At 40.4% G+C, this 144179-nt stretch overlaps 1 protein-coding gene and 1 long non-coding RNA gene across 5 annotated transcripts; one reads left to right on the top strand and one right to left on the bottom strand.

The window, feature by feature from the left end:
• Positions 1–30103: 30103 nt before the first annotated feature.
• usp7 (ubiquitin specific peptidase 7 (herpes virus-associated)) lies at positions 30104–127929 on the bottom strand. Of its 4 annotated transcripts, none has more exons than XM_060840502.1 (32): positions 127020–127929; positions 99691–99795; positions 89860–90058; positions 88765–88903; positions 80146–80234; positions 79703–79811; positions 76381–76511; positions 75306–75360; positions 69127–69207; positions 68951–69041; positions 68790–68872; positions 67072–67181; positions 64623–64779; positions 61856–62000; positions 60950–61080; positions 60011–60145; positions 56516–56617; positions 54432–54537; positions 54155–54247; positions 54005–54072; positions 53238–53338; positions 48849–49002; positions 47658–47725; positions 46504–46612; positions 45051–45128; positions 39802–39902; positions 39021–39120; positions 38808–38927; positions 37270–37341; positions 36938–37028; positions 36699–36734; positions 30104–31576 (listed from the first exon to the last, which is right to left on the bottom strand). In XM_060840502.1, the coding sequence occupies exons 1-32, from the start codon at positions 127090–127092 to the stop codon at positions 31470–31472; spliced, it is 3339 nt and encodes a 1112-aa protein (XP_060696485.1). In that variant the 5' UTR covers positions 127093–127929; the 3' UTR covers positions 30104–31469. The 4 variants fall into 4 exon arrangements, with proteins under 4 accessions (XP_060696485.1, XP_060696486.1, XP_060696487.1 ...); XM_060840503.1 differs by having other exon boundaries at positions 46504–46606; XM_060840504.1 differs by lacking the exon at positions 36699–36734 and having other exon boundaries at positions 30105–31576; positions 127020–127928.
• LOC132825347 (uncharacterized) lies at positions 127020–137813 on the top strand. The gene is made up of 3 exons (XR_009645774.1): positions 127020–127389; positions 130312–130509; positions 137477–137813. It is a non-coding gene; the product is annotated as an uncharacterized LOC132825347 (long non-coding RNA).
• Positions 137814–144179: the final 6366 nt, after the last annotated feature.

Below are 144179 nucleotides of genomic sequence, written 5' to 3'. Positions count from 1 at the left end.
TATTAGTTCCAACTCTTTGTGTCAGTTTTATTGAGGAGCAGTCAGGCAGCACAATACAGTTTATAGCAGGTTGTCATAAAACAGCTCATTCAAGTGTTAGACATGTTTAGCCACAGACAGACTGCACTGGATATTCTTGGAGTCTGCTGGAGAATTGAGTGGGAAGCCATGGATCAAACTCCAGGAGGCTGGAAAATTGGAAGCAGCAATGTCAGTGGAGGTGGATAATGTAGAGTTTACGTCACAGTAACTCAGAGCGCCAGGGTTAATGTTCTGATGACATGGATTTAAATCCCATCACGGTAGAGGGGCAAGATTCAAAGGAGAAAGTGAGGACTGCAGATGCTGGAGATCAGAGCTGAAGATGTGTTGCTGGAAAAGCGCAACAGGTCAGGCAGCATCCAAAGGGCAGGAGAATCAACGTTTTGGGCATGACCCCTTCTTCAGGAATGAGGAGAGTGTGCCAAGCAGGTTCAGATAAAAGGTAGGGAGGAGGGATTTGGGGGAGGGGCATTGGAAATGTGATAGGTGGAAGGAGGTCAAGGTGAGGGTGATAGGCCGGAGTGGGGGTGGGGCGGAGAGGTCAGGAAGAAGATTGCAGGTTAGGAAGGTGGTGCTGAGTTCGAGGGTTGGGACTGAGACAAGGTGGGGGGAGGGGAATGAGGAAACTGGAGAAATCTGAGTTCATCCCTTGTGGTTGGAGGGATCCTAGGCGGAAGATGAGGCGCTCTTCCTCCAGCCGTCATGTTGCTATGATCTGGCGATGGAGGAGTCCAAGGACCTGCATGTCCTTGGTGGAGTGGGAGGGGGAGTTGAAGTGTTGAGCCACGGGGTGGTTGGGTTGGTTGGTCTGGGTGTCCCTGAGGTGTTTTCTGAAATGTTCGGCAAGTAGGCGGCCTGTCTCCCCAATATAGAGGAGGCCACATCGGGTGCAGCGGATGCAGTAAATGATGTGTGGAGGTGCAGGTGAATTTGTGGCGGATAAGGAAGAATCCCTTGGGGCCTTGGAGGGAAGTAAGGGGGGAGGTGTGGGCGCAAGTTTTGCATTTCTTGCGGTTGCAGGGGAAGGTGCCGGGAGTGGAGGTTGGGTTGGTGGGGGGTATGGACCTGATGAGGGAGTCGCGGAGGGAGTGGTCTTTTTGGAATGCTGATAGGGGAGGGGAGGGAAATATATCCCTGGTGGTGGGGTCCGTTTGGAGGTGGCGGAAATGACGACAGATGATATGATGTATATGGAGGTTGATGGGGGTGGTAGGTGAAGACCAGTGGGGTTCTGTTCTGGTGGCGATTGGAGGAGCGGGGCTCAAGTGGGGAGGAGCAGGAAGTGGAGGAGATGCGGTAGACAGCATCGTCGATCACGTCTGGGTGGAAATTGCGGTCTTAGAAGAAGGAGGCCATCTGGGTTGTTTGGTATTGGAACTGGTCCTCCTGGGAGCAGGTGCGGCGGAGACGAAGGAATTGGGAATATGGGATGGCGTTTTTACAGGGGGCAGGGTGGAAGGAGGTGTAGTCTAGGTAGCTGTGGGAGTCTGTCGGCTTATAGTAAATGTCTGTGTTGATTCGGTCGCCTGAGATAGAAATGGGAAGGTCTAGGAAGGGGAGGGAGGAGTCTGAGACGGTCCAGGTAAATTTGAGGTTGGGGTGGAAAGTGTTGGTAAAGTGGATGAACTGTTCAACCTCCTCATGGGAGCACGAGGCAGCACTGATACAGTCATTGATGTAGCGGAGGAAAAGGTGGGGGGTGGTGCCAGTGTAGCTGCGGAAAATGGACTGTTCCACATATCCTACAAAGAGGCAGGCATAGCTGGGGCCCATGCGGGTGCCCATGGCTACTCCTTTGGTTTGGAGGAAGTGGGAGGATTGAAAGAGAAGTTATTCAGAGTGAGAACCAGTTCAGTCAGTCGAAGGAGGGTGTCAGTGGAAGGGTACTGGTTGGTACGGCGGGAAAGGAAGAAGCGGAGGGCTTTGAGTCCTTCGTGATGGGGGATGTCCATGGTGAAGATAAGGCATTGGGGACCGGGAAAGCGAAAATCATGGAGGAGGTGGAAGGCGTGGGTGGTGTTCCGAACGTAGGTGGGGAGTTCTTGAACTAAGGGGGACAGGACCGTGTCGAGGTATGCAATTTGAGAGGGACTGGATTCAAACTCAGGGCACGATTCAAACTCAATATAACTCTGAAATTAAAACTCGTCAATTAGAACCATTATCATCAACAAACAAACTGCTTAGCTGGCTCACTGTATGGAAGGAAGTCTGCCATCTTTTCCTGGCCTAACTCCAGACCCACAGCGATGTGCTTCATTTTGAAATGGCCTAGACAGCCAATTATTTCAAAGATGAAAGATGGGTAATAAATGCCAACCTTGGTAGTGATGCCCACATCTCATACAACAGCAAAAATGTTGTTAAACTTGAAAGGGTGCAGAAAAGATTTACAAGGATGTTGTCAGGGTTGAAGGGTTTGAGCTACAGGGAGAGGCTGTACAGGCTGCGGCTGTTTTTTTGGAGGATGAGGGGTGACTTTATAGAGATTTATAAAATCATGAGGGGCATGGATAGGGTGAACAGCCAAGGTCTTTTTACCAGAGTAGGGAAGCCCAAAACTAGAGGGCATAGGTTTAAGGTGAGAGACAACTTTTTCACACATATGGTAGTGCATGTATGGAATGAGCTTCCAGAGGAAGTGCTGGAGGTAGGTACAATTACAACATTTAAAATTATACCCAACAGATGGTACATGAATAGGGGAAGGATTTAGATGGATATGGGCCAAGTGCTGGCAAATGGGACTAGAATAATGTAGGATATCTGGTCAGCATGGATGAGGTAGACCGAGGGGTCTATTTCCATGCAGTACATTTCTATGACTCTAAAAGGAAACCCATCTGCTGGTGCAGGAAGATCAATGATATGCTCAATTCCCCACGTTACATATTATTTAAATGTAATTTAATGTGATCGAAACCCATTTTCACGAATTGGTGAAGCTGCCATGTTGCTCTCATATCTTCAGGGGGTCAGTCAGTGAGAGTTGGTGACTTCTATATGGCTTCCTTGACTCACTTCAAGAGTCCTTTAGACTTCCAGGAGACTGAATCATGGGGCATTGGACTGACCTTATAAGAGGATGTTTCTGAGTGGACGCTCGCTGAGCTGACCTTCTGAGCAGTGCACTTTCAGATAAGAAATTCAGAATTACTGGGTCCAAAATTTAACGGGGTGAGGGTGGCAGGGAGGGTATTTTTTTAAAGCAGCGTCACAGATTGGAGTCCCTAAGGGAGGACACTTAGGTTGCTACTGGGAAGGAATGAAGGGGTTTGGATAAGATAAATAGACAAAGTATTTTCCCTGGGGTGGGGGAGTCCAGAACGAGAGGGCATAGGTTTAGGGTGAGAGGGGAAAGATATAATAGAGATCTAAGGGGCAACTGTTTCATGTAGAAGGTGGTACATATATGGAATGAGCTGCCAGAGGATGTGATGGAGACTGGTACAATTGCAAAATTTAAAAGGCATTTTGATGGGTATATGAATGGAAAAGGTTTGGAGGGATATGGGCCGGGTGCTGGTAGGTGGGGCTAGATTGGGTTGTGATATCTGGTTGGAGTGGACAGGTTGAACCGAAACGTCTGTTTCCATGCTAGACATCTCTATGACTCTATGAATGGGAAATATAAAGGCTGTTTAACTGTAGATTCTTCTGTTCTTCATACTAGCTCAGTTTAGAATTCTTTTAAACAAAGTTATACATTGACAGTAACGCTGCAGAGCTCCATGCTCTGAGCTGTACCCATTCCACCCTTCAATAGAATCCTATCACTTGAATACTAGGTTCCAAGATACATCAAGTAAAGCTCAATGACAAATCTATCTATCATTATATCCTACCTCCATGATGGCAACTTTGGAATCATCGACCATGCTCTCTCTCATCTTCAAACGTTGGAGGGGGTATGGTATCGGGACAGTGAGGCTTGATGGGGTTTGATTTGCAGAACATTACACCAGTGAACTGTAACAAAAAGCAGCTAGAATATATGCAATCTTTGGACAGAACTGAGGTCACAGTCAAACCATGTCCTGAACGTGTAAAAATTGACCTGAATGTGTAAAAATTGACCTGAACGTGTAAACATTCCTCTGTATGCCCTCCTATACTATTAATTGTTCTATATAATAAATGTTCATTGCTACTTTGAAATGGCCTTATTTACGCCTAGTGGAGAATAGAAAATAAAAGTCTTCGTTATATTTAACTGATGACTTGTGTCAACAGTGGATTTAGTTTCTAAACCTTGGCATCCTTACTAATTGTGGAACTTCCTGACATCTGGTGTATGTGTCAAATGAGAAGGCCCAATAATTCCAAAAACAAACTCTCATGATGAATGATTTGCATCAGCAGAAAAATGCATTTAGGTTCCAAATCTGTCTCTCATAATGAACATGATGTGGAGGCATTGGTGTTGGACAGAGGTATACAAAGAAATCCCACGACACCAGGTTTATTTGAAATCACAAGGTTTTGGAGCGCTGCTCCGTCATCAGGTGAAGTCACTTGTGGCTTCAAATCAACCTGTTGGACTACAACTTGGTGTTGTGTGACTTCTGACTTTCTCACAATAAAGGTGGAATTCACCTTGAACAGAGAGGTTACCATATCTTAGCTCACCAGCACAGCACACCTGCTATGAACTGACCATATATTGTAGTGTTAAATTTGATGGCTCATGTCCAAATTTGAGAAAAACACATTACACAAGGGTGAGGGAGTGAGCATAGGCAAAAGTTGGTTTGGTTAACAAAATAAAAAGGTTTGGTGGTTAAAAAAAAGTGGAAAATTCTTAATGGAATGAATCGAAGTAATCAAATCTGCTTCACATTCCTTGGCTGAGCATGGATCATGTATACTAAATGTTTTGCTTTGTAATGGAATTGATTTTTGTTAAGCATAGAATTAGATAAAAAAAAAGAAGAGATGTATTATGCAGTGATGAAGCATATTAAGCCTGAGGACCATGAGAATTGTAGAAACCAGCAAACAGCCACCAAAAGGTGGATAGGAAAGGGAAAAGAACAGGATATGAAGGTAAACGAGTCAGGAATATGGAAACAAATATGGCAAGAGCTTTTCAAAAATGAATAAAGAAGGGAACACCGAAGGAAAGTACTCAAAAATTAGTAACAGAAACGATAAAATGGAACAGTAGTAGACTCGCCAACTTTAAGGGCATTTATATGGTCATTGGATGGACGTATGGTTGAGAATGGAATAGTGTAGGGTAGATGGGTACCAGATTGGTTCCACAGGTCGGCGCAACATTGAGGGCCAAAGGGTCTGTACTGCGCTGTAATATTCTGTGTTCTACGTAGATATAGATTGAATATTTTGTTTTTGTCTTCATACTGGCAATTAATGTCAGCAGAGAAAAGTTATTGGAGAAACCTAGCAAGCTAAAAGCCAACAATGTCCCAGGGCGTAACATTTGTTATCATTATATGGATGTGCACATTGCTGGCTGAGCCAGCATTTATTGTGTGCCCAAAGCAAAAACAGAAATTGCTGGGAAAACTCAGTACGTCTGGCAGCATCTGTGAAGAGAAATCAAAATTGATGGTTTGAGTCTAGTGACTCTTCTTTTGAACACATCTAAAAAAGCATCTGTAGAATGGTTGCTGAACTCAAAACTTAACTCTGTTTCTGCCTCCATGGATGTTACCAGACCTGCGGAGATCCACCAACAATTTCTTTTTTTGTTAGTTTTAGAACTGACGCATCCACAGTTCTTTGTTTTATTTCAACATTAATTCCTTATTCCTAATTGCCCCCTTGAGAAGGTGGTGGTCAGCTGCCTTCTTGCCTTCTTGAACAGTTCACTTGCTGCAGGTATACCCTTAATGCCAATAGGTGGTGGTGGTGGAGAAGGGGGAGGAGGGGGGTGGGGGCTGGGGGGGACGTTCCAAAATTTTGACCCAGTGATACAAAAGGAACTGATGATACATTTCCATGTCAGAATGGTGAGTGGATTGGTTGTGTATTTGGAAGGTGCCAAAGGACCCTTGGTGAATTTATGCAAAGCATCTTGTAGACAGTAGTCACTGCTCTATTGAGGGTCAGCAGTGGAGGCAGTGGATATGGTGTCAGTCAAATGGGCTTGCTTTGGCCTTGATTGTTGTTGGAGCTGCACCCATCCAGGCAAGTGGGGAAGATTCTACCACAGCCCTGACTTGTGTCTTGTAGATTGAACAGACTTTGGGGAGTCAGGAGATGACTTACTCACTGTACGATTCCTAGGCTTTGACCTGCTGTTATAGGCACAGTATTTACATGGCTAGCTCAGATCAGTTTCTGATCAATGAATGCCCAAGATGTTGATAGTGGCGTTTCAGTGCTGGTAGTGTCATTGAATGTGAAGTGATGATCATTGGATTCTTTCCTGTTTGAAGCAGTCTCTACTTAGCATTTGTGTGGTGTGAATGTTACTTGTTAACCCAAACCTGAGTATTATTCAAGCCTTGCAGCATTTGGACATGAACAGCTTCAGTCAATTGTCTGAAGATTAATGCATCTGCAGCATGGGCAGAAAAGTGATTTAAAAAATTCAATGCGGACAAGTGTGAGATTGATCATTTGGGGAGGGCAGGAAAAGCAAAGAAAAACACAATAAATGAGAGGAAATTCAGAGAGGTAGAGGAAGAGATAAACTTTGAAGTGCATGTGCTGAAGGTGGTAGGACAGATAGATAAGTTGATGAAGAATGGAAATAGTTGGGTAAGGCATTGAATGTGAGAGTGGGAATGAAATGCTGGAACTATATAAGATACTGTTTAGGCCACAGCTGGGGTTTTGCGCACAATTAGGAAGAACCTTACAGGAAGAACATAATTGCTACAGAGAGCATACAGAGGAAATATACAAGAATGTTGTCAGGGCTTGGAAATTGTAGCCAGGAGGAAAGAGGAAGAGTATTTTCTTTAGCATGGAAGAGCTAATGGGTAACAATTAAAAGTATACAAAATAATGGGGCAGCCTGTTTTCACAATCAGAGAGGCCAATTAGTGGAGGGGGGTGGGGTGGGGGGAGGGGGTGTACAGATTTAACCCAATTGGTAGAAGGATGAGAGGATACATGAGGGAAAAGGTTTTTCAACCGGAGGGTGATCAGATTTTGGAATTTGTTGCAAAATTTGGTTATTGAGGCAGAAACCTTCAACTCATTTTATTTTAAAAACGTCATTCACGGGATGTGGCCATTGCTGGCTGGGCCCGGCAATTATTGCCCATCGCTAATTGCTCAAAGGGCAGGTAAGATACAGCCACATTTGAAAAAAGCCTGGATCAATACTTAGAGTATTTGGCTATGGAGCAGGTGGGATTGAAGTGAATAATTATTTCATTTAGCTGGTATAGACACAATGGACTGACTGGTTTGTCTCAGTGTTGCAACATTTTTACATTTCATCACCAGGCAGTTGTTCCGATGATGCAGAGGTTTTTAGCTCAGGACAGTGTTAGTAATGTCAACTTTTGTAAGCCATTATACATTAAACTGTCTATTTAATTTAAAGCAGAATTAAGTTGGCAGGTCTGGAGGAAAGCTGATTGGCATTTCTGCTTGGATACAAGGCTCATGTGATTCAAGATGCCTTGACAATGGGCCTGTGGGGGGGGGAAGAAAGACTTCATAATAATCCATTATAGGATCGGGTTGCAGATCTTTCTAAAATATCAGAGAGACACTTCAATGGGTTAGTTCATGAAAATCGGAGAGACAGCAAGCATTGAGATAGTGCTAGTATCTCTAATGTTCATGAAACACTATGTAGACAGAAGCTCACATTTTGATCGGAGGGACTACGTTTGTGAGAGCTTAAACAAAGCTGGAAGATTCACCTAGTTTTTGCCCGAGAGGATAATCACCAGCTCTTCTGTCAGATCAAAAGTCGGTTTGGGAATGGAAGTTATCCATCAAGAACAGAAGAACCAGGGAGTTGGGAATAGCTTGGAACGGATACCTTGAGAATGAAGAGTCTACTTAAGGGACAAAGTAAATTATAACAGTGAAGGGATGTTTTCGTAATTTTGAAATTTATAAAAGGGGATTGTTTTGTACGATAGAGTAGAAATTATCCACTGACTGTTTAATCAATATTGCTTTTAATTTGTTGGTGATTGCAAACGCTTACAAAAATATTTGGAATCTTATTGTCCAATCAATCATTCACTGGGTGTTCAAATTTCTTTTTAAAAGTTTTCAATGTTAATGGGAATCATACCAAAAGGTTGGGCCAATTAGAGGTCATGTGATGAGTCGTGTGAGGAAGATGTCTAAGTGAAAATAGAGGCATATAGCAGAGACACAAGCCCTTTGGCCCACCATTTCAACAAATGCTAAACTGCATTAGTCTCTTTTTTCCCTGCATTTGGTTCAAAGCCGACTATGCCCCGGCAATTTAAGTACTTTTTTTCGGATGCTTAGAATCTTAGCATCCCTGAATCCTGATAATGTGGAAGCAGGCCATTTGACCCATCAGGTCCTCAACAAAGAGTCCCACCAACACCCCCCTTTCCACCCCCCCCATCCCACCCCAATCTGCCATTGTAGTCTTGCATTTCCCATGGCTAGTCCACCTAACCTGCACATCTTTGGACTGTAGGAGGAAACACATGCAGACACAGGGAGAGTCAAACAATTGCTTGAGGGACAAATCAAACCCAGGCCCCTGGAGTTTTGAGACAACAGTGTTAACCACTGAGTAACCGTGCTGCCCAAATACTGCTTCTTAAATGTTGAGAGAGTACTTGTCTCTACTATCCTTTCAGGTAGCATGTTCCATATTTCTATCACCCTCTGGGTGAAAAACCTTTCCTCAGATCTCCTGTTGCTCTTCATCTGAAACATATGCCCTCTGGTCTTAGAAATGTCTGCCAAGGGAAAATATTCTCATAATCTGCTCTGATTACACCTCCCATAATGTTGTATACCTAACTCAGATCCCATCCCCTGAACCTCCTCTGCTCCAAACAAAACAAACCCAGCTGATCCAATCACTCCTCGATACTGCATGGTGAAATTCTCTCAAAATATTGGTGTTCTCTGGTTTAAAAATCACACAACACCAGGTTATAGTCCAACAGGTTTTTTTTTGGAAATACAAGCTTTCGGAACGCTGCTCCTTCATCAGGTAGCTACTGGGGCAGGATCATAGGACACAGAATTTATAATAAAAGATCAGAGTGCCATTCAACTGTTGTGATATATTGAACAAACCTAGACGGCTGTTGTCGTTAATCACTTATGAATGAATCAAAACCTGCAACCCCATTATCTGTAATCCTAAAACTTCTTCCAAGTCACATTGCCGAGATAACTTCAGGCTTTATAAAAAAGTGACATCTCAGCTCAGACATTGCAGATTGTAGACAGTCAGTCCACGTGACATTTTATTAATCCCCACTTTGGACATAGAACCAGTCTTATTCAAGGTTGGAATACAGAAAGACTCTAATCTCATACCTTTAATGCATAGTCTGAACTGAGATGCCACTTTGTTTTTTATAAAACCTTGTTATCTCAGAAATGTGACTTGAAAGAAATTCTGTGATGTGCATATTAATGAACTGAAACGTGCAATCTATTCTAAGTGATGAAAGACTCAACAGCAATCTAGGTTTGATCAATACATCACATCAGTTACATGACACAATTCTGTGTTCTATGATCCTGCTCCACAAGCACCTGCTGAAGGAGCAGCGCTCTGAAAGCTAGTGCTTCCAAACACACCTGTTGGCCTATAACTGGTGTTGCCTGCTTTTTAAACTTTGTCCACCCCAATCCAACACCATCATTTCCATATTATAGGTTCTGATAACATCACTGATGGGCAGTTTCAGTACTTCTGAAAGAATTGTCAGATCTTGGTGTGTGAGCAACTTTGGAGATTTAAGTACTATTGTTCAGCAGCTTCATGGAGTTATTTTATTCTGTTGAGATTCTGTCTAGTGATCTGGCTGTGCATATGAACAATACATTCTTCCTTCTGTATAGAGAACTGCATTTGAACTCAATAATAATAATAAAAAAAAGGACCAGGACCAGCCTGCGAGAGTGGGACTGGAGGCACGTTTCAATAGCTTGATTTCAGGGTAGGTGGTTTTTAAGTAAAATTGCAATGTGTGGTATTAAAACATGAAAGCCTTAAAGTGTTTGGATGACTTTTTTTGCACATTATTTTAGTAAAGTCCTTATTTTATGTAAACAGATTATTCTCTCAGTAAAATATTTCTGGTAAAACATTTATACACACGTTGCAGATGGGTTTTTACTTCTACATTCAAATGTTGCTTTGTTGCATTGAATGTAAGTGGAGGGTGAAAGAGAGAGGAGGAGGTGATCAGTCTCTCAATGGTGAGCGCTTCTGCTCTTTAATATCCATATAAGGCTCTAAGAAATTTGGAGCATAACAGAAAAAGTGGAACCAGGGAGACCTGGATCAGAAACAAGGAATAGAACAGCGACATTGTCAGAGAAGCAATAAACTCATTGGTTGGTAAGCAGCTAATTTGAATATCTATTGATTTCTTAAATGATTGCTGTGCCCCTTGTTAAGCTATTTGTATCATCAATAGCCATGGGTGAGGGGCTGGAAGACTGGAAAGTAGCTAATCTGATGCTATTATTGAAGATAGGTGGTAAGGAAAAGCCAGTGAACTTTTGACCAGTGATGAAAATGTGTTGCTGGTTAAAGCACAGCAGGTCAGGCAGCATCCAAGGAACAGGAAATTCGACGTTTCGGGCCAGAGCCCTTCATCAGGAATGAGGAGAGGGTGCCAGGCAGGCTAAGATAAAAGGTAGGGAGGAGGGGCGATAGGGATGTGATAGGTGGAAGGAGATCAAGGTGAGGGTGATAGGCCGGAGTGGGGTGGGGGCGGAGAGGTCAGGAAGAGGATTGCAGGTTAGGAGGGCGGTGCTGAGTTGAGGGAACAGACTGAGACAAGGTGGGGGGGGGGGGGAAATGAGGAAACTGGAGAAATCTGAGTTCATCCCTTGTGGTTGGAGGGTTCCCAGGCGGAAGATGAGGCGCTCCTCCTCCAGCCGTCGTGTTATGTTCTGCCGATGGAGGAGTCCAAGGACCTGCATGTCCTCGGTGGAGTGGGAGGGAGAGTTAAAGTGTTGAGCCACGGGGTGGTTGGGTTGGTTGGTCTGGGCGTCCCAGAGGTGTTCTCTGAAGCGTTCTGCAAGTAAGCGGCCCGTCTCCCCAATATAGAGGAGGCCACATCGGGTGCAGCGGATGCAATAGATGATGTGTGTGGAGGTACAGGTGAACTTGTGGTGGATATGGAAGGATCCCTTGGGGCCTTAGAGGGAAATGAGGGAGGAGGTGTGGGCGCAAGTTTTACATTTCCTGCGGTTGCAGGGGAAGGTGCCGGGAGTGGAGGTTGGGTTGGTGGGGGGTGTGGACCTGACCAGTGAGCCGACATCAGTGGCAGGCAAGTTGTTAGAGGGGATTCTGAGAGACAAGATTTACAGTGTTCAGCATGGTAGACTGGTTAGCAAAGTTAGATCACAGAGGGAACAAGCCAATTGGATGCAAAATTGGTTTTAAAGTAGGAGACGGTGCAGGGTTGTTTTTTTTAAAAAGACTGGAGGTCTGTGACCAGCATTGTGCCAAAAGAACCAGTTCTGAATCTGCTGCTTTTTATCATTTATGTAAGTGATTTGGATGTGAACATAGGAGGTATAGTTAGCAGATTTGCAGATGACACCAAAATAGGTGGCATAGGGGACAGCAAAGATGACCTCAGAGTACATAGGATCTTGATCAGATGGGCCAATGGAGCAGAGAGTAGACAAGTTTAATTTAGATTAAAAAAAAGTGTTGAGTTTTTGGTAAGACAAATCAAAGCAAGACCTGTAAACTTAATGATTGCACCCTGCAGCAAGGGACCGAGGGGTGCAGATGGGAAACTTGCTGCATTTAGGAGAAAAAGTGTTCCCTTCTCACAACAGAACTACTTCCAAGCTCAAAACTTCCAACCTACTCTAAGTTGTTTTCTTGCCACGTTCTGTTTTCAGCTATCTTTCAATGTAGTGGAGTCAAAAATTGTGATGCAAGAAAAGCATAGCCGGCCAGGCAGCATCTGAGGAGCAGGAGAGTTGACATTTTTTAAGCATAGGATCTTCATCAGGATTTTTGTTTGAAATGTCAATTCTCCTGCTTCTTGGATACTGCTTTTCCAGCACCACACTTTTTGACTCAATTACACCTCGCTTTTTCCCATTCAATGGAACTGCAAGAGCAGAGCAAGGGACTGTTCCTGGGTTACATAGTGTTTCTAGGAGTTGTACACACATCCAGGAAGGGGATGAAAACTGCCTGCTTGTTTCACAACTCCAATGAGCATGGTATATAGACTATCCTAGACCCTGAATGCTGGGCTTTGGTTGAGCTACGTCTTGTGCCCATAAAGGTACATCTGTTTATCCAAACAAACTCTCTGATGAAGGGCTTGTGCCCGAAATGTTGATTCTCTTGCTCCTTGGATTCTGCCTGACTGGCTTTGCTTTTCCAGCACCACCCTTTTCAACTCTGATCTCCAGCATCTGCAGTCCTCACTTTCTCCAAATATCAACAAATACACGTTTTAGAGACATGATTGAAATAATGAAAATAGCATTCTAATTACACAAACACTGAAAGCTAATTGCCAAAATATTTTTTTTTAAAAATTCATTCATGAGATGGGAGCATAATTGGCCAGGTGAGCAACTACTGCCATCTCTAACTGCCCGTGAGATGATGGCACACCTCCTTGAACCACTAGCAGCTCTGCAAGGTGTATGGACACCCACAGTGCTCTCAGGGAGCAAGTTCCAGGATTTTGGATCAGTAACAGCAAATGAACAACAATAGTCGTCAACTCAGATTGACATTGTTCCAGTGCATTGCAGAGGAAGTGCTGCTCTATCAGAATGTTAAGGTCTTGTTTGGTGGATGAAACGGAGTCCATGGCACTACATTGAAGAAGAAATGTGGAGCAGTTGGAATTCTTGAAATTCACAAGATTTAGCAGCAAGAATTGGCACTTTGAATCATGGCTGAGCTAGTGATGTTCTTGATTCTACTACCATGCCTAACACCTTCTTTTAATAACCTTATTTAATCAAAGATCCATCTTTTGTCACTGAAAAAGGACATTTTTGATGCTGTACGGCATCCATCAGAACAATTCATAATACCAAGTTAAGGGAAGACAAATAAGAGGAAAATGATAATTGATAGGGAAGTGTACTGACTGATAAAAGTAGCGTAATGGATAATGCACCAGTTAATGATAACTGACAGTCAACAACTAGTCCTTGTTTAAACATTAAAAAAGGCAAGTAAATATTGATTTGTTCAATGCATTATTCTGAAAAATGAACTAGTGAAGTGCTGTTCCCTACTGTAAGTTGAAACAAGCACAGCATAGTCATTCTCCTCCTTCAGTGCCTGCTGGATGTAGTTTCCAGTATACACATGTGCACTACACTGCAAGCCTGACTGACAAATTGGTGGTCAGCAATGATTCATTGCACACTTGGACAGGGGCGAGTTTAGCAAGTCTATTTCTCCTATCCATGCCCCTCAATTTTGTAAATCTCTAAGGTCACCCCTCAGCCTGCGACACTCCCAGGAAAACAGCCCCAGCCTGTTCAGCTTCTCCCTGTAGCTCAAATCCTCCAACCCTGGCAACATCCTTGTACATCTTTTCTGAACCCTTTCAAGTTTCACAACATCTTTCTGATAGGAAGGAGACCAGAATTGCATGCTACATTCCAACAGTGGCCTAACCAATGTCCTGTACAGCCACAAATGACCTCCCAACTCCTGTACTCAATACCCTGATCAATAAAAGGAAAGCATATCAAATGCCTTCTTTACCATCCTATCTACCTGTGACTCCACTTTCAAGGTCTCTTTGTTTAGCAACACTCCCAAAAAGTGTACAAGTCCTGCTAAGATTTGCTTTCCTAAAATGCAGCACCTCACATTTATCGGAATTAAACTCTATTTGCCACTTCTCAGCCCATTGACCTATCTGGTCAAGATCCTGTTATAATCAGAGGTAACCTTCACTGCCCACTAAACCTCCAATTTTGGTGTAATCTGCAAACTTACTAACTATACCTCTTATGTTCACATCCAAACCATTTATATGAATGGCAAAGTAGAGGACCCAGCACCGATCCTTGCGGCACTCCACTGGTCACAGGCCTCCAGTCTGAACATACCATACAATGTTCCAATACCATCTGTAATACATGATATCATGACAATCTAGACCCAGCACTGTTGCATTAAATTTCCCAACTCAGCAAGTTGAGTTCAGATTTACTAACAGTATGTATTCCTACAGTGTTGCCATGGAATCCCCACTAGATCCAGTTCGCTTTATTCCTTGAATATTGCTAAGATGTTTTGAATCCACAACTTGGATTAGATTAGACAGTGTGGAAACAGGCCCTTCAGCCCAACAAGACCGCACTGACCCTCTGGAGAGTAACCCACCCAGACCCATTTCCCTCTGTAATGCACCTAACACTATAGGTGAATTGGCCATGCTGAATTGCCCAATCTGTACACCTTTGGATTGTGGGAGGGAACTGGAGCACCCAGAGAAAACCCATGGGGAGAATGTCTGTATGGGGTTTGCAGTCACTCAAGGGTGGAATTGAATCCAGGTCCTCGGCACTGAGAGGCAGCAGTGCTAACCACTGAGCCACCGTGCTGCCCCACACGAATTTTCTCCATCTTGCCTTGAATTCACCTCCAAAATTTTAACTCATAACCAAGTTCCTCTGCATTGATCAGCCTGGTTCATATGCCCATATGCGGCATGGTGGCTCAGTGGTTAGCACTGATGTCTCACAGGGCCATTTGATTTCCCAACCCAAGTAACTGTCTATGTGGAGTTTGTACATTCTCCCCGTGTCTGCGTGGGTTTCCTCCCACAATCCAAAGATGTGCAGGTCAAGTGAATTAGCCATGCTAAATTGCCCATAGTGGTAGGTGCATTAGGAAAGGGCAAGTAGAGGGCAGTATTCCACTGTGGAAGGCTTTCGAATTCCCTTCTTGTGCACACAATGGAGATTACAGCACTCTAGATGAGACTTGACTTTGGGCAGACAACGGAGGAGAAACAGATAAATGGGTAGAGCTATAAAAGTACATTTGCAACTGAAGTTTTGTGAAAGTATTGCACATTTTGGCATTACCATCTAAAATAGGGCAGTAATCTCAAATCAAGGTAATCAAACTGATATAACATCCTTTCACAACCTCAGGGCATTTCAAAGTGCTTTACAGTGAATGCAGTATTTTTGTTCTAATTTGGCAGTTGACATTGGTAATTGTCTCCCCCTGGCAATTGGTATGGAATTTACTTGCATTGCCTTAGGGCTGAGAACAAAGTGCAATGCAAAATCAAGTCTTTCAAACATTAGGTTTTCAAATCTTGGTTTACTAGTTATGGTCAGATCAATACATCAAGAAATAAAATGCCAAACAGCTTATATCCAAATCTCAGGGGAATATATGAAGTAACAGTAAAAACTGAACAGCAATAATGTGATACTGTCACATTTTTAAAAAAAAAGCATGCATTAACTTCAGAGTTGATGAATCATTTGCTGAGAATATACTACAGAAATACCTTTCTTGCAGAGTTTGACGCTGTGAATATATAGAAATCAAAAACAGGAAACACTCCGCCAACTCTATACAGAATCCAAGCCCTTCCACTGTGCTGCTGACATGTTATAATCCCAGCTGATGACTATGCTTAACTTCAGAATTCAAAATGAAATCCTGGCTTGACAGACCCCAAGTTGAATTATTTATGCGTTCTGGTTAGTGTGGTGGTCACTCGACATATTACCATTTGGCTGTCAAAGTATTTTTAGTAGAAAAACCATAAGGTTGTTACATAAAACTGACATGAATTTGGAAATATCGGGTCATAAACAGCAAAATAAAAACTCAGCACATTTTTAGCCGAGCAATATCCTTGACAGCCAGTCAACCCCAGTGCAACATCACTGCTTTTTTTGCTCTTCAATTTCTTAGTCAACTAACAAGATCCTATTTCCTTTAGGGGAGTTTCTGTACAACACCCACATGCGTTTCTCTCAGTTTTTCTGTCAGAAATATTAAATCATTGACTTTTCCCTGATGTTGACTAGATTAGATTAGATTCCCTACAGTGTGGAAACAGGCCCTTTAGCCCAACCAGTCCACATTGCCCCTCCGAAGAGTAACCCACCCAGACCCATTCCCCTCTGACTAATGCACCGAACACTGAGCAATTTAGTATGGCCAATTACTACTTTGACTGATCAGCAAAGTTGAAGGTGTGAATCTTTTCTTCTGAACTGAACTGGCTTTCAGTCTTTCTCGAAGTACCGAAAGTTCAACTCAGTGAGCACTTCAGCAGTTATCTCAACGGGTAGCTTGTCTACTTAGTCAGCTGTTCTTATACTTTTTTTTTAAAAAAACAAAAAAATTTCTGACTCTAAATCAAAAACAAGTTGCTTTCACAGAACTGAAAACAAAAACCCATTTACCTCTAATTTATAACTGAAGTTCCCACATGAAGATATTCTTATAAACCTTCACAGATCAAAATGTGGGTTAGAGTATTTTGATCCATTTCCGTTCAAAGAAATATCTACATAATTTAGTAAAATATCAGGTATTGATGAATGAGGAAGAAACATTTTGAAGGCAATAATTACATAAGTGTTAGGACAGAAATCTGCTGTATCCTCTTTTGTGAACGTTTCTGGAGGCATTACAAATCTGATAAATGAACAATTGGAACATTAATATAGTTGCAAAGCAGACAACTGGGTATAAACAGCAAGAGCAAGTATGCAAGCACTTGGCAAATAAAAAACCGTGCATGCCTGCACAATTAGAACCAGAGACAAATAGCACAGAAACAGACCCTTCCGACAAATTCGCCCATGCCGACCAGATACCCTCAATAAATCTAGTTCCATTTGCCAGCACTTGGCCTGTGCCCCTCTAAACCCTTCCTATTCACAAACAATTACAATCACTTAAAAGGCATCTGAACAGGTACTAACCTCCACGACTTCCTGTGGAAGCTCATTCCATACACTCACCATGCATGAAAAAGTTGCCCTTTAGGTCCCCTTTTATATCTCTCCCCTCTCACCTTAAACCTACGCCTTCTAGTTCTGGACTCCCCCACCCCAGGGAAAAGACCTTGTCTATTTACCCCAACCATGCTCATGGTTTTGTAATCCTCTATAAAAGATCACCCCTCAGCCTCTGACAGTACAGGGAAAACAACCCGAGCCTCCGTGTCAAATCTCCGATCCTGGCAACAACCTTGCAAAGCTCTTCTGAACTACAAATTCAAATTCAATTTGTTTATGCAGCTGATCACATCAGTGCGCTTTTGGGTTCAGAAAGGTAACTGAAAGCAATGGTTTTCTCAGCATAAATGCAATTGACAAGTCTATACCGATTATGCGTTTAAACAGTTACAGCCACTAAGTACAAGCACAGTATTACAAGTATGCTACCAAGTGGCCAAACGCTGTGTAGCATGGGGATCAGTCAAAAAAGTTTTGGAGAAAAATCAGCTGTAAAAGGAATGCAAAAAGATAAGACCAGGAGAGATAACTAGGGTTTGTACAAATAAAAGGTAACTTGGTCATTATCCTGTTGCACCACAGATCTGCACTCAAGAGAGAGATTACAGGCAGCAGTTTAATTTGAGGATCACCTATACCTCAGACAAGGGGAGAGATCGAGGAGAAGCTTTCATGATGTGTGATTTTAAAACATGATAACCTCAGGTGTAGGAATTTAATCCACGCTGTCAGCATCACAAACTGGCCATCCAGCTAAGTGAGATAACTGACCACTTTCTGTAAGGGGATAGACAAAGGGACAATTGAAATGGAAGTGATTAGGGTTATCCTGAGCTCTACAGGAATGACAGAAATGTATTTCCAAGTAATAATTGCTAATGAGCAAGTTACACAATAGTTGATTAATCTTAGTCATCAATTTAACATATTTAAAAAAAAACACCATCTCATACTCCATTTTACCTTAACACTGAAGAATTATACTTAATGGACGTTGTAATCTACTGGCTTAATATTAGTCCCAGACATTTGTGCCTGAGGAATGTAATGCTGGTATATAACAATTAGTTGTAATGAATGACTCCTGGATTCTTCAATGGTATGAAATCCACACCCAGTTAACTAATGGGAGACAAAGTAAGTATTGCCATACTACATTTGATACAACATCCTTTTGGAAGCAACTCACCCGACCAACTATCATTCATTTATATTGTCAATTTCAAAAGGTGTTGTGACAACTACTTAACCGCTCCATTTATTTCAGGTATTAACATATTCAAAAAATCTTTGAATCCAAGTGGCATCCCTCTTATTTTAAGAGATTGGGCTCTGGCCTGAAACGTCGAATTTCCTGTTCCTTGGGTGCTGCCTGACCTGCTGTGCTTTAACCAGCAACGCATTTTCATCTCCTATTTTACTGTCCACAACCAGGGGAAACATCTGACCTGTATGGACCCTATCAATCCTTTTAATCACTTCTTAAATTTCAATGAGATTACTTAGAATCCCTAGTGTGGAGAGGGGCCAACCAGTCCAGCAGGTCTGAACTGACACTCTAAAGAGCATCCAATCCAGGCCCAGCATCCACCACTATTCTCACTGCAACCCCGCCCCGCCACCCCCCAAAACACACAAAAAACAAACACTTCTGTAATCCCACATTTAGCATCACCAATTCACCTAACCTGCACATCCTTGGGCTGACAAAAGAAATGGATCACCCAGAAGAAACCAAGCAAAGAGATGGGAACAACATGCAAACTCTACAGTTACCCAAAGCTGGAATTGAACCCGAGTCCTTAGTGCTGTGAGGCAGCAGTGCTAACCACTGAGCCACCATAGCATTCCTACGTTCATTTTTTTCAAAACACAGAATCGAGATTCAGCTTGCCCAATTTCTCCTCTTAGGACTGGGCTGCATTCTCACAAATGAATCTGGTGAACCTTCCTTGTACTCAATTTACGCCAATAACATCTTTCCTTTTTGAGGATATAACTCTGAAGATGGATGAGGGAGATCCAGTAGATGTAGCGTACCTGGACATTCAGAAAGCTTTTGATAAAGTCTCACATATGAGGTTATTGAGCAAAATTAGGGCGCATGGTCTTGAGGGCAAAGTACTAACTTGGGATTGAAAGTTGGTTAGCTGATAGGAAACAAAGTAGTGATAAATGACTCCATTTCGGAATGGCAGGCAGTGACCAGTGGGGTACTGCAGGGATCAGTACTGGGACCGCAGCTTTTTATAATATATGTTAATGATACAGAAGATGTTATCAGGAATACCATTAGCAAATTTGCTGATGATACTAAGCTGGGTGAAATGTGATGAGGATGTTAGGAGATTACAGGGTGACCTGGACAAGTTAGGTGAGTGGTCAGATGCATGGCAGATGCAGTTTAATGTGGACAAATGTATGGTTATCCACTTTGGTGGCAAGAACAGGAAAGAATATTACTACCTAAATGGAATCAATTTAGGTAATAAGGGGCAGTACAAAGAGATCTGGGTGTTCTTGTACACCAGTCATTGAAGGTAAGCATGCAGGTACAGCAGGTAGTGAAGAAGGCTAATAGTATGCTGGCCTTCAGAGGGATTGAGTATAGAAGCAAAGAGGTTCTTCTGCAGCTGTACAGGGCCCTGGGGAGACCGCACCTAGAGTACTGTGTGCAGTTCTGGTATCCAAATTTGAGGAAAGACATTCTGGCTATTGAGGGAATGCAAGTAGGTTCACAAGGTCAATTCCTGGAATGGCGGGACTACCTTATGCTGAAAGACTGGAGAGACTGGGCATGTATACCTTTGAATTTAGAAGACTGAGAGGGGATATGATTGAGACATAAGATTATTAAAGGATTGGATACTCTGGAGACAGGAAACATGTTTCTGCTGATGGGTGAGTGCTGAAGCAGAGGACACAGTTTAAAAATAAGGGGTAGACCACTTAGGACAGAGATGAGGAGAAACTTCTTCACCCAGAGAGTGGTGGCTGTGTGGAATGCTCTGCCCCAGTGGGCAGTGGAGGCCCAGTCTCTGGATTCATTTAAGAAAGAGTTGGATAGAGCTCTCAAGGATTGTGGAATCAAGGGTTATGGAGATAAGGCAGGAACAGGATACTGATTCAATATGATCATGGCTGATCATCCTCAATGGTGGTGCAGGCTCGAAGGGCAGAATGGCCTACTCCTGCACCTATTGTCTATTGTCCTGATATAAAAAGGAGATTAAAACTGCACAGTACCCCATGTGTTGTCTAGCTAACTTCCTATATAACTGAAGCAAGACTTCACTACTACTCTTGTAATTAACGTTAACTTTCCATTAGCCTTGTGGCTTGCTCCACTTAGCTTTCAGCGACATATTGACAAAGGCAGCCAAGCCCCTTTACACGTTCATTTGCCAAGCTTTCAGCACCTAATTTTTTTTTCCACACTCTAAAGTGGATAGCCTCTCAAGGGGTCCACAAACACCTGAGGAAGGAACAGTGCTCCAAAAGCTAGTGCTTCCACATAAACCTGTTGGACTACAACATGGTGTTGTGAGTTTTAAACTTTGTACACCCCAGCCCAATGCTGGCATTTCCAAATCATGACCCATTTTCCTACATCATATTCCTCCTACCCAAGTTTTTGCCAAATCATTAAACCTATCCAATCATCTAGAAGCCAATTTATATCTTCCTCACAACACACATTCCCACTTACCTTTGCATCTTCTGAAAATTTGGAAATGACATTGGGCCCCCACTTTCAAATCATTGATATTGCTGGTGAACAGTTGGGACCTGAGTACTGATGCTTTTACCACTAGTCCCAACCTGCCAAGGTGACAACGACCCATTCATTCCTTCACTAAACTTTGTCAGCCAATCCTTTATCCTAGTCAGTATCTTTCCTCCAGTCTCGGGGAACCTTAAAAACATTCTGAAAACCAACTATACTATGATCAATTTCCCTTTATCAACTTTGTTAGTAACATCTGCAAAAAACTCAATAGGTTTGTCAATTTTCCATTCATTCAATGTCAAATCAGATCATCCAAACCTGCACTTCCCAAGCCAGCTTTTCCTTGGTCTTTCTCAATTTCATTCTCTACATGAACAATCTTTTGCAACATCATAATCCCATTGCAATGCTCAATAACCTTACATAACTATTAAAGGGAGAGGTAATGTCTGTATGTCCAACTCTACATTAAGTTCTGCTTTCAAAGTACCTCAATTTGGCATTTTAAAAACTAGCACTCTAAACTGACAAACTTCTTCACTTCTGAAAATTAATTGAAACACATTCATTAACAACTTTTGAGCTTCCTTTTGTTAATTTTCTTCACCCATGTCCAGTTGCAACATACACCATGGTCTTTCCAGTTACAGGTGCTACACAAATATACATCGTTGGCTTCCCTGAGATGAGAGCTCCCAAATTCCTGAAGTCTGCCTTGGTTCCACTCAACGTTCAACATTGCTCAGACTAGACAAAAAGAAATCAGCTACCTTGCACACCTTTGCCCTCTGGTTTGACAGTTGAAACATTCCAGACAAATCTCAAGATTGGTTGAGCTTCAAGGAATAGCAACAGTAACTTGCTCCCACCAGCTGTGATAATCTATAATGCACTACTTCCACATTAATAAATAAAAAAGGGCTTTTTAAAAACAAAACAATCTGAATTTTCTAGGCAAGACCAACTAGTTTGTTCGGCAAGTTCCAGAGAGACAGTTGTCGAGTTTCATACTGAAACAGCATTTTGAAATTTTGATTCCTGGATTTTAAATACTCCTTTAATTTCCCAGTCAGTATTTCAAGAAGGTCCAAAGATGAAGCGCACAGTTTGAAAATTAGCCAAGACTAAATATCTACACATTCCTTTACTCCAGTGTTCCAACTTTTAATACTTCCAGAGCATTGTTGTTGTTGCAGTTCATCCCCTTTGTCACTGCCCTAAATGAAATTAGATTTCTGAGAAAGACAATAAAATTAAACCTTCCAGCAGTTTGAAATAGGATTCACATCATATGAAACCGAAGCATCTTTTGCTGGAAAGAACACAGTCAATTTTGAAGCCACTGAATCATTAAATTTGTTGGAGACTTGCTGGTCTGTTAGCCTAATAGGTCTTGATCCACAATGTCAATGGCAGGCAAATTAATTTACAGATTTTGTTTTCCAAAAATCTGTATCATACACTAGGTAAAACCTTTTTTTTGTGCACAATGACAGAATATTTCTGCTGACCAAATAGCAGGAAAAACAACAAGCAGTCCTCAAATTGCAAATGGGTTCCATTCCTCAGCACAGGAAATGTTTCCAAGTTGATAACTAAAATTACACCTGTTTGGGATAGTCTTCGTAAGTACAGGTAATTCTAAGTCAGATGTTTGTAAAATCAGGGACCCCTGCACAGAATCAACATATTGCAATTCTGAGTAACAGGAAATGAATATCAAAATAATTCCTTTTAGTGCTTTCTATAAAGTGAAAACCTTTCAATGCATGGATGCACTGCATGAGGGAGAGATTTGTCAAGTTATCCACATTTTCATTCATCCAGTGTTAAAGGCCTGCTGATCCATTGTAATCACTGTCAAATTGTGATCACCCTGTCCAAACGTGCAATTCATCATGCACGTCACAAAGAATTTACAGTTGACACTTGAAAATGGTTGAAATCAAAACAAATGCACTTTCAATGGAGCACATTGCACCATGTGGTGACAAGTAAACACACATCTCAAATTAGTGAAGTCTTTGCCAGCTATCTCCTGCGAGAAGTATGGTTGAGCTTTACAATCTTTGAACTTTGAAATCATAACATGGGGACATAGAGGAATTAGATTGGCAAAACTCAAGAGCAAGGAAAATGCAGGTGAAAGACAAATCAACTATTCATGATTAGTTCCCAATCTGAACAGACAATGAACAGGATTGCCAAAGAGAGTGGACAGATATTACAAACTCAAAATTTAAACTGGATGCTGAAAATGGAATTGATACCATGTACTTTCTTGCACATTTCATGTTAGATAAGCAGTACAGAACATAAAGACAGCTAAAACAATGAACAAACAGTACAGCATACGCAAAGGTCCTTTGGTACATTCTGCACTGACCACGTGCTATTAGGGGTGGCACAATGGCCAGCACTGCTGCCTCTCAGCATCAGGGTCCCAGGTTCGATTCTAGCCTTGGGTGACTGTTTGTGGAGTTTGCACATTTCCCCCCCCCCCCCCCACCGTATCTACATGGGTTCCTCCCACAGTCCAAAGATGTGCAGGTCAGGTGAAGTGGCCATGCTAAGTTGTCCACAGTGCTAGGTGCATTAGTCACAGGGAAATGGTCCTGGGTGGGTTGCTCTTCGGAGGGTTGGTGTGGGCTGGTTGCACCGAAGGGCCTGTTTCCACACTGTAGGGAATCTAATCTAAACTAACCCCACCTGCTTGCACATGGCCCACTTTCCTTTACTTCCTGCCTGTGATCAGTTTAAACAGAACATTACAGCCCACCCCAGACCCTTCGACCCTCGATGTTGTGCCGACCTGTGAAACCAATCTGAAGCCCGTCTAACCTACACTAGTTCATTTCCATCCATATATTTATCCCATGACCATTTAAATGCCCTTAAAGTTGGCGAGTCTACTACTGTTGCAGGCAGTATGTTCCACGCCCTTAGTAATGGGTAAAGAAACTGCCTCTGATATCTACCACGCCTCAATTTAAAGTTATGACTCCTTGTGCTAGCCATCAGAGGAAAAAAACTCTCACTTTCTTCCCCATCTAATTCTCCGATGATCTTGTGTGTGTTATCTAAGTCACTCCTCAACCTTCTCTAACAACCTCAAGTGTCTCAGCCTTTCCTCATAAGACCTTCCCTTCATACCAGGCAACATCCTGGTAAATCTCCTCTGCACCTTTTCCAATGTTTCCACATCCTTCCTGTAATGTGGCAACCAGAACTGTATGCAATACTCCAAGTGCAGCTGCACTAGTTTTGTACAGCTGCAACATGACCTCATAGTTCCGAAATGCAATCCCTCTAATGATAAAAGCCTACACACTGTACACCTTAACAACCCTATCAATTTGGGTGGCAACTTCCACAGATCTATGCACATGAATACAGATCTCACTGTTCATCCACACTACCAAAAACCTTACCATTAGGCCAGTACTCTATATTCCTATGACTTCTTCCAAAGTGAATCACCTCACACTTTTCTGCATTTAACTCCACTTGCTATCTCTGCAGCTTATCTATGTCCCTCTGTAACCTGTAACATCCTTCAGCACTATCTACAATTTCACAGACCTTGGTGTCATCAGCAAATTTACTAACTCATCTTTCTACAATCTTATACAGATCTTTTATAAAAAAAATGACAAACAGCCATGGGCCAAAAACAGATCCTTGTGGTACACCACTAGTAACTGAACTCTGGGGATGGACATTTACCATCAACCACCACCCTCTATCCTGTTGGAACTCGCCAATTTCTGATCCCAACTGCTAAGTCACCCTCAATCCCACACCACTTTTTGTGCAACTGCCTACAGTGGGGAACCTAATCAAATGCCTTACTCAAATCCAGAAACACATACCAACTGCTTTACCTTCATCCACCAGTTTGGTCACCATCTCAAAAGAACTAAATAAGGTTTGTGAGGCACGAGCTACCTTTCACAAAGCTATATTAACGAGTCCTAATCAAATTATATATCCTCTCCTATAATCCTTCCCAACACTTTACCCACAATCAAAGTCAGGCTCACCACTCTATAATAACACAGGTGGTCTCTACTCCCCTTCTTGAGCAAGGGGACATTTGCTATCCCCCAGTCTTCTGACACTACTCCTGTAGACAAAGATCAACGTCAAAGTCCTTGCAAACTCCTCCTTAGCTTCCCCGAGAATCCCAAGATAAATACCCTCAGCTGGATGGGATTTATCTATTTTCACACTTTCCAGAATTATGAACACCCTTGCATTTGCCTGAAACATTGATTTTCCAGCTCCTCGAATGCTGCATACTTTTCCAGCACCACTCAATCTAGGCCCTAATCTTACTCTAGTCATCTTTATTTCTGACATACCTATAGATAGCTTTAGGGATTTCCTTGATCTTACCTGCCAAAGACTTCGGAGGGCTCCTCCTGGCTCTTCTTAGCTAGGAAAGACCTGAAGAGAAAGCTAACTTGTAACTCTCAAGTGCCCTAACTGAGCCTTCACTTCTCATCTTTACCCAAGTCTCCTCCTTGGTCCTGACAAGAGATTCAACTTCTTTAGTAAACCACTGTTCCTTCGCTCAGCCACTTCCTCCAAGATTTGGGGCGGCACGGTGGCACAGTGGTTAGCACTGCTGCCTCACAGCGCCTGTAGACCTGGGTTCAATTCCCGACTCAGGCGACTGACTGTGTGGAGTTTGCACGTTCCCCCCGTGTCTGCGTGGGTTTCCTCCGGGTGCTCCGGTTTCCTCCCACAGTCCAAAGATGTGCGGGTCAGGTGAATTGGCCAAGCTAAATTGCCCGTAGTGTTAGGTAAGGGCTAAATGTAGGGGTATGGGTGGGTTGCGCTTCGGCGGGTCGGTGTGGACTTGTTGGGCCGAAGGGCCTGTTTCCACACTGTAAATCTAATCTAATATACTTACTAAGGAGATGCAGTAGCTGTTCCTTGAACAAGCTCCACGATTCAATTGTACCCATCCCCTGCAGGCTCCCTCCCCATCCTAAATCACATCATAATTGCCTTTCCCCCAGCTATAACTCTTGCCCTGCAGCATACACCTAACCATTGGTGAAGTAAACATAACCAAAGTGCTCACCTACCTCCAACAGCTGAGTTTATTGGACAAAAAGGGACCCATCTAAAGTATTTGAACTACAATCATGTCTCTTCTACTACCCCAGCATCACATTCTGGATAAGGAACTTCCCGATCTTTAAATTTTCTACCACCTCTCACCTTAAAACTATGCTCCTTGTGTTTGACATCTCCACCTTGAGAAAAATACTATCCACACCTCAATTTTATGTACTATTAGATCATCCCATAAACCTCCAATCCTTCAAAAACAATGCAAGTTTGTTCAACCTTTCCTCATTAGTTAATATACTCCAATCCAGGCACCACTCTGGTAAAACTCTTGCACCTTCTGCGAAGTCTCTTAGTGTGGCAACCAGAACTGCACACAATACTTAAAGCTGAAGTTAAAGCTTTTTATGCTGAATTCATCAGGACTGAAATGTAAGAAATCCAACTTTAGAAAATAAGTTATACAACATGAGAATAGTTGCTGATTGCTAACCCACAGTCCAACCACTGATATTTAGCAGAAATTGTTAACAGCCTTAGTTGATAAAACCCAAATCAAACAAGTTGGATCAATGGCTAGGGGGTTGCCACAGGATGGAGCAGGGACTGGTTGTTTTCACTACCGCTCTTGTAGGCTTGTTTTTGTCAAAGACAAAGGCTGGGAGTGTGAGAAGTGCAGCTTCCAGCACATATGAATCAATCATACTGTGAACCTGACCGATAGTGTTATGACAACACCCCAAGGAAGCAACATTGTAGTGATCTTGCCACTAGACTGAATCCAGATACCCAGATAATACTCTAGAAACCCAGGTTCAATTCTTATGGAAGATGGCGGAAGTTAATAAACCAGACAGAAGATGAGGCATTAACCTGCCAGATAACAACAGCAAACAACCCCAACCACCTGTAAAGTTCTCATTAATATCTCATGGCTAGTACTAAAATATGGACATCTCTGTCTAGTCAGCCAACAGCCTGGGCAGGTGTCATATTCTTATTTTACAACGTCCCAAACACTATCACCATTCCTGGGCACACCTTGCTCCAACTGCAGGACACACCCAAATGAAACATAGGCAGGAAGGAGTTTTGCCAGAGAAGTAGTCAACATCGACTGAAAACCCATTGAAGTCTCATTGCATCTGGTCAAACATGGGCATGGAAATCTTGTCCAGTCGAGTATTACAGACAGCTCTCCTCACCTTGGCTGATGAATCAGTATCCTGCCACTGAGGAAGCACAGATGTTGACGAGGAAACAGACTACTGTGTGGGGTCGTGAACATGCATCACCAAGTGGTTTACCAGCACCACCACTGAGCTGGTTGAGTATGAAAGACTTAGCTGCTCGACTGAGTCTGTGGCAAGTGGTGATGTCAGCAACAAAACGGAGAGATTTCAAATTGACTGAAGATGCACTTGTCCATGTCAGTATCGGTATGAGTGACAATCACATGGTCCTTGGATACTTACCTTCACATTGTGCACACCTTACATTTGCAGGCATGATCACAGTGCTAAATGGGGTAGAATTTGAACAGATGCGATAACAAGCCTGGGCAGTGAGGCACCATGGGTTAACAGAACTGTACTCCAACACAAACTGCAAACTCAAGTGCTACCATTTTCCTCACTCTACCATTAAACAACAAAATAGGATAAATTCTATTTCAATCAATAGTACAGATGATGAGGTATCAACTCAGTGAAGCGACAGGACTAATTGTGAACCAATTGCATAAGTAGCAAATGATAAGTCTTGTCTAAGTAATCCTATAACCAATGGATCAGAGCAAAGCTCTGCAATCCTGTCATACCCAGTCACAGATGGTAGTTGGACAAATACCTCACCAGAGTAGGCTCCACGAGTTAACTCCTCTGTTGTGGATGGGGGTGAGTACAAACAAGTCAGAAGCATTTGTAACCACCTCCAGCCAGAAGTGACTATTTGAGTTAGTTTTTTTTTAAAAAAAGGTCCCCAGAATCACAGAAGTGATCCTCCAGCCATTTCAATTCACTCCAGATGATCGCAAAAAAAAAATGGCTGAAGGCACTGGACATTGGAACGGTTACACTGTCAACAGTGCCTGTAATTGTATTCAAGATCTGTGCACCTGGACTAGCTGCAAGCCTAAGCAAGCATTAGTCTACCAGACAAAATGGAAACTTGCCCAAGTCAGCCCTTGTCCACAAAAGACAAACCAAATCAAACCAAACCAGGGCAAATACCACTCCATTTGCTTATTCATGATCATCAAAATGGAGTGTGTCATGGATCGTGCTATCAAAATACCACAAGCTTAGCAATAGTATGTTCGGTGATGCTGTTGTTTGGGTTCCACCAGGAACCCTCATCACCTTAGTTTTAAACATGGACAAAAGAGCTCAACTTGAGGGGAACTGCCCTTGACATTAAGGTAGCATACATCTAAATGTGGAATCACTAAATGCTGAAGTCAATGGAAACTAGGAGAAACCTTCTGCTGGTTGGAATCATACCTAATACATCAAAAAAATATTAAAATTGAAGGTCAAGTCATCTCGGCTCCAAGGCATCTCTGGAGAAGTTCTTTCTAGTTGTGTTCTCCACCCATTTCAACAATGTCTCCCTTCACCACAAGTTCAGGAGACAAATATTTTTGACAATAACTGCATAATATTCAGCACTTTGATTATTGATCCTAAAATAGTCCATTGCCAAACTTAAAACTTGAGGGACTGACTAACGAGAAAGAATCTTGTGACAGAAGTATCACCTGAATTCCATTGCTTTCAAAATCCTTGTGGTTACCATCAATCAGAATGTTTATATGGCTCGCCCAGGTGAGTAATTCTCCTCCAGCTACAAATTACAAGTAGAAATTTGTGATGAAATATTCTGGATCTGCCTGGACGAGTGCAGCCTTAAGACCAGAACACTGACACCATCCAGGAGAAAGCAGTTAGCTTGATTGGCACCACATCCACTCCATACTGACGCACAGAAGGAAGACACTTCTCAAGTTCCTTAGCACCTACTAAATCCATCTCTGCTGCCATTTCGAAGGACAAAAGCAGACACATGAAAAAAAAGACACTCTGCAAATTCCTCTCCAAGTCACTTATCCTGACCTGGAAGTCCATCACCATTTCTTCTGTTGTTGTGTCAAAAATAGGACTTGTTCCCCTCAGCACTGTACTCTACGACAGTCATGAGATTTACAGTACAGAAACAGACCCTTTGGTCCAACTTGCCCATGCTGACCAGATATCCCAACCCAATCTCTCCCACCTCCAGCACCTGGCCCATATTCCTTCAAAACTTTCCTATTCATATATCCACCCAGATGCCTTTTAAATGTTACAAACTGTACCAGCCTCCACCACTTCCTCTGGAAGCCCATTCCACACACACCTCCCTCTGCAGGAAAAGTGCCCCTTTTTATATCTTTCCCCTCTCACACTAAACCTAGGCCCTCTAGTTCTGACATAAATGGGAGCAGTTCAAAAAGGTAGCTTCCAACCATCTAAAAGACAATTGGAGATGAGCAATTAATACCAGACCAGCCAACTGGGTTCACATGCTCTAAATAAAACATTCAGAGTTAACTTGCCTGGTCTGGATTTTACTCAGTTAACTAAAACAGTGAGCAGTTTCTGCTGCATTGCCAGGTACCATCCGCAGTCCAACTTATCAGCGACTTCTCTGCACACAGCTTAAATTACTCTTTCCTTTCTGAAGTTGATTTTCCCATGTTTCAGTCATTATGCGTTCTAAACAAAAAGCTTTGACTCAAGTCTTTTTTTTTTAAAAGAGCAGCAATGTTCAAGTTTAGTAAATAGAATCAAGAACGCTGAGTTTGGCCAGTAATCAGGAGCCAAAGTGTGTAGAGAAAACAATTTAAGCATTGTGAGACAGTAATATCTTGATACTATGCAATTAGAAACATAATTGGAGAAATAAAATGCTACTAGAGTCCATATTTTGGTCTAAATCTACTTTATAATGTTCAGCATTACAAAAAATCTGCAAATCTATCTGAACACACTTTTTCCAGATTGAAATGCTTAACCAAAAACAAAACCAACCAAAACCTTTGTGGATACACAAAGCAAATAAATACAACACAATTTTTATAGAAAATTTTATTCAACATACAACATTTTTCCAGCAAAAAGGCAATATACAGGAAAGATTTCATACACTGCTACGTGAATTAAAAAGATAGGAAGGAAGAGGAAAAAAAAGTTGTGAATTGCAGATTCTATTTCACTGCACTGAACTAGACACGCTGCTGCAATTAGCTTAAAAAAAACTAAACAGTCTGAAATAAAACTACACGCAATGAATATCAACATCAGTGACTTTACCTGCAGACTCCGCCATGGGAATTTATTCCTTCGAGTGTTAAATTGTACATGTTCATCATTAAATATACAATTTTTTTTGTATTTTTTAAAATTTTTACAAAGTCAACAGCTTACTACTTACGTTATTGAGCATGCCCTCTGTGCTAAAGGCTGTGTTTGTCATGTTATAATTTTCACATCTCACCATGACAAAAGAGAACACATTCAGATTTTTCAACTTTGCCCTTTCCAGCCACCATTGTGTTTCAGAACTGTTTCCCACCGGCAGCACAGTAAACCCCACCTACTCCAGCCAGTTACCATTAGAAAGTACTAATGGCCATAGCATCAAAATAAAACAAGCATAGCCAGACCTACAAACTCGCACCAGGCAGGATACAATGAGTACTGATTTATTATTATTATTGCCAAGGTGTTCTACAAAGAGTATGGGATGAACAAAAACCCAGATCATGTTTAAAAAAAAAACAAATCAAAGACCACATTCAGCTGGGAGAAAAAAATGCATCTCCTTAATATTAAGTGCCAACAACGTGCAAGATGTAGTACAGACACCATTTATTAATGCTGTGAAAGTTGGTGGTGTTTACAAATTCACAAAAATTTTGAATTCATCCAAACTACCTAAATAAAGAAAAACTATCCAAATGACTGTAAACATGAACATGCTAGCTGCTTCCAGTGTCGCAAAGTTTCACAACACCTATAATGAGCAGCCAGCCAGAGATGTGAATCCTATGCCATCTGCTGTGGGTTATTCTAAAGGCATGGAACCATTTAGCAAATGACTAGCTGTTTCCTTACTACTCAGCTCCTTCGCTATGCTGCCACATTCCGGCCACAACATCTTTTTAACTTTAAATCAAGCAAGAATTCACATCCAACTGCATTGCTCTTTCAGAAGGTAAAATCATTTCATCTTTCCATCTGGAAAATAGGCAGTCAATAGATAGAGAAGCCAAACTGAACAGCCTCAACAAAATAAAATTAGCATCAGCAGCAAATCCTGTCGCTGAAGACTTCTGACGAGGTGCATGTGTACCAAAGTTCATTTTTACCGTTGTTGAATGGGTGCACACACTGTCTTTTTAATTATTAACTTTTTTAAAGACACAATCCTGACTAGTCAGGTACTGATGTCAGTTGTGAATTTTGATCGCTTTTTCCAGATATGCATAGCGACTTCTCTTTGGAGCTTTATTGAAGTGATCAAGCCCCAACCATGGCCTTGGCTGGGACATATTACCTATGAACAGAAATAGAAAAAGGTTATAGATATTGTTTGAGTAATTAATACTGTTAAGTATAACACTAATTTTAAAAAGGCATTGTAAGTTAAATTGCACATCAAGAATGAAATGCAGTTTAAGTGACAATATCGACAATATTTCTCGTCAACATATCCAAATCATTTCTAAGTGACGAAAAGCAGTGGACCCAGCATTGATCCTTGTGGTCACAGGCCTCCCAGTCTGAAATGCAACCTTCTATCTTGGAGCCAGTTCTGTATCCAAATCTCTGTATTCCATGAGATCTAACCTTGCTAACCCATCTCATCGGGAACCTTGTCAAACGCCTTACTGAAGTCCATATAGATCATGTCTACCACTCTGCCCTCAAACGGATTCAGAAAAGAATTACAAGGATGTTGTCAGGGTTGGAGGGTTTGAGCTATAGGGAGAGGCTGAATAGGCTGTTTTCCCTAGAGTGTTGGAGGCGGAGGGGTGATCTGAAAGAGGTCTGTAAAATCATGAGGGGCATGGATAGGGTAAATAGACAAGGTCTTTTCCCTGGGGTGGCTGAGTCCAGAACTAGTGGGCATAGGTTTAGGGTGAGAGGGGAAAAGATAAAAAGGGACCTCAGGAGCAACATTTTCACAGAGTGGTGCATGTATGGAATGAACTGTCAGAGGAAGTGGAGGAAGGTGGTACAATTACATTTAAAAGGCATTTGAATGGGTATATGAATAAGAGCTTAGATTAGATTACTTACAGTGTGGAAACAGGCCCTTTGGCCCAACAAGTCCACACCGACCCGCCAAAGCACAACCCACCCAGACCCATTCCCCTACATTTATCCCTTCACCTAACACTACGGGTAATTTAGCATGGCCAATTCACCGAACACATTTTTGGACTGTGGGAGGAAACCAGAGCACTCGGAGGAAACCCACGCACCCACGCAGTTTAGAGGGACACGAGCCAAGTGCTAGCAAACGAGACGACATTAGGTTAGGAAAACTGGTTGGCATGGAAGAGTTGGACCAAAGGGTCTGTTTCCATGCTGTTTATCTCTATAGCTCTTGACCTTTATTGCACCCCCTACTAATTAGGATATCAAAGTTCTTTGAACCACTAAAATCACTGGTGTGGAACCCTGTACATATTTAATAAGACACCCAGAGAGCGTCACATTGGGCCGGTATGCAAATTTCTCAGTCTGTAGTTTCTGCTTCAGTAGCTGAACAAACATTTGCAATACTTTCATGATGCACATTCCAGTTATGCACTTTTGCATGCTTCTTAAAAAAAGAGCTACTTTTGGCTATTTTTCAAATAGGTAATTTATACATTTCTCTTCCAGCTGTCAAAATTTGTTGAGGAACAATAGATATCAACAAAACCAAGCAAAGCAGCCAATCATTCATACCATTTACTAGCAGGTCCTAGGACTACCTCCATATTAGAATGCATCCAACGGATATTCATTGAATTAAATGGAAGTATTTGCAGAACAATGCACACTGCTATATGCAAAAACTTGTAGTGATTTCAAACCAAACAGATGTGCAATGAACTAACAACAAAAGTTTCTCTCATCTATTCAGCGATTTGCAGCAGTTAGGTTAAAGCAAAGTGTTTGAATTGAAATGCTGTAGTGAAGGCAGTACAAATTTAGATGAATAATTATGCCAGTGGTATGCATCAGAACAATCAAATACACTATTTTAAAAAAAAACAGCTGTTATTTCATACTAGCATAAATTGGTAGCCAAAATACAGCCTTTGTAGTTTGTTACTACAATTTCACACTCTGCAAAGGTGGCCTAGTATGAACCCAAAACTTCAGCAGTGCTCCTGTATAAAGCTGGGGCTCTTCAAACTGTAAACAGAAATTATATTTGCAGGTTACTCACCAGTTTGGTTGGGAAACTCCAAACATGGTATGGGTTTCTGGGTCAAGTCTCCTTGCTGATCAATTTAAAAATACTAATTTCATGATATCTGTTCTAAGAAACTTTTCAAAGTTGAATCAATATCTCACACAAAGTCTCATGGTACCTTTCTGCAATAGTCTCCCAAGCTGAATTCAGTTTGTTACCTGTAGCTAATGTCAACTTGTGATCTGGTCAGTACTTAACGTTGAAATAATGTCAGCATTCTTGGGAGTACAGTTCAGCATTTAATTTGGACATTACTTGTTTCAGTGATTGAACTGAATAAACATTCCATCTATTATTCATCTCGACTCAAGTAAATATGCTACTCTATTTCACCAAAGGCATCATATTTAGTTTCAAAGTGAGATTTGAACAGTTTCTATCAGCACTGTCCATTGTAAATTTCTATCGCCACATTTATAATGGAAAGCATGTGCTATAATTATACTGTCCCATCAATGGTGGTTCTGTAGCAAAAATAAAATTTAAACTAGTATTGCTATATGTTGCAGCCAACATTCTCTAACAATGAATCGCCAGAATTTTGACTTAAAACTCCAACTGTTAATCCTGCGGACTGTCAACAGATCAGCATGGCCCACTTCTGCTCTATATCATGCCTCAAAATATCTATTCAAGGACAAGGCTAACTCGAATGTATTGTGGATAACTGCATCAATATCCCAGCCTTACCAGAAAGCTGGGTGGACAAATGATGATACCTTTCCATTTAATGATGCCTCCAATGTGGCTAAGCATTTCAGCACTTGCCCTGGGGTAGCAATACATGACGACTGGATCATACATGGCAGCAATACTTAATCCTGACATTTTTGATGAAGGGCTTATGCCTGAAATGTTGACTCTCCTGCTCTTTGGATGCTGCCTGACCAGTTGTTCTTTCTAGCGTCACACTTCAACTCTCAATACCTAATCCTCTCAATAAAAGAACAGTGGATGCTGGATATCTGAAACAAAGGAACAGTCAGCAGAACTCTGCAGGTCTGGCAACATTTGTGGAGAGAAATCAGAGTTAACATTTCCGGTTCGGTGACTCATCTGAACCAAATTGTTCAGTTCTACCATCACTGAACTTGTTATGTTAAGTCTGTTTCTCCTCACAGGACCTGCTGAGTTCCACCAATAATTTCTTTTTTCTGGTACTTACTCCTCCTGTCTATCTCACTAGGTTCTGCTCCTTTTTCAAAATCGTAATCCTCTACCACACTTCATATCTTATGATCTTCCTTGTTCTATATCAATGTAATTGATCTTTCATTACTTACTTTAATCAGAACACCATCCACATATGCTCTCCATGCCTTAGCCCTGCCAACTTTTTTCATTAAAATACCAGCCCTTGGGCAAAGTGTTTCCTAGTTCATTTACAACTGATTCCAAAATCCATCACTAACAAAATGTCTGAAACTCAACTTCCTTCTTTAAGGTATTCAAGAACAAGCTTTTGATCAAATCTTTGGTCACCGGATCTAATGTCATGAGTAGTAACATTTTAGATTAGATTTCCTACCATATGGAAACAGGCCCTTCAGCCCAACAAGTCCACAGCGACCCTCCGAAGAGCAACCTACCCAGACTCATTGCCCAACATTTACCCCCCCTGACTAATGTACCTAACACAATGGGCAATATAGCATGGCCAATTCACCTACCTTGTACATCATTTAGGCTGTGGGAGGAAACCCGAGACAACGGGGAGAATGGCTGCGTGGAGTTTGCACACAGTCGCCCAAGGTGGGAATTGAACCCGGGTCCCTGGAGCTGTGAGGCAGCAGTCCTAACCACTGAGCCACCCCATTTTGCTTAGTGATACGGTGAAACACCAAGGTACTTAATGTTAAAGGTGGTACAAAAAAATTGCTTTAACATACAATGTGCTTCATTACAAAGTTAATCAGACAAAACAGAACATCAAGCCACTTCAGAGTTATGACAGGGGACCAAACGCTTAATGAAAGTAGGGTTTTACAAGGAACGAGAGAGTTGAGACCCCCTATAAATTCAGAAGCAATATACTGAACTAGCAGCCATGAAATTCTATAATTATTTTCAAACTTACATAAGTGCAGAAAAGAGAATTCATAGCAATTTTCTTTATTGTAAGTAGGGTCAGATCGATCCGATCTTGTGTTGATCAGTTTTGGCATTGACAAGCCATGCTTAATTGCAAAATAGTGACCCCTCCTGGAAAGTGTAGTTTTGAGTTTTACATGGTTCATTTTCATTATCATTATCCCTTTAACAGTCTGACATTAATAGTAATCTTGCATTACTTCGGATCACATGTATACCCAGGGAAGGCATTAGCCAAACTGCAAATCTATATGCAGCATAACATTGCATAAGACAAGGGTTTTGATTAAAAAAGGAAAAGGTAACCTTGGTTTAATAAGCTTATAGTATATGATTTTATTCTTATGATCGCTTAGGATATTTTGGGTAAGTGTAAACGATGTCCAGAAACCAGCCGTCATTTCTTTTTAAAAGAATCACAAAAGGAGAAACGGTTTCCTACAGTAAACAGCTCTATATGGTTTGCACAGCAAACAATTTACATATCAAACATCTTAGAAGAAAACTTGCTTTACAGTAAAACATTCCAATTGCACAGAAGAGGTATTACAGTACATGAGGCCAATCAGCTTAATGTGTCTGCGTCACCTTGTTAAAATGATTACCCAGTGCCAATCTCCTACTTTTTCTACATAACCTTGCCTATTATTTCTATACATATAATCAACCAATGCCCTTCTCAATGGTTCAATTGAACCTGCCTCCACCACACTTCCAGGTAGTGCATTCCAAAGTTTAACTGCCTGCTGAATGCAAGTAGTTTCTCACTTCATCCCTTGTTTCTTTTGCTGATCACTTCAAACCGGTGTCATATGGTGTGTTAATGGCAATGCCTAAAATCCTGAAACATACTGAGCAATTGGGTTTGTAACAGATCTTCATGATGACGAGTCATCTCTAAAAGTAGTTTGCATTTTAGTGCCTCATGAAAATGTCAGATCAAATGATTGGAACCATTACACATTATTAAAACCTGATATCAGCAGTGTCCTGATCCAGGATCACTTGACAGACTCCGAATTAGATTTAATTTGAGTAGACACTCATGCACTCAGGTCACATGTTCACACGTACAAAGGCAATTTCAATGATCTTCGGTCTCACAAGAGCTTACCCGTTAACTGTAGAGAATCTGGAACTGGCCAGTCTTCTGCAAAAAAAGTCACGTATATAAAACTCCCACAAAAACGTAACCCTCACTGCTGTCTAGACTTTTCTTTTTAAATAAAAAAAACTTAGCCCCATAGGTTACTTTTGTAAGCAAAAACTGAAATTTATTCATGAGCACAGTCAAAACAATTCCATCGGAATCAGCATTATGTAAACTAATTTGCAAATTCTTTTCCTACTTACTGGGCTGTGGCTCAAAATCCTTCAGGTTGATTTCGTATTCATCCTCATTTATGTACTGGTGCCGACCCATCATCACAATGGCAAATTTAAACTTGGAAAGAGAAAAAAAGTTTCAACATCAAAGGTTTCGAGGCAAGACAAGTGAACGCCATACCAGAAGAATTCACAAACTAGCATTTACTATTTTTGCTCAATGTTAACTTCCTGGGTTTTTACAACGGACTGATCATGAGCTAACTACAATGGATATTTTAGTGCATACTCAGCTCATTTAAAGCAATCTAATTCAAGCAAAAATGCTCTCAAAAATGGCCAAAATTAGTTGCTTTTACCTTTTCAAATTCCTTCTCTTGAACTTCCAGCATGGCCTGAATTCGTTTCATAATTTCCCTGAAGGGCTCGCTCTGATGATTTAGAGAACATAGTACATGAATGCTGATCAACCACATGAACAAAACTAAACAAAATACAAACACTCTCAAATCTTCCTGAACAACAGAGGCATTACATTAGCTACCCTATCTGAAAAAGGGAAGCAGAGAGAAAACCAGGAATTATACACCAGTCAGCTTGACGTAGTTAGTGGGAAATTGCTACAGTCCATTATAAAAGATTTAATAGCCAAGCACTTGGAAAACAGTGGTAGGATCAGACACAATCAATCAGCATGGATTTACAACAGGGTAATCATGCTTGACAAATCTACTAAAATTCTTTGAAGATGTAATGCACAGAGTTGATGGGCAGCCAGTTAGTGCTGTTTACTTGAAATTCCAGAAGTTTGAGGAAGTCCGACACAAAAGATTAGTGTATAAAATTAAAAGCACACGAGATTGGGGGTTATGCATTGGAATGGATAGAAAATTGGTTTGCAGTGACTACAGAGTGCAACAGCTATTCACAATATATTTACGATTTACATAAGGGAACAATGTGTAACATGTCCAAATTTAAAGAGGAGACAAAGCTGAATAGGAATTTGAACTTTGAACAGGATGCAGCGATATTTCAAATGTGATTGGGACAAGCTGAGTGGGCAAATGCATTTTCACTTGGGGAGTCAGAGGAAGGCATATTTTCTGGCTGCCCTTGTAAGCCAGCCGCTGAAGGTAACCATGCAGGAGCAGCAGCGTCAAAGTAACAACTGGAATGTTAACACGAGGGTAAGAGTATAGGAGTAGTAATACCTTGCTGCAGTTATACAGGGTCTTAGCAAAACCACACCTACACGATTGCGTGCAGTTTTGGTTTCCATGTTTGAGAAAGGATATTCTTGTCACTGGGTTGATTCCATTGATTCCTGGGTTGGCAGGACTGACACGAGGAGCATTTGAAGCAGTGAGGATGAGGACTGCTGTGACATCAGAGTAATGAGTGGTGAGTTTTTCAGGGGAGGGGGGAGAAGAGGAGAGTCTCTCAGAAACCTATGAAATTCTGACAGGACCAGACTGAATAGATGCAGGATGAATGTCCCTAACAGCAGGGGAAGCCAGAACTAGGTGTCAATAGTTTAAGGATATGAGGTGAATTATTTCAGACCGAGGAGGGAAAAAAAGTGATTTCTTCACCCAGGAAGTGGAGCACCTGTGAAATTCACTACAAAAGAAAGCAGTTGGGACCAAAAACAATGGAAGGTTTCAACAAGGAAGTGGATATAACACTTGCAGCTAAAAGGGAACAAAGAATACAGGTGGAAAAGCAGGAACAGGTTATATCAAGTTAGATGACCAATGATAAAAATGGTGGAGCAGGATCGAAGGGCTGAATGGCCTATTCCTCCCATTGTCTACGTTTCTGCACTTCAAATCTTGAATTAGGAGACTCTTAAAAACCAAATATTACGCAGAGAGTGTAGAATTTAACACTTCACCTGGCATATTCGCAGCAAGAATGGAATTCCAAAAGTGCCAAAAACTTCTTTGTGAAAATGTGCCACCGGGATCAGCAATTCATTCTCTTTGTCCAGATCAACTTGATCTAATGGGACCTCCTAAAAATATTCGATACATAAAATTCCAGTTGGAAATGGATTGAAAAAGCATGGACTCACACGGAATAGTTGGTTATTTAATTTATGACATACCTCTATCCTAAATGTACGGCTTGTTGCTGGAGATAAACATTCTAACAGTTCATCTTCCTGATGGACTCCAATTATTTTGTAGCTTACAATTTCCAGTAGTCTAAAAACAAATGTATGCACGTTGAGAGTTTAAATTCTGAAACAGTCAAGTTGTTAACATTTAATCTAAGCTACCTCTACATTCTAAAAAGACCACTCAGATGTAGAAGCCTATGATGCCCCATTTGCCAACCAACTGCAAATAGGTTGCCAGATATCCAAGCTTCCATTTTAATCCCATCCACCAGAAATCTTCACATATGGAATCAACTTCAACTGGGTAGCAATTTAAGTACAAATCTACACTTAATTCAAATACTTGCACTGCTCATTCCCCGATGTAATTACACTTCTCAGGAAATACCTTAAAAATTCTAAGTAGTACCTCGATTTCTCTAAAGATGCCAATGTCATTCCTCACCCAGCCTGTATTTAATTTGTAGGATTAGTGATTGAAAAATCCCTTATGTTATACATAAAGGATAACAGTGCATACCATTGCAAAAAGCTTAACTCAAAATGTAAAGCCTTTGTCGACCTGGACACAATATACGATGGGTTTTTGCTGACAAGATTGTACTGTAGGAAACTTTAATAATCTTAAATTTAAAGAGTATGCAATCCTGAAGTACATCTTGGAATAAGCTTGCACACTACCGCGCATCTGCAAAACCTGTATTAACAGTGGAGTCATTCCAACAAAGCAGGCTCTGTAAAATAACTCAATACAATGTTTTGTTACCTTAGTTTACTGGATCCTTTTTCTGACAATTCTACAGCTTTCTTACATTCTTCCAGCAAGTCACGCACACAGCCATGCTTATCTGGATATAGTGTTATTTCCTGTAATACAATAACTTTTCAAGTTAACCAAAAACATCTTACAATTTCATATCCAATTAGTGAACAAGTGAAGAATGATTTGAACTAGTTCCTCAGCACAACAATCAGATGTTCATCATTTAATTACCAAAGTGAAAAATAAAATAGTTCAATAGGTACTCTTTTGGGGCTTCACTTTGGTTGTCGCCAAAAACTTTACTTGGAATATGGAAAAATGATTAAAAAGATAACAAGCACAAAGTGCTCACATTTCTAGGTTTGAAGTGAGGGTTTCCCGTACATGTGAAGATGACGCCTTGAGCTGTGTGTACACATGCTGCATAGTGTTCTGGTGAACAGGGGATACATTATGTACAGCCTCAGGTAAGGATCATGAGCTGCTGGAGTATACAAGGTGCACTTGTGCATGTTGTTGATGGCCTAGGTAATGTAGATCTGGTCACTTGCATTTATAGTAATTAGTTGATACAGAAGACAAGCAAACAGTCATGGAACCCAATAATCATAACATACACAGTGATCAATGCACTTAGCTGTCTCCTAAGCTATTATTCTACCTAGCTTTTTATGTATGATTTTTGCACTGTGACTTAGTGGCAACATGCTTGGAACAGAGATCAAAGCTAGGAGTTTGTACAAAGCAAATGAAACATCTATATATTGCACTCATGCTTAAAATGACAAAACAGCAAATTCTATCTTGTTAAAACTGGCATATGTTTATGCAGTACTTAAATAGATGAGCAGAGATAGGAAGCATCTCTCTCAAACTCTAATTCAATGATTTTCCTTCTGCTTTTATTACTGGTTGGTAGCAGCTCCTATCTGGAGGACATATGTCTGTTTTACCACAGTGGTCAAGAGAGAGCATTACAATCAGCACTTGTTTTCTGAACAGAGCACCGAACGAGGGGCAAGTATATTAAAAGAGAGTGGGAAGTGGCTTCATTTCGAACCCAGCACAGAGGCGAAGTTTGAGATCCTCAGAGTTTTGGTAGCATTTTTGGTGTGGCAATCTGAGGGAGACTAGAAGACAGTATAAACAAAGGCAAACATATAATGCACCTTGAATGTATGCAGCATTCACAAGATAATCAAAATGAACAACAAGAGATAAATAGTTATGAGATTCAAAGTTTGTGAGAAGATTTGTAGCTCAGGTGCTCGTTGTGGTTCTGTTCACTGAGCTGGGAATTGGTGTTGCGGACGTTTCATCCCCTGTCTAGGTGACATCCTCAGTGCTTGAGAGCCTCCTGTGAAGCGCTTCTGTGATGTTTCCTCTGGTATTTATTGTGATTTGTCTCTGCCGCTTCCGGTTGTCAGTTCCAGCTGTCCGTTGCAGTGGCCGGTATATTGGGTCCAGGTCGATGTGCTTATTGATTGAATCTATGGATGAGTGCCATGCCTCTAGGAATTCCCTGGCTGCTCTGTTTGGCTTGTCCTATAATAGTGGCGTTGTTCCAGCCGAATTCATGTTGCTTGTCATCTGCGTGTGTGGCTACTAAGGATAGCTGGTCGTGTCGTTTCGTGGCTAGTTGGTGTTCATGGATGTGGATCGTTAGCTATCTTCCTGTTTGTCCTATGTAGTGTTTTGTGCAGTTCTTGCATGGGATTTCGTACACTACACTGGTTTTGCTCATGCTGGGTATCGGGTCCTTCGTTCTGGTGAGTTGTTGTCTGAGTGGCTGTTGGTTTGTGTGCTGTTGTATGTCCTAGTGGTCGCAGCAGTCTGGCTGCCAGTTCGGAAATGCTCTTGATGTATGGTAGTGTGGCTAGTCCTTTGGGTTGCTGCATGTCCTCATTCCACTGTCTTTCCCTTAGGCATCTGTTGATGAAATTGCGTGGGTATCCGTTTTTGGCGAATACATTGTATAGGTGTTCTTCTTCCTCTTTTTGCACTTCTGCTGTACTGCAATGTGTTGTGGTCCTTTTGAACAGTGTCTTGATGCAACTTCTTCTGTGTTGGGGTGGTTGCTTTCGTAGTTCAGGACTTGGTCTGTGTGTGTAGCTTTCCTGTATACCTTTGTGGTGAATTCTCCGTTCAGTGTTCTCTATACCGTCACGTCTAGGAATGGGAGTTGGTTGTTCTTTTCTTCCTCTCTAGTCAATCAGACTCCTGAGAGTGTGGCTTTGATGATCCGGTGTGTGTTCTCCATTTGTGTTTTTAATGATTACAAAAGTGCCATCCACATATCTGACCCAGAGTTTGGGTTGAATATGCGGTAAGACTGGATTCATAGCAGAAGCAGTAATGCAAAGATTAGAACAAACAGTCTTATTGCAAATTCAACCCAAACTCTGGGTCAGATATGTGGATGACACCTTTGTAATCATTAAAAACACAGAAATAGAGAACACACACCGCATCATCAATGCCACACTCTAGGGAGTTCCTAGAGGCATTGCACTCATCCACAGATTCAAATCAATAAGCACATCGACCTGGACCCAATGTACCGACCACTGCTGAGGACAGCTGGGACTGACAACTGGAAGCGGCAGAGACAAACCACTATAAATGCCGGAGGAAACATCACAGAAGCGCTTCACAGGAGGCTCCCAAGCACTGAGGATATCACCTAGACAGGGGACGAAACGTCTGCAACACAAATTCCCAGCTCGGCGAACAATAGTTATGATAGAACTCCCATTACAGAAACATGGTTATAGGACAACCAAAACTGAACATTCAAGGATACGTGACATTTACGAAGAATAGACAAGAAAAAGGATGCACACATGCAAGGGTAATGAGAGATGGATTCAGTACAATAACAGGAGGGGATTGCAAATCAGAAAACTTTGTGGAATCTGTTTGGATGCAACTAGAAAATAGCCAGGGGTATCAGATACTGGTTGTAGTTACTTTTAGGCCAAATAATAGTAGTGTGGGGCACAATACGTATCAGGAGATGAGAGAAGCTTGTAGAATGCACAATGAAGTAATCATTGGTAACTTCAATCTGTATATAGACTTAATAAACCAAAGCAGCAGCAAAGCTAAGACGCCAGTGTCTGAAATGCTTTAGACAGTTTTCACATTTGGATCTTATTTAGTCATGGAAAAGGACCAACTAATAATCTTCCTGTAATAGAATCTTTATGGATGAGTGACTACAATGTTAGAATTTTACATTATGTTCGAAAATGAGTCGTGCAACCTGAAGCAGGGGTTTTAAGTTTGAATAAGGGAAATAGTGAAACGTGAGCAGACTTGCTGAGCTGGATTAGACAAAGGCATGACACAGGCAATGGACAGTCTTTAATAGGTCAGTTAACTATAGTTGACAAAAGAAAGTTAAAGATTGCATAACATGAAAGAAGAGCCTTACGAAGTTGCCAGAATTAAGAGGGGATTGGGAAGTTTTTAGAATGCAAAGAAATTTTCCATAATTAGAAATCCAAATGACTATGGTGATTGAGCAGAAGAAGAAAATTAGTATTAACAAAGTAGCAATAGATGCTGAAACATCGATTTTCCTGGTCCTGTAGTGCTGCCTGACCTGCTGTGCTTTTCCAGCACCACACTCTTGACTGACCTACAATCTTCACTTTCTCCACAAAAGCATGAGTACAGGAGGAGTGACGTCTTGTTTAGACTGTGTCTGGCACACCATGTAATGCTGCGGTCTCCTTACCTCCGTAAGGATATTACTATCATAGGAGTGCAAAGGTTTACCAGACTGGTTACCACGATGGTGGAATTGCCTCATGGAGACAGATTGGGCAAACTGGATCTGTATGCTCTGGAGTTCCAAAGATTGAGAATTGGCCGAATTGCCTAATTCTGAGGGTGGTGAATCTTTGGCATTGTGCCCCGAAAGGTTGTGAAAGCTCACTTAGCCCATTATGCCATGGATAATTTACTTCAAAAGTAATCTATGGGGATACAGTTGTTAAAAGACATACAAGTTTTCAATCATTAAATGGCAGAGCAGGATCTATTGCCTGAATGGGTAGATAGTGAGATCTGCAGATGCTGGAGATCACAGTTGAGAGTGCGTTGCTGAAAAAGCGCAGGTCAGGCAGCATCCAAAGAATAGGAAAATCAATGTTTCGGACCAGAGTGAATAAAGGGCTCCAGCCCGAAACGTCCATTTTGCTGCTTCTTGGATGCTGCCTGACCTGCTGTGCTTTTCCAGCAACACACACACACAACACTCTTGTCTGAATGGCCCACTTCTGTTTCTCTTTTCCTAATGACATTCACAGATGCATACGTTCAAGGGTTGACAAAAAAAAACTTGTATTTATGTAACACATTTAACAACAAAATATCCCAAAGACCTGTACAGTAGCAGGAGAAAAAGTGTAACAAAACTATACAAGAAAGGAGAGTGTAGATAGCCAAAACTTTGATCAAGGTTAAAGATGAGTCTTAAGAAAAGAATGGACAAAGGTGGAGAGATGCAGCTTGGAGTCGAAGCATGACCAGCAAAAATCAGGAATAATTTAAGGTCAGATTTAGAGGAATGCAGATATCAGGGCTGGAATAAATCAGAGCTTGGGGGACTTGAAAACAAGGGCAAGAACTTTAAAATCATTGATCTATTTTAAAATCATTGCTTGATAGGCAAGCTCAGCAATGGAACTAATAAGAGCCAGAAGTTCATTTAGGATTAAATGTGACACCAAGGTTGCAAATTGACTGGTTTAATTTTAGACACTGCTTTGCAGCAGGGACAAAAATAACCGCTGCAGTTTTTCTGATATTTAATTCTATCCTATCAATTTATGAGAACTTCTTCCCTGGTCAACTGATTCTAACTATAGTTCTTTAAGAACCACCCTATAATTTTCTTTGAAAACAACGATAAATTCAAACATATTTAAGGGATTTGGACCAGAGTGTCTGCAGATACTTGTGAATGATCAATTATTTGGATTTTCAATCTGTAGGTGGAATAGGGAAAGGGTAGCAAGACTTCCACAGGAGGGGCCTTGTCAAAGTGCTACTCCTCCAGTACTACAAAATCTAAATATCTTTATATGCACGCGCATGAAAGCAAAAGGATGCTATGAGAAATTGCAAATACAGGGCAAAATATTTTCATCTTCAGCTAAACAGAGGATATTTAAATAGCACATCCATTCTATCAAATTGTAAAAGCGAAAATAATTTATTTTAACATGAAAATGTATATTCACCTCTTCCCTATAATTGCTGTTGAGCCATATACACTTGAAACTTCGTCTATTTTCAAAGTCTGTGATCTTCATTTTCAGCTACACAAAAAAAAATTTAGAAATGCTAAACAAGATTTTGCTTCATTGGCCTTTGCAGTGTAAAGTATATGGAACATCATACTTTAAAATTACCTTACAAAGAACATCTGTCACAGAAACTGACCATTCAACCTACCCAGTCAATCCAGCATTTGTGTTCCACTGCAGCTTGCTCTAATAGATAGTCCTGCATCCCCTTCTGCCTTATTTGATTACCCAGCCTCCAAGTATTGATATCCTTCCTTACTACTGGTTACAACAGAGCCAAACAGCTACTAAATTTTAAAAAAACTATTCTGAACACTTAAGATAGCCAAATTAAAAACAATGCAAGAAACTGAAGTGCAACTTTAAACAATGAGTTTTTGCTCCCATTCTTTCCAGAAACAGCACAAACCCCAAACACTGTCATTTAGGGTCTCTACACTCTTTTAAATACAATTCTACCTTTTCTGGGGTGGAGTCAGGAGCTATTATTGAAAAAGTTGGCAATTTCATTGACTCCTGTCAAGAATTGCAAACAAGACACTTAAGTTCTCCAGACTTAACTGATTGTAACAATACTTAAGTAGTTTTAAAACTTTTAAACCGCAGCATAGCATTTCTCCCTAGCCGATTGGGACAATTTAGGGCAGCGTAATGGCCGAGTGGTTAGCACTGCGGCCTCAGTGCCAGGGATCCAGATTTGATTCCAGCCTTAAGCGATTGTTTGCGTGGAGTGTGCGCATTCTTTCCGTGTCTGTATGAGTTTCCTCCCACCAAAGATATGCAGGCTCGGAGGATTAGCCAATGAAAATGTAGAGTCCCAGTGATAAGATAGGGGATTTGGTCCCAGTGGAATGCTCTTCAGATAGTCAGTGTGGACTCGATGGCTCAAATGGCTGACTTCAACACTAAGAATTTTATGATTTAAGAAAGCAGATTCCTTTTGTTAACAGTTTCAATAAAAGGTCTGCAATTTGATGGTCAGGTCCTTAAAACTTTGAACCTACTTAAAACTAAACCTCAGCCTATTTTTATCAATGATGCTTGCAAACAGCTTTTAATACCATTTCCTGATGACTGCCCTAAATCAAAATCCAATAAATGGTTACCAATACTTTCTGTAACTACAAAGAAAAGGCAAAATTGCTATTAACTCCAGAAAAGTGAACATTTAATTGTTCCATAAATTGACAGTTTTTTTTAAAAACTGAAAAGAAAATGCAAAATTCTATCAAAAGCTCTAAAAACTGATAAATTTGGATTATAACATGTTAATTCCAGAATTAGTACAAATAAACATTTAGATTTGCAAGTTACAATGCTTAGTCATTGTAGATTTATCTTCTGATCTTTACACCTGTAATAAAGGGTCAAGTATAAACATACTTACTTGCTGATAATAGAGTTTCTTTGGTTGCCTCGGCTTGAAAAACTGTAGCAAATCTCTAAGTGTGCCTTCATAATTATGCCTGAGAGGATTACCAGGCCCATCCCTGTAACTTTTAACAATAAATTTCTTTAATTTTAGGCATTCTTAATTGCACTCAATTTAGTATCAATGATTTCTTTAAAAAAATGACATTTCAGATTGCAAGACCACTGAACAGAAGTTGGCATCACATATTCCAGATTAAATTTACCAAACATACATCTGAATACAGCTCCTCCTCCTGTCCAATGATGTGTTTGACTACCACCTTTGGCACCTGGCCACAACTTTCCATTTCAGACATTATCTGGATTTAATCATTGATCCTTGGGTGTACAGGACAATTTCAAAATTTGCAACTGACAAAACTGGGAAGCAAAGTAAATAAGGATGACAGTTTCGAATTTCAGAAGGATATGGAGAAGTTGGTTAACATTGGAGAAGATGCAGAGGTGATTTGAGAGATTGGAATTTCTTAAACCTGGAACCAGTTGTAAAAGATACATTCAAGAAGGGCTATTTTCCTTAGAAGAGGAATGGCTTAGAGGAGACCAGACTGAAATATTGAAAAATCAAGGAGGGTTCAGACAAGAGTAGAATGAAGAAAAAAATGCTCTTACTCTTGAAAAGGGTTTGAGAACTAGGTCATATGAATTCAACTTTTTTTTCCCCAAACAGAAAAAATCTTTACACATCAACTGAAAGATCTTTACAGTTGGGATATAATCACCTTTGACTGAACTAAGTCAAATTTACTTGTTTAGTGGATAGTCTAATTTATGAAGCCTGAACACGAACATTATGGTGACACTGGTGAAACTGAAAAACAGATTTAATCATACAAATTGCACAGATTTGATGATGTGTGTGTGCAAGATTTAATTTTCATTCAGTTCTATATTATGCCACTCAAATACACTGATAACAAAGCCTGTATTTGAAAATTACCAGAAAACAGTTGATTTCAAACAAAAGGATATTTATTATCCTACCGGGTGCTATTGCTAACAATGTGAAAATAATTATTTTTCCACTTCCATCAGTAATGATTGAAAAATAAATAAATTTCTTATCTTTTGTCAATGAATATAAGCTCGACAGTTACGTAGTCTTACCCTTGAGACTTGAAGAACTGAAGCAACATTGGGTCAGTATTTAGTCGTTGCGCTACAGTCTTGGCAACCTATCAACAACAAAAAAAATCAGTATTATAAGCTGCCTGCTAATGGTGGGGGTTATAAAAAAAATTCAACTCAGTTCTCCAGAATAGACACATGCATCATGGAACACAATTAATATTCAACTTAAAATCACTTGGTACTAACTTTTGTTTTGTACTACACAAATTTAATAACCTGTAAAAACAAACAGGGAAAATTAATGAAATTATCTAAATGAAATGAGTTGTTGCTGCTTCAGGGTTACAAAATAAAATCACAATTTAAACAAGCCTAAAATCGTACAGAAAACATTCATGGTCAGACTCTTCAAAAACAAAGCCTCTGCAAGAACACTTTATTGGAAGAGTTTTGGATTTTTCTTTCATCGTCAACTGACTAAACTAAAATCAATACATACATTCAGCTTCACACAAAAATATTAAATTACCGATAGAATACCATATATTTAAGGTGAGTTGCCATACCAGGATTATCAATTCCCACTCCTTTCTCAGCTATGGCCAGGCTGTGAAAGAATGATCATAACTTTGGAATGTTTGACCCAGAGATTACCTTCAAATTATTTAATCCACTCCATCACCAAGGTCATCAACTTTCACTTCCATATCACCAACTCTGTTGCTGCCTTACCTTATCTGCTATTAAAAAAAGCCAACCTATAATTTTATTATTAAGTTTGACTATTCTGAAGCGACCATAGTGTCTCTCAACTTTCAACCGCTAATTTGACCATTTCCAAAGGAAGATTTTCCCCATGTTCCAACTTTCAGCAATCCCATTCAGTCACTGACTTGTTTGCATGCAGCTCAAGAACAGATTTTAAAAACCTCATCCTCATTAAATCCCCAACAGATTTCTGTCTCAGCTTTGCAACCTCCATCAGCTCTACAAACTCAACGCCACAATCTTTGATGAGAAGTTGTAATAACAGGAGTGATTTAAAAAATCCTGGAACTTTCAGCAAATAAAAACTGAAAGAAAAACAGGTCTCTGCAGACTGAAATGAATTTCTAATTAAATAGGCATCACTTAACTTTCTAGTACTGGTTCAATATGCCCAAATTAATTTATCAGGCAGTTCAGTAATCTAATTCTCAAATACACCAATAGTTTAAATCTTCGTACCTGAAAGTAGTTCATTCGATTAGACAGAGTGACCACAAATCCCGGATCATTAGGGATAGTTTTATCACAGAAGATGACATCAACTCGATGGTAGAGATCTCTGAAATAATCTTTTGCTGTTGGTAACTCACTCGAGTCATTTTCTGGGTCATCCCTGAAAATCAGACAATATTAGTGATTTCAAGTACCCGAAAGATTTTGTCTTTTCGAGATTGCACTTATGTTTTTCAGAGCAAATTTTGCAGCTGTGCCACACACCCAAAGATGTGCATTTTTTGGTAAACCTTAGATTAAAAGCATGGTAGACAGTGGCTTGTGCTTTACATCGTTACTATTAAGAGCACTGCATTTGGATAGTAATTAGAGAGAACAAAAAAAAACAAAACCAAAAAAAATCGGTCATGACGTTCAGATACTATTCAAGTGCAACGTGAAGCATCAGAATTATTTTAAACATATTGAATGAAATTTGCAGTCCCCCTTAGACCCATCCAACCACATGACATGGAAACAAGCCCTTTTATACAGAGCATCAATTTCAGTAACTAATTCTACACTTATCACTTAAAATTTATTTCTGCACATTACACAAGTATCTTTGATAGGAAATAAAAGCTGGATAGTGCATTCTCAATGCAAACTTATGTTTTAATCACATATGCTCATTTAATACTTCAATTATTTCAGCCATTGAAAGGATTGATCAATACATTTAATTAAATAGATTGTCAAGACTAGAAATAGATGTGCAGCTACTGTATGAAAATTAGAGCTAGTAAACTGTTTGTACTTGCAAGATGTTTATCCCTTGCATTACAAACTTTTAGTTTGTATTTATAGAATCTATTATAAGACAAGAACAGGAGCAGGAATAGGCCATTTGGGCTTCGAGCCCACTCCACCATGATGTCACAATTATAGCTAACCTATGTCCATACTCCACATATCTGCCTCTGGTCCATATCCAGTGATAGCTTTTTGTTAAGCAAAGTTGTCAGATTTTTAGATTAACAATTGATTCAGTATCCACAGCTGTTGGCAGAAGACAGTTCCAAAGATATAGTGGGCAGCATGGTGGCACAGTGGTTGGCACTGCTGCCTCCGCGCCAGAGACCCGGGTTTAATTCCCGCTGCGGCCAAACATCTGCGTGGAGTTTGCACATTCTCCCCGTGTCTGTGTGGGTTTCCTCCAGGTGCTCTGGGTTTCTCCCAGAGTCCAAAAATGCGCAGGTTAGGTGAATTGGCCATGCTCAATTGCCCATAGTGTTAAGTGAAGGGGTAAAATATAGGTAAATGGGTCTGGGTGGGTTGCGCTTCGGCGGGTCGGTGTGGACTTGTTGGGCCGAAGGGCCTGTTTCCGTACTAAATAACCTGAATCTAATCTAAATATACTACCCTGCTTGTGCAGAACTGCTTTCAAACATCTCTCCTGAATGGTTTAGTCCAATTCTCAGATTACTTCAAGAATCTCCAACAAGTTGAAAAAGTTTATCTCCCCTGTCTTTTTGTTAATATTGTGAAGACTTATAGATCGTGAGACATACTTGTGATACCAAATTAAGTGCCATTAGCAAGTACCTGGAAAATTAGATTTTCTTTGAGTAATGTCACTGTGTAGCTGATGCTATGAGAAATGGCATAGAATGCAAGGAAACCAGAATAAATTGCTCAGAACACCTGAACAAACAATGAGAATGCAGGCAGGAAGGTAATTCCAGGTAATTTGCAGGCCCGGACTAATTAGCTAAAAATGAAACTGTATGAGTGCAGTCCTACTCAGCAAAAGACTGGCGGAAAAGAATAATGTGGTCAAGTGTGCTAATGCCTGCAGGCTGGTTAAAAAAAGGGGGGAAAACTCAACTTGGGTACCATGGCAAGGATTGCAATCTGTAGTCTGGGAAAGTTGGCAGCATTTGGAAGGCAAAAAAAAACACACACATAGCTAAGACATAAGAAACAAAAAAGACAGTTCAAGCAGGGTAGTAGATTACAATGGTTAAAATAAAATAACTTGATAGAATTCTGAAATTAAAACCAGAAAGTGCTGGATAAACCCAACAGGTCAGGCAACATCGGCAGAAAGCCATGCAATCAACATAATCTGAAGTGAAAATGAAGCACAAACAGGACAAAAATGCTACTGAAAAGGGCAATGGGTTTGCTCGTTAGTCTTCAGGGTTTATGCTGCATCAGTAGAGATGGTCAAATAGGGGTTCTAATTTGGACCAACAGTATATCATCACCAGCGTAAGTAAACTGTGGTGCCCAACATGGGGCGTTGCAAGTTGGCAATCACCACCTAGCACACAAGCCAAGAGTCACTCACTACATTCAACAGAAAACAAAAAAAGGATGATGTGCAATAATGAAGAAATAAAATATGACCCACATATAGGAAAATATATTTAAGATTGAAAGGTGTATCTCATTACCCAAGTAACTGCACCACATATACAGGAGTTGCACATTAACCACAAAAAAAATCTGAAAAAATGTTGATGATTCGGCAAACACAAGACTGCCAAAATTACCTACTGATTTTGATATGCAGTCATGCATTCAGACCGTTGAACGCTACTGACAGGTATCTCAAAGTTATGGATGCTCCACTGAGCATATTAAAGATTGAGACTTCTAGCACAGGAAACTGACATGGGAAATGGGCAAGGAAGTAAAGTTGGGATGGAAGGTTAGCGATCTCTACTGAAAAGCACAGTGGGCTCAGTGGTCAAATGAACTTATCAAATTTCTTATGCCTGTATAGCATGCAAGACTTGAACAAGATTCAACATTGAAATTCACATGAATCAAATTTCAAATTCAATACTGCACTATTGATTGCAAAGTGAAAATTTAAACCAGTTAGATAATAATTAAGACAGCACTGGATAGCACATGACAGCCAATTGAATCTCTACGCAACAAATATACTCGATTTTGATAAACTAGCTCATTTTCGGGCTTTCATTTGTCCCTCCAACACTGAATACCACATATTGCCAATTGTAAGGAGAAACATGCAAAGGCTAGGCAATTTCATTACCCAATGTGGAAGCAAGCTGTGGTCTGGAGCCTGTCACAAATGAGCAGTAACTCACACTGATGTTTTGTGCGTCTGCTGGATGGATTACATTGAGCTGGGGTAGCAATTTTGACACCTGCAAAATACTGGAAAAATAAGGTGGAATATGCTTTCAGCCACCAGATTGGCAAGAAATCAAATAGCTTCAAGCATCCAGTGTCACTTTCTACAGTCGAATTTTCAATTTCTTGAAAATGCCCACTAGAAAGAAAACCAAACTGCAAGTAGTATCACTGCAAACTTCAACTCAAACTTGTTTAAAAATTGCATTCATTGCAGATTTTGAGATGCTTCCCCCAGCTCAAACCATTACGCTGACCCTTGGCAAAATAAATAGCACAGTGACAACAGTAAATTAAGATGATTAGAGGGACTGGTTGAATTCTTGTCCACACCCAAGTTAACCGGTGACTGTAGGACAGAGATTGGGCACTACAATTAACATCAAGGACCAGGAATTTGTTTAGAAAGGAGGAATCCCACACCAAACACTAACTTTGACGAAGTGCACTTTGTCAGACTTGGATCAAGGACAATGTGTACCTTGGGTGAGATGCCTTCCACTGCTGAATAACCTGCCCAAGCAGTGGGCGATTTGGGCAACACACACCAAAATTAAGACTGTTGGAACCAGTGGCATCTTACCCAGGCAAGTGACACTATCCTCCTCTGAATGGAAAAGAAAACTGGCAAGATAAAAGGTCTCACCAAAATATTAATTTACAACATAAAACTGTCTGAGTTGCTGTTCACACTAAGCAAGTAGAATTAGAAATACAGACATTAATTCTGTTGCTCCAGTGGCACGGTGCTTTCTGTATTCAAATATTCTTTCGAGGTTTTATCTATGTCTTTCAGAATTAGAGTGACAATAAATAATAAATTACTGTATGTACTGTGGGCCATTTGCATAATTGAAGGATTTTCGCTCCCTAGAAAATAACAAAAATGAGGGGGATCAGAAGATTTCCCATATCTGTTTCAAAAAGGAAACAAAAGAGCCAATTAAAAAAAAAACTTTCCAGGAAGAAATGCCTCTTTCAGAGGGCCTGTTTCCTTATCGTAGAAACCATTCCGCAAGAACCTCTGCAACATCTCGAAAGATTGAGAATTCACTTGATTTAGTTGATCTGTCTGAACATTTTCAAAAAAATCTGTTTAAATGCTACAATACAAAAAGTACACTCTCCTGGAACTTTACAATTACTTCGTCCCCAATGCAGACTAGAAACGGTGCAGGTCAGGATACCAAAATGATACACTGCTAAGATGAGATCCATTAAATTTTCCAGTAAATCATTACTTACTTTTGAAATACGATGATGTCGCCATCCATGAGCTCATCAAGTGCTTTATCAAGGGACACTTCATAATCCTGAATTCTCTCAGTTAAATTGGGTTTTACTTCCTAAAAGAAAAGAATTTAACAGTTTTATAAAATTAAAATCACAAACCAATGGCACACAGTTAGTGCAGTGACTAGAAAAGCAAACAAAACCATTGTAGCTAGATACAAATGTAATTGATTACTCAAAGATTTGAATTTTACAATAACTTCCATAGATGGAAAATGCAAATAACATTCCTGACCTTTTCAATACCAAGTGTGCTCTTCAGTGTTTTAACTTTCAATTCTGTCCAGCCCAACTATGTTGTGTTCAAGACTAAATAGCAATGGTGACCGTGTGGGTGTGAGAATTTAAAAAAACATGCCTTTCATACACATAAGCTTTCGTATACAAATGGAATCTACACCACCTCTGCAAGGTAAACGATTGTATAACCCTTCTTGTAGCACTTCAATAAGTTTGACCCATTACTTTATGTACGAGAGGTTGCATAAGCAACCCCAAATTTTCATGATTTGGATGCATACTCTGTCTACAGGCTAAGTGCCTATAATGTTTTAAGTTCAGTTTTGGAAAGCTGTTTGTAACCCCCTCAAATCAACAACTTTTTTGTTTATTTCTCCAAAAAGAAATTCTTTGATATTAAATTTAAAATAGTGTTGTATTTTAATGAAACTATATTACTGATATTGCGCAAAGTACATCTGGATATCATGTTTTCATACCTCATAGAGGATAAGGCTAGTTCCTTGCGGAAACCCTGCTCTCTCACACATAATTGGCAGTAAATCACCTGTGTAAAATAAATATAACAATCAATTATTCCTGAATAATCTCAAATTTTTGTTTCCCCAAACATTCAGTTCTCAACTTACGTATTTTACACGATATAGGGGTGTAGATATGTCCACAGTAATTCAAGCTCCGTGTTTTTGGATCATACATCTTTAAAAATAACATTACATCATCTAAAGAAAAAGACAAAGCATTAATATACTGTACACGTGCAATCAATTTTCTTTATTATTAGGGTGCAGTAATGGAGCATTTTCATCTCATCCTTTCAAGCTATGTCCTCAAGCAAACAGGTACGAAAATTAAAAACTGAAACACTGCACAACAACACTGCAGTATACTTTTACATAGACTTACGATCTTTATCAAATTTGGGCAGCGTTGCTCCACTTGCAGCTAACTCTGGATCGACCGTTTCTAGAAATATTGTCCATGGGTTATCATTATCACTCAGTTCAATCATCTATGAAATAAAACAGATTTTAGGTTGTAAAATTGCTGTGATTTCAAGAGTTCAGTTAATGTATCAACATATTTGCTGACAACATTTCTGTATTAACATGTCCCTATACATCCACAGATGGCTCACTGGTTCATTATTATAGTGTTACAGCGACTAATATAGCTAGATGCAGAAATACGACCGATCTTTCAATGTTGCTTTCAGTCTGCTTATCCTCTGACAATTATTTCTAATTGGCATTATGGCGTTGCAAAGGGAACAATTTTCTGCCTCACCTAAGCATTAAAATATGAAGTCTGGCAAATCTAATCCTCAACTATACTGTGCAGGATAAGCTTCGAGTAACATCATTCAAACAAGCACACTAAGGCCAGAGTAAAATGAGCAAAGTTCATTAGTATAAGTTATCTAAACTATTTGTTCAACTATGATTCACTTTTATTATGAGTCAAATCATATGAATGTGACAGATTGTTGTATAACCCTAATTCATGAAATATACAAATGTTGTGACAGAGTACATTTCCTATCCTTGCTTGCAATGTTACATGATTATCATACCGCAGAATAAAATATCAACTTCTCAAATGTAGAATTTGACTGCTAGTTCTCAGGTGATGTATTACCAAGTGAAGGCTAAGTTTGAGTGAAACTTCACATGATGCTTTTTTAAATGCAGAATTTTCAAAAATGACTGCCCTGTCCTTCTGCTGCAAATTGCACAAAACTGTTAAAGAGCAAAATTGCTCAAGATGAGGAAGCATATTTGTCACTGTCTTTAAATAGCTCGGTTATGTTGTTATTTTGTTACAAATGTCAAACAAATTTGAAATATGAAACATTATCTTGAAAAGGACGGTCCATCAAAGGAACCAGTTTCCTCATTCTTTTTAGAATTATACCAATGGTGTCTTCCGTGCCTTAGATACGAACTATTTACCCCTAAACCTCTTTGGAGAAGTCTCACTTAAGAGAACCATTCAACATCAGATCCATTCTTCTCTGCTTTGTCAAGTTGTGCAGAAGGCAGCCCGTGACACCACATTTGGCAGACAGCCCTGAGGATCTCAGTTGGATGGCTGCCCCAGCAGGTCCAAACAAATATGAGTCATCATAAGACCAACTGCCTACTCAATGGTTACCCATCTAGTTACATACTGTTGACATGCATATCCTAAGCCTCAATGTTAGCTGCTCACACGAGTGAGAAACTCCAATACTTATGGGAATATTCAGCATAACCTGGAGATCCACCCACAAAAAAGTGGTCTTATGAAATGAAAACTGAATTATCTAGGTTTAACTCCAAATCGAACTAACCTTGGGATTCAGTGCACTTTTGAAGGTTCTACACTGAAGAAGTGAAATCTTTCCTGTTGAAAGAACCAAGCTAGTCCGGACACCAAAATGGATTCAGTCTGTGATCCACAGACCTGGGAAAATCCAATCCATAGTATTGAAGCATATGGCCTACATGTCCAGCCCAATTATCTATTGGGCTGGAATCTTACGCACTCCCCTTCCTTTGTAACAAGTTACCCAACAACCCTTTTGCAATGAGGTTGTAAAATCCTATATACAATCTTAGCCTATCCGCAAAACAGCCATGCTGTCAAGGCTAAGCATCACAACCAACCTCAGTGACAGGCAATGGGTGCACAGCGTTTCCTGAAAACCTTAAACCCACCTACAGCATGACATCGAGGTCAGCAATTGCTTGCCTGAATAAGCACTGCCTTCAGAAACATCAGTGCTCCAAAATACCCCAAGAAGCTATGATTCTCATGTGATGGCTCCTTTTACTCTAATTTTGGTTAAAAGAAGCAAATTTCTGTATAGGATATCCATCCCTCTGTAAACTTCAACATCCTTTTCCTTGCAACAGCCAACAAAGCCTTGTATTCTGTTTACTCCAGGAAAAACCACAATAATATTACAAAACCTACGTAAGGATTTAACCTGTTATTCACACACTTACAGTTTTGTTGCTGTCTGCTTCGAAGTCCAACATTGCCGGTCTCTTAGTCCCATTACTCCGGGCCTGCATTGGCCACAAGCGTATCTGTTCCTGTGGATAGCCCTGGTTTGAAGCAAAATCCAAACATTAGACTGAAACACATAAAAGCATCATGTTACCTTTACTGAAGACCTGAGTCCAGCATTTGAATTTCATAACAAAATGTTAACAAACAGAAAGCTCGTCTTTAGTACTCAACATTTAGAAGTGATTTGGAGATGCCGATGTTGGACTGGGGTGTACAAAGTTACGGATCACAACTGCAGTTTATTTGGAAGCACTAGCTTTCAAAGCGCTGTTCCTGTATCAAGTGATTGCGAACCATCTGAAGGAGCAGCACTCTGAAAGCCAGCGCTTCCGAAGAAACCTGTTGAACTATATAACCTGGTGTTGCGATTTGTAACATTTAGAAGAAAATTGAACATAAAATGGTGCATTTTGCTTAATTTAATCTCAGAATATTTCAGAAAGTGAGGTGCAGGTCATGCTTGGTTCATCACTACACTACATAAACAAATACTTCAGGACAATGCCATGTGAGTGCACTCAGTGAGGGGATCATTTTTGGACTGTTCTAATTGGCCTTCTCTGGATTGGAGTGAGGAAGAAGTGGCCATGGTTTCTATTTGTAACCCCATTAATTAATAGCAGAATTAGGCTATTTGGCTCATCAAGTCTGCTCTGCCATTTGATGATGGCTGACAACATTTCTTAACCCCACTGTCCTTCCACCTATCATTGATGTCATCTATAATAAGGGAGGCACAGTCGCAAGCACTGCTGCCTCATAGCATCAGGGACCTGGGTTAGATTCCAGCCTTGTGACCGCGTGTGGGTTTCCTGAGTGTGCTCTGGTTTCTACGCACAGTCCAAGTTAGGTTAATTAGCAGTGCTAAATTGCTCAGACTGTTCAGAGATGTGTAGGTGCATCACTCGGGTAAATACAAGGTTGGGGGAATAGGTCTGGGTGGACTACTCTGAGGGTTGGTGTGGACTCGGTGGGCCAAAGGGCCTATTTCCATACACTGGAGATTGTATGATACACAGACGTAGCAGCAATACGTTCCTTTGTGTAAATTGTAAAATGTAAATATTAATGGCCTCCATGGAATTCTAACAGTCACCAGCTCCCACGCTGATAAACACTTGCCCCCACTCTCTGCCTTCCGCCAGTCATCTAAATCCTCTATCCATGCCAACACTGTCTAAAATGATGGGCTCATACCTTATTGAGCAGCCTCCCACATGGCACCTTGTCTAAAGCTTTCTAGAAAGCCAAACCGATCATACCCAATGGCTTTTGTCTAACTTGGTCCTACCTTCTCAAAAGAATGCTAACATTTTTGAGGCATGACCTCACCTTGCCAAACCATACTGACACAGCCTTATTTTATCATTCACTTCTAAGTACTCCACACATTCATATTTTAATCACAGACTAAAATCTTACCAATGGACAATTGGCCTACAACTTCCCATCTTCTGCATCCTTAATTTCTAATTTCACAAAAGGTGTTAACATGAGCAATTTTCCAGTCTTCTGGATCCTCCCTGACTCCAGTGATCCAAAGTCTCCACAATGTCCTCAGGCATCTCCTTCAGATCCTGGGGTGTAGTCCAACTGGTCCGAGTGATTTATCCTGTCAGCTTCCTCAGCACCTTTTTAATGATAGCCAATCCATTCACCTTTGCCCCTTGATGCTCGAAGTTCTGGTAAGCTACTGGTGTATTTTACTGTGAAGACTGATGCAAGATACCTAAATCAGATTCTCTGACATTCCCAAGTTCCCTATTACAACTCCTCCAAGCGCATTCTGCAGCCCCCAATATCTTGCCCCTCTCACATTTTGCATGGCTAAAGCACCTCTTGCAAGTCTTGTATATTACTAGTTAGCTTATCCTCATTTCATTTCTCCCCCCCTTTATTGTTTTCAGAGTTGTCCTCTGCTGGATTTTGAAATCTTACCAATCCTCTGGCTTCCCACTAATTGTCACCACATTGCAGGCTTTAATGTTGTTCCCGATTTCCCTTATCGGACAGCCTGATCATCCCGACTGAAGTCGCAAAGTGCTCTTAAATGAGAGTTGAACAAAAGGTATCTAGGTCGGCTATGATTCTTTTCAGTTCAAAAGAATCAGCTAAAACTGGACATATGAACAGCAACTGGACATGTCAAAATTAATGCCAAAATCAATAACTCATCTCCACAACAGGATAGACATTATTTTGGTTCCATGCCTTTTTACTCATTCTTTTGCAGTATCACTGACTAGGCCAGCATTTATTGACCATCCTCGAGAAGAGGGCAGTTATGTTTGGTGACTTTGGGATAGATTTGGAAAGCACAGCCCCACACTCCATACCATTTAAAAGGCATCAGTCATGTGCTTGCGATCATCATTTGGGTTTAAGGTAGAGGAAAAATACATTTCATTTCTGCACGCATAGCTTGCTTCTTTTAACAAATGTTTAGTAAGTTTTAAACAGCATGTTCAAACAATTTCCAATAAAGCAAGCAACTTCAGCCAAATAGTTAAGTTTCCTGGCCAGTTAGTTAATAACATTCTTAGAAAGTTGAACTTTTATGACAGAGTAAAGACAGACCAGGGGCCAGAATCTACTTTCAGCTTTAGTTTGAGACAGGGCTTTCCTTAAAATCCAGCTGGGCAAAGTCAGTTAAGTAGCTAGTGTCTGTCTCTCCAGGAAAAACAATGAAGAAAATCACATCTGGTGAACATTATCAAAAATCAATGAAAGAAACAATTGCAAAGTCATCTACTACATAAAAATTTAAAAAGAATTAAGATAGGACTGATACTTAACTGGAGTTGAAAGGTTTGGAAAGATATTGCTGGGAAGAGGACACACATTTTTGGTGCTGATATGAAGATCTGAACCACCTTATCTATACACAGTTCCCCCATTTATGCAATGAAATTTATTTTGTTAAAATGGACATGGACAAACTTGTGCAGTTGTGTTTAGTGCCTCTCTACCATTGTAACCAAACTGAAAATGAAACATGTGATTTATCAAGCAAGGATTAAGAGTTCCAACTTGCTCAGTTTTACCAAAAGCTGTGATCATAACATTACTGTCATGCAGTGAAATATTAATTTAGATTTCAAGTTTGAATTGGACAATAAACACTACCTCAGACTCAAGAATGTTATTGCTAATCCAAGTCTGATGTCTCAAATGAAATATGCTTACTTTCAATTACTTGTTTTCAATTGAGCAATACTGCTACTGGATTAATATTTCAGTTTTTAATTATACAATACCCAGTACCTTCAGCTGTAAACCTGCGAGCGTTCCAAAATGAATTCAATATCACCTTTCTGCTCTTACACAGCCATTCTAATGATGTAGTCATTCGATGACATAATAGCCTTCCTCTGCAGCAATATCCTTCAAGTTGCGTAATGTCAAACATTTCACACTGAAATACTCACCATTGTTTGAGAAAGATTTTGAACGAACTCTGCAAGTGTAGAGTTTTTCAGGACTTTGAACACTGTGTATTTCACTTTTTCTTCATCATACATGTCATTACCCTGATGTCCACAGAACTGGTCTTCTGTTACTATCTAAAGTAAACAAAGTGCAAAATCAGCTGCCAAGTTTTACTTTTAAACTAAAAAGTAAATGATACTGAAGTACAACTGTTGCGCTTTGTTTCTCAACCACTTAAAGCTGCTCTAAGAGATTCATCTCACCCAAAAAAGCTATGAATAAAATTGTAAATTGGTGGTGGGGGCACATATAATTAACAGTTGAAAACAAGCTCCTGGTTTGCTTAGCTCATTTAATCAACCTTACCTATATAGTCTCCAGAGTGCTTAGTGGCACCAATTGTGATCTTGCAATACAATTTACTAGTCAAAAGCCTGCACAACTATGGAGCCCTTTTCAACAGATTCCCAATCCATTCAGTCTTGCTGCATTATCCCCGAACCCCTTAAGTTCCTCAGTTAAATCTCTGACTATGTAGTCGATGACCAAGTATTATCTTGCACGCTGAAACAAACAACACACCCAATGATTGTTAATTTGAGGGAATAAAAACTTTGCATCTAAAGGTCATTCTAACTTAAAAATGAACTAAAATATCATGTGTAGCAAAACATCAAGCAATGCCACAGATGTGCTATGTTAAGCTAAATTATCAATTAAGACAACTTCCTTCAACCTTTCAAATGAGGATGCAATCCAAGAGCCTACAGGGCATCAATAAACTTAATAAAACATGTTCAACTAAGGATTCACTCAGACATTCTAGTTTTCAAGTGGGCTATCCAGCTCCTAAACCCACAAGAGGCAGCAAGTTACATACAATTAAAGTAGACAGGCAACTACTGTAAATCTGATTTAACATCAGAGTGCTGCAGTACCTGCACTTGCATGTAGAGGTGTGCTTCTTGTCTTTCCTTTCGTTTCTGAGCCTCCACCCTCTTCTCTTCTTGCAGGCGCTCCACCAGTTGCTGTGGAATGTTGTGGTCTGTAACAGCTTGTAATACCTCACCTTTAAAAAGATTATTCAAATAGATTTATGTTCACTTAAAACTGCCCAACATACAAATCTAAAATAGAAATATCATCACACAACTAGGGAAAATGAAGTCACTTCATGTCATCCTATAGACATGAAGTATTTCAGAATAACTAATCTACATACATCCTTTTATTGGCAAGTGTGAACATTTATAAAAATGATTTTGTAAGTCACAGAAAAATAAGTTATCCTGTTTCATCAATCTTCAGGAAGGAACACTGGCCAGGATATCTTAAGTAGTTACTGGTCTTCAAAATCGTGCTGTGATCACTTCGCATTAACTTGGTGAGGATCAACCTTAACAGATCAACATTTTTAAGAAAGTGGTGCACATACAGGTCAACATATCAAGTTTGCTTTTGACAAGAAAACTAATTATCTTGGTTGGTTTATTAAATATCTGGCAATATGCATTTTGAAGACAAATTTAAGGCAGTTCCACGCAGACCTACAGTGCACAAAATGGAATAAGATTACATAAACCCAATGACGTAGTTTCCATTAACCAATGCCCGACAAACATACTCACAGATTGACTTGGTTACTTGTTCTGCAATCACTCAAATACCACTACATATATTGAAAGCAACTGTGTCTAATCTGACAATGGCTTATGAAGTCCTACGATAAATGAGAACCCCCTTATCAATGGTTATCCATTTTTCAAAAGACTGTATTAATAGGATAAAGGTACAGAAAAATTTTCAATGGGTACTGAGCTCCCTATGCAGCATCAAAAACTTACTTAGTTTTGATTCTCTGACGTACACCATCATGTACGCATTCGTGCAGTGTCGCACAGATAAATCATCATCATGACCTCCATAGTTGTGTTCAATTGCCTCTTCTTTTGTACATCTTGATACAACGTCATCATCAAATTTACACCACTTGAACAGAGAAAATAAAATAGAATTAAGTCCTTCACTGCATCCCAAACATTTTGTATCAAACAAAAAGCAAGGCAAACCAAATCTGGTTAGAAATATCAGAACTATTTTGTTCAACTCAATTAACTGAAATGCTCGACAAAGTAGATGCTATGCTTCACAATGAGTGGCACTAATGATCCAAAAACAAAAAATAACCTAACACCTTGAACTATCGAAAAACTTACCAAATGTCTGCATATCAACTTAAGCAACTACTCAGTGCTGCATATTGTTGGGACTATAAAAGACATTTTTTAAAAAAAGGAATAAAACACTAAGTGCAATTCACAGGAACAATCCAAAGCACCACCCTTCTCATTACAAAAGGGAATGAGTATACAACACTTTTAATCAGAGTAATAAGCACGAACTTGAGACATTCTAACTGTTGTAAAGTATGTTGGCCTCTAGTTAAAAGCAATTAAGAAAAGTTACATCATTTTGCACTTCTAACTTAGAAATAAAACATGAGCTTTGTGGTAGGGTTTGAGTAGATGCAAAGTATTTGTTCAACTATTTTACTGATATCAAGAACTTATGTACCACAAAATAAGGTGTACAGATAAATATCCTATACCAACATAAGATGGCACACAGAAATTAAGTTGAAGAATCCCAGTATCAAAACATTCCTAGGTTCTCCTCTCCCCAGGTTCACTCCTCTCCCAGGGAGCAACCCATTTGCTCTTGGACTTCACGAGTTGCTGTCAAGCTCCAGTTACTCTCCCAGAATGGTTATATTCCACCCAAAGTCACTGCCACTAAGGAAGCAGGGCTTTAAAAAAAATATATACATTCTTCTGGTTGTTGTACTTCAGTATCATGTAAGACAGTGCACAACTCCACATATAAACAGCAATGGGCAGTTGCATTAAAAAATGCCAATCAAACCACTCTGGACCATGACTTAACACAATGCAAGTAGTCAGTATATTTATTCCACTGGCAAATCTGCCACTTGTATCTTATCAAAAATTATCTTGATGTTCTGTAATACACGCATTGGAAAAAAGGTAAAGAAAACAAGAGCAAAATTTCACATGCTGCTTCGGAAGATATTTGTTAGACACATCATCAGTTTATCATTTCCTCTTAAATTTGGTTATTTTTAATTTGACAATGCAGAGTTTCAGTTGGCTCAAAGACTGAAGTTAAATTACAGATGTAATACAGTCTTTGGGTTACACCAGACGAGGTTACAATTTTTAAATCATACACTGTAAAATGTTAACGAGGGACAAGGAAGGTTGTCTGGGACAAACGCTTGTTGACCATTAAACATTCACATTTGTTAAACAGGTAGTCAATAGATTACAACAGAACATTTTCTATCATAAGGTGTAGGATGCTGGAAAAGCACAGGTCAGGCAGCATTTGAGGAGCAGGAGAGTCAACATTTCGGGCAAAAGCCCTTCATTGGGAATGAGGCGGTGAGATAAATGGGAGTGGGTAGAGCTGAAGAGAACCTTCCCTCAGCCCCAACCCCCCTCCCATTTATCTCATCACCCTGTCTGCTCATAGCCTCATTCCCAATGAAGGGCTTTTGCCTGAAACGTCAATTCTCCTGCTCCTCGGATGCTGCCTAACCTGCTGTGCTCATACAGCACCCCACACACTACTCTAATCTTTAGCACCTGCAATCCTCACTTTGTCTCTCTTTCTCTCATAAGCCACTCATTGTTAAGTACCTGCTTAAGAAAGCGACAGCTACCACATTATCAACTACGAGCGTGAACAGCAACCTAAACTCTAGCTTAGAAGCAATCTTTTCCAGCAAGGATATTTGTCACTTGTGCATAGTAGCCATAAACAGTGTTCAAGAGGAACCTTGAATAACAAACAGTACTCAAACATCTGCCCAAGATAAGACACAAGCTCATGTCACGTTTTTACAAGGTCAGTTTTAAAAAGATTAAAAAATGCCAATTCATGTCTCTATGTGAAGTCTGAAAAGACAATTACTGAACTTTTACTAAATTTAAATGTCAACAGAAAAACCACATCCTGACAATTCCATATTGAATATTTACTTCTGAAAAGTTCGTCAAAAACATATCCTTAAAGTTCAATTAAGCTAGACAATAAATAGATATTTTCCTTTGAATCAAGAACTTTCTCCAGCTGCACAATTAGTAAAGCAAAAACTCAGACCCTGATCACAGATGTATTTATTGTGTAGTGTTAAAATTGTTTCCAGCTGTAAGTGAATAACTACACCATCTGAAAAATTAACTTTTTGTATAGAAAAAAAGTTAAGTGTTTAACATCCCCTGCTCACCGCTCCTGGAATTATTCAGTGAATCAACATATAAAAAAGTTACTTCTTTTCAAGGGAACAGTCTGAAATACAAAATATCCCAAGGTGTCCCTCCCACCCATGTGTTTAAAAAAACTGCGGTGCTTGTAAAATGGTCAGGAGTAAACTGGCAGCATTTTGGCCCAGCACAATCACCTGAAACTTGATCTTCAATTGCCACACAAACTCAATGTTTTACTCAAGAACTGAACAGTTACTTTGTCTTGCTCATTAATAACACGCACATCAAGTGTAACTACTTCACCAGTGGTTGATATACTCACTTTACCATCACCCTTAGGGTTTAGGTAGACTACGTAATGTCCACCATGGTTATCTCCACTGTGCACCAACACTGCATGTAGTATGTAATTAGCAGAATCCTTGGGATCGGGTTTCTGCAGAAACTCGTCTAGGGGCAAATGCTCAGGAAATTCAAACCTTAAAAATAAAATTAAATTTCCCTTAGAAAATACTCAAATGGGAGAAAACTGTACATTTTATATTTCAGCAAAGTCTATGGGGGGGGTCAAAAGTTGGTTGGAATAATTTGGGTGCAATACCTAATGCTAGAACTTCAGTTTTACTGCATCGAGCACATTAACAGAAAATAGCTTGAAAATGTAAGAACGAAAACAATTTTACTTGAGTACAAACCATGCAAAACCTCAACTGATTATTTACATCAACTCTTCAAAATAAAGCTGACAAAAACAGTGGACTTCATAATAAAGGCTAGATCAAGGAGACTATGATTTGTACAAATGTTTGTGATTACCTGTACTCATGTGTCAAAGATTCCTGAACATGAAATATGCAGAATATTTTATACTCTCAGTTTCTTGGAGCCAGTTATGGTAACAGAACTGAGAAGAATTCTCCTCTAACATGACTGACCATAATGCTGCATTCCCCAAGATTCAGAATTTGTATCAGAGCTATTTTAAACACACCATAAATAAAGCAAATAAATTGATATTTGGAACCTAGTCTGAAGAAAAAAAAAGACTGGTTCAGACAGTGGGGGAGATTTGAAAAATTGGATAAACAGTACAGAAATCTGCTATTATCTATTAGAACGTATTATAGGAAACATTTCCTATTTCTAAACGAAGAGGATTACAAAAGGAAGAAACTGACTTAATTTAAACATTTTACATTAAAAAGAGAGGAGGAATAATGATTGAAATCGACTTTGCATCTAACATTTTAGCAAATCCTAAAGCAAGTTTAGCAAGGTAATACATTCAGACGATTGGGTTGGTTTTCAAATTTAAGTAGTAAATCTCCAGTATAATGGTCGATTTCCATTTAAAATCAAATTTGCAACTCGTTTAAACATCTTTAAGCCAGATGCTTTATAAAGCCTGTCTGTATGGAACATACGAGGGGAATCAAGTGAACAGAAATGGCAAATGAGAGTCAAACCTCTAAATGTCTCAAACCAGTTGAAGATGAATTGTGCAGTGGATACATCTTGCTTAGTATAATGTTCTGTTCAGAATAAATTGTGCTTTGTCCAAATCATGTTTTGCTCATGTGTCTGCCCCTTGGCAAGTCAGAATACAAAACGTCAGCTGATTAAGCGTGTAAAGAAACTGAACATTCAATAAGTCTCTACACTTTCTTACAATTAGTACCCAATATCAAGGATTAAATATTCAAAACATGTCTACAACATATAGACTAACTCGATCAGTCAGGCATAACACACCTTTGACATAGATGCAATGATTAAAAAGCTACTCTTAAGAATATAGCTGGCGTTCAGTGCAATGTCCTGAAGTAATGAAATACATGCAACTGTTGACGATCCACAATATTAGGTTCTCAAATCTCTAGCACTCAAGCCTCCAAAACAAATTTTGGAAGTCCGCTGTTAGTCTTACCACGGTTTCTCTTCTACATCTATCAACTCCTTCCATCTACATACCATAGATTCATAACAAACTTTGAGACCCATTTGACACACCAAAATTGTGAAAAAACAACCTTTTATCAGATGCAAAGATCCAAATCAACCAACTATTGCAGAGCATCACAATGGTCTGTAGCTTTAATATACAGTGCCAAAGTGGTAAACACAATATCTAGTCATATTTCGTACTGCTTTCAATCTTACAATGGGAATCAGGAACAGAAATGTTAGAGGGGAAATACCCAAGTTAATTCACATATCACTGTGGTTGGTGAGCATGGTGAAGGATGGATGGATGGTGATGGAGCTTGGGTACCAACCTTCTGCTTGTTCTCATGGATATAAATCCTAAGAGAAAGCCAAAAGGTCAACACAAAATAAAAATTGTTTTATCACTGCCTGTGTAACAGTTGACTGCATAAAGTTAACTTTCAAAAACGCCTTTTGAAAAAAAAAGAATGCACAGCCAATTTAGAAAAAAAAGGGACTGTAACAAGGTTATTTACATCAATTACGTCTGTGCTGATGTAATTCACACATGTTACTTTTTTTAAGCCACACGCATCAGAAGACAATGGCTATAACAAAAACATTAAGTTGATTGACAAGTCATTACGACATGACAACTATTCTTAAATCGTCCTTACATGAGATTAGGAGATGCTAATTAAAAATTAAGATCTACCATCAGAATTCAGGCTTAGATTATCTTTTGGAAGGAGAAATATTTTACCTGTTTACTACATAAAGTATGTACTTTGTGCCAAAATAATATCAGTGCCTATCTGAACAAAAAAAAATACAAGTTTACTTACCGGTCATTTATCTTGATATTTTGATCAGTTTGTGGGTCATACATGAACCGCATGAGCTGAAGATGTAACACCGGTGGAAAGGTAAGAAACTTCACACCCTTTTCTGCATCCTGTGTGTAACATATACATTAGTTTCTTGGAGACCTTGACAATCATGAGTTTATCAGGTATCTGACAAAGGAAATTTAGGCTCACTTAAGAAGTCACTTTGCAATGCTTTTTGTATTTGTGCGTAGTACATTCACAGCAAGCAAAGCAGCGTGTGGTAACTCATTTCACGTATTGTTTGGGAAAATCAAAACTTGAAATGACTACAAACTAGAGGTTGTTTAGTGAACTTATTGACTAATAAAGGTTCAATAGTGAACTTATGCAGTGAACTTATTGACTAATAGCTTGCATGGATTTTAAAAATGATTGAAGGTATTCATACATCAGTCTTGGGTAGTGACCAAGAGAGATTTAATGGTTCAGGTACATAATGCTTTGAAGTTTGCATCACATCATTAGGGTGGTTCAGAAGGCATTCAGCACACTTGCCTTCGTTGCTCGTATCATTGAGTATAAAGTTAGTATGTTGAGGTTGTACAGGACATTGGTGAGGTGTCCTTTTGAGTAGTGTCCAATTCTGGTTGGCCTGCTATAAGAAGGATATTATTAATCTGGCGAGAACTCGAGATCTAACAGGGTGTTGGGCTTGGAGGATTTGGAGTTGTAAGAAGTTGGACAAGTTGAGATTTATTTTTTCCACTGGAACATAGTTTGAGGGGTGACCTTATAGAGGTTTATGAAAACATGAGGGGTGCAGATGAGGTGAGTAACAAAAGTCTCGTCCAGAATGTGGAGTGTTCAAAACTAGGGGGTACATTTTTAAGATGGGAGGCGAAGGATTTAAAACAAAAAAGAAGGGATCTATGGAGGCATTTTTTCCACACAAAGGGTAGTTTGTTGAATGAACTGCCAAAGTAGCAGGTGCAGGTACACAGTTACAACACTTAAGACAAATGGACAGGTAGACGAATAGGAAAGGGTTCAGCGGGATATAGGCTAAATGCATGCAAATAAGACGAGTTCAGTTTGGGAAATTTAGCTGGTGCGGATGAAATGGATCGAAGGGTCTGCGCCTGGGCTGTATGATTCTCTGACTAAACACCAGAACAGATGTGAGAGAGACTTTAAAAACAGGAGAGCCACTTGCACCGAGATTCAAATCATTCCAGGTGATTTGCAATACTTATCAAGTAACATGCACAATCAATGCCACCTGCTGTCCAACATAAAACTCACTCAAAATTACTTCATTTCACAATTAACAGTGGTGGAGGCTGATACAATTGGAGCATTTATAAAAGGCATCTGGATGAGTCTGAAGGGATATGGGCCGGGTGCTGGCAGGTGGGACTAGATTGGGTTGGGATATCTGGTCAGCATGGACGGGTTGGACCGAAGGGTCTGTTTCCATAATGTACAGCTCTGATTAGAACGGTTTTGTTTAGAACTCTCTGCCGGAAACAAAACACGCAAGCTCTGAATGCAGTTGTTTTCTTAAGGGGCAGGGAAAAGTTAAATTAATATTTTTCAGCAATCAGAAATTTGAATTTTTATAATTTGACTGATTTCTGTCTACACCTTAATTATCAGTTGACCACTTTAAAGTCTTAAATCAGAATTAGTCACATGTAAATCTTAATATTTCATTATTCAGCAGAATTCCACACCTGTAAACCATGCTCGCCAGCATCATATTTGTTGTCCCCATCCAGCTGCTCCACTGCTACATAATCTTTGAAAGACTCAAATACTGTAGAACAAAAGATGATATCAGTTTGTTGCAATTCTGAATGCACATACTATAACAATTTAATTTAGTTATACTCACTGTTCTTCTTTCCCTTTATACTGAGTTGAATATCATAATAATCCTCTATTCTCTCAGATCGATACTCCACATGTTTACACTGAATATATGACTTGAAAAGCAAAAAAAAATGTTAACATGCCAAAATTAACAACAACATCTCTTCAAATTCTGTAACTAATTAATTTTGTACATACCACCATCTTTCCCCTGAACAATTTCGGAATTGTGCCCTCCACACAGGTTCCTTTCATTTTATTTTCAACATTATCAAGTAGCTAGAAAAAGAAGAAATAATCCTAAAGGCAAATCAATTACGAGAACTTTGCAGAGTAATGCTCTTTAAGAATACATCAAGAAAAAAAAACTACTCCAAGAGCTTAGGGCTGCCACTGTTGCTAATCCGTATCAAATATAGGCACAAAAATTTCACAACCACAACATCTGAAAACTGTTTATGATAAATTCACGTACTTGGTATGAAATACTGGCAGGTGAAGATTTCCATGGACAATGTTGCTTGGCAAAATTACATTTTACACTGATAATTTACACGAGAAAAACAGTTCAGTTCAGAAAAAGTTGAAAAACACAATTCAGAAGAGCAGCTGCATTGATGTTCTGTTAATATAGTACAGGTACACAATCCTTCATCTGAAATCCCTAAGGCCAGTTGTTTTTTTGGATATCGGAATTTTTGATTTTCAGAATAGAGGAACCCTGATTATCTGAAAGCAATGGGCAGGCAGTTTTTTGTTTGGATAATTGATTGTATAATTGATTTGATCTTAAAAGGAAGCCATACTGCGCATAATTGTGCGCGTTAAAAACTCTAAACAAGCTTTTTAAATCAATTTGTGTAAATAAAATTCCTTGAGGTGGAGGTCAATTATTAATTTTCAGAGAAAGTTTCTAACCTCTTCTGTTGCTTGAGGTGCTACTACTGTCTATTTTTGCAAAAGGTAACATTTAACGAAGAGACATCAAGTTAATGACGGACTGCCTTGTGCTTCATACTATTCCATGAAGTCACAAACTGTCAATAGCTTAGTTAGTGGGGACTGGAGGTGTTAATATCTGATTCTCCTTACTGTGGTGTCTGCACTTTGCCACTGTTCTTCAGTGACTACATTGATCATCAGGTCATTACTGAGTGTCTCTGTTCCAACGTCAATGTTATATTTTACCTAAGCATCAATCTCAGCCTCTACACAGAGTCTCCTATTCCCAGCTGTCTGCAGTTCTCAGTGATGTCAGTGGTGAGCCTTTGATATGGACAGGTGCTGTCCTCTTCACTGTCATGGCTACCAACACACAAGCCATCGCACCAACACTCTACAACTGTCAATGTCTGGATGCAGTCCCAAGATTCAGCAATCATGCACAAAGCATCCTTAACTGTGAAGGCCTTCATTAATTTCCTGAACTGCCTTCACTGAGGACAGTACACAACATGTTACGGCAATATTTTTTCATTATTGAAATGATTCCCTGATGGAGTGGCTGTAACCTTGAAGTGGTGTTTGGTGGTGAAAACAAACTTGATAGCTCCATCTGTCGATTCTCAACGGCTGCCTTTCATAGTGTGTCACCGTGATGTCAACAAGCAGAAGGGTACATTGCTATTTGCTGAATCTAATCTGATGGCAGGTACACATTCTTCAGCAAACCAGGAGGAAAAAAGTGGACGTGTCATCTATGCCTTGTTTTGTGCTTTTTAAATCATGGGAAACGAGTTCGTCAGTTCTTGAAACAACATGGATTAGCATAACACCCAATGCAGACAAGCTGCAATTTACGAGTGCCGGTGGAGTTGACAAGGGAAAATCGTAACATGATCCTTCTGCACTTTATGTTCTGACACGTGCTTTTCTGTGGTGGATGCAAGTGTTTTGTCCGGCAGCGCAAATCAATCCACTTTCATCAGCATTGTATGTGTGCTCAGGTTCATAGTCTCCTTCATGATGGATTGCAGTTTCTGTCGGTATCCTTCCACAGTGCTGTCATCCAAAGACTTCTGCTTTCCAAGAATGCTAAGTTGCCTAATGCTGCAACAATGCTTGAAATGCTGTAACCAGCCCAATGATACACCATGATCGGCATCACTGGTGTGGAGTCACTCATGGAAACTGGCAGCTTTTCGTAGTATCATCTGGTTAGATGTGGGAATGCCCTTTGCACAATGCTGTGAAAACCACAAAAATACAACTTGGTCGAGTTGCTCATCTTTTGTTGGCTTCAAGAACTTTATTGTTAATGCACCTGCAGCGTCACTCTGGTTGATAAATTTCCCAATCGCCAGTCTTGCTTTCAAGATGTGGGACACGGTTGCTAACCTAATGTTGCACTCGTGACCAATCTTTGATGCCTTTTCACCACAATCCCGACGCTGTTAAATCTCACTTTTCTATACAATTGTCACTGCTGTCTACTTTCACTCCAGATTCGATAAATACGTACAAAAAACTCGATCACTTACTATAGATATGTACTGTACTCTGAACAAGGTCAGAGGGAATGAAGGCACCACTGATTTTGTCATGCATTTAAATCTTGTAGGAAGTCAGTCCTCTGTGTTAAAATTTTAACACTGCTACAACTGACTGACTGAGCAAGTTGCACCAGTGTCACTAACACCTCTGATGCAACATTTGCAAATTATCTCCAGTCCAGGTAACCCTCATTTAAACAAAAGATGTGATCATCGCATCATTGCCAGTAACATCTATGCTGCAACGGTTTTAGAGGAGCTTCAGATCTTATTCAGATAATCCAGTTTTCAGACAAAAGATGTTCCAATAATCAAGGTTCCTCTGTAAATGACATTTTCACAGTAACTTTACCGAACAGCAGACCCACATGACTAGTACAAGCGCTGAGACACAACTGACACCTGCCAATACTGGGCCACGTCACATCTGAGTGACATGGGCAGAGTTGTATGGAGTTGGGTTCTCTGTTTGCATGCTAAGTCACCTTGTACAGAAAAAAAACTTTGAAAAAACCACCTTTGGATTTTGGAGCTTTGCGAATTTCAGATTTAGAATTGTGTACCTGTATCACAATCTAAAGGCTTTAAAAGACCAGAGAATTCCACAACTCCCACAATACCAGCGTAGTACCTAGTTTTGACACTAGTAGTCCTCAGAAAATAACAAATGGCTGCCACTGGTGCAGCTACAATTTACTACCTGGTTCAAGCATTTCCACTGTTGGCTTGTAGCCCTGCTGCCAAACAAAATTTCAAACCTATTTCTAAACTTAAGTTCCAAAAACTTTACATTAAATTTTAAATATTTCCACAACAGCAACAGTAAATCAACTTTATGGCTGCTCACAGTTCTAAGTTTGAACAAATTTCCCTTCTGTAACTTACAGTTCTGCTCAGCTGGGCTACTTACTAGAAGTTATGTAGGTGGGGAGTTCTTGGACAGATCAATGGTGTTCGATATGCAGCTAGATAGGGAGCATTTCTTACGCCGCCTTGGCCTCCGCACCTACTTAAAGGACTCTCGCCCACCCTCTGACGACCTTCTCCCACCTCCAACACACCCCATCCACCTGGACACCCCGTGCATATCTTACCCGCCCTCAATCGCATTTCGAACTGCCACCGCGACATTGACCACCTCAACCTGTCCACCCCCTCACCCACTCCAACCTCTCACCCTCAACACGCGGCCCTCCACTCCAACCCAGCCTCACCATCAAACCGGCAGACAAGGGAGGCGCAGTGGTAGTTTGGCGCACTGATCCTTACACCACTGAAGCTAGATGCCAACTCGCAGACACCAGCTCCTACTGCCCCCTTGATCATGACCCCACCTCACACCACCAAACCATCATCTCCCAGACCACCCATAACCTCATCATCTCAGGGGATCTCCCATCCACTGCCTCCAACCTCAGTCCCACAACCCCACACCGCCCGTTTCTACCTCCTACCCAAAATCCACAAACTGACTGCCCCGGCCGACCCACTGTCTCAGCCTGCTCCTGCCCCACCGAACTCATCTCTGCATACCTCGACACTGTCCTGTCCCCCTTAGTCCAAGAACTCCCCACCTACGTGAGAGACACTACCCACGCCCTCCACCTCCATGATTTGCACTTCCCCAGCCCCCAAAGCTTTATCTTCACTATGGACATCCAGTCCCTATGCACCTCCATCCCCCATCATGAAGGCCTCCAAGCCCTCAGTTTCTTCCTCTCCCACTGACCCAACCAGGACCCTTCCACTGACTGAACTGGCCCTCACCCTGAAGAACTTCTCTTTCCAATCCTCCCACTTCCTCCAAACCAAAGGAGTAGCCATGGGCACCCACATGGGCCCCAGCTATGTCTGCCTCTTTGTAGGATATGTGGAACAGTCCATCTTTCGCAGCTACACTAGCACCACCCCCACCTTTTTCTCCGCTACATCGATGATTGTAATCGGCACTACCTCGTGCTCCCATGAGGTTGAACAGTTCATCCACTTTACTAACACCTTCCACCCCAACCTCAAATTTACCTGGACCATCTCAGACTCCTCCCTCCCCCTCCTAGACTTCTCCATTTCTATCTTGGGCGACCGACCCAACACAGACATTTACTACAAACCTACCGACTCCCACAGCTACCTAGATCACACCTCCTCCCACCCTGGCCCCTGTAAAAACATCATCCCATATTCCCAATTCCTCCGGCTCCACCGCATCTGCTCCCAGGAGGACTAATTCCACTACCGAACAACTCAAACGGCCTCCTTCTTCAAAGACCGCAATTTCCTCTCCGACGTGGAGAATGACGCTCTCCACTTCCCACACCTCTGCCCTTGAACCCCACCCCCTCCAATCGCCACCAGGACAGAACTCCACTGGTCCTCACCTTCCATCCCACCAACCTCCAGATACATCGTATCATTCTCCGTCATTTCCGCCACCTCCAGACAGACCCCACCACCAAGGATATATTTGTCTCTCCACTGCTATCAGCATTCAGGAGACCATTCCCTCCGCGATTCCCTCGTCAGATCCACAGCCCCCACCAACTCAACCTCCACTCCCAGCACCTTCCCCTGCAACCACAAGTTTAAAATTGGCACCCACACCTCCCCCCAAGGCCCCAATGGATCCTTCTATATCCATCGCAAATTCACCTGCACCTTCACACATATCATTTACTGTATCCACTGCACCCGATGTGGTCTCCTCTACATTGGGGAGACAGGTCACCTATTTGCAGAACGTTTCAGGGAACACCTCTGGGACACCCGCACCAACCAACCCAACTGCCCTGTGGCTGAACACTAACTCCCCCTCCCCCAAGGACATGCAGGTCCTTGGCCTCCTCCATCACCAGACCCTGGCCACACGACGCCTGGAGAAAGAGCGCCTCATCTTCTGCCTAGAACCCTCCAATCACACGGGATGAATGTAGATTTCTCCAGCTTCCTCATTTTCCCCTCCCCCCACCTTATCTCAGTCCCAACCCTCGGATTCAGCACCGCCCTCTTGACCTGCAATCTTTTTCCCGACCTCTTCACCCCCACCCCCTCTCCAGCCTATCACCCTCACCACCTTCTACCTAACATTTTCCCAGCACCCTTACCCCAAATTCCCTCCCCGACATCTCAGCCCGCTTGGAGCACCAGCCTCATTCCTGAAGGGCTTGTGCCTGAAACGTCAATTCTCCTGCTCCTCGGATGCTGCTTGTGTTTTTCCAGCACATTTTTCAACACTAGAAGTTACGTAGCCCAACTATACCGAACCATTACTATTATTATTCCTAAAAAATTAAGTTCTGCACTTCACATTACCTCCAAAAATTAAAAGATGTGGCAAAGAGTAGGATAGCGATTCAGAAGGGATGTCAGCTAGTTAACAGGGTAAATGACAATGGATTTTCATTCATAATACTGTGAAGTGTGGTAATTTCCAAAACTATAAATTAAGCTTTTCAGGTATCAGAAGAAATGGCTCTTCATAAATATTTAAACTGCCTTACAAGTCACTTAAGACGACAAGACGAACTGCGAACACCAATTTGAAAAATTAGTTTGTATATTCACAATGATAACCTCAGATGAACTCTGCTGGAGAACTATCTTCCAAACAGTTTCCAAATAGGTCAATTAAAATTCGTCAGAAAGGTTGCAGCAGCATCTTTAGTAAATATAGAAAGCCAAGGTGAACTGGCGAACACTTTACAGCAGTGAACATTCCTGCCTTCCCTCAGTCAAATTAGAAGTGCTTTATATACAAAAAGTTTAAACCATACTTAAGTCTGGATAGCTTAATACAGGTTCGCACTTCAAAGAGATAGATTATTTAACTCGACACGGAGTTGATCTTTATTAGGTAAATGCAAATCAACAATTCATGAAATTACTTACCACCCTGCACAGTTCCTGAACATCATGCTGCATAAAACTATCTAGTGTTTCCCATCTAAAGAAGAAAGGTAACATCGCTTTAATTTTTTTGAACACTAACCAATTTTAAAAGTTTGGCAGCTTGTAATAAAACAAAGAAACACAAGACAAATTTGGCACAATGTACATTTCATGGCAGTCAATAATGACAAAAGTAGCGCATTTTAAAATGACATCATGGCCAATGTTCCCACTAAGCTGATTAGTGCATACTAGCTTGACAGGTACCATGCAGGCCTTGTTCTCGGATAACACTTCCGCAAAACATTAAATGCAGCTAACTTTTTAGCAACTGGCACCTATGGGATCAAGAGTGTACTGGGTCAAAAATATTGTGGTTGATCAAGAGGTCCACACAATGTAAAAACACATTAAGTAACAAAAATGTAATGGAAGGGGGTAAGTACAGTGTTATACTTTATTTACATAAAGCACAAATCTGCCTCATCAGCAGAGAACCTTTCCACTCACCCTCAGCTAACTACTCAACCATTGTGGAGATTGTGATAATACCGCAACCCTCTGATAATTCAGGTGTATAATTTTTGCCCATTTATTGTGATTGCCAGTTAAAGCAAAAGTTTACTCTCATAGGATGTACACAGCAACTAAAAATTTTTTTAGAAAAAACAATATCTGACTTCTTTCAAATTAGAAAGTATATGAAGCCATTCACTCACTCACTGAAATATAATCTATAAGTAGAAAACAAATCATGGACTCAAGTTTGCCCCATTCTGATCCCCACACAAGTGAAAAAATAGGCATTCAAGATCACATTTTTAAACTATTCGTTTATTAGGTTGAGTTAATCATATTACAAAACATTAGGGAACAGAATGACATACCATTGCACAATCCAAGACCTCACAAAAAAAGAGGCTAATCTTGTTTTCAATTCATTCATCAATCTACATTCAAAGTATTAAAACTTGCGAGGTGGTGTCAAATGGCAGGGCTGACTATACAGTCTTTTAAAAAATCTTCATTCATGGACGAAGGAAACCTTAGTCCGTGTGTAAATAAAACTACTTACCCAAAAGACTTCGTCAGTTTCTTAGTTCCAACTGGTTTGTCGCTATGCTGCAATTCGTAGAACACCCTTTGCAATGCTAAAGGGACACTTTTGGATGAATCATCTCCTTCTGTTGGCATCATATAAACAGCCTATGCATAACAAATAAAACAAATCAGCAAAATAAACATTATACTAAGTAGCATGACAAAGCAAAAATTGAAGAACAATTCAGCCCTGGCATAGTTATAACTTTTGGTTGAAGAAACAATTCCAAGTTCAGCATGTTAATACATAACTTGCACTGCCAGAACTTCCTTTGGACACATTTTCTAATTCAGCAAAGGCAAACCTTGCCCTATTATGCTTCTGGTGATGCAAATTTAATATACTTCATCAGCAACTTCTCCCCACTACTCCATACCGCCTATATTCATACAATCATCTAGCCCAACAGCAACAACATTAGAGCCAAGATATAAGTGAACCTGGAATCAATGCAAGAATGTTGTGGGTGTCTAACTGCTAACTATAATATCATGACGTCTTGACTCACATTTGCAACACTGAGAAAAAGTAAAATTTCATAAGACTTACGCACAGAACTTAAATGCATATTATTCACAAGGGAGTTCAAATTATGTACATAAAGACATGCATTAAGTCTGTATTTTGATCTCCTTATCCATAGAAATATACACATACCATATCGGAAGCACAATAAAGTTTCGCCAAACTAAATGCTAAGAGAAAGGAATTGCCCCATTAGACTCTGATTTCTCAGATTAGAAAAATGAGAGGTGAGCTGGTTGTGGCATATGAAATTCTGACAAGATGAGAAGGGCGCATCTGCGAGCCATTGTGCATGCAGGTATTGGTGACTTCGGAACTAGGGGAAGTGTCTTAGAATAAAGCAGCAGGCTACTTATAACTCTAATAGGGGGGAAAGTGAAGCTTTGGAGTTGTCAGAGAAAGCTGCTGCAGCTCAGTCATCAATAGGTTAGAGACTGAGATGGCAAGATTTCTGCTGATTTTCTGCATCATGTGATAAACATACTTATCCCGACAACCAGTGTAAGACCAAATTAGGGTTCTACAACATTCAAAGAGGCCTTTGGTTCACTGAGTCTGTGCTGGTCATCAAGAACCTACCTCCTTTAGTCTCACATTCTAGCATTTGGCCTGTGGCCATGTATGCCACAACAATGAGTGTTCATCTAAATACACCTTACGTGTGTTCAGGCAGTGAGCTCCAGATATCTTTCAAACTCTGGGTGCAAAGACCTTGCTTGTCAAAGGGATCAAGGATTACTGGAACAAAGTGGAAGAATAGGATTGAGAAACTCATCAGCCATGATTGAATGGCAGAGCAGACAATGGGCTAAGTGGCCTAATTTCTGCTCCTATGTCTTATGGCCTTACCTTCTTTAAATCATCTATAAGCTTCCTACCCCTATGCTCCCTGGTCAGTGACCCCTATATGAAGGGGAAAGTTTCTTCCTATTTGCCCTTTGCCCTTCAATTCAATACACCTCAAATCAGGTCCTTCTCTCCTTAGTCCTGTCTACTCGACAGAACCCAACACCAGTCATCGAGTTTCTCTTCATAGCTTAAACACTTGACCAGGCAACATTTGGTGAATCTGCTCCTCACCCACTCGAAGACAATCACATCCTTGCTGTAGTATGGTGGCCAGAACTGCACTCAATTCTCCAGCTGTAGCCTAGACAACACTTTCTACAGTTTCAAAATTAACTCTCTGCTTTTGTATTCAATGTCTCAAATAAGAGGTACAGTATATGGGATATTACCTTATTAACTTATTCACCTGTTGTGTTGCCTTCAAGGATTAAGGACACACATACTAACATCATTCCAATCTCTCGAACTTACTGGTTCTTACTATTCAGAACATACTCCCTTTACCTTTCGTTTTTCCAGAATGTATCACTTTACATGCCACCATCCTATCCATCTGACCAGATTCTGGATTAGTGGTGCTGGAAGAGCACAGCAGTTCAGGCAGCATCCAAAGTGCAGCGAAATCGACGTTTTGGGCAAAAGCCCTTCATCAGGAATAAAGGCAGTGAGCCTGAAGTGTGGAGAGAAGCCAGAGGAGGGTGGGGGTGGGGAGAAAGTAGCATAGAGTACAATAGGTGAGTGGGGGAGGGGATGAAGGTGATAGGTCAGGGAGGAGAGGGTGGAGTGGATAGGTGGAACAGGAGACACGAAGGTAGGACAAGTCATGCGGACAGTGCTGAGCTGGAAGTTTGGAACTGGGGGAGGTGGGGGAAGGGGAAATGAGGAAGCTGTTGAAGTCAACATTGATGCCCTGGCGTTGAAGTATTCCGAGGCAGAAGATGAGGCGTTCTTCCTCCAGGTGTCTGGTGGTGAGGGAGCGGCGGTGAAGGAGGCCCCGGACCTCCATATCCTCGGCAGAGTGGGAGGGGGAGACCAACCTATTATCCTGCAGTTTAAGGTTGTCCTCCTTGTTTTTAACCACACCTTCAATTTTTGTATTATCTATGAATTTACTGATCAAACATCCTACATCACGTTGGGATCATTAACAAACACTGCGAACAGCCGGGAACTCCCCACCAAATCCTGCGGTGTGTCACCGGAGATAGGTTTCCAGTGACAAGAACAATCTTCAACTATTATTCACAGCCTCCTGTCATGAAGTTAATGTGGAATTCATTTTGTCAAAATGTCCTGTATCCCATGGCTTCACTAGCTTACAGCTTAGCAAAAGCCTGTTTAAATTTCCTATTTTGCAAACTCTCACATTTGGGTTTCGGACAAGGGCACCAACAATGGAAAGGTGCCTTTTCAAAGTAACCTTATTGTGACCAATATTTGGGGAAGGGTGGGGCAGAGTGACTCAGGAGTCAATTCATCCCTCCTCACCTGAGACCTTAATTTGGAGGACCAATACCTAAAACTGTAATAAATTGGGAAACATTCACCAGGGCACTACCAACAGCTAAACATTCTGCATCCAATACCCACATGTACAGAATGGAAAAGACCACAACCAAGAGAAGATTGGAACAATTTACTCTCCCCAGGAAAGAATTTAAGGTAGATCACATTGTTGCTCTTCCAAACATTTAAAACAGAATTTACTGGAGCTGAAGAAAAAAGAAACTAGATATTTCAGTTTTCCAACTTAAAAAACTTGCTTCTGTTGCTAGTTCTCAGAGACATCTTCATTTGTCAATTTATGCCATTTATGTCTACAGCGTACAGGAACAAAAATCAGGAATAGAGCAAGGAAAGAACATAATTGCATGCAACTATGTATTTCCAGGGTTGACCAGAATTCTAATGTTTACATTACCTTTCGCAGCTGATTTGTGAAGAACAAGGTCTGCAATAAGCTGTTCATGTAACAGGTTGCTCCTTGGTTCTTCAAACCTACATAGCCTGTGTGCTTCTTGGAATCCCATCTAGAATTAGATTTTCAATAACATATGTAATCGAACTTTCTTTTCTACTTGTGGTTTCTCTTCAAATACTTGTAAATGAAAACAGCTTCACAGCAATTCATCACTCTGCAATCTTCTTCAATACCTCATGCTTCGTAAGCAGCAAAGTACTGGTAGCAGATTTCATGGTCATCACACAGCCATACAATGGACAAAAAGGTCCATTACACAGCCTGAAATAAGTCATGACGTAATATTTTGCTCATTGGCGAATCTTAACTATTTGTATACAAGCACAAACTCAGGCAACCTCCAAAGCACCCCCAAAATTTATGATTTTAAATACTATACTCACGCCACACCATGTGGTGCATCAGCCTGAACGAAGACTTCAAATGTAACCTTGTCATCTTCAATGAAGCCCTTTTCAGCATCTGTTGCTTCCTAAATAGATTTGAAGTGGTTTAAAAGTTATTCAACAAACATACTATAGGTGCCAATATTCAAGTTGACCCTAGAAGCTTCTAAAAAAGACTTCCAATAATTAGTCAACATGGTTTTGTCAAGGGCAGGTCATGTCTCATAAACCTCATCGGGTTTTTTGAAGTGACTAAGCATGTACATGAGGGTACGGCAGTTGCCATGGTCTACTTGGACTTCAGTAAAGCCTTTGATAAGGTTCCACATGGTAGGCTGATAGAGAAAATGTTGAGGCATAGAATTGAGGGTGATTCAGCAATTTGGATTAGAAATTGGCTTTCTGGAAGAAGAAGTGGTGGTTGATGGAAAATATTCAGCCTGGAGTCCGGTTACTCGTGGTGTGCTACAAGGATCTGTTTTGGGACCACTGCTGTTTGTCATTTTTATAAATGACAGATGCAGTTATAGGTGGATGATTAGTAAATTTGCAGATGACACTTAAGTCAGTGGTGTAGTGGACAGTGTGGAGGAAAGTTTAGGTTGCTGGGGGAATTGGATAAACTGCAGAATTGAGCTCAGAGGTGGCAAATGGAGTTCAATGCAGCTAAGTGTGAGGCAATGGACTTTGGGAAGAATAACAGGAAGGCAGAGTACTGCGTCAATGGAAAGATTCTTGGTAGTGTGGATGTGCAGAGGGAGCCCATGTGCATAGATCCTTGAAGTTGCCATCCAGGTGGATAGTGCTGTTAAGGCGGCATACAGTGTGTTAGGTTTCATTGGCAGAGGGATCAAGTTCAGAACCGCAATATTATACTGTAACTACACAAAATGCTGGTGCGGCCACACTTGGAATAGTGTGTAGAGTTTTGGTCGCCCCATTAAAGGGTGGATGTGGAAGCATTGGAAAGTGTGCAGAGGAGATTTACCAGGATGTTGCCTGATCTGGAGGGAAGGGCTTAGAAGGAAAGGTTGAGAGATTTGGGTCTTTTCTCATTGGAAAGGCGGTGGCTAAGGGGGAATTTGATAGAGACATACAAGATGGTCAGAGGATTAGATAGGGGAGACAGAGTAAGACTTTTTCCTAGGATGACGTCAGCTTGTACGAGAGGGCATAACTACAAATTATGGGGTGATAGATTTAAGACTGGTCAACTCATTTGGCATGAACACTTTAATCTGATCCAATATCAAGCAAGTCTAGGCAGGTTAAATATAAAACAAGGTCTCATTTATGATACACCCTCTGTTCCATGGGACAAATTTTTACAAGTATAAATCAGCTGATGCCCTTTATATTATATGGACCAATTTTTTGAATCTATTAAAATCCCCAAAGCGTGGAAACAGGCCATTCGGCCTACCAAGTACACACCAACAATGAAGAGCATCCCAGCCAGACCCAACCCTATCCCTGTAACCCTGCATTTCACAGCTACTCCACCTAGCCTACCCATTACGGGCAATTTAGCATGGAAAATCCACCCAACCTGCACATCTTTGGACTGTACGAGGAAACCCATGCAGACATGGGATGAGCATGCAAACTCCACACCAACAGTCGCAAGCAAGACAGAGCGTGAGCAAGAGAAATTGGCCATTTAGCAGTGCAAAGCCCCTTCCGGAAAGTGAACAGACGATAAAATTCTTTATTAAAATGGACAGTGACATAGTTAATTGCAAAAGCTAGGCTGCCAAATCCACATTAACAAAATTACAGTGATATGAGCTGCGAACTGGCCAAGATAAATTGGGGAACCCACTTGAAGGAATGGTAGGGGACAGGCAATGTTGAACATTTAAACAGCGTAGGGATGAACTACAACAATTGTTCATTCCTGCCTAGCGCATACACAAACTTGGAAATGTCACCCAACCATGGCTAACAAGGGATATTATACTAGGAGATCCAGGGAAAAAAATTACAAATTGGCCAAAAGAAACAGTACAGCCAGGGACTGAAAGCAGTTTAGACTTAAATCAATTCTTTTGCTCTTTGCTCAAGAGGAAGAAAGTAGAGTACCAGGGTAAGCTTGCAGTGAACATAGAAACTAAGGTGAATTGGCCATGCTAAACTGCCTGTAGTGTTAGCTGTAGGGGAATGGATCTGGGTGGGTTGCTCTTCGGAGGGTCGGTGTGGACTTGTTGGGCCGAAGGGCCTGTTTCCACACTGTAGGGAATCTAATCTAATTGTTAAAGCTTATATACATATTCAAAAAGAAAACAATTAGTGAAAACAACTGTCAGTGCCTTACAGTTAAAATCAGGCAAGTTATAAATGGAAAAGAGGTAGCACAGCAATTAAATAGCTTGATTCTCTCAAGTAATGTCTCAAAATTGCTGGGGAACACAGGCTCCGGTGTGAGGGGAAGTAACCCAAGGTAATCATCAATTGAGAAAGTGTGTTGTGGAAACTGATAGACTAAAGACCGCTAAATCCTCAGGGCACAGGAATCTGCAAATCGCTGAGTACTGAGGAAGTGGCCCAAAAATTAAATGTATTACTGGTCATTTTTCAAGATTCTCAAACAGTTCTGGTGGCCATCCCATCTTCCAATCCAATGGAACATCACTATTTTATAAAAAAAGCAAGGAATTGTAGATCAGTTCATCTGATATTGGAAGGTAAAATTGTTGAGCTCAGTACAAAGACTTAATAGTGGAGTACTTGGAAAACAGTGACAGGACTGAAAAGAATCAACATGGATTGACAAAAAGGGAAATCATACTTATCAATCTACTGCAATCAAGAAGATATAATTATTAGAGTTGGAAGAGGAGCCAGTGGATTGGTTTTTGGACTTACAGAAGTCTTTCACATAGGTCCACCCAAGGTATTAGCATGCAAAACAGAAGCACATGAGACTGGAGATTGTGTACTGACATGGATAGAAAATTCATTGCCAGACAGGAAACAATAGGAAAACAGCTGTTTTCTCAGTGGCAGAGATTAATTATTAATTCTTATTATCTAGTGGAGTACTGCAAGGTTCAGTGTTTGGACTCCAGATATGCACAATATACATTAATGATTTAAATGAGGAAATCTGATGTAATATCTCAAGTTGCAGAAAAGCAACTTTGGTTGAGGGGGTGAGCTGAGGAGAACATAGGGATATTTCAGTGCGATTTCAACAAGCTGACTGAATGCGTAAATGAACTGCACATGCAGTATAATGCCAATAAAAGTGAGGTTATCCATTTTGGTAGCAAAAACAAGATGGCAGATTACCTGAATGGTGAAGACTGGACAAGGAGACCTGTACCCTGGTATACCAGTGATGAAATTAAACATGCAGATGGTGATGGCAAATTACATGCTGGCCTTCTTAGAGAGTGGATTAAAGTACAGCAATAGGAATGCCTTAATGCAACTATGTAGGGCCTTTGGGAGACCACACCTGGAGTGTTACAGGTAGTTTTGATCTTTAGACCCAAAGTGAGATGTTCTAGCTATGGAAGAATGCAACAAACCTTTGTTAGATTGATTCCTGGAATGGGAGGACTGAGTATGAAGACAGACTGTACCAATTATGTCTATATTTGCTGCAGTTAAGAATTTCAGAGTGGGGGTGGCAGTATCACCTTTGTTTTACTAACTTTAAGTACAATTATGTCATTGTCGTGAGCTGTGCAAAGATTGAAACATACAGATGCCCATTTGCACAGGGACTGAGGGAAATGAGCAAATTTATTGTGCATCACTAAGTTTTTCTCAGCCAAATGAGAGTGAGTGATAGAGGGTGCAGTTTTACTGTTCAACATCTTGAAATTTGTAAGCTGAAACAAGGCAGCACAAATGAGCAAGAATTGTAGGGGTAGAAAATTATACGCCGAAGGAAGCAAAGAATTGACTCAGAAGCATGAATCACGAGATCATGTCTCGCTAACACCTGCAACTAGTTATTCCAGTATTTGAAAAAGATAAAGAGGTATAACATCACATGAAAGCAGATTAGGTGTTTGGCTGATGAGTACTGCTGACTGAAGACTATGACGCAACAAATGACAAATTAAAAACAAAATCAATTATTAAGAGCAAATGTCTAGTTGGTGAGCATTTCTTTTGAAATAAGGCTTGGTTCAACTAGCAAACTAAACTGACTTGGGTATTCATCAATCCTAGCAAAGTTTTAATCATGGTTTAGTGTGTTTCAGTATCGGCACAGTTGCATTTTACACAGTAACAGAAGGTCAATGAATAAATGAAGGAATGATAGGGTTGCTTCTGCATATCCTGTGCCACAGCAGCTCCACCATGCTTCCACAGTAGTAGACAATCACATGTACAAATGTCATCAGTTGCAGCTACATGAGCTCAATGCTTCCAGAGGTTGAACAGCAGGTTATATCACCATGGTGAACCACTGAGACTGACAGCTAAATGGATAGCATGTTTATAGATTTGGAATAATGGTAATGGCTCACCTGGGACATGCAGCTACAGCAAATTATGCTGCCTCACCTGCTGTGCTTTTACAGTGCCACACTTTACGACTCTATCCTCATGAGACCACATATCCACTGCAAGTATTTGTTTGGTAACCATTTCTGGACTGCTTGCTAGGTATTTACATCCTGAAGTAAGATTATTAATAGCATACGCAGTATCGAGATGTGGTCTCATTAGCAGCCTTCAAAATCAAAGCATAACCTTCCTACTTTTGCAGTTTACTCCCCTTGCAATAAGTGACACTATTAAACTCTCCCCATTACTTGTTATACCTGCAGTCTTTTCATTTTATGTTCTGGTATACTCCGATCCTTTTCATCTCAGGTCTCTATAATCTCTCACCATTTCAATCCATTTTTATTCGTCTTGCCAAAATGGACAATTCCAAACTTGACTTCGTACTTATCTTTCTGCCATCAGCAAAGTTTGACGAACATGGCTTGGATTGGGGGACAGTTCAAAAAAAAGGTACTGAAACTGTGGAGAGTTGAGATCCCAGAATCTCTCATTGCATTTGTCACCCTGCTAAGATGCACTGACACCAAGAATGGTTGGCTAGCCGGAAGCGGACCAAACTTCTAACCATACCAACATGCTGCCCTATATCATGGCCTTCAATTTTCTACAATAATCACTGATGTAGTACTTCATCAAATGCCTCTGGAAATCCAAGTACAAAACATCCACCCATTCACCTCATCCACAGCACTATCACAACAAACTGCAATAAAATTGAAGAGTTATTTTTCTCATAGCCATGTTGACTCTCCCTGACATCTTGAGTGCATCCAACAGCTTTGCCATAACATATGTAATACCTCACATCAACCCGATGACACGTTAAGCTAAGCTCTTTCCACTCACCCCATTTGTAAAAAAGTAGTAACACATTTGCTAACTTGTAATCTTATGGGACTGGCCCAAGTCAAGGGAGCTTAAGAAAAGTGAAAACCAATATGACAACTATGTTACTCCTTTCAAAATCTATTTGGATCTACACTCTGATCAACCTGCAGTTCCAACAATTTACTTCATAACACTTCTCTGGCAATGGTACTTCTCCCAAATTCTAATCTTTTCTTCTCCTGGTTTACAGCAGCAGTGGTCCACATTTTAACTATGGCATTGATTGCAAAAGAGGATGTCATTTTGCAGTCAGAATTTCGGAAGCTTGGCAAAAGTTAGCAAGGATAACCTCAAAAGTAGTGTTCTTCAGACTGATCCCAGTACCATTTGGAACTGAACAGAAACTGGAGGACAAGATAGATTCATGTGTGGCTTCAAGGTTGGTGCAAGGAAGGCCTAACGATTCTTGGGACAGATTCAGGGGGAAGATGAGACCTGAACAGAGCAAAGACTGAGCACCTTGAGGGGTATTCTGCTCATATAAAGTGAGAATCTAAACCAACTCTGATGTGGTAACTAACAAAAATATCCAATTCTCCATGTATTGAAAGCATTAGAATACAGAATACTAAATTAATAGGTGATGTCAGGGTAAGGAAAAGTAATAAAATCAAATCACCATTACTACGAATGCACAGTTTGGTAAATAAAAGATTGGGGAGTTGTAGGTGCAGATTACCAAGTCTAAGTAAGAAGCTGCAGCTATAGATCACTGGCTCAAAGGAGGGTATGATCTGGTGCTAAACACTCTTGGATAGAAGGAATGCAGAAAGTTAAGAAAGGACACAAGAGGAGATAGATGGTTGCATTGCTTCAGTTGACCACTGCAGTGCTGGATAAAAAGAGTACACCCCACAGGGGTCATTTCAGAACTTATCTGGCTTGAGCTAATCAGAAATGTACAGCATGGAAAGTGACCCTTCGGTCCAACTTGCCCATGCCGAACAGATATCCCAACTCAACCTAGTCCCACCTGCCAGCACCCAGCCCATAACCCTCCAAACATTTCCTAATCATATACCCATCCAGATGCCTTTTAAATGTTGCAAATGCATGAGCCTCCATCACTTAGAAACCAAAACGATGCAATTACGTTGCCAGGTGCATTCCAGAAGCTGACGACTAGCAAGAGAAGCAGAGGAATAAATTTGCAAGGAAATTAGGTATTAAAGAGCAGCAAGAAAATAATGCAGTGTTTACAATAGGAGATTTAAATTATCTCAATAGATTCAGATTATGGTAGTGTAAATGGCAAATGTATTGAATATTATGTTTCTAGTCAAATGATCTAGGAAGCACTGGCAGGATTGGTTTTTAGCAATGACGTGGTCAGCTGGAGAAAGGGGTCAATGGGAGAATATTTGGGTGACAGCGATCACTATTGTAACATTTAAGGATGACTGGAGAAGGACAATGAACAATCCAGATTAAAAATAATAAACTGAATGAAAGCCTACTTCAGTGGGCTCAGAATGGATCTGGGCTGAACTGCAATGAGAGGCCGGCAGAAAGCCAGTAATTGAACACTGAGCCATCTATAAAAAGATGGTTTAGGCTCAAAAGGTTTGTCTTAAAAGGGAAAGGGGAGACATATGAATTCTCAAGTCCTCAGATGTCATACGATCTCGTTGAAAATACATTAGAATCCAAGCAGAATACATAAGATTCACAGGGTAGTGAAAAGCAAATTTAAGAAAGAGAGGGAGAATGAAGAGAGACTGGCAAACAAAAAAGGTCATCTTAAAGTTGCCTTCACCTATAAAAGCAGTATAAGGGTGATAAAGAGGAAAGTGGGCCAAAAAGGAGATTTTTATACATGGAGACAGAAACCATGGACCAATGTTATTGATGTGATGCACATCAACTTTCAGAATGCACATCATGATACATTGCAGCCGAACAGACTCATGAACAAACTTTCATTCAGGAGTAAATGGGGTATAAACAATAGGTTTCAGAATTGATAAGTGATAGGAAAAAAAAAATGGTTAATCAAGGTTTATTGAGCTAGGAAAATATTCGTTATGGAGTATTCCAGCTATCAGCTCCAGGAACCAAATCGAAACTTGGAAATATTGTAAGCGGAGGGGAATGCAGTGTAGAACTTTAACATGTGGACAAGTTAGTTGACTGGGTTGAAAGGCGACAGATGGAAGTTTAATGCAGGGAAGTGGATGATGATTCATTTGGTTGGGCCAACAGAAAAACAAGATAAAATGAAGGATTCAACTTGAAAGGAGCTGCAAGATCTGGGTAAACGTGTGCATCAGTTATTAATGGTGGCTGGACAGGTTAGAGAACAGTTAATTAAACATAGTGGGACAGCACGGTAGCTCAGTAGTTAGCACAGCTGCCTCACAGCACCAGAGACCCAGGTTTGGGCTGGAGTGTGGAATTTGCACATTCTCCCTGTGTCTGCGTACATTTCCTCCAGGTACTTTGGTTTCCTCCCACCACCCAAAGATGTGCAGGTTAGGTGGATTGGCCATGCTGAATTGCCCAGTGTTTGATGCATTAGTTAGAGAGAAATGGGTCTGGCTGGATTACTCTTTGGAGGGTTGTGGTGCAGTCTTTTTGGGCCGAAGGGTCGGTTCGCACACTGTAGGGAATCTAAATCAATATTTCAAGTTTCATTAATACGAGCATTTATAGCACAAAAGCAAAGAGGGTGTGTTGAATTTATACAAATCACTTGTTCAGCCTCAGTTGGAATACTGCACCAGTTTTGGGTGCCACACCGTAGGACAGATGTGAAGGCAGTGCAACAATGATTTAAGAGATTTACTATTATGGTTTCAAGGAGAAAGTGAGGACTGCAGATGCTGGAGATCAGAGCTGAAGATGTGTTGCTGGAAAAGCGCAAGAGGTCAGACAGCATCCAAGGAACAGGAGAATCGTCGATTCTCCTGTTCCTTGGATGGTGCCTGACCTACTGCGCTTTTCCAGCAACACATTTTCAGCTATTATGGTTTCAAGGATGAGAAGCTTAAATTTATGAAGATGGAGTACAGAAGCTAGATTCAGCTTTCCTTGCATAAGACAAAGAGGAGATATGAATCAAGTATACAAAAGCCTAAGTGGTCTGGACAAAGAAAATTGGGAAGAAATACACAGACACAAACACAGCATACTTGGAACTTGACTTAGACAACAAAAAAAAAAATTTGATTGCAGAACCAATTATATTTTGGGACTTACACTCCAAGTCATGAAATTAGAGAAACCCCAGTCATTCTCCTTGTGAAAGAAAAGGTGACTGATTCTTCTACTAAATGACTTTTCTTCATCTTTGTAGTTGATTATCTTCAAAACTGCTTGGGCATGACAGGACCATGACCTACAACAGGGAATAGGAAGAATTTCAATCAATAGAAGATTCATCTCTCGCCAAGAGTCACAGAACTAATCCGATATCGAGCCCAATCGTAAGTTACATAATTGGCTCAATACTCTTTGAAGTGACTCAGGAAGGCACTCTTCCTGTTCTCCTTAAAAAGCAGATCTAATGCTTAAATTAGATTAGATTACTTACAGCGTGGAAACAAGCCCTTTGGCCCAACAAGTCCACACTGACCCGCTGAAGCGTAACACACCCATACATTTACCCCTTATCTAACACTACGGGCAATTTAGCGTGGCCAATTCACCTGACCTGCACATCTTTGGACTGTGGGAGGAAACTGGAGCACCCAGAGGAAACCCACGCAGACACAGGGAGAACGTGCAAACTCCACACACCTGAGGCGGGAATTGAACCTGGGTCTCTGGCGCTGTGAGGCAGCAGTGCTAACCACTGCCACCGTGCCACCCACTAAAATTTCTCTTATAAAAACTTTAATTTCAATTCCTTTACTTAATAGACTACAGTTCTTGAAATTCATAAGTTGCTTAACAAGTGTATGGCTAAGTTTAGAGATGCCACTATAGATCTCTGGCACTCACTCAGCACAGAACTGTTGCTAATTTCATTTGAATCATTCAACTAGGACAAGTATTTTGCTGTCTATATCCCTCCCAATCAAATTAAATTATAATGATTTGCTTAATTTTGCAGAAATACACAAGTTTTAATTACTTGATCTACCACTAAGTCTCAAAGTGTTTAATAGTGTATTTCATATTTCTTGCATTATATTTTATGTATTAGTACCTTTCACTTGAAATGAAGCCACAATCAGGCCCATTAAAAAGGAGCCTGGAGGTTTCTGCAAATCAGGCAACTTTTTCAAACTATCCAAAATAACACGCAATCATAATCCACAATCTTCAAGAAAAATATAAACTCTTACTTACGTGGAATCAGACTCCGCATTGCATTGTAGGAAAAAGCCAACACTCTTTTGATGAGGCCGATCAGGATGGAAGCGAGGCATCACCATAATTTTCCATGGCAAGTTTCGCACAAAACACGGAGGACTCAGCACAGACTCACTGAGCCTACTAAACCGTTCCACAGTGAAACGAAATGTCGCCTCTGACCGCCAGCTGGTGTCTGTTAAAATAAAAACATTTTTCATATTTACATTAAAGCTAAAATCAATTTTAAGGTTAACACCTTACCTTGTTGAACAGCACCCAAATCTAATCTGTGGTTTCCACAGAGCTGGCAGAATTCCAAGTCAATCCTGTAACCATTCGACGGAGGTAAAAATATTTTCACTAGCAAACACAACCATTCTTGCATGTTGTGAAAACTTTTTAGCAAACAATTTTAGTTACAAATGGACATAAACACCTATCCATAAACACATAAACACCTAGACATATCTAAAAAAATGTTAGTTTCAGCTTTTTAAATCCCTGTACACCGATAGTGTATTCTGGAAAGCAAGTTGAGACAGCTTCTCCACAACTCCAGACAATATTTTCTCTTGACAACCGTGTGCTACAGACTGATTTAACTGAAGGACCAAATTTGTCAACAAACAGAGGCAGCTCACAGGGAGATAGCACACAGTAACGCAGATCAATTAAGGATAAAAGTCACTCACTCTCCACCAATTTTATGAAATATGTGAAACAAAACACCATCCACAAGCGGCTACTTAAACCAACTGAGTACATGGCAGTGACATTCTTTGTTGTCCACATTTTACTTACCATATATAAGCTTTCCTCATTCTTTGTAAACAGGAAACAAATGGAAGATTGGAACAGGAAAACTGGGATACAGATTCTCCTGAAAACTTTTCACCGTGAGGTGTTAACTGGTCTTGCCCCATGCTTCTGCATGCAAGCATTTGCCCTTTTCTTCCAGGGGGCTTCTTTAAATTGCTAAGAGTGCCAAAACACAACTGCAGGACAGTATTGTCAGTTTGGATCAGGCCCATCAAGAGTAATGGATGTAAAGGTCAAATATGGTTGAACAGTCCATGCTGACTATAATCCCAAATTAAATTAGCCCCCACGTGCCTGTGCTTGGGCCATATGCCTCCAAACCTTCCTGTTCATGTACTTATCTACTTACATGTCTTTTCGACATTTTAAACTCTATCTGCATCTAACACTTCTTCTAGCAGTTCATTCCATACACAAACCTCGAAATAAAACTGCCCCTCATGACGTTAAAATCTCTCCTCTCCTTAAAAATAATGCTCCCTAGTCTGGAAATCCCCCAGTCAGACACATGCCATTCACCTTAGCTATACCCATGCTTTTAGAAAGCTTTAAGGTCACCACTCAAAATCCTATACTCCAGTCAAAAACATTCAAGCCTATCCGGCCTCTCCTTTTAACTCTAACTATCCATTCCTATTATCTTTCCTCTAACAGGGTGACCAGGACTGGACACAGTATTCCCTAAGAGACCTCAGCAACATCCTGTACAACCTAAATGTGACATTGCAAATCCTATATTCAAATGGGCTGAGCAATGAAGGCAAGTATGCTAAATGTTTTGTTAACCATCCTATATGTGCTGCAAACTTTGATGAATTATGCACCTGAACCCCAAGGTCTCCTGTTCTACCACACTACCTAAGGCCCTACTTTTAAGTTTTGAAGTCCTGCCCTTATATTTATCAAGGTATCTTGGTAATCTTAGGTAACCTGCTCCACTAGATGATCAACTTTGGTGTTGCCTGCAAATGTATTAACTGTGCCTTTTATATGCTTATTTAAATCATTTGAATAAATGAAACAAAACTGGACCCAGCACAAATACCCGAGAAGCACTGCTGGAAACAAGCCTCCAGTCTGAAAAATCCCTCCACCACCATTCTGTCCCCTACCATTAAGACAATTTTGTGCCCAATTGACAAGCTCTCTGAATCCCATGTGATCTCACTTTACTAATTAACCTACCACACAAAACCTTGTCAAAGGCTTTACTGAAGTCCAAGTAAACAATGTCTTACCCCTCTGCCCCTACTAATCTTTTTGATTACTTCCTCAGACAAAAGACACTCCTTACCCTTGCCTCTTTGACCAAGCTCATGCTTATCTGCCCTCTGACTTAGTATGATACCATAACTTTTCAGTAGAGCTCCATTAAGAGTCTTAGGGTAAAGGAATACAAATCCATGTTTCATTCTTGATGTGAAATAAAGATTTTATCCAAGTTAAGGCAAGAATATACAAGTTAATTTAACGTTGAAGTGGAAATAAAGGATCAATCCAGTCACAATGAACAAAGTTGCAAAGAGCTCAGGAAGATGGGAAGTTGAGACACAAGGTACTGCTGAGAAAACAAGCACAATAAAGGAGGTGCTCAAGCTTAGATTAATCTTTCAAGGTGTTTGCTGATCATCCAACTCAATCTCACATCCCTCAGCGTCATTCCAACAATTCAGTCAATTGAGTCAAGAACTTGCACATCTTAGCCCTAAACAACAAACCCAGTTATACATACTTATCATCCTGTTCACAGACATTATGCATAGACTGAGGGCAGGTGGGATCTGAACCTGGACGTTCTGATAGAGGTGGTACAGGCACAAAACAGCACTTCAAAAGCCCTCCTGCATCCTCAACATCTCAGCATCAGGATTAGTTTGTCACAGACCTTTGGATATTCTGAGGTTATGACCCTGCACTCCAGAATGGCCCTGTTAAGTCCCTGAAGAATTTTTACATTTAGATTTGATCTGTACAAACTCTAGGCAATTCATGCTTCATCTTTAACATTCCTCAAGTTAAATCTATTATCCAACAATAGAGTCTAATGGATATGGTGCACATTCTAAAGTGAAAAATCTTTAAGAGGAGAACAAGGCTCAATACAATAAAACTTCAGGTTTGGTCTCAAATGCTATGCATCATTTTATTAGTTACACTTATGCTCCAATTCCTTGGTAACAAATGCTAACATGCCATTCGCTTTCATTAACTATTTACTCTATATTAACATTGCCAATTACATCCAGGAACCTCGCAACAAACATTTCCCAGGGTTTTTAAAAAAAAACAAGATGTCTGCCATATTGTATTCTCTTTCATATTCTTGCCCATTCTCAACGTGTATCTTTTCTGCAGCCAGCTATTCACGTTTGAGTGTTAAATCAATGGTTTGGAAAATGAAGAGCGGTTATAAAGCAACAGAACTTCTTTGAGGTAGTCTTAGCCAAGACAGACATCAGATGAAACCAGTCAAGGATATCAATAAAAGAAAGTTTTGTAGACTAAATAGTTGAGTGAAATTTGTGAAGAAATGACAGCATTTTCACTGCTTCAAAAGGCAAAACATCAATAAAGCCAATCGTCCAATGGAAATATGAACTGTAAGCATATATCATAACAGATCAAAATATTCTTTATGATGGGTATTCCGATTAGTCTCTTTCAGCATCAAGAATGCATATTTATTAATTAGTATAAATCCATTAACATGAAGGGTACACAGTGAACTGTGCTTTACTGGTCTCAACTTCCAGTCAAGTAGCCACCAAAGAACAATTTTTCTGGTTATTAATATAGAAAGGCAAGCAACATTAAAAAATAATAAAGTGAACAGACTTGCTAACTTATTAAACAAACCTACACAATGAGACACTGATTACACATCTTAAGGCAAATCCTCCTCACATCATTGAATACTTTCCCATTCAGTGGTAGAATACAGCAATTCTATAACTGCATTTTCTTTATATACAGGCCTTACATTTGAGTTCTGCATTACTTTAGTCAACCTAATTATAAAGAAAGGAATACTTTACACTGTCATAACTCACCATTTCTCCACAGAGAGTCTTCCACAGACACAAGCGTTAATCTGCACCAATCCAATTAACTGGAATATTGAAGATTGCATGCACCACTTGCAGGTAGATCTAAGAACAGCCGAGCTAAAATGAAATAGTTAGAGAACAGAAGAGGACGGTGGGTGGTTTATGTCTGTGTGGAAGATCCTCCTTTAGAGAAGTGGGAGTTATCACTATCATGTACTATATTCTTTAAATCAGATAATTTGCAGGCATTTTAGCACCATGGATGTACCATTTACAGGATTACAGGCAAGTGTACATGGAGACAGCATCTTTTTCCAATAGGGAGAGAAGAGTCAATAGTTAAGTACACAAAGACAAAAACCTACAGAAACAAATGTCTGCCAGCTCCTATGATTTACTTACCAGCCAATTATTTGTACAAAGTGCATACCGCAGGGTACTGCCACAGCTTTTATTTTGCCCAATACTTTTGTTCTCCTTTTTATTGGCAGAGTACAAAGTCTCTTTAATTATTGTGCATTCTTCTAATACTCAGATCATCTCAAAAACACAATTTTCACCCCAGGTTATTGAAATTATCTAGGGTCTTTCAGCGCTCACTTGTCATTCTTCTTCTGTACATTCTGGTGACATCAAAATTGGGGCATGAGGAGGAAAACATGGCAAAGCTTTGGTAGTGAGATACAAATCTTCCTGACTTTTTTTTTAAACCTAAATATGCTAAAATATGTAGTCCTCATCAAGTTACTTGTTAAGACCAAAAGAAAAATAAAACACGTTCTTCCTACCCCTAGTGGATCATTTAGATCTTGATGAAAGCCCACGTCCTAAACAAAGGTTTGTTTTGCACAAGCAATCTTGTGCAGAACGCACAAGGTAAATAAGCTCATTCAACATGTTCGACTCGACCCCCAGTTATTGCAATTGAGCTCAGTTTCAGAGGTCACAGATACCGATTGCCTCAGTTTTCCCAACGTTTTGTCCCTCAGGTTTTAACAATGGGTCTAGAACTTAACATTGCTTTGCCATGTTTACGTTATATGCTGTGCCTCTACCAAGTTATTGAAGGCCAAAATACATTGATCAAAGACTGCAGATTTTCTAACAGCTGGAGGTAGCTTCCAACATGTGAGGCACTGACAGACTGGTTCAGACAGTTTAGCCACTGCACCCACAGTAGTGCTGCAGTTGCACAAGTGAAAGAGACATCCACAGATACAGTGAAAAGACAGACCAATTTTGGAAAATGGAAACTGAAGAGAAGCTACTCCCTCATGTGTTTTTTAGGTTTACATCTTTAGTTACTGAAGTTAGTAATCCAAAAGAAATGGGGGTGGATGAAAAAGCAAATTACCATGACAACTTACTCACTTTTTACACATTCCCAACTATGTCTGGAAATAGTGGTTCTGTGACTCAGCTCAAAAAGCAGCAGTTTGTCAAAGGACAACACAAATGATACCCAAGTGTCATAAGCTCTTACAAGAAATAGCAATGCTCAATCATCAGTACCAGTGATGGAAGGATGAGGAAGAATTTATGAAGTTTCTTGAGGTTTGGAATTTTGAGAAGTATTGTGCAGAGCAGATTGCTGAATCAAGTCAAGGCTGAGTTAGACAGATTATTGATCAACAAGGGAGTCAATGATTTTAGGGCTCCAGGGGAAAAAAAAACAAGCAGGAAAATAGAGTTTACTCCCAAATCAGAGCCACTTAAGAACAGCGGAGTAGGCTTTGCAGTCTGAATGGTCTGGTCTTCCTTGTGTTTCTGACGATCTTATTTCAGGAGACTTAGTCAGCGATGCATTGCAAGATAATGAGGCAAGAAATATCACAGAAGAGTTGCATATATTTTCATAGAAGAACACAATTCAACAGTCATCTTTTTGAGCAAGGGGAGCATTAGAATGACCTTGTATCACTACATTATTCCCCTGGAGCAGAATGGAAGTACTGCCAAACCTGGCTACATTGAAGTGACAAGAAACATTCATGTTGCAAAGCCTGGATACAATCTCCCACAAATGTTTAACCATGAATGAAATTGAAATTCTTTTCTCCACTCATGTGACATGAGCTTTTATTGCCCATCCCTAATTGCCCTCGAGGGATGACGAAGGGCCTCCTTGAACCACTGCAGTCCAAGAGCTGTAGCTAGACCCATAATGCCTTAAAGGAGGGAACTTTTACCTAGTGACAGTGAGGGAACGGCAATATATTTCCTAGTCAAGACAGTGAATGACTAGAAGGGGAGCCTGCAGGTGGTGGCGTTCCCACATAAATGCAATGACTTCTTTCAGTTCAGGAACCAGATTTTTCACAATAAGCTCACCTCCCGACTTCCCAAAGTTACTGCATAATCTTTAAAACAGAAGTTGTAATTCCAATCAAGTCTTGCTCTCTTGCTCAGACAGGTGCAGCAGCAACATCAAAATAGCCTGACAAATCAATAGTCCGAGGGAGTGTTGCTGAACAAAGAGACCGTAGAGTGCAGGTTCATAGCTCCTTGAAAGTGGAATCACAGGTAGATAGGATAGTGAAGGAGTTGGGAGGTCATGTTGCGGCTGTACAGGACATTGTTAGGCCACTGTTGGAATACTGCGTGCAGTTCTGGTCTCCTTCTTATCGGAAAGATGTTGTGAAACTTGAAAAGGTTCAGGAAAGATTTACAAAGATGTTGCCAGGGTTAGAAGATCTGAGCTTCAGGGAGAGGCTGAACAGGTTGGGGCTGTTTTCCCTGGAGCGGAGGCTGAGGGGTGACCTTATAGAGGTATACAAAATTGTGAGGGGTATGGATAGGATAAACAGACAAAGTCTTTTCCCTGGGGTCGGGGAGTGCAGAACTAAAGGGCACAGGTTTCGGGTGAGGGGGAAAAGATATAAAAGAGATCTAAGGGGCAACTATTTCATGCAGAGGGTGGTACATGTATGGAATTGAGGTGCCAGAGGAAGTGGTGGAGGTTGGTACAATTGCAACATTTAAGAGACATTTGGATGGGTATATGAATAGGAAGGGTTTGGAGGGATATGGGTTGGGTGCTGGCAGGTGGGACTAGATTGGGTTGGGATATCTGGTTGGCATGGATGGGTTGGACTGAATGGTCTGTTTCCATGCTGTTCCTCTGACTTTATACACTCCCTCTACTGACATAGATCTCATTCATAGCCAAAGCTTCTTCAATAACTAGAGAACCAATTATACTTTCTACCCAAAGGGACATGGCTGAATGTACTGAAAATCCAAAACACACACACAACTAGTATTCCCACCAACTCCCTTCCTGCGAAGCTACAACACAAACACTGCCTCCTCCACGTTTCACTCCAGCCCATGAAGAATCACCCAGACTCAAAACGTTAGCTTGCTCCCTCCATGGATGCTGCCCGACTCACTGTGACCTCCAGCATTTCATGTTTTCAGGCCTGACTTAAAACATCTGGGTCAAAATTCTGTAATGTTTGTCCAACATTAAAAAACACTTTCATTACATGCTCAACAGCTATCCAGGGCAACTCACCACATTTACAATAGCTATGAACAGAAAATTTGGATGATCACTCAGCCACTTGAATCTGCTCTGCTAGTCAATAAAGGTAGAAGTGAAGCAAATTACTCCACATTTTCATCTCTCTCTTTTTCATTCCATCTATAATTTACCTCTCACTTAAAAATATTCAAAAGATGTTACTTCAACCACCTTAATAAAAAGTCCTAAGACATAACCTTTTGAGAAAAATGTTTCTGATTACAATCAGTATCTCCTGTTTTGAAACTGAAGTTCCATATCCCATTACATCCAAAACTACTGCAATACCTAAATGCAGATCAACAGCATTACTGCTTAATTGGAACAAAAACTGGACAATTGCCTGATAAAAAAAAATTGCTGACTTGCGACATGACTGGATAAAGCAGGAAGGATCTCAATGTTCTCTTTAGTTAGCACTGCAGTAGGCTATAATCATCTTTCAAAAGCACTCCCCTGCTTTAAGCCAACCCCTTGTCTGACCTGAATTTGCAGATTTTCTTGTAACTGAACAATTCTGGCTTTCAAATTCAATGAATGACTACTATTATGGAAAGCTTTCAAAAACATTAGCACAAGTTTGACAATTCTGAAACTGCACTGAAGATCAGCTAAAACGTCAGTGACTTGAGGGGAGACCTCTACTTTACAAATTTCAAATTCAGCACTACAACCAAACCCACTAACGTAGCCCTTAGAGACCAGTATTGAGAAGCATCAACTTAGGGAAAACATTCTTAAAAATAGTTAAATTTGAAAAAACATTTTTGCAGATTTTTCCATAATAAATCTCATCCTATAATGAGTAACTAAGCAAAACAAAAAAAAACAGACGCAAGACAAATTCAAGGGAAGTACAGTCTTAAATCAGAGAAGGGAAGATCATCTGACCAAAATGCTAGTGCCATGGTGAATTTCTTAAAATGCTCATTCTCTCTTCCACCTCCTCTATCAAATAACTGAAATTCCTATTTATATGCACAAGTTGAATGAATGAGGAAGAATTGAGGAAACTCTCATAACATGCTCCAAGTGGGAAAATAATTCCTTGTGACCAGGATTTTTAATCAGAGAGCACCTACCCCATGGGGAGGCATCTTGCTAGAACTGTGTGCAATTCTCAATCTTCCGTTTAGCTGCGCAGGCATATAAAACCCACAAGTGTTCATTTGTAGAATATCTGATCTGGAGGAGAATGTGTATAATAAATCTGGTCTTTAAGAAAGATTTAGCAAAATATAACCAACAGCATTGTTATTAGTCCCATTTTCATCAAAAACGGTTGTTCAACCTTAAAAGTTTCACAATAGGTATCAAAACATCCAAAGCTATTTTAATAATTACTGCTCCATATCTAGAATTAGAGACAAAACAGTTCTGCCACCAAAACAACTTTAGTCACATTTACTATCTTGATTGAGAATATTAAGTTGGCGTATGCATTTGAGATTGTCAAAGTATAAAATATGCCTTCAAAAAATTTTTTTTTTTTGCAAACCTTTACATAATTCAAAGAAAGTGGAGCTAACTTCTTTGCTAGGTTTAAAAACTTACTAGTGGATCATATCGTCTCCAAATTTTTGGGAGCTATTGGAAACGGATTTCAACGAGTTTCAATGTTTCCAGTTATTCCACCTTTAGTATTATTCAACTTAAACAATTTAGGGGAAAAAAAAATCTATCAAAGCACCAGTTGCAGAGCCTCAGGTTACATTCCCCAGCATTTTGCATTATGTAATAACAAACTAAACCTAGCACATTTGTAAATCAGTCATCTATTATTAATCTTCAAGTGGAATACTTCCATGTAACCCGTTTCAAGTACATTTCTTCTTGACTGATTTTCTCATTTGTAAAAGCAAGAACAATCAGAAAATATACACAAAGGAGGTCAAAGTGGATGGCATGTCATCTTTTCACAGCCAATCACGTGTTACGACATTGCCCAATCAAATGAATTGGAGAAATCCACACCAAGCTGTCAATATTCAGCACCAAATGTATGGGGGTCAAATCAATGGCTGCTGCTTAAGCAATCTATTGATGATATTAAAACATCCTGCAGAGGGGGAGGGAGAAAGGAAGTTTAGGTGTGTAACCAGACATTCAAATATCCTTAAAATAGATGTGACAAAATATTTTCATTTCTAGCACAGCCATCACTACTTTGCTATGCAGAAGAATTAGCCACCCAACATAAAACTTAAGCCATGAAGGTAGAAAGTCATCGGTTGGATTTGAAGTTGTAAATAAAATAGTTTCAGTTTAATGTTAGAATAATTTCCGAGAAACATTTTTCAAGTTATGCCTTCTACCAGCACTCATTTGTGGAGCAAATTTTTGAAAAAATAGATGCTAGCCTATCTTAAGACTAATATTTCCAACTATAAAGGATTTCTTCACTACTGAAGGGATTAAAAAACAAAATGTTACCATCTTCCATGTCTTCCTCTGTGTTGTTGTGTCCATCTGCCATTGCTACGTTACCATTGATGACTGGGTTTGGTGTGATTCGTGGGGGATCATCTGCATCCCCAGCTGGAAAAAAAAATGAATACATTACTGCTAAAGGCGACATGTTTTCACCACAGAATTTGCGTTTTCTTAAGCATTACTCTAAATTAGGACACTTAACATTTACGCTTTCCCAAATAATCTGTAGATCACAACTGCATTGTATGTTTATATCTCAAAATAAGGTACAATTCAAGACTGGGGAATATTAAAGACATCACAATCAAATTACAGGAAATGCAAAAGCCACATTTGAGGCTGTTTTACAAAAAGCAAATACCGTTCCAACACACAAAATGACCATTAACATTTAGTTACTAAAGAAGAAAGGACAGCAAATTAGTCAGTATGTCACTATTTGGTTTACACTGTGCACTGAAGTGATTTATTCTCACTCCAACATGACTTCTAAAGAACAGCCGCGTAGCAAGGTAGATGGCACTAAAAGTGCTAGATAGCAGTAACTTCCGATTGCAGTAACTTCTTCATATATAAATCAGAGGCCAGGTTAGAAGGAAAGTCAACTCTGAGCTCACTTTACTAACAAACTAAGATTTGCAATACCATAACCCCATTGAAATCAGTTCCGAAATAAAAACAATTACTATCTCCTTTCCTCTCTCCTAATTTAGGAAGAATTCATATGCATTCGAGGCAGATCAGAGGATGCTTACAAGAATCATAACTGAATGAGTAAGTTGCCTCAAAAAAAGACTGGACAGGCTGAGCTCCTTTCCATTGGAGTTTAGAAGAGCAAAGTGATTTGATTGAACTCCATGAGGTCTCGAAGGTGGACATGGAAAGAATGGTTTCCTTATCAGGGTCAGTCGAGAACAAGGACGTACGATTTTAAAATTAGGGATTACCCTTTTAAAGATAATGATGAGATTATCCCTCCTCACAGCTTGCGCTACTTTGGAACTCTGACTCAGGTCATGGGGTCAGGGTCAATTTTTTTAAAAAAAAAGAGCTACATAAATTAGGGTTAGGCAAGGGAATCAAAAATCGTCAGGGATAAATGGTAATGTGGAATTTGGAACACAAAACAGATCAGCTAAGATCCTGAATGTCAGAGATTGCTCACGAGGTCAAATTAACTACTTGAGCCCCATAAAAAAAAACCAAGTATGGTGCAAAACTAGTACAGCAAAATATTTTCCAAATTGAGCTGGAAAACTTGCATATTGGAAAATAATCACTTGAACAACTTTACCACTTGGGTTTGGTTTCCTCTTTGAACACTGGGTTGTCAAGAAAGTTATGGGAAGAAAAATCTTCCTAGAAGATTACGGGTTGCAATAGCTACCATAAATACTTGCACTAGATTTGTTAACACTATTAACCTAAAAATCATACTTGCCAGTATTTCCAAGGAGCAGAACCACATGCAACTTGGAGTTGTATAGAATTGACAACTACATAATTCTAGTCCCAAGTTTTTAAGACACAGAAAAAATAAGAGGCAGTCAACTGAAATGTGGTAACAGCAGCCTAACTGCAGAAGATTCTGCCTTTTATTTGCAGACAGTTCTAAGCAAATCTGAAAGCAATAAACTCCTGTTTAACCCAGAACCTTACTCCTTCAAATAGAAGGAAGAGACTTTTGAGTCTCACTGCACTGTATTTCACTCAAAATCAAAACACACAGGTTTACTGGAAGTAATTTCCTTAAAACTTACGTTTCACTTCATCCGACTGTAGACACCAACCCTTCATGAGCTTTATAGTAATCAGCAAGGAAAGCAAGTGTGACAAATGTGAATGACATTTGCGACACTTTCACTGTGCATTTCATTACAAAGGGATGGCTAGTAAAATACCGTGTTAGATCAATGATATCCTTAAATGCATTTGTAGCAAAAACAGACCCAGTAACACAGGCCAAGGCAGCTCCACAGGGGAAGCTCTTAAGACATACCAAACCTGACTGTGAATGGTTGACAAGATGTCTTCTACAGACCAGTTTATCCTTCTCGGCAAGATGATCCGTAAAGATTCTAGGCTCAGCATGGATGGTGTTGCCTGGTGAGAGCTTCCAATTGATAAATACAAGCTTTTTTCCCCAGGGGGTGGTGAGCACAGCAAGATCCCACTTCAGCCCCAGCATCAACCTGGGCTAATGTACCTCTGCAATATCCTCTTCTCTCACTCCACACCTAGACATATTGGTTTGCCCCCAGGGAAACAGGTTCCTCCTGAACCAATGCAACAGACACTTGACACGGTCACTTTGCAAAACCTCAACTCAGTGCTAACAGCAGCCACAAAGGCTGATTAATTGCTTTTTGATGTGAGGACACCACCTCTTGACTTGCACACAAGAGCAGAATAGGCCATTTGGGCATGCATGTTCATTCTACTATTCAATATGATCATGACTGATCATCCAACTTACCACCATACTGGAACTTCTATTCTGAACCACTCCAAGTACAGTAAGGTGAGACTAGTTTAGTTTGGGATTAGGGTTGTCATGTACTAGTTGGACCAAAGGGTCTGTTTCCATGCTGTATGACTGTAAGAGCTCTATCAGTAAACTAAGCCATTCCTGAGCAATGTACCTAATTTGCACATAAAACTAACAGTAAATTAGATAATTATTCTTTGATTATTGAGAGAATAATACCAGAAGACATGAAATGGTGTAAGTGGATCTTTACTTCAAGCAGCTCAGATATCGCATCTGAATTGAAATGACAGAACCATAGGGAGACAATGTAGCACTTGTCATTGATCTAGGTGTTAAGCCCAAACAACACACAAGTCCTTTAGATGAGCTGGAAGCTAACCTTCTGGTTCAGACTATCAACCAAATTAAAAACCTGCAAGGACTGCTTCTTTGTGAACAGAAAGGAATGATTGTTTGTGCTTTGCAAGACACATCCCAGGCTGAAAAAGGGAAAAAAAAAGTTCACCTGCACATTTGATAATGATAAATTGCAACATAGAAATTAATATTAAACAAATCAGCAACAGCAAACTGAATGACAATTGGGGTCTAGCCAGTGCACAAATGCCACAATAACACCAACTAAACTTTAATTAATCGGTAGCCATAATTTGTGAAATGCAGCAAAACATTCTCATCACTAAACCTTGGCTGAGCAGAAAGCACCAGTTGGCTTTAGATGTTACATAAAAACAGTAACTCTGAAAACAGAAGTTTTTCCTTGCAGATACTTTGCAGATAGTGACAAAAGCAGCAACTGCACTGTGTACTATGGTTACATAACAGATCAAAAACAACTTTTCCTGATGGTTCTAAAGCAGCCAAAACAACAAAATATATTCTACAGCCTATTTAGTCGGATTGCTGTGTCATGGGATTACAAATGCTTTTGTTGCCAAATGCAAACTGCCTATTTAGGCAGATATCTTTACTTTGTTACACTGAACAGTAAAGCAATAATCCAAGTGATATTGCCCTTCCAGGAAAGTAGTGTGAAGGACAAAATTCCAACACTAACTTCCAGTGGGAAATGAAACAATTTAAAACAGTTTAATCCCTAAGCTGTCCTTAAAGAATGCCTTAACCATGCAAAAATTAACGAGGTATGTTAATCAACAAGTCAAATCACTCTCCTTTAAGCATACAATTACTGAAATTTACTCTTTTGCACCAATGCCATTAAATTCTCTTCAAATCCTCTGAGTCACTGCCCATTTTTTCCCCAAGTATTTTATCTTTGAAGTATTATGGCTTCTAACACAAAGTTACTGCGAGATATATTCTAATGTTTATTTGTCCAGCTACATCCTTTAAAAGACAATGCAGCTTCTTGTATGGCCCTACTTATAATGTTTTTCTAAAATGCATGCAAATCCTTTTGGTTAATGATAAAGTCTGAAACTCCTGGTTATTAATTAAACAGGGGAAAGACTTGCATCATATTCATATAGAACATTGAACTGTAATTCCTACTTAAAACTTCATATTCTTTCAAGGATATCCATGAGCATCTGTTTCCTTTACTTTTTATTTCTGCCGGAGGAAAATTGAACATTGGTTCAGAAGTAAATCTCTGTTCTATTCAAAGATATAAAAGAGCAAAACGGATAGATGGAAATGAGACAGATAATCATCAAAACATATAAAATATTAACAAATCAAAGATAATGCTCCCAAAATCCAGAAAGTATGCAAATAATTAACAGAACACATACATGGAAAAAAGTTGAAGGTTTTTGCCTTGGATTCACCAGAAACAAAGCAAGAAACCAGATTTCAGAGGAGCACAAATGAATGCAGCATAAGATTACCGGGCTGATTGGTTGGGCCATCGACGACATGGAGATGTAGCAGGAATAGATGACGTTTAATCTTAGTCCATAGGCTAGGTAGGGAGACAGACTGATCAGTGTGTTATGGCACATGAGACTGGCAGCTCTCATAACCACTTGCCCAACAAAAAGAGCAGTTGACAAATTTCTTTTGCTGACTTAAAATAGTCAGAGCCCTGTGTTCACACACATGCTTTCCAGCACACAAATGCAAGCATGCCAGATAAAATTCAAATTGTTTTCATGCAATTCCTAGTAGAGTACAGATTAGTCATCAGCAATATAATTAGTATTACTGACCTTATTATTAGCATAATTTGCAATCATTTATTCCCAATCCCATTAAGTTATGGACATGGTGTCCAGAAGCTTAAAGCATGGGCTGGTTCAGCATTATCAGTTTACTGGCAGCAGTCAATGGGACATGTTTGATACAGTCTGCCAGCTGTTGGAAAATGTGCCATTATAGAAACACAGCAGCCACAGGTCTTGAAACTAATATCACATCACCTATTTACACAGTAGGCTGTTTGACAAATTTGCAAGATACATGCAAATATGCAAGATACATGCAGTGTGTAATGTCATTGTATACAGGCTCTGATCTGAAAACTAAGTTTGGAAGATGCCTGCTCCTGCTCTATTTCCATGCCAACAATCAACAGGCCAATCAACACCCTATTCTCAGGCTGTAGAAATTGGTGTTCCTACTCCAAGGTCTGTTTGTGTCCTACCCCTGCTGACTGCAAGGTGAAAAGTTACAACTTTGTATCTCCTTTCAGCAAAGCTTAAAGTCTGCCAATGTCTTCGACAGCTTTCTTTCCAGTCTCCTGCTTCTCAAATTGTTCAAAATACAACACTGACACCAAAAGATGTTTGTTATTTTTAAATTTCACATGTTCAGCATGTGTCTAGCTTGATTTTTTTTAAATCTAGAAATGCACTATTTTTGTGTTGCGCGTTTTGAACCCAAATTTTTTTTTAAGCCCTTCATGAGTCAAACATGCAAATCTGAATACATCCAGAATTGTATTCTCTACATCCTTACCATCTGACATTTTAACCTAAAATTTACTATGATGAACATATATGTCTTAACATACTTATCCATTTCTGCGATGTTACAGTTCACCTGTGGGGTTGTGGTACAGTTTGGAATTGCATCAGAAGCAATTACGAGAAGATTCAGAAAACTCATTCCTGGGAGAATATTGTCAAAAAGTTAACCAACTTTGTTTTGCTGGGCCTGTACCCATTATGGTTAAAATTGGTGACCTGGAGGAGACGGTGGTGTAGTGATAATATTTGATTCAAACCAAAGTCCCAGTTAATTCACTGGTGATATGGGTCAGACACCAGCAGAGCACCTACAATCTAAATTCAATTAACACATCTGAAACAAAGCTAGTCCAAGGAATGGTAAAAATGACAGTTTTCAATCTTAAAAGTTGAGCTGGTTATTAACTTCCTTTTCACAAAATATATATCAGACATCCTTAACTGCTCAACATCTGCCTCCTGATTTATAGCAATATGATGGACTGTTCACCGTCTGCCACAAAAGCTAGCAAGTCACTCATTTCAAAGGTAATTAGGGATAGGCAACCATCACCAGCCTTGCTTACTATGATTCTTGTAACTTCTTTAGTTATGGGTAGACCTTGGAGGTCCACGCATGTCAAAAGCTTCAATAAGTGGAAGCCATTCATTCGCACACTAATTGGCATGTATGGAGCCCCAGAGTCACTGTGCAGCCACACCGCTCAATGTTGCCTGCTTGGAGGGTTGTCACCCGTGCAACAGTCCTCCCCAGAAAGTAGTCAACTGTGTTATTGAATTTCTTGAAGCCAGAATCAGCTTCTTGAAAGACAGGGGATTCACGACTTATTGGGAGCTGACAGTAATGCAGGGTATGAAATTAGTCATGACGTTATTGAATGGTGCAACAGTAGAGGACAGCCCAACCTGACTCCAAAAGCCCACTTTTTCCCCCACAAAATCTGTAATTCATTATAGTCAAAAAATCTGGCACCAAACTTCAATGCCATTCTCATACACAGGCACCAATTCATATTTTTAAATTTCTATAAAGCATTACCCAGATTCCATGTGATTAAACTGCACTCATCTACAGGGTCTTGTGACATAGATGTCAAACATAGAACACAAAACAGTACAGCACAGAACAGGCCCTTCAGCCCACGATGTTGTGCCGCCCACTGATCCTCATTTATGCACCCTCAAATTTCTGTGACCATATGCATGTCCAGCAGTTTCTTAAATGTCCCTAATGACCTTGCTTCCACAACTACTGCTGGCAACGCATTCCATGCTCTCTCAACTCTGTGTAAAGAACCCGCCTCTGACATCCTCTCTATACTTTCCTCCAATCAGCTTAAAACTATGACTCCTCGTGTTAGTCATTTCTGCCCTGGGAAATAGTCTCTGGCTATCGACTCTTTCTATGCCTCTCATCTTGTATACCTCAATTAGGTCCCCTCTCCTCCTCCTTTTCTCCTATGAAAAAAAGATGTCCGAGCTCAATCAACCTCTCTTCATAAGATAAGCCCTCCAGTCCAGGTAGCATCCTGGTAAACCTCCTCTGAATCCTCTCCAAAGCATCCTATAAAAGGGCGACCAGAACTGGAAGCAATATTCAAAGTGGGGTCTAACCAAAGTTGTATAGAGCTGCAACAAGATCTCACGACTCAAACTCAATCCCCCTGTTAATGAAAGTCAAAACACCATATGCTTTCTTAACAACCCTGTTCACTTGGGTAGCCATTTTAAGGGATCTATGTACCTGCACACCAAGATCCCTCTGTTCCTCCACACTGCCAAGAATCCTATCCTTAATCCCGTACTCAGTTTTCAAATTCGACCTTCCAAAATGCATCACCTCACATTTATCCAGGTTGAACTCCATCTGCCACCTCTCAGCCCATCTCTGCATCCTGTCAATGTCCTGCTGCAGCCTACAACAGTCCTCCATACAGTCAACGACACCTCCAACCTTTGTGTTGTCTGCAAACTTGCTGACCCATCCTTCAATCCCCTCATCCAAGGCATTAATAAAAATTACAAACAGTAGAGTCCCAAGGACAGAGCCCTGTGGAACACCACTCACCACAGACTTCCAGGCTGAATATTTTCCATCCACTACCACTCGTTGTCTTCTGTTGGCCAGCCAATTCAGTATCCAGACAGCTATGTTCCCCTGAATCCCATTCCTCCTGACCTTCTAAATGAGCCTACCATGGGGAACCTTATCAAATGCCTTGCTGAAGTCCATATATACACCTCATCCACAGCACGACCCTCATCAACTTTTCTAGTCACATCCTCAAAGAACTCGATAAAGGTTTGAGAGGCATGACCTGCCCCTCACAAAGCCTTGTTGACTGCATTTAATCAAGCCATGCTCTTCCAGATGGTCATAAATCCTATCCCTCAATCCTTTCCAACACCTTGCAGACGACAGACGGGAGATTTACTGGTCTGCAATTGCCAGGCATTTCCCGATTTCCTTTCTTGAAGAGAGGAATTACATTTGCCTCTCTCCAGTCCTCAGGTACGACTCCAGTGGAGAGCGAGGAGTGACGAAGCAATTGCATTTCTCATTTCCCAAAGCAGCCGAGGACAAATCTGGTTCGGGCCTGGTGACTTGTCAATCTTAAACTTTCGACAAAATTTTCAGCACATCAGCTTCCTCTATCTCTGTCCATACCAGCATGCACAACTGCTCTTCAAAGGTTTCATTCACTCCAAAGTTAGTTTCTTTTGTAAAGACAGAAGTAAAAAACCCTACCTCCTCAGACTCCACACACAAATTCCCTATGCTATCCCTGATCGGCCCTACGCTTTTTGACCATTCTCTTATTCCTCACACAAGTGTAAAATGCCTTTGTGTTCTCCCTAATCCGTTCTGTCAAGCCTTTCTCGTGCCCCCTCCTGGGTCTCCTCATACCATGTTTGAGCTCCTTCCTCGCCTGCCTGCAATCCTCTAGAAATGTTCCCCTTTCTGGAGAAGAATGTCCAAGTTTAGATTCCCCTCTGTGTCAGATGTCATAACATGCCCAAATATGATGATTCAAAATAATTTACAACATCTATCAGCCTCCATGATTTCTAATCACCACTCCATCCCAATCTTATTCATGCACCTTATCAAAGGATGACTGGAAATCTATGAACATCCAATACATAGGCCACAATCTTCAAAGATCTTACAAAAACTTAGTCACAAAATGTTAGATCAATTGCTTGAACATGTTCTGCAGACTATAGTCTACAGATGACACCTAGCTTAGACTGGGCAAAGAGTCTCATTTACTGAATGCCTGTTAAATTGGCTTCAACCACAAAAAAAAAAGCATCCATCTTGAAACAGCGATGAAAAAATTGTTAACAGATCAATGGAAGTGGTACACAAGTTTTCAAAGAGCTCCATCTGAGATGCTCTCCAAGCCTGCATAAGGTGAAATCACTTCATAGTTATATTGTGCACCATTCCATCGAACTCCAATGAACATCTATAAAACTGGGACAACCAAATAGAACACAAGCAGATTTTTAGTTCCAGCTAGAATCCGAGATAAAACAAAAAGGATAGCAAGGTAAGAGGTTGGCAGGTTGACCTGAATTACATTGAGACTAAGTTAACCACATAAATCACAATTAACTTGGGAATCACCCTGAAATCTGCACAAAAAGCGTAACTAAAAAGATCAGCATTCCCCGTATTTACAAGCAGAGTTTTATAGCTTAATACTATTTCAGGTAATTGCCTTTAGGTAGAAATAGCCTTTAAAGCACATTGTATTGGTTTTGCAGTTACCTGTACATTGCTAGAGATGTCTTTAAACTGAAGTCGTTTACGAAGCTCAAGTATGTCAAGTATTCCGTAATAAATTTCCCACTTCAAGATGATCTCGGCAGCCCATTTCATGCTAAGTGAACTGGACATTTAAATATGATCCAGGTTCAGATGGAATATGATACTCTAAGAGCCACCAACAGTTGCCACTTAGCATGAAGCTGCCATTGCTAACAGCTCACAAACTTCAGGATTTTCCATTACTAGGCAGACATAGCTAAGATCAGTTGCAACCCGCAGTCTGACTCCTGATGTCAGAACCCAACACGATGGTTCTTCCACACAAGACATGACATTTGGGTAACCTTGAACACTTTATTGCCAAAAACAGTGCTGCTGGATGTTGACCCATTCTCCTTAAGTGAATGGTCAAAGGGAACGCAAACTATTTATGTACTACAGTTACACAACAGCTGTCACAGTCTCAGGATCGAACTCAGTAATCTTTCTCAGACATGGAAACTAGAACTTAGCATCCACGGTCCTAACACATATAGCTTTGGACTATAAGACATGAACTCAAGTATCCTGAGAAAGTCCTTGACAAGAGTGAAAGTTTGACATCCAGTTCCAAATGAAAGCCAACATCTGAAATCTATCCAAATACTTGGGAAGACAATTATTGGGAAGGATGGGAAGGCCAAATGTACTATGTTTCTGGATCATTAGTGATTGCTATACTGGCCTCGAGCTTTTGTCAATACTTTGCATAAGCAGTAAAAGAATCTAAGGTTATGCTTAATTACTTTTGCATTTTTGGAGGTTATTGAAACAACAAATATTTAACCCACGCAGTTATTTTTCCCAATGAGTTTGAAAGAACAATAGCGGTCATTTGGCCCAATTTCATGTTTTGGCGCTTTCAAAACATTTTACTACTTATTCCAATCATTGAATAAAAGTGTTGCCAATAAAACACTTGGTTAGATTAATTTTAATACAATACTGGATGTTTTCACACAAACCAATCAAGGTTCTAAAAATGGCTGATCAATTTGAATAGAGTTCTAGGTCAGTTGAAATAGTAATCAGAGATCCTATTACATCACTCTCAATGGTGGAGCCTCAGTCACAACAAACTTAACAGTTCATTCAGCACCATGTAACATAAACTAAAATTATTGTTTTACAAATCTCAACTGTAGCCAACAAGCCTTAACTTATACTCTATCATCCAAACATTTGAAATGGTTATTTTCTGTAGGTCCCAGAATCCAGGAACTAATAAATTTTGTGACCTGCTTTAAATGTATTCTTAAGCTGCTTCTTGAAGCATTGATTCGAAGTTGTAGATGGAAGCATGTTTTGCTTAGAATGCTGAGCTCCAGGACCGAAACGGATACAGGAATGAACCAACTATGAACATGTTTGACAACAAGACGGTTTTCCAGCAGACAAGATATTCTTGCAGAATATTTTGGCAGAACGGTGCACAAGCTCTCCAGTGCTGGAAGTTACGCAATGAAAACAGGTTCTGGTGGCTACAAAGGATCTACAACATCCAGTACTGGCATCAAATGCTTAAGGTCCATCCAAGGAAAGTCACAGCAGGCTGCGAACATCTGGCAAACAGCAAAGGCAAAAGCATATCGGTCATTAAATAAAAATCAAGATTGACAAAACATACATCTTATTGGATCTAGGGACACCAGTTTCCCATTTTCATGGGAGAACGCATGCAAACTGGCTGTTCCTGAACATGCGACATGGAAAAACTTGGATAATACAGAAGTGGCAGATATGGTTGATGAGTGAAAAATTAAATCAATTAATCACTGGTAACACTGCTACTGTAGTACTGAGCATTAAAACGTTGAAGACTAGCTCAAATTCAGGTCTATGCTCAGATGTGGCAGAATTTGTTGTGCTTGAATTAGTCTCTGTAGAAGAGGGAAATCGGGAGGGCCAAGAGAGAACATGAGATAGCCTTGGCAAATAGGCTTACGGAGAATCCAAAGAGATTCTACACATACATTAAAATTTTTTTAAAAAGTAACTAGGGAGAGAATAGGACCCCTCTGCCTGAATTAAAAGCACAGAACATGGGTGAGATACTAAATGAGTATTTTAGACCAGTGTTTGTTGCAGAAGGATATGGAAGCTAGAGAACTTGGGAGAAATAAACAGTGATATCATGAGAAGTGCCCATATTAAAGAGGTGGTGGTGTTGGAAATCTTAAAATGCACAAATGGATAAAGCCTGAGGACGTAATCAGGTGCAACCCAGAATTTTATGGGAAATTAGGAAAGACTGGGCCCCTTGCAGAGAGTTGTATCATCGATAGCCATGGGCGAGATGCTGGAAGGCTGGAGGTTGACTAAAGTGGTGCTTTAATTTCAGCAAGCAGGTAAGGAAAAGCCAGGCAAATACAGACCAGTGAGTCTGACATCAATGTTGGAGGCGATTCTGATTGACAGGATGTGTGTGTATTTGGAAAGGCAAGTACTGATTATGGATAGTCAATATAGCTTTGTGCCTGGGACATTGTCTAACTTGATTCATTTTTTTTAAGTAACCAAGATTGATGAAGACAGAGTAATGGACATTGTCCATGTGGACTTCAAGGCATTCAACAAAGGTTCTGCACAGTAGACTGGTTACCAAGGTTCGAATCACATGGAATTCAGGGAGAAAAACCATTTGTGTGGAAAACTGGCTTGGAAGCAGGAAGAATGTGGTGCAGGATCCTTTTGGACTGGAGGCCTGTGACCAGTGGTATGCCATTAGGATCAGTGCTGGATCCATTGTTTTTTGTCATTTAATAAATGACTTGGATGGGAGTATAGGAGGTATAGTTCTTAAGGTTACAGATGATACCAAAAGTGGTGGTGCAGTGGACAGCGAAAAAAGTTACCTCGACTATAGTGGGACCTTGATCAGATGGGCAAATGGGCCAGAATGGCAGATGGAGTTTCATTTAGACAAATGAGGTGCTGCATTTAGGTAAGGCACATGAAGATAGGATTAATGAGTACACTTTATGAGTAATGTCCCGAGGCAGTGTTGCCAACCAAGAGACCTTGGGGTGCTGGTTCATTGTTCCTTGAAAGTGGACTTGCAGGGAGACAGGACAGTGTAGGCATCACTTGCCTTTATTGGTCAATACATCAAGCAGAGAGCTGGAGGTCACATTGCAGCAGTAGAGGATCAGTTAGACCACTTTTGGAATACTGCATTCAGTTTTGGTCTCCCTGCTAGAGGACCAATGTTGCACAAATTAAAAAGGCTCAGAAGAAATTTACGAAAATGTTGCCAGTGTTGGAAGATTTGACTTATAGGGAAACGCTGACTAGGCTGGGGCTATTTTCTGTGGAATCTAGGAGGCTAATGGGTGACCATATTGCGATTAATAGAATCATGTGGGGCATGGATAGGGTGAATAGTCAAAGTCTTTTCCCCAGAACAGGGGAGCCCAAAACTGGAGGGCATAGGTTTATGTTGAGGAAAGATTTAAAAAGAGACCCAAGGGGCAACTTTCTCATGCAAAGGGTAGTGCGTGTATGTAATGAGCTGCCAGAGGAAGTTGAAGAGGCTAGTACAATGACAACATTTAAAAGACATCTGGATGGATAAATGAAGAAGGGTTTAGCAGGATATGGGCCTTCACCTGCTGGCAAACGGGACTAAATTAATTTTAGATATCTTGCCCGCATGGAGGAGTTGGACTGAAGGGTCTGTTTCCATGCTGTACACATCTATTACTCTAACTTAATCAGGAATTCCAAGCAACTGCAAAAGTTGTCAAGACATTAAAAAGGTGCTGTTTCATTCGCCACAATCAATTAGAATCTTAATCAACTCAAACTATTAAATATTAAAAGAAAAGATTTTTAAATGATATTTTTTTTATTTCCATAACCATGAAATTGACACAATCACAGGCAGTATACTCTATCTGTACAAGACCCAATGTCCAAATGGACCACCTGTCAAAATCTGCAAATGATGCAAATTTCAACTTATTGAAACCTCATTAAGTTTATCAAATGAGTTAAGCAGTACAAGTTCAGGATCCTGATGTTCTCACTGTTCTCTCTGGTCTGTAGTGTTAGACTACTTCTGGATCAACACCTGACGTACTAAAACTATGTTCATTCCCTAAATTTGGAGGAGATATAAACAGTTGGGAATTGTTTGAAGATTGCGATCCAGCAACATCTGCTTTAGTTATGTGCACAAGCATTTGGTAACATCAAAAAAGATCTTGGCAGCAAAGCCTTTTACAGTCAAAATGCTTCTCGACACTCACTGAGGCTTGTGTCTGAAGTGCAGACAAACTGTACAAGACTACATAGAAAGATGCACCTTCAAGAACTTCACTGCTTCAGGGGAGGCAGTTAACATAACTAGAGAAGTTAAAAATTTATTTCCATTTACTCATAATAAAATTATTTTTTAAACTAGGAACTTGGGGTTCTACTGTTGCACTGTGATTTAGTTAATCTAATTCCTTCAAACTTAACATCCTAGAACGCCAAAGGACTACCTGGCAACAAATGTTTCTGCAGTCAAGCAGCTTGACACTATTCAGCAGACCTCTTAAATGGCACTCCATCCACCACAATGAGCAGTGTATGCCATCTCAGATCCACTGCAACAATTCACCAAAGCTCCTTTGATAGCATCTTCTAAATCCCCCCAACCTCTTCCATCTAAAAAGGAAAATGGTAACGGATGTGGGAACACCACCAGCAAGTTCACCTCCAAACCATGCACTATTGTGTTGGAATTGTACCACCTTTGCTTCACTGTTGCTGGGTCTAAACCCTGCAACTCCCTTCCGAATAGCACGGTGGATGTAACAACACAATTGACTGCATTAGTTCAAAGGACAATGGCAATAAATGCTGGCAAAAGCTGTGAAACATTTCATGAACAAAATGTTTTTGAAATTCGTAATTCCCTGCACATACTGAGAAGAGAAGCTAGTTTTAGCACTGTTAAGCTCTTTGTGGTCCATTTACATTATGTCTGAACTGCCATTTTCCTCCCTTCAAAAAAAAAATCCATTCTAAACTGGCAATTTTGTTTTTACCTAGCACTAAACAAGAATTAATAACGCAGTTTGTTTTACTAGAGATGTACAATTAGAATGTACCTTGCACAAAATGTCAGTTAACTTGATCCTTGTGCTGGTACTTCTCTTGTAGCTAATGGAAAATGAGCAGGCCCAAATGAATGAGGGGGATACATTTTCCCCAGTGCCCTTGCCCACATCATAATGGCTTCCCAACATGCCAATTGAGATTTTTAAAACTAAAAATCCAGGTTTTGAAGCCTCAACTTTTGAAGGAAAAACAGTTCTGTATTATATCCATCCACTTACTTTTCATGGTCTCTTGTTTGCCTGCTGTTCTTCAGCTAACAGCCCAACAACTTTGAGCATTAATAAACTTAAATATCGTATTGTGAAATAAATTTACTCAACACTCCATCATTCTCATTCTAAACGGTCTACAAAGAAAACAAATTCTTTACACCACAGGAGCAGGGGAGAGCTGAGAAGCACAAGAAATCTGTATGCGTAGTAAATGATGTCACTTAATCTTTTCTTTCAGAAAATAAATATTAGCCTGTAAAATATATATCTAGTTAGGCTCTAAGTTCTTACTGTTGCAACGTCTTCTGTGCCAGAAGAACTTTCTCATGATGTCATACAACAGCCCAACTGCCTTCGGTATTCAACACATTCAAAAGTAATTAGATTCCATAAAGTAACAAAGCTAAGAGTTCAGTGGTACTCATTGGAGGTAACAATTGTGAATTCTTTTATAAGGCCAAATGGCAGAGGGTAACTTCTCATTATGTTACAATCAAAATAATCTAGTTGCTTGCAAATACCAGAGTAGATTACCAGTCTGACCAACTCCTGTACATGTAACTTGATTTCCATCTAGGAAAGCCCTAGTTAAGACTGTTTGACTGAAAACACAGTGCTTCAGCAAAGAGCTTATTTCTAGTGTTACAGGGTCAAATTTGTTCCTAGCCAGCCGCAGAATGCATCCACCTTTAGTTAAATGCAATAACTGCAATCATTTTGGTTAATTCTAGACAGATGTCCATCATATGGTTAAAATTGCAATAATGCAGTCACAGGTCAAGTAATTGAAGTAATTTGTGACAATCTGAAATCTACCAAATGATTCACCAGTGATGAAGATGCTCATGTGGCTGGTTCATAAATTGTTAAAACTTACTAAACAACTCACTGTACAAATCAAAACTTAAACAAAATATAAAAATTACAGTTGAAGGCATCAGTAAAAGGTACAACATACAGGCCCTGGCCATGGAGAAACCCAATTAGAGGGGTATGGATTTCTATTCACCTGATATTAGCCAAAGTATTATTCTGTTACTGTAAATGCAAACTTTCTTGATTTCTTAAGAGTATAGCAAAGTTATTTCAAATAGGGTGTCTTAGATTATCTAAAATAAGCATTTGTATACATCTATCCCAGAAAATTTTAATCCTGGCATTGAGAATAATCTCTTTCATGAGCACAACAGTCATAGCAGATTTAAGGACAGAAAGGGACCAGTAGTTGACAAAGGAGGAAGCTTTGTGTTAGGAGAAATAGCGTTTGAGACAGAAAACAACTTGTGAACACAGAATGCCTCTGAAGTCAGATTCTACGCTCAAGTAACTTTCAGGGTACTGGAGCCTGACTGGTTAGTTCAATGTTGCAGAATGATCATAAGGATAACCAAGGTAGAAATCATTAACAAATAGACTTGAAATATAAAGCACAAAAAAAAGTTACTTTACCACTGAAGACAAAATGTGCTAAATTGCCTCCTTCGCTGCCATTTTTGGTCATGCTTTCAATTCACAGTTTAAAAGCACTCAATCGTCAGACAAATATCACTTGTTGGAAAAGCCCACTTGGTTCACTCCTGTCCTTCAGGGAAGGAATTTGCCAACCTTACCTCGTCTGGTCTCTACATGCAACTCCAAACTCAGCAATGTGCTTGTTGACTGTCCTCAGACAATTAGGGATGAACAATACATGTTGACCTAGCTAATGATATTTACATGCCATAAATGAATCAAAAAATTTAAGTCACCAAAGGAATCTGCCAGTAAAGAAACTTTAATAATAATCACACAGGAATCAATAAAAGGGAAAGCAGTGTGCGCTCTGGAAACGTCTAAACAAATAGAATTATAGCACAAGACCATAGAAGAATTTGAGAAACTAATGAGAATCTGGCGGAGTTTCTTTCATGGGACACAAGAGGCAAAGCATGAGCAGATTTCTTACCTCACGAAGAAAACTCTCACTTGTTGGCTCAAAATTCTAATCCCAACCCATGAAAATTATTCAAGGCAATCATAGCTGAGTAGGAAACCAAGGTTGCTTGTCTCTTGGTTTGATTGAGCAAGCATTCAAGGAAACTGAAGTCAATGCAAGATTGAAGATGGCAAGAGTAAAACATGGATAACAATTAGCTTGACAACATTAAGACTGATTTAAAGTGGTGGAAGCTGAGAAGGGGTAGTTGGGAAATAATCCGAAAGCAGATTACATAAATTAAGTGAAATGCCAAAAAACACAATATTCTTGTGCATAGAACACAAAAGTTAGCATACATTTGCAGCAGGTAGTTCAGGAAAATTGAACTTTGGCTTTTCATGCTAAAGGATTGGAGTTAGTAGTGTTACAACTGTACAGACTATTAGTGAGTGGCACCTGGAGCAGCGTACAGATTTGGCATCATATTTTCAGAGCATACACTGGCATTCGAGGCAATTCAAAACAGATGCATTGGACTGATTCTTGTGATGAAAGGGTTGAATTACCAAGAACAGCTAGACTTGGTTGAACTTATTCAGTACTTCAGAATAATGATGTGAGACCTTGTTGGAGTGTAGCAAATTCTGAGGGGGCTAAAGAGGACAAATAATGAAAGAAAAATGTCACTAGTCGGAAAATCTTGAACGAGGGGACATGGATTTAGAACACACAACAGTCCAGCACAGTACAGGCCCTTCAGCCCTCTGTTATGCTGACCTCCAAGACCAAACTAACCTACGTAACCTTCATTTTACTATCATCCATGCACCTATCCCAAGAGTCGCTTAAATATCCCGAATGTATCTGGCTCTCGTCCCACTGCTGGCAATGCATTCCACACAACCACGACCGTGTGAAGAACCTACCTCTAACATTTCCGCTAAAACCTTCCTCCAATCATCTTAAAATTCTGATGCCTTGTGACTGACATTTCCACCCTGGGAAAAAGTTTCTGGTTACCACTTCATCTATGTCCATCATGCACACCTCGACCAAGTCACCTCTCCCCCTTCTTCATTCCAATGAGGAAAGCCTTAGTTCACTCAACCTTTCTTCAGAAGGCATGCCCTCCAGTCCAGGCAGCATTCTGGTAAATTTCCTCTGCAGTCTCTAAAGCTTGCACATTGTTATAATGAGGTGACCTAAACGGAACACTTAGTCCAACTGTGGGCTAAACATGGCTCCATGGAGCTGCATAACCTCATGGCTCTTAAATTCAATCCCCCTGCTCATGAAAGCCAACACACCATATGCCTTCTTAATAACCCTATCAACTTGGGTGGCAACTTGGAGGGATCTATGATCTCAAAAACCGTCTGTTCCTCCATGCTGTATTTTGCAATGAATCACTTCACTTTTCCTGGTCAAACTCCATTCACCACTTCTCAGCCCAGCTGTGCCGTCCTCAATGTTCCAGTGCAACTTACAACAGCCCTCCACCCAATCCACAACTCCACCAACCTTTGTGTCATCCGTAAACTTACTAAATCACGCTCCTACTTCCTCATCCAAGTCATGTACAAAATCACAAAGCAGAGGTCCCAGAACAGATCCCTTTGGAGTACCATTGATTACTGAGCTCCAGGCTCAATACTTTGCATCTACTACTACCCTGTCTTCTATGGAAGAACCAACTGTTTCTAGATAGCCAAATTTCTCTGTATCCCATGTTTCCTTCCTAAATGAATGAGCCTACCATAGGGAACCTTTCAAGCAACTTTCCCAAATCCATGTACACCACATCCACTGTTCTACCTTCAATGTGTTTTACCACATCCTCAAAGAATTCAGCAAAGCTTTGGAACATGACCTGCCCCCTCAAAGCAATGCTGACCATCTCTAATCTATACTTTTCCAAATTAACTAAATCCAGTGTCTCAGGATATTTCTCAATAATTTGCCTACCACAGACATAAGAATGACTTCTGTAATTCCCAGGGTTATCCTTAATCATTTTCTTGAACAAGGTAACATTTACCACCCTCCAATCATCCGGTACTAATCCAGTGAACAGTGAGGACATAAAGACCATCGCCACAGGCGCCACATCGCCTCCCGTAGTAACCCGATGCATATTTTGTCTGGCCCATGGGACTTATCTATCCTCATGTTCTTCAAAATTTCCAACAAATTCTCCTCCTTCCATCAGCCTGTTTCACGCTGTCCTCTCAGATGACAGCAGTCCCTCTTGTTAGTGAATATTGAAGCCAAGTATTCATTAAAGGACTTCCTCCAACTCTAGGCACAGGTTCTCCACTATCCTGGATTTGCCCTACTGTCACTCTGGCCATCCTCTTTCAGTGGCGATGCAAAAGAATTCTCCTGTCAAGGTAGTGAACATCAAAAATGTTCAAATCCAGAGTGTTAGCAAAGTCTTTGTCATGGAACTTAGTAGATTTTAGAAATATCAGAGCTGAGGGCAATGAAGAATTTGTATCAAAGTTGAGGCCTGTGGCAGATTAGCCATGATCTTATTCATGGATGGATCAAACCTGAGGGGTCAAATGACCTACTCCAACTTCTTATATTCTTTGAAGTATACAAGGATCGTTACAGTTCATACATCAAAAGTTAATTAGAATCTTGGGTTTCTGAATAAGCCTAAGATTCTTAGTTTCAATTAATATGACTCACAATACACGAGTAGGACTAATATGACTTCAAGTTTAATGTACATTTTGTATTAAGCATTATGGAAGGGAAGACATGAGTAGGTAATTGAGAGCTTGAAGCCATGATACTGGCATGTCAAGAGGATGTTTTTGGCATCTTACAACCAGGGTCCAATGACAAGTGATAAAACAATCCAGCAAAGTCAGCAGTGTGGTGCATTCAGAATGAACAACTACTGAACACCGTTTAGGGAACTTCATTAATGCTGTTCTGAAGTTGAAGTCATGTTGAATTTGGGTTGTTTAGGTATCACAGAAACAAACAACAAATGAAGGGAAAAAGCCTCCAGTAACCACAAAGAAATTTACCAAAAGGAAACTGATTACAACTAGACCCACCTGAATCTGAGCCTGAACCAGGAGCTATGGGGTGGAAATAGCACTAACTCCTGACAGAGGGTTTGGTGTTTGTAAGGATATTGTTGAAAAAGGGAGCATGAATCCTTGAAGGCCCATGATGAAACTTTTATTTTGCCTAGAGTAATATAACACTTAACATTTAAGAAATAAATTCTAACTATACTGGTCACCTCTTGTTAATGTACTTAGTAAACTACCAGGAGAAAGTGAGGACTGCAGATGCTGGAGATCAGAGCTGAAAATGTGTTGCTGGAAAAGCACAGCAGGTCAGGCAGCATTCAAAGAGCAGGAGAATCGACGTTTCGGGCATGAGCCTGAAGAAGGGGTCATGCCCGAAATGTCGATTCTCCTGCGCCTTGGATACTACCTGACCTACTGCGCTTTACCAGCAACACATTTTCAGCAGTTAGTAAACTATCTCCATGATTTAAAGAGACAAAGTCCAGATCTTACAAGCCATGTTTCAATCTGGAATCTGACTAGTCCAGTATTCCCATCAGTTAGGAATCAGTACATTAAAAGAGATAAGATTCCACTGTTCTCATTGTATGCACTGATAGGTCACTACACTATCAGGAACAAAATAAGATACAATTCTCAGCATATTTTCTTCAGAAAAAGCACTCTTTCATCTCCACTACTGTCCAACACCCCCCAACCCCCAGTGAAGACTACACACTTCACAACAAATGGCCACAGGTGTACTCTGATATATTTGGTTCTCTAGGTAAAAACAATGTCTGCAGATGCTGGAAACCAGATTTTGGATCTGTGGTGCTGGAAGAGCACAGCAGTTCAGGCAGCATCCAAAGTGCAGCGAAACCGACGTTTTGGGCAAAAGCCCTTCATCAGGCATATTTGGTTCTCTGTCAATAACTTCTGGGATAAGCATATGCAGTCAATGGTATATGAAAACCAACAAGGTTAGTCATCAGTGGTTGGAAACATCAGCGTTTTCCACCGCTTCTTTACCAGGTTTCTTCAAAAACACAAAAGAAGAAGTCTGCTGCAACAATGGCTACTCACAGGTATGAAGTTGAAGTGCAAAAATAAAGCTTGCACATTCTGATGCATAAACTTGAAGTTCTGAACAATTTGAGCACAAAATATGAACTTGCATAAGTTATATTGACAATTACAAGTACAGAAGTAATCTCTCCATGACTAATCCATAATAAAGACAATTTAAAATAATGCCTAAACTAGACTACCTTTTTCAATTGAATACGTCCTTTTGCGGAATTTGGCATAGACTTTTAAAGAACAACTTCATAGCAAGATTGTCTCTCTATAGCACTAGCATGTTAAAATAGCACTAGCATGTCTCTCTATAGCACTAGCATGCACACATTGCAAACATTAACATTTGAACATAAAGATTTATCATAGCTCACATGAACATTCAAGGATTTAACAATACTAAAAAGGTGTTTATAAAGTCAAAATTTCATTGTGACTATTACAAGGCGCAACAGGAGCAGTCGGGGAGGAGGGTGACAGCAATTAAAATCACATGGGCAAAAAACTTGAAATATAGAAATTACATTCCCACAGTTAAAAGGAAAAGGAATCTGCACCAAATTCTCTTGAAGTAAAAGTTCCAAACAGGTAAACTTATCAAAATAAAAATCCAACTTTCTAAATAAATCTACATTTGACTTTCCATTGCTTCTATATTATGCCCCAGAAGATAAAGTACTGGTCACAGGACCTGCAAATGGACTAGTCTATTGACCTGTACCCATGAATAACAACTGCCAAAGTTCAGCTTCAGCTGTGATGGTATCAAGTGTGTATTAACTTTACCAAAAACCACAGATGATGCTTGTGTGAACATACACAAAATTATGGTACAAGTCCCAAAGCTTTGCGATTTTCACCAACATTGCCTGATAAATTATCTTGGATGGATCCATGAAAACTTCCCATAATGCTATCTTTGAACTGCAAACATTAAAATTTAAAAAGCAGTACACTTTAAAAATTGGAGACCATTAATATGCAATGCATATTTAAAACAGCACAATTAAGCCAGTAAGCAGATATTAAATTAATATCATTTTACTGTAAAACGCGAACTATAAATCTCTAGGTTGTGACAATTTAATTTTAAAACAGAACTGCATCTTTAGATATGCACACAAAAGGCTTCCTTTTTATATTTACAAAATGTTGGAATAAGCCTATAATATTACCTTTTGTTCCTAACAGCTTGTAGATCAGCTTCCCAACAGTAATCCATGCTAACCACATGCAAAACCACAGACTACTTCGTGGGAAAAAAAACAACTTCCAACATTTCACTTGATTGGCTTGGTTTTGCTCTGATTTCGACTGCATATTGTACTCTTGTCCCTCTCTCCAGCCTAGATGACTATAGCAATTTCAGATTCAAATATTGCCGCAGCACTGGAGTCAGGCCTCCTAAACAGTAGGAAACAGCACATCTGGTAAATCCTCTGCTCCAGGTGTTAGCTTGGTTTCCATCCGCAAGGATCATGATACTGTATCTTCTAGCCATGGTCCTTCATCTTAATAAAAGGCATTTACCTCTTACTCAAAGTCTGGGTTTCAAACCAACATAAAATATATTCAGTACATCAGTGAAGTAACATGTTTGAAGCCCAAAGTGGTAAACATGAAAAGTGACAAGAAAGGAAGATAATGTACAAAAAGCATGGGAACAAAGGAAACATGCCAGGAAAACTTGAATGAAATGGTTACAGCACAAAAGGAGGGAGACAAAAAAGTTTTCCATCACATTTGACTTTCTATTACCTTCAAAGTAAAACGTATAAAGCAAGAACAGTTCAGAGCACCTGCCATTTGGATTTTCTCTCCGACAATGAATGTCCTCAGCTCCATTTAAACTTCAGCATTTTTTCTTACATTTGCTTCAAAAATAATGTCTTCTGGTTATCTCCCCTTCCACCAATAAAGATTCCTGAAGAAGGGCTCATGCCCGAAACTTCGATTCTCCTACTCCTTGGATGCTGCCTGACCTGCTGCACTTTTCCAGCAACACATTTTCAGCTATCTCCCCTTCCACCAATTAGAATAGCTTCTTTACCTACTGTTCAACACTTCTGACAAATCCTCTCCTAATCTTCTGTTCAACCAGCTTGTCTAATGTGTACCAAGAGTGTATCATCTCAGGGGGTCACAACCATTTTTTTGTACACTCTCCAATGGCTTCACAACATGCCCAAAGTGTAGGATTTTTCCCAAGACTGAGCAGAGTATTGTAGCTGAAGCTAAAGCAGTGCATAATAAAGATTAACCATAGCATCTTGGCTTAAATACTGTACGACTCCCATTATAGTGACCAACAGACAAACAATTAACTGAAAACAAAACAGTAACAGTGAAAGCCTTTTTTGCTTGTCAGCAAAATCATAAATCAATTTGCTTGATAACTTGAGTGGCTGCTCTCCTCAGTCTATTTCAACTCAGTTCCTCTACATTTTAATCACAGCTAATTATTGCATTGACTTTAAGCCTGCCTGTAAAATGCCTTCTAACTTCATTGCAACACAATTATATTAAACTAAAATCATGCTTCTTAAATATATTTTAATAAATTATACACACCTAAAAGGAAAGTTAAAGTAGAATGGTGGTATCTGCAAGATATTTTCATTCCAATCACTTTAGTACCTTTTAAACTGTACAGGAAAGTTTTTTTTTAAAATAACTACAACTTGGGTATAAATCACAAGTCAGAACAGCCACAAGGGCTTTTACAGCCAGTGAAAAACTTGAAGATATTGGACAGTGGCAGTCAATTTGCACACAGTAAGGTCCCTAAAACAACAAATCAATTATGACTGGATATCAGTTTTAGTGGTGATGGGTTGATCAATATCGCCATGGTGTAATTTATATGCAATTGAGTGTAAACAGTAGCTAGGTTTAACATTTCACTTGAAAGCCTGCATCTTTGACAATGCAATACCAAGGGAGTGCTGGAATGAAATTTTAGCCTGCTCACAGTGGCTCAGTGGTTAGCACTGCTGTCTCACATCACCGGGGACCCTAGTTAGATTCCTGGCTCAGGCAACTGTGTGGAGTTTGCACATTCTCCCCCAGTGTTTGCATGGGTTTCCTCCGGGTGCTCCAGTTACCTCCCACAGTCCAAAGATGTGCAGGTTAGGTGAATTGGCCATTCTAAGTTGCCCGTATGAGGTGGATTAGTCAGGGGTAAATGTAGGAAAATGCATCTGGGTGGGTTGCTCTTTGGAGGGTCGGTGTGGACTTGTTAGGCCGAAGGGCCTGTTTCCACACTATAGGGAATCTAATTATATGTTCCAGGCTCTAGAATGAAGCTTGGACCCAAAAGGAAAGATTCTACATGATCAGTGAAATGCAACACCTTACTAAAAAGCAGTGGACAGGATCACAATAGAACACATGAGGTTTTATCAAAAAAAACTGTAGAAAACTCTGAAATATTCTATCCACAACATTTTTTTTAGAAACAGACTGCACAATTTAACTATTACCCATGGTCAAATTACTTTCAGGAAAATTCAATCTATTATTCACATGGTGAGATTTTATAATTTCATGAACTGCCTGCCCAAAGATGACATAATGTGTCATCAGTCAGAGAAATAAGACTTCAAGTGATGAAACCTGTCACACAACCATTTCCTATCTTCAGTCAATATCAGCACTCAAGATCTTATTAAAAGTATGCTTGTGTTTTGGTTGAGAAGGCAAGTAATTTAATCTATCCATGAACCTGTCATTTAAACAAAAAAGTGTACCATCTCAATAATTCTTCCTTCCTAAATCCCACATTCTGAGTACACTTAAACATTAGCGCTTCTGGACAAGTTGTATGTGTTATACAATTCGTCCCCCCAAGTAACAGTAAGAAAAATGTCCTCGCCTTAAACATTTAGTACATGTTTAATTCTATTAGATGTATCAAATTTACTGCATTGGAGGTCGAGCAATATTTTATTTTGATGCTCATCTGGCTTTCAACATGTTGGGAAGTTAACCAACAAAATGTGAATTACAAGTCCCAACAAAACAAAGCCAAATTTTCATTGGCATCATTTGGGTTTGGGGAAAGGGAAGATAACATTGAATAGAACTTCTACTTGAAACACAGAGTCAACAATTTAACTATTATTAACTCTAACTATTCCAACCTTCAATTTCAGCTCAGGACTTGGAGAACGCATCTCTGCCAAGGTGCGCTGCAAAGTACAATTCAAAATTTTAAGATCTTAAAAAGAGCCAAATGAGGCATCTTTAAATTTTAAAAAAAGTGCATGTAGGCATTAGAAAAAAAAAGCATAATGCCATATTAATTTGCCAGAAAACTAATGGTCAGTGCAACATCAAACTGCACTGACAAATTCCTATTGCACTTCAATACTCAAACGCAAAGATGGAGACTAGCAGCCCACTCCCGCTTGCATCCTAGCTTTAAAACAGTTACTTTAATTGGTGTTAGGAGTCCTCTGGTGTCACAGCTGAAGACGTAATTCTGTGTATATGCATTCTAGCAGGTTACTGCTAAGAATTGATCAAAAGGAAGCATGCAATTTTCTTTCTACCCCTCACTGAATAGAGGTAGAGACAAATTCTACACAGTAACTGAAGCCAAGTCTCAACTTGATCTTCCTTGTCAATATGGCTCAGTATTGTACTTGGTCATATACTTAGATTATGAGATACTACTGGAAAATCCAAAAGACATTAAGCTTGAGGTCATGAGAGCCTTCTATCAAAACTCATGACTCAACATCACTAAGAACAGATTATCTGATCATTATCACTTTGCCACTTGTGGAACCTCATTGCTCACAAACCCTATATTTCAGGGCTTCAAGATTCCCTACAATGTGGAAACAGGCCCATCGACCCTCTGAAGAGTCCCAGTCCCATTTCTCTTCGAATGATGCACCCAACAGTATGGGCAATTTAGCATGGCCAATTCACCTGACCTGCACATTTTTGGACTGTGGGAGGAAACCCAAACAGACATGGGGAGAGAATGTGCAAACTCCACACAGTGGTCCGAGGCTGGAATCGAACCTGGGACCTTGGTGCTGTGAGGCAGCAGTGCTAACCACTGAGCCACCGTGCTGCCCCATGTACACTGCTTCAGGGTTTCCAAAAATTGTAGAAGATGCTGTTAAAATATCTATTATTACTGACATATTGCCAGTAACTACAAAATAATTAACTTTATTACTTTGTCAATTATTTCTCAGCTCTGTAGACCTGGGTCAGAAAAATACCGAGTCTTTCTAGGTAAGTAAATTCTGGGTCCTAACAGCAATTCACAGATGCACACAGTACCAAAGATCCATGCCATGTAAATCCCAAACTGTTTATTTTCACACACTTGTGCAACGGCTGAATACAAATCAATTTTACAACAGCGGATGGATTTTTGAAATGGCCTGCGAAAAGGTGACAAAATGGCACAGATTAAGGGTTAGCATATGTACGACTGAAGGATGAAATAACTATTCTTATCTGGGAAAATGGTATAAGACAGTTACAAACAAAAAAAGGAAAATATAGAAAAGGCTTGCAAATGAGAATTAAGATCCACCGCCAATTCAAACGTTATTGGCAATGGGACTGAATAGTTTCTTGAACGCAAGAAAAATTCAAGTAAAGAACTCATCAAAACATGACTCTTGCACAGAAAACATTTCTTGGTGTTTATGACTCTTTCATTTAGTCTAATCCTTGGGAAATAGAATCCTTTGAGATCAAGTATAGTAGAAGCTTGGAAAACTGCTTTCAGAACAGTCAAAACCACGATCTGAGGGGTTTAAATGCAGAACCTAGTTTTAAGACTTGTGATCAATGTTCATTTCCAAATATGAAGAAATGTAAACTGCAGAGGGCAAAACTCAAATTACACAACAGGCTCAAAAATTTATACTTTACAATAAGGCAAAATCAAGTCTTAATAGGCTTGAGCTTTTCAATGAAGTTAATGCAACATACAAAAAAAAGCAAATATCCACGTTGATTGCTTTAAAACATCTACTACACTTGAAGGGGCACTTGAGTAAAGGCTTATTAATATACCGTCGCTCCCAGATCTTGATGTTGCGGGGGGGGGGGGGGGGCAGATGAAATAAGATAGCTTTGAAATGCCAGCATGAGATAGCAAATACTGCAGGAAGAGACTGAGAGCAGTCTCCTCCATCACCTCTCAAACACCCCCCCCCCATTAAAATGGGCCTTACTTGTATTTGTTGCGTTTAGCAAAACAAGGCTACAAACATAAATAAACGGGGGGGGGGGGGGGAAGGAGGAGAAAGAATGAAGAGAGAAAAGGGAGAGATTGTCAAGCGTGGGAGATGCAAAGCGGTCGGGCTTTCACATTCCACGTGAATTCGGATATTTCCCCCGCCCGCCCGCCCGCCGCAGTCAATGGGGCTGAAAGCAAAAGCGCACACACTGATGGGGAACGGCCAGGGGATTGAACACAGGGAAGGCTGCAGCATGGCGCCTGTGGCCTACGCGTGGTTCCCATTACCGGGGGGGGGGGGGGGGGGGCAGGGAAAGCTGAGAAACCCCGCGCTCGCTCGGCCCTGAGGCCTAACCGTCACATCACATGAACAGCGAGGGGGATAATAATAAAATATTAAACCGGATTGCAAGGGATGAGATAGGACCTGGGGGTGGTGAAAGGGTGAGGAAGGGAGGGGGGGGGGGGGGTAGAGAATAGGCCCCCCTCCCCCCACACACAAACACCAGGCCTCGGTCTCGCCTACCTTCCATCTCCATCTCCTCGGGCTCGCTGAGGTGCTGCTCATTCTGCTCGCTCGGCTTGGTGCAGTGGTTCATGGTCTCGGAGAAGGCCTCGGCCCTCCTGGCGGCGGCGGCGGCGGCGGCGCCCGGCGGCTGGGACGGCGTGAGGGACGGCTCGCGGCTGGCAGGAACGGAAACCCGGACGTATTTGCTCGCTATGCGCCCAATCTCGGCCGAGTGCTGCGCTCGAAGCTCCCTCCCCCCTCCCCGCTTGTCACGGCAAAGGGGGAACTCGCCTCGACCTGCCCCGAGAAAGGTGCGGGGAGAGCCAGCGCCTCTCCCCCTCCCCGGAGGAGTGTTTTTTTTTCTCAAAAAAAATAACCTTCCCCCTTGGTGAGGAGAGTGCAAGGGTGTAGAGAGGGGGGACCGGGGGGGGCTTGGCGGTGCGGGAGGGAGAGGTGAAGGTACAACAGGGGGGGCCGCGGGAAATAAAATTAGCGGATTTTTATTCGGTGGAAAAGGGGAGGCGGGAGGGCGAGTTTTGTACTTTTAGAGAGAGAGGGGGGGAAACCGTATGGGGCTATTTGTTTGTATGGGGTTTGGGAAGGGGGGTGGGTAAAGGGGTGGGAGGGAAGAGGAGGGGGTTTGGCTGATTGTGACTTGTTGTCGTCCCTGTGGCGGGGCAGACGGCCGCCGGGGCCCCCACCCCCCGGACAGTGGTTCTGGTCCTCCTCCCTCTTTTCCTCAGGCTGCACAGTCCTCGTCTCTTTCCTTTTGGTTTGTCCCCCTCCTCTCTCTCTCTCTCTTTCTTTGACTCTCCCTCTCTTCTCTTCCTTCTTTCTTTCTTTCTTCCTTCTCTCTCTCCGGCCTCCGTTCTCCTCGGCCCCGCTGGCTCCGCACGGTGGAGAAAATGGCGGCGCGACGCAGATGTCAACTCGACACCGCGCAGGCGCAGCTACGCGGCTCCGATGGGAAAGGGGGCGGAACCAAGCGGAGACGGGGGTGGGCTTTTGTGGAAAATGGGCGGGGACCGGTCGCAATGGGGCGGGGTTTGGGAAGGGGTGGGCCGCCTGACGTCACGGATATCAGCATTTTCAGGGTGGGTTGGGCAGCCAGGGTTGGGTATTGGGCTTGACACTGGAACAGGCCCCTCCAACCTCTTCCATCACCTACTGATCTGTGGCCTAACTCCCCAGTGGACTGGAAATGTTAACTCTGCTTTGTCTCCACAGAAAATGCGATGTAGAGGTGCTGGGGTGGACAAAGCCAAAAATCTTATGATACCAGTTTATAGTCCAAATTCGCAGTTTCAAGTAAACCTGTTGGACTATAACCCAATGCTGGAGATCACAGCAGGTCCAACAGCATTCATGAAGAGACAGCAAGCTAATGTGTTGAGTCTAGATGATTCTTCATCAGAGTTGAAGTGTCTTGCCACAGATACTGCTGGATCTAGCCATAGAGTCATACAGCATAGAAACATGCCCATGTCTATGTTGAACAAAGCTATACTAATCACATTGACCTGCAGTTGGTCCACAGGCTACTATATCCTGGCATTTTACATACTTATCCAGGTGTTTACTAAATTAGATTAGATTGCTTACAGTGTGGAAACAGGCCCTTCCGCCCACCAAGTCCACACCGACCTGCAACCCACCCATTCCCCTACATTTACCCATCACTACGGGCAATTTAGCATGGCCAACTCACCTGGCCTGCACATCTTTGGACTGTGGGAGGAAACGGAGCACCCGGAGGAAACCCACGCAGACACGGGAAGAATGTGCAAACTCCACATGGTCAGTCGCCTGAGTCGGGAATTGAACCCGGGTCTCTGGCGCTGTGAGGCAGCAGTGCTGACCACTGTGCCACCGTGCCGCCCACAAATGTTGTGAGAGTACCTTCCTCCAACAGCATCTCAGGCAGCATGTTGCATATTTTTCACCACTCACTGTGTGAAAAGTTTAGGTCTCCTCTCAACCACCTATTCCTTTCCATCAGCTTATGTTAATTCTAAGGAAGGGTCACATGACCCGAAATGTTTACTCTGGTTTCTCTTCAAAGATGCCACCAGACCTGCTGAACTTTTCCAGCAACTTCTGTTTTTGTTAAACTTATGTCCTGTGGTCTTAGAGACATTTGCCATGGTGAAAAGATTCTCATGATCTACTTTGTCTATGCCTCTCATAATCTTGTATACCTCTGTCAGATCCTCCCTCAACCTCTCTTACTCCAAGGAAAACTAATCCAGCCTATCCAGTCTCTCCACATAACTGAGTCTTCTCATTCCAGGCAACATCCTGGTTAAGCTCCTCTGCACTCTTTCGAGTGCAATTATATCTCTCTGGTAGGATAATATTGTTGAGTTTCTCTAGCAATTTTTGTTTTTTCTTCCATATACCAACCTTTGGCCCATATCCCTTTCTGCCTTTGCTTCAGAAAAATCTGACTTTCTCAAATTTAAAATTAATAACTGATCTGGCATCAACTATTGATTGTGCAAGAGAATTCCAAACCTCTTACCACCCTTTGTGTGTAAAAGTGCTTCCGAACTTGTCTCTTGAATGGTCTGGCCCTAATTTTTAGACTATGTCCTGGATAGAAATCCAGAATCCCAGGCGAATGTTATGGAGACATAGATTTGATTGAATTCAATTTAAAATCTGCACTTAAATGCAAGCAATGGGCTATGCATATAAATTGAAAAATTGGAAAATAAGTGATTTAATGGTAATTTGTTAGTCGGACAAAAAGCCATTCAGTTGTTTGTGATAAAAGCTTCCAGATAAAGAAGCAAAAGTATTAAAAGCTAGTCTAATGAGACCATGTGGTTCAATGACATCCCTTCAAGGAAGACAATCCACTGTCATTATCCAGTCTGGCCTACATGTGATTCTACTCAGTTAGAAATCTGGAATTAAAAATTAATCTAATGGCAGCCATCACCAATTCTTGTAAATACCTGTATGGTTTACAAACGCCCTTCAATCTGCTGTCCTTATCCATTCCGGTCTACATTTGGCCCCAGACCCACAGTGATTCTTAACTGCTCTCCTTGGTGCTAAGAGATGGGCAAGAAGTGCTGGTCTAGCTAGAGTCACTTAAATGCCATGAGTGTATAACAAAAACAAATATGGAGCTGACACACCTCCCAGTTACAATTGTCTGCCCGCTCAGAAATTATATTCTTTCACCCCCCCCCCCACTTCTAGTCTTGTTTCTCCCTGAACAATTCCAGAAGTAAAACAAAATGAATTTCAAAGAAGAGTCATACCAGACTCTAAACATTAACTCTTGTTTCTCTCTTTACAGATGCCGTTGGACTGACTGAGATACCTCAGCACTTTCTTAAAGACCTCCTCAGCAAATACTGAATCTTTCCAATTTGAAAGTTATGATGTTTACAAAAATGACCCTCTCCAGCCAGGTGCACAAGTAGCTCCCAGAGACAAAACTCAGCAAAACTTTAGAAATGATTCACACTGGTTCAACTTTCGTATACCTCAAAATGTAATTGCAGTACATTACTTGTTTTTTTACTGGTATTTCTCCAGAAGGTCATCCTTGGGCAGCATGGTAGCTTAGTGGTTAGTACTGTTTCATCACAGTGACAGGGACCCGGGTTTGATTCCACCGTGGGTGACTGTGGAGTTTGCACATTTCCTCCGTGTCTGTGTGGATTTCCTCCAGATGCGTGTGTTTTCCTCCCACAATCAAAAGATGTGCAGGTTAGATGGATTGGGCATGCTAAATTGTCCATAATGTCCAGGGATGCGCAAACTAGGCAGATTAGACATGGGAAATACAGGATTATAGGGATAGAGTAGGGAGGTAGATCTGGGTGAGATGCTCTTCAGAGTTTCGGTGTGAACTCTATGGGCTGAATGGCCTGCTTCCACACTGAAGGGATTCTATGATTTGTACCTGCTCCATTCTTAATAAGTGTTGTGACACAGTGACATTGAACACAGAGTGATATATGCCTGAGCTCAGTCATGATAATTTATGATCTGAAGGGAAACTTGGAGTTGATGGTTTTCTCATGCTGATATCTGATTACTCCAAATTCCTACCATCCCGATAACCTTTGATCCCCTCGCTCATCTATTTTCTATTTACCTCTGTGTTAAAAATATTCAAAGACTCTGTCCTCACTGAATTTCAAGGTGAGGAGTTCTAAAGTCTCAGTGCCCCCTGTGAGAAAGGGGTCCTCATCTCTGTCCAACATGGTCATGATACACATAGCACCCTCCAATGGAACAATATGCCATTCCTTCACAGGCTCAACATCCTGGAACTCCCTCCCTACCAACACCATTGGTGTATCTACTTACCCTTTCCCATGCTTGGACTACAACAACTCAATAAGTTATCTCACCACCACCATCTCAAATGCAACTAGAGTCAATAGAGATGTACAGCATGAAAACAGACCCTTCAGTCCAATCTATCCACGCCAACCAGATATCCTAAATGAATCTAGTCTCATTTGCCAGCATTTGGCCCGTATTGCTCTAAACCCTTCCCATGCATGTCTCTGTCCAGCTTCCTTTTAAATATTCTAATTATACCACCCTCCACCACTTCATCTGGCAGGTCATTCCATATGCACGCCACCCTCGACATGAAAAAGTTGCCCCTTAAGTCCTTTTCAAATCTTTCCTCTGTCATCTTAAAGCTACGTCCTCTAGTTTTGTACTCCCTTACCCTGGAGATAAGACCTTGGCTGTTCATCCTATCCATGGCCCTCATGATCTTATAAACCTTAATCAGGTCTCCCCTCAACCTCTGACACTCCAAAGAAGATAATCCCACCGATTCAGTCTCTCCCTATAGCTCAAATCCTCTGACCCAGACAACATCTTTGTGAATCTTTTCTGAACTTTTTCAAGTTTCACAGCATATAACAGGAAACCAGAAATGAATGCAAGTATTCTAAAAGTGGCCTAACCAATGTCCTGTACAGCCGCAACATGACATCACAACTCCTATACTCAACACATTGACCAATAAAGGCAAATTAGGCAAACTCAATACGTACTGGCCTCGCTATTGATACTCACGTCACGAGAATGAATACATTTTAAAAAAAGTGATGGAATCCCGGCCAACCTAGAGGAATGGATGAGTAATTCAGAGAATGATGAGTTCAGAATCCACCACAGCAGTTTGAGAATGTGATTTTAGAAAGGAAAGAAATGTCGCTGGGAATATTTTTTTAAATGTTAGTATCTGTGGAAGTGACCATGAAGTTGTATGAAAAATCTAATTTTCTTCATGTCCTGTTCTAAAAAAATCCAATGTGGACTGACTGTGACTCCAGCAAGGCCAACTGCCTTCTGAAGTGTCTCTGAAGCTGTCATTGAATTAAACTGTAGTGGAGAGTATTTAACATCAGTATCCAAAATGACTCAACCAAAAAAGCCCTCGTCATCTTTCTAGGGCAACTAGGGATTGGAAATAAATATTGCCCCTGCCAGAGTTCACAAGGTATTGGAGCAGAAGTACACCGAAGCATAGAAGATAGGTGTAGGAGTAGGCCATTCAATCCCTCGAGCTTGTTCTGCCATTCATTATAATCATGGCTGATCATTGAGCTCAGTATCCTAATCACACCTACCCCTCATATCATATCGTCATAGAGATGTACAGCATGGAAACAGACCCTTCGGTCCAACCCATCCATGCCAACCCAATCTAGACCCACCTCCCAGAACCCGGCCCATATCCCTCCAAACCCTTCCTATTCATATACCCATCCAAATGCCTCTTAAATGTTGCAATTGTACCAGCCTCCACCACATCCTCTGGCAGCTCATTCCATATAAGTTGCCCCTCAGGTCTCTTTTATAACTTTCCTCTTTCACCCTAAATCTATGCCCGCTACTTCTGGACTCCTCGACCTCAGGAAAAAGACTTTGCCTATTTACCCTATCCATGCCCCTCATAATTTTGTAAACCTCTATGAGGTCATCCCTAAGCCTCCGACATTTCAGGGAAAACAGCCCCAGCCTATTCAGCCTCTCCCTATAGCTCAAACCCTCCAACCCTGTCAACATCCTTGTAAATCTTTTCTGAACCCTTTCAAGTTTCACAACATCTTTCCGATAGGAAGGAGACCAGAATTGCACACAATATTCCAACAGTGGCCTAACCAATGTCCTGTACAGCCGCAACATGACCTCCCAATCCCTGTACTCAATACTCTGACCAATAAAGGAAAGCATACCGAATGCCTTCTTCACTATCCTATCTACCTGCAACACCACTTTCAAGGAGCTATGAACCTGCTCCATGGTCTCTCTTTGTTCAGCCACACTCCCTAGGACCTTACCATTAAGTGTATAAATCCTGCTAAGATTTGCTTTCCCAAAATGCAGATCTTGCATTTATCTGAATTAAATTCCATCTGCCACTTCTCAGCCCATTGGTCCATCTGGTCGAGATCCCATTAAAATCTGAGGTAATCCTCTTCGCTGTCCACTACACCTCCAATTTTCGTGTCATTTGCAAACTTACTAACTGTACCTCTTATGCTCGCATCCAAATCATTTATGTAATTCACAAAAAGTACAGGACCCAGCACCGATCTTTGTGGCACTCCACTGGTCACAGGCCTCCAGTCTGAAAAACAGCCCTCCACCACCACCCTCTGTCTTCTATCTTTGAGCCAGTTCTATATCCAAATGGCTAGTTCTCCCTGTATTCCATGAGATCTAACCTTGCTAATCAATCTCCCATGGGGAATCTTGTCGAACATCTTACTGAAGTCCATATAGATCACATCTACCGCTCTGCCCACATCAATCCTCTTTGTTACTTCTTCAAAAAACTCAATCAAGTTTGTGAGACATGATTTCCCATGCACAAAGCCATGTTGACTATCCCTAATCCCTTTCCAAATACACACACATCCTGCCCCTCAGGATTCCCTCCAACAACTTGCTCGCCACTGAGGTCAGGCTCACAGGTCTAGAGTCCCCCGGCTTGTCCTTACCATCTTCTTAAACAGTGGCACCACGTTTGCCAACCTCCAATCTTCCGGCACCTCACCTGTGACTATCGATGATACAAATATCTCAGCAAGAGGCCCAGCAATCACTTTTCTAGCTTCCCACAGAGTTCTCAGGTACACCTGACCAGGTCCTGGGGATTTATCCATCTTTACCCGTTTTAAGACATCCAGCATTTCCTCCTCTGTAATCTGGACATTTTGCAAGATGTTACCATTTATTTCACGACAGTCTATATTTTCCATATCCTTTTCCACAATAAATACTGATGCAAAATACTCATTTAGTATCTCCCCCATTTTCTGCGGCTCCACACAAAGGCTGCTTTGCTGATCTTTGAGGGCCCCCATTCTCTCCCTAGTTGCCCTTTTGTTCTTAATGTATTTGTGAAAACCCTTTGGATTCTCCTTAATTCTATTTGCCAATGCTATCTCATGTCCCCTTTTTGCCCTCCTGATTTCCATCTGAAGTATACTCCTACTTCCTTTTTACTTTTCTAAGGATTCTCTCGATGTATCCTGTCTATACCTTACATATGCTTCCTTCTTTTTCTTAACCAAACCCTCAATCTTAATCTAATGTATTCCCATTTGCCAGCAGTTGGCCCATATCCCTCTAATCCCTTCATATTCAAGTACCCATCCTGATGCCTTTTAAATGTTGTAATTATACCAGCCTCCACAACTTCCTCTGGCAGCTCATTCCATACACACACAAAACTCTGTGGGAAAAAGTTGTCCCTTAGGTCCCTTTTAAATTCTTCCCCTTCACCCTAAACCTATGCCCTTTAGTTCTGGGCTCCCTCAACCCAGGGAAAAATCCTTGTCTATTTACCCTATCCATGCCCCTCATTATTTTATAAACCTCAAGATTCACAACATTTTTCCTATAAGAGGGAGACTAGAATTGCTCACAATATCTAAAAAGTGGCCTAACCAATGCCATTGATCCCTTTAGCCACAAGCTGTCAACCATTTTCTGTGGCAGTGAATTCTACAGGCTCACAACTCACTGGTGAAGAAAGTTCTCTTGTCAGTCCTAAAACGTTTGACGCTATATCCTTAAACTATGACCCCTGCATCTGGACTCGCCGATCATCAAGAATGTCCTTCCTGCATCTGACTTGGCTCGTCTTCTTAGAATTTCATAGGTTTCTATGAGATCCTCCCTCATTTTTCTAAATTTCAGTGAATACCATTCTAACTGACTCAGTCTTTCCTCATACATCGGTCCTACCAATTTTGCTTCAATCCCTCTAGAGCAAGAATATCCCTCTTCAGATAAGGAGACCAAAAACTGCACACAATATTCCAGGTCTGGCCTCACCAATGCCGTTATAATTACACTAAGGCATTCTTATTCCTGTACTTGACTGCTCTCACGATGAAAGCCAACATACAGTTGGCCTTCTTTACCGCCCGCTGCACCTACATACTTACTTTCAGCGACTGGTGCATGAGGAGATCTCGGTGTCATTGAACATTCCACTCTCTCAATTTACAGCCATTCCAATAATAATCTGCCCTCCTTTTTGCTACCAAGGTGGATAGCCTTATCTTTATCCACATTAAACTGCATCTGCCATGCATTTTCCAACTCGGCCTGTTCAAATCACACTGCAACAACGCTTCATCCTCCTCACAGCTCACCCTTCCACCCAGCCTTGTGTCATCTGCAAATTCTGAAATGCTACATTTAGTTTCCTCATCTAAATCTTTACTGTGTATTGTGAATAACTGTAATGCTCGGCCCAATTGCTGTAATACTCACTGGTCACTGTTTACCAATCAGAAAAAAGCCCATTTATTCCTCCTCTTTGTTTTCTGTTTGCTAATCAATTTTCTATCCATTTCAAAACACTAACTCCAATCAAGTCCAACAAGTCTGCACCACCATTAAGTGACTCCATGGCTAATCTAATAATCCTCAATTTCACTTCACTGCTTTATTCCCATAAACCTGACTCTTTTGATTAGAAATCTGTGTGTTTTCATAGAATTTTCATAGAATCAAAGAATCCCTACAGTGCAGAAGGAGGCTCTTCAGCCCGTTGAGTCTGCACTGACCCTCCAAAGAGCATCCCATTCAGATTTTGCTCCCCATCTTATCCTGTAATCCCAAATTCCCCATGGCTGATCCAACTAGCCTACATATCCTAAGGACAATTTCAGCATGCCCAATCCACCTGGCACATCTCGCAACATTTAAGAGGCATCTGGTTAGGTATATGAATAGGAAGGGTTTGGAGGGATGTGAGCCAGGTGCTGGCAGGTGGAATGAGATTGGATTGGGATATCTGGTTGGCATGGACAAGTTGGATTAAAGGATCTATTTCTGTGCTGTACATCTCTGAGTCTATGATTGTATCTCTGAACTATGGGAGGAAACTGGAGGACCCAGAGGAAACCCACCCATAGACAAGGTGGAAACTCCACACACAGTTGCCCGATGCTGGAATCCAACCCAGGTCCCTGGCTCTGTAAGACAGTTTTGAATAAATGTAACAAGCCAGCGTCAACAGTGGGTGTTGCTGGCTGGGCCAGTATTTATTGCCCATTCCAAACGGTAGTTAAGAGTCAACCACATTGCTGTGGGTTGGAAGTTACATGGAGAGCAGATCAGGTCAAGTCAGCAGTTTCCTTTCCTAAATGACATTAATGAACCATATGAGTTTTTCCTAACAATCAATAATGATTTTATCGTCATCATTAGACTCTTAATTCCATATTTTTCTTGAATTCAAATTCCACTATCTGCCTTGGCAGGATTTGAACTCTGGTCCTCAGAATGTTATCTGGGTTAATAGTCTAATACTGATTAATCTAATAGTGATAATATCATGAGGCCATTACTTCTTCTTTGTTGCTCATCCCTAACTGGGCTTGAGAAGCTTTGCCTTCTTGAACTGGTACAGTCTAAGAGTTGTAAGTACACTTACATGCTGTTTAGAAAGAGGATGTGTTGGATACTTTTTTCAACCTAGAATTGCATTTGTCTTGATTATTTTTCTTCAAGAATATCTGTCTATCGGAAATGACACCACAGGTCAGTTCACCATCATACCTTTTCTAATTAAGACCCTAAGTGTTGTCCAACTATGAGCAAAAATCATTTCCCTTCTTAGAGATGCAGAACTGATAAAGAACTAAACCATAAAATGTTTAGAATGCATAACTGAAGACCATTATTATCCAGTACATGCTCCCATCTCTGCAGTGCTAACTGATTGTGCTGAAAACAATGTTTTTAATTAAAATGTTTCTGTAAATTTAGAATTCTACTTTAAAAACTACCAACATTCTTTCACTTGTGGTGGCAGCATTTGGCTTGAGGCTGCATGTCCTAAATAAGTTGAATTGCTACCGTTTACATATGCTAGTATTAAAAAGTCCCCCACTGTGACATTTACAAATTACAGCCAAATTTGAACTGCTTCTTAAAATGAGAATTCTGTTTCGTTACAGGAGAAGTATGAATAACGTGCACAACTCACAGGAACTGTCAAATGTCGAGTCTCCAATGTGGGAATCACAGGACGGCATCTTCAATGACCTCTGTTCAAACATAGAAACTAAAGGTCAGCAGAATTATGGAGCAATAAACAAAAACTACAAGTTCTTTTTAATGGACTTTTAAGAAAAAATAATGGTGAACATCTTAAAAGTTACAGTAAGACTCAGAAAACCTATGAAAACTAAAAGTCTAGAAAGCAATATTGATGACACAGGGAATGATAGATTATTGGAGATATGCAGAAATGTAGTGTTGATGGTAAATCAGATCAGCCATGATCTTATTGAATTGAAGCCCAATGGACTTACTCTTGTTTCTTGTTCATGTGTCTGTAAGTTCATAGAGGTGTTTTTTAAATATACACAAGAGTAAATGTCAGCAGACAAAGTAAAAGAAGATAATTTCTCAAAGCATCTCAACTTGATTTGAAAAATACAAGTTGACGATGCACTTAAAAGTATAAAGAAAAACCTAAAAACGAAACTAAAATGCTTATAATATACGATGAAGAAAATCCTTTTTGGTATTCTACCAACCACAAGGCACAACTCAGGATTTTCATGAAGTACTTTAGGTGAGTGCAGATCCAAAAACACACAAAAAGCCTAAAACCATTCAAGGCAAAGCAGCCTGCTTGACTGGCAACCCATTTACCATCTTAAACATTCACTTCTTTCACGATCAGTGTACAGGGCAATAGAGTGTCCTTTTAACAAGTACAAGATGCACTGCCAATGCTCATCAAGGCTCCTGTGGCAGCATCTTCCGAACACAGGAGCAGGAGCATTTGAAAGACCTCAGTTTCTCCTTCATGTTACACACCATTCTCATTGAGGTCAGGCAGGTATCACTCACTGTTCCTTCAATATCCCAATGCTAGAGTTCCTTCACTAAATCACATGAGCTGTAATGGGTCAAGAAGGATAATCTTGCTCTTGAAGAAGTGCAGCCAGGGTTTGCCAGGCTGATTCTGGGGTGGTGGGACTGACGTATGAGGGGTGATTGACTCGATTAGGATTGTTTACACTGGAGTTCAGATGAGTGAGGGGGGGATTGCATAGAGATGTATAAAAGTTTAGCAAGACTAGACAGGTTAGATACAGGAAGGATGTTCCCAATGGTGGGTGTGTCCAGAACCAGGGTCACAGTCTGAGGATTTGGGGTGGACCTTTTAGGACAGAGATGAGGAGACATTTCTTCATCCAAAGAGTGGTGAGCCTGTGGAATTCCTTATCACAGGAAGTAGTTGATGTTAAAACATTGAATGTATTCAAGAGGTGACTAGATATAGCACTTGGGGCAAATAGGATCAAAGGTTATGGAGAGAAAGCAGGAGTAAGCTATTGGGTTGGATGATCAGCCATGATCATGATGAATGGCAGAGCAGGCTTGAAGGGCTGATTGGCCTTCTCCTGCTCCTATCTTTTATGTATCTATGATTCAGCACCAACTCTTAAGGGTAAATTAGAGAAAGCAATAAAGGCAAGCGGTACTCACACCCTATGAATATATTAAAAATCAACGCAAATAGTAACATAAATCAAGATGGAATGGAATCAATTTCGATAGCTTTCACAGTATTTGCACAATTGTCCAAAATGCCTCTTTCTATGCTGTCTTATCGCATGATTTTACAATTGTTCAGAAACAGTTTCAGGACTAGTAATGGGAAAAGTTAAACAAGAATGAGATTCTGTTTAAGATATACTGGAGTAAACGTACATTAGGTATTTATTAGATGATAGCAGAGAATAATTCCTCTTACTGATAGAATTGGTGAGTGCAATGATTAGCATAGAAGTGAACCATACACAAACAGATAAGAGGCTGGATTTTCAGACTTTGGTGAACATCAGCTCAGGTGGTCATGGAAACACTAAAAATGCCATCATAGACTCCAGTCCATGATGAAGAAATGTCTGCTCCTCATTGCTGTGATTGGAAATGGCATCACTGGCAATCAGATAAAGCCAGATTTGTCTTAGGTTCAATTTCCCCGGTGTTTGATCTTCACTGTTTACAGTCCTGTATGGAAAATGTTTTTGTTTACAAAATGTTGATTTCAAAAGATGTTAGCAGGTTTCCAGCAATTGGTAAGCTGAAGAATAAATGATGCATTCGGGTTTGAAGAGAAAGTAATGATTAACTGAAATTTAAGCATTTGAAGGTAATCATTGAATGAAACAAAGGTAATAAAATAAAGTACAACACGCACTGGTAGATGCTTTGGAGAATCAAATGGTTTCCCTCAGAATTTGAAGGTGCAAAAAGTGAATCCAACCTTTGACTTTGTGTGATCTTGACTTGCTTTCCCCACTTCCACATCCCCACAATCCAAAGGGTGGACACAGGTCTTATTACATTTCACTGGGATAATGCACTAGAAATCAAGCCCCATTATACCCAGAGTCAGTGGAGGATTTTAAAACATGTGCAGAATTCCCCAATTTACCTATCTTTCAGACTCATGTTGACAGAATGCATGGACAGATTTCTGTACTTAACAGGAATGACTCTTTAGTGCAAGTAACTAGATTCCAATTATAAATAAACAATTATGAATTATAGGCATATAACTCCACTAGTTAATGCTCAAACTCAATTATAAAACTGTACACACACACACACACACACACACACACACTAAGATAAGAAAGACTGGGAAGACATGTCAGTTGTCCCAATCCTCAAAGTTTACTTAGATGATCCTTTTACTGATCAGGACGTTGTTTCTCAATCTTCCTTCTCCAGGTACGTTCACTTGTTTGAAGGAGGCGCGGGGTGAGTTATTCACAGTTCCAGTGGTCTCTAATCTATTAATTAAAAGTCACAATTTTTCGCAAATTGTAAGGGGAATCAACTTCAGGCTTGAGATGCTTTTTACTACAGACCACCGACTGCTCTTTCATTGCTGGAAATCTGATGCTTCTGATCTGAACATTTATACCCCAAAGTGTTCAGCAACCTGGGAGCCAATTACACAGTTGTTAACAGGCAGAAAGCCTTAATGACTGGTCACCTTACTAAACCTGTTACTGATTGCCAGTCAAATCCCCATTCACACACAATCCCCCGACTCTAGCTGCTGTTGTCTCCAAGGTTAAATATCCTGTATGTTTTTCTCAATAAGGGAATCCCAGACTTCCTTTGACCTGTAACAACCAAATTACGAGGCTATTTTCAGGTAAATATTTGAACATGTCACATAATTGCTTTCATTTACCCTAAGTCTATAAAACCATCCCAAAGCAAAATCATGTTATAATCAGTGAATTCAGAACATTAGGAAGGATTTGTTTGGCTTTGGACAGCGTATAGCATAGATTTACCAGAATGATGACTGGATTCAAGGGTCACGATCAACAATTTACAAGTTAGGCTTCTATTTCCAAGAATTTAAAAATTTAAGAAATCAGTTGATCCAATATTTCAAAGTAATTAAGGGGACCAGATGGATAGAGAGAGAAACTATTACTGCCAAATAGGGAGTGTAGGACAAGGGAATCTGACTTTTCAAGAATGAAATTGGGAAACATTTCTACCCTCCAAGGATGAGTGATTTTTAAAAAATTTGAACAACAATTAATGTTAAATCAGTTGTTCATTTCAAATCTGACATTGATAGATTATGACTTGACAAAGGTATTAACCAATAAAGGCTTGGAACAGAGGCAGGTATCTAGAATTAAGTCACAGTTCAGCCATGAACTCATTGGATGCAGTGGCCCCTATAGATTAAATGATTCCTCAGTCTGTTCCCACTTTCTTATTTGAAATTCTCTGGGAATGTAGCAGAATTGGGAAGTGAAAGTAAGGTATTCTGATGTTTTGTAAATGTTTTGATCAAATTTCTCACAGGAAAAGTAACACTTCACATGCAATTAAAGGAAGTTTGAGCATAAATGGACTATGATCCCTGTGAGAAAGTGCTGGGGATAATGATGACCCTTGGGATTGTTTTGTATCGGTTTTGATTAACATACTTGTAAAATATACTAGTCTTGAGACAAAGATCAAAGAAAGGTGAAAACTTTTGAAACTCAAGGTTTTAACTTTTAAAGAGGAGAGAATGTGGCATTAAATAGAATGTTCACATATCTTTGTCTCTTTGTTGTTACAAAGGATGGAAAGGAGTCTGGATAGTGTCCTTTAACTTTTTGATGTGAATTTGAATTCAGCCAGAATAGTGAGGTAAGGTATCAAGTATAAAGATTGAGTTTAAGCAAGTAGACATCCTCTTCCCTGGCATGATTTATCATTTTTTTGTGAGATCACTGTGATTTTCCAAAATTCCCCAGATTGAAGAATAGTCCCAATGGAAGATACACTTGCAAATGTAACAATCACATTAAACAGGGAACGACAGGACAGTTAGCCTGACATCTGTTGTCATGGAAATTAAAGTATTATGGAAGTCTTAGAAAATCAGACAATGAGCAGACAGAATGAACACTGCTTTCTGAAAAGGAAATGGTGTTTGACAAATATGTTAACAACTTCTGAGGATGCAACTAATAGGATCGATAAAGGGGAACCAGTAGATATATTACTCTTGGACATCCAAAAGGCATTCAATAGATGCTACACAAAAAGGGTAATCTGCAAGATAAGGGGTTGTGGAGCAAAATATTCGTGTGGTTTCCTGATTGATTAACAAGCTGCAAGCAGAGAGTGGGGAGCATAGCTGGAGTACTGTTCATATTTTGTATCTCCAAATTTAAGGGAGGATAGCATTGAAGGAAAGACCGTGAAAGTCCACAAGTTAGTTCCATGGATGAGACTCTTATCCTATGATGAGAAGCTGGGTAAATTGGCCAATGTTTAGAAGCATAAGAGGGGTTCATAGGTAAGACAGTGAATGATTGTTCCCCAGAGCTGAGGAATTTGGTCACAGCCTCAGGATAAAAGGTTGATCATTTTGGAATGACATCAGATATTTTCTTAGCTTGCCGGGTGGGGGGGGGGGGTGGAATGGGGGGACTGTGGGCGGACGTGGGACATGGGGAACGGGTTGAAGTGACAGAGGGCAGCTTGCTCAATGAGAGTCTCCTTAGGATGTGTGAGTTAGGCCAACAACAAAACATCAACTGATGTTAGATCATCAGAGTGGGTGGAACTTTCACCCCAGACAAAGTGCATTGGTATTTGTCAAATTGGAAAATTCAAACCTATAAAGTTAGGGAATGTTGAAAGAAATCAATGAGGTTAGACTTATTTACACTGAAGAGATTGGGTGGGGGCGGGGGTTACGATTATTAAGCAAATCTTAAATTCAATGTGACTGAAAGACGAACTGCTGTCAGATCAGTTTGTTCAGGCCGATTTTAATGTCTGTTGTCAGAACTGGTGGCATGTCCACAAACATTGCCCACAAGTCTGCTATTTCTAGGCTCAGCCAAATTTCCATCATGTCAGCGAGCTGCAGTCATGAGTCATGCCTGGAACTGGGAGCTGGCCTGTTAGAGAACAGGAAATTGCATGCTGCTGGAGTTCTGCCAAGGAACTGGAGCAAATGCTTAAAAGGATAGTGGTGTTCTTGCTGCCAAAGAAGTCAATAGCCACCCTATGGGAAATAGACAGTGACCTTGGGGAGAGTGCACAGGCAGAGGCATGAAATGTAAGCAAACAAGAACAGTTAACAGTAGCACAGGAAGAGAAAAGGGCCAATAACCAGAGCATATCTATATTTTCCTCTGAATGGGAATGCAGGCCACTCCAGTTTAGCTTTTCTTCAGATCATGAGTTTTTTTTTCTGAATGTGATTGATTATGAGAGGCTTAACTGGACAGTGTTCCATGGAACTTTCAGCCCGATGTGCTGAATAATGTGGAGGAGACTATAAATCTCTGCATATGGAGTTTTATTGTTCAGCACCTCACCATGCAGCACCTCCTCATGCTGAGCTAATCTTCAATAGTGTCGCTACGAGGGAACCTGAAATGGAATAGGACCCTTGTGCAGGAGTAGAATCGCCATACAGTCCCTGGGGTCTACCACCTCATCTTCCGAGAGGGAGGCATTGAGACAGTCTCCAGTTAACTCATTGACTCTCATTGAATCTGTTCATTGTATGAGCATAGGATCAATTCTGTAATGACCACAGCACAGAAGGATGTCATTGGTTGTGGCTATGCTGGATCTCTGTAGGAGCCACTCAACAAGTACCAGTCCCTTGCCCTTTCCCCAGTGGGTGTGACAGATCCCTGAGGCAGGGATAACATGGACTTGGTACATGTTGTCGCCTTTACAAATCGCAACAGTCCAATAGCATTCCACTGCTGTTGTCTGGTCAGTATACAAACACCACAAGTCAGTCAATGCTAGACTGTTCCCACACTTGCTGAAATGAAGCAAAAACATCAGCTTGAATTTACATTGAACTGTTAACTGAATAAAATGTCCCAAAGTGCTTCATAGGCATGTTAGAAGAAAAAAAAAACTGACATTTCATCACATTTCACAATGTTAGGACAGATGAGCAAAAGCTTGGTCAAAAATGTAGGTTGGAGGGAGAAGGATGTAGTCAATTGCTGAAGAGGTTCAGTGAGGGAATTTAAGGAATTTGGGATCAAGTACATGAAGGCATGGCTATCAGTGATTGAGCAATTGAAATTGGGATTCTTAGGAGATTTGAATTAAAGGAGCACAGAAATC

This window comes from Hemiscyllium ocellatum, chromosome 20 (genome assembly GCF_020745735.1).
Source record: "Hemiscyllium ocellatum isolate sHemOce1 chromosome 20, sHemOce1.pat.X.cur, whole genome shotgun sequence".
In the NCBI taxonomy this organism is placed as follows: domain Eukaryota; kingdom Metazoa; phylum Chordata; class Chondrichthyes; order Orectolobiformes; family Hemiscylliidae; genus Hemiscyllium; species Hemiscyllium ocellatum.
Note: the sequence above shows the minus strand (reverse complement) of the source record. Positions and strands in the feature narration are given on the sequence as shown.

Coding starts and splice junctions, on each gene's coding strand:
- usp7 (XM_060840502.1), bottom strand. CDS start 127,092: ATGAACCACTGCACCAAGCCGAGCGAGCAGAATGAGCAGCACCTCAGC. Junction 88,904..89,859: donor AATGCGGAGTCTGATTCCAC/GTAAGTAAGAGT, acceptor TCCCTGTTGTAG/GTCATGGTCCTGTCATGCCC. Junction 69,042..69,126: donor TGTTCAGGGGAAAGATGGTG/GTATGTACAAAA, acceptor TTGCTTTTCAAG/TCATATATTCAGTGTAAACA.